We start from the raw sequence: 144179 nt of genomic DNA on the forward strand, positions 1-144179 counted from the left end.
AATAAATGGAGTGATGCAGTAGTTCTAGAGGAGCATGACTAATCCTTGAAATGGTGATTACAATATTTTTTTAATATACAGAACCTTTTCAGAAGTTCATCACAAGACCTTTGAATCTGGCCCCCGGCCTTTTAAACTGAGCCTGTGTCCATCTGGCAGCCTGTCTACAGTGTTAAGATATCAATATAAATTATGTATACTGTACATTAAACACAGGAGGAAAAAAACTATACATTTTATTTACAATTGTTTCTTTTTTTTCCCAGGGAAAGATTACTCCAAAATCAAGATGTTCTTCTAATTAGTTTGTAGTTATTTTTTCCTAAATCAACATGACCTTAATGAATAGAGGAGATTTATTGTAGAAGAGAAAAAACACTTGCTTCAACATTTTACAGCCCAATTTACTCATTTGCTCAGCCTACTTTCACAAGATGGAAAAATAAGGACAAAGCAAATAGGTTATAATAAAGGTATCTTCAACATTAAAGATCCACTATTTTAACAGAGCTGAGTTGTTTTTTTAACTGCTTACAAAGGTCTGTCTCTGTGTTTTATGTTAATTAATATTTTGAGTGTCAGGTGTTGCTGATGAAGTACACTATAAATATAGTAACCTTTTGATAACAATGTACAATATTAAATAATCCACCCCCTATGTTCAGGACTGTGAACTGAACACGTATGTGTTGTTTCTTTTTAAAAAAAATGGTAGAAGAGTAATGGGAAAAACTGCAAACTTGTAAGATGAAAAAATATTTATTGTTACAGCTTTGGGTGACTGAGAAGTGCCTCTTAGATTTCAGATAAAGTCCGTGTCACTTGAAAGGGTAAACACTTCTAACTTAAAAGGAGAGAGGACGTTTGCTGAGGTCTGGGGGGTCCCTTGAACAGAAACAATTATGTTTACCTTAGTATCCCTAGGGAAGTGGTGGATGAATGATTGTCAAGGAGCAGTACAGACACACAGTATAAGATCACATGAAGAGCTCAGAGAAGGAGGAAGAAAGAGAGGCAACGAGAAGAGAGTGGAGTCCAGAGGAGTTGGGACTTGAAGCTTGCGCCAGGCGAGAGACCCTACTTTATTATCATCCAAACCAAACCTGACTGGAGTTACTTATTTGAACCTTGTTAAAGGAGGCATGCTATTCTGTGTTTTTAGGGAACTTAAGTTTCCTGGGTAAGAGATACCTCGATTAGAAACATCTTTCCTGCTTAGGGTGATTTTTTATGGATAGGAATATAGACTCCCATTTATTTTGTGGCATCTGGGGTGCAGAGAGAGAGAGATTTAACTGCAGGTTGCTTTGCATTCAGTTAGAAGACAGCTCATCTCTTATGTGACCTCTGTAGGCATTATGAGTTTATTGCTTAGTAACTGGGGTTTTCTGGGTGCCAGAATATTAGGCCTCTGGAACGCCTTGTTTGAAAATACTTTACATAAAGTTACTTGTATGTTGTATGTTTTGTGGTGTGTAGTGTAGTTTGTGTCTTGTCATTGTAATAAATATTTGTTCAACCAAGTGTGCCTGGATTATTATTCCTCTTAAAGCTGTGCCAGAGAACAAAGAATTCACGTGACTCTAATTATACCAACCGCTAACGTATGTTCTGGAAAAAGCACTTACAAGTTGGGGGTTATGAATAATTATTTCACTTATTGACTAAATCTTGGTCAATTCCTGATTTTCACCATTTTTTTAATCCCCCATTTGTAACATTATTTACAAAACTCATTAGGAACACATGACCTACTATTTACAAATAGTGCAAAAACAGGCTTCAGCTTTCTTGGACACTGAAAACTCTTCCTAAGCAAATGTCAGCTATACAGACATGCTGAACTGCAATGAAATGGCCACAAGTAGTCTCAACACACAGATCCAGAAAGAGTTCCAGAAACATTGGAGCTGGAATGGAAAAGAGATGCCAAAAAACTCAAGAGGAAGGCACATTGGGAGTAACAGAGTCAAGAGAGGACAAACATAACAAAAGACGTGATAATTACATGCTCATATCTAAATGCTTGGAGTAGTACAAATAAAGAACATGAGACAACAGCTGACACATTAGCTGGTTATTATGGTGACACTGGAACTGCAGAAACATTCACTGGTGGTTGATCGAAAGGCCACTCTAAATCGCTAACTCTCTCACAACACTATTGTCATTAAACCTAATTGCCGAACCCACATCATTCTGAAATATTTGTCTCTTTTAAAATTGAAAGTGTAACGCATGGGCACGTCAGGGTTTAATTGGACAACAGTGTGGAACAGTGTTTGTGGATTTTGACTAGTAACTAAGGAGGCATGGTGACACAGTGGTGAGCACTGCTGCCTCAAAGCACACAAGCCCTGGGTTTGCCGGAGTTTTTGTGTCCGCATGGGTTTTCGCCGTGTCTTCTGGTTTCCTCCCACAGTCTAAAGACACACTGACAGGTTAATTGGCTTCCTCCACACAAACGGTCTCACCCCAATCAAACACCAGCCGGAGGCAATCCCCCCAAACGTTGCTGATCTAACCCTTCTTCCAATCAGAGCGCCTCACTTGCTAACACACCCTTCACTTCCAAACCTGCTGAAGCCTTCCCCGTTTCACTGAACATCGCTCAGTATCGTTAGCTTCTTCGGAACTTCTTGCCTCGCTTGGATAAACCTTTGGATCATGCTTTTGGATATTCGAACCCGGAACTCACCTTCATCCTTGACCTCGTCTAGCGCTTTGGATTTGTCTGCCTTTCTCCGTTTGGATAACCTTTGATATCGAACCCGGAATTCGCCCTCAACTACGTCTCTGTTTTGGATTCGTCAGAAATCTCTCCTGACTTGGCTCCCCAACTCCGCATAGGGTTTTGCACTCGAACAACAACACAGCTTTCTACATTGGCCCTGGTGTGAGTTTGTGTGTGTGTGTTGTGTGTGCCTTGCAATGGACTGGCGGCCCTTCCAGGGTTGTGTCCATTGCTTGCTGGGACCCCTGGAACCCAGTACTGGATAAAGCTGTTAGAAAGGATGGATGGGACCTGTAACTGAAAGGGTTCAAGCACTACTGTTACATGTTGAAGGGCTGTGTTCTATTGGGCCTCACTGTTAATAATAATAATAATAATAATAATAATAGCTTACACTTATATAGCGCTTTTCTGGACACTCCACTCAAAGCGCTTTACAGGTAATGGGGTCTCCCCTCCACCACCACCACCAATGTGCAGCCTCCACCTGGATAGCTCACCACACAGGAGGAGAGCAGAGAGTAATGAAGCCAATTCATAGATGGGGATTATTAGGAAGCCATGATTGGTAAGGGGCAATGGGAAATTTGGCCACAACGCCAGGGTTACACCCCTACTCTTTTCGGGAAACGCCCTGGGATTTTTAATGACCACAGAGAGTCAGGACCTCGGTTTTACATCTCATCCGAAGGACGGCACCTGTTTACAGTATAGTGTCCCTCTCACTATACTGGGGCATTAGGATCCACGTGGACTACAGGGTGAGCGCCCCCTGCTGGCCCCACTAACACCTCTTCCAGCAGCAACCTTAGTTTTTCCCAGGAGGTCTCCCATCCAGGTACTAACCAGGCTCACACCTGCTTAGCTTCAGTGGGTTGCCAGTTGTGAGTTGCAGGGTGATATGGCTGCTGGCTATGTCTGTGAATGCGTTGGGTGGATGCTGTCTATTGACAGCTTTGTGTTGTATATTTGTTTTGTGTGTCTTTATCGGCCCAAATGCCATGCAATTCGATGTTATGGCAGTAAGGTATCAATCTGGGACTCCTTCACCCCAAGTACTTCAGTAGAATACCAAGATGAATAACTAAGAACATATCTAACATGTTTTGGATAAATGCATCAGCCAAATAAATTAATAAATTCATAAGAATTGTGCTGATAAGCAATGCGTGCCTATACTAATGCACAATAAGAGGCACATCACTTACCAAAGAGATGTCTGAGTCTAGGGCACTTCCCAGCCTCCCTAGGATCGAAAGAAATTAGATTCTTGGATGTGTTTGTGTCCTTTTTCACATTCTTATGCAAATTCAGAATTTTGTTTTACAGACATTCAGAAATTTGCAGAATGGAAGCAAAATGCATATTAATGAAGTGCAGCCAGCTCGTTATGCACTGATAGTGTGTACTTCCTATACATTTCCTGCGATTACCTTACATGTTAATCACAGCCAGCTGAACCCTAGTAACGAAGGTTGATCGATGACAGTAAAGATGGCACACTAGTCACAATCAGAATCAAATGCTGGACCAATAAATAATCGATGAAAAAGTATGTGATCTGGGGAATTCACAGACTGCCTTTACCCTCCTCTGCTCTGAAAGGGTTTAGACCTGCTGAGGTAAAGAAGGACCAGATTGCAGGAGCAAGATGCCAAACAAACTCCTCCAGCATATTCCCATGTTAGCTCAACATCCTTCCCCATTACAGACTCCTTCTACTGCTACGGTTCACTGCATGAATGTTCAATCAAATTACCCAGCTGTATTTCCCAACAAGTGAAAAGGCTCCAGTGTATCTTGTGGTTTAAGTAATGTTTATCTCTTGACTACTGGCAGGGTGCTTTTTTGTACACTTAAAAGAAACATTAACATTGCCTGTTGTAAAAAATGCTTTTTGAACAAGATTCCTTTTGTTGCATCTCATTTACTGGTAATAATCCAGGTATACTAAATATACTAATAATATTCACAAGACTTTACTAATCATTAATAAATTGTACACTGTGTATTAATGATACTTCTGAGGAACTATCTCTTCAGTTAACTAATGAGGAGCAGAAATGCATTAATACAAGCACTACCTGTTACTACAGGTCAAAAGACACTTAAGAGCATAAAACTTGTCTCATTAAATGACTACCTATTGATTAGGACTCAACAGTAAATAATACATAAACTGACATATTGTATTTATAGATGATTTTAATATTTCTCATAATAGTAGTACTAATAAAAGACATACAAGAAAAAGCTTTTAATACCTATTGTTTTGAGCTTGTAAATCAATGCTTCATAGCTTGAGCATCCATTACCAGAGCAGAAATGTAAATTAAGTCCAATCTTTTTGTGCTGTTTATACAATTGTCCATATATTGTTCAAATTGAGATACCTACATAGCATTAACATGGCAAAAAGAGCAGGTCACCCTATTCTAATAGTACCCCACAGCACAAAAGACATTTTAACAGCATGTCCTGTGGAATGAGCATTCCTTTTGATTGTTTTTTACTTGGACTTGGTCTTAGAAGCCACACTGCCAAGCCACAGAAGTCAGAAAACAAGTGAAAATCCATACAGCTCTGCTTTTAAGAATAAGGGATAAGAAGATGATTCCAGGTGAAGGCTGGTGCATTGCAGAGGCTAATTGTTAAACACAAAAGGTTTTGCAGCAGGCTACAGCTCTTTAGGGACAACCTGAAGATCTCCTTGTCCACAGTCACTGCCAAGCTCATTTAATGTTTCATTAAAGTTTAAATTGAATCCAAGTTTTCAAATGCTAGAGGAGCAATCCAAATTATGTCCCCCTTAAACTTTACAGCTCCAGGTTCAGAATTAAGGTAGTAGGAAAAATGGTTTAACATTATATAACGTAGCTCAGTTTATACTTGCCCTTATGACTATCTATAGTACTTTTATGAAAAATAAAAATATACTACAACTTTGGTGTTAATTATTCTTGAGCTTTCATCAAACTTTTGATGTTTACATAAAGCAATATTTTCCTTTATGTGTTTTTACTTTTTACTACTTTCCTTTAAGATCCTGGAAAGACAGACTTGAATTAGAGCTGTACTGTATGTTTAATATTGATTAACATAATGCTTCAAAGCTTGTTGCTGCACTCCTCCTGAGAAATGAAAATTGGACTCAGAAATGAGATATTGATGGCAATTCTTTAACGTTTCATAATTCTGATGACTTTTGGTTTCACAGAATAAAGTTCTACTTGGGTGTCAATATTGTTTTCATCCCAGTAATGCTTTTTAAATATTCAGTAGATTATTTATTTAAAGCAAAATTTCTCTCTCTCGGTTAATACTGTATGTATCATTCGCTGATTGTTCTCCAAACTAGATATTTTCTTCAAACATTAAAACGTGACATGCAGTGTAAGAGTACAGTGGAAGTATTAAATTATGAAGCTTCATTTGCAGTGAAAACATTAAATTATTAGAATTAAATAACCATACATACCCCCACCCACTACTCAGCCAAAAGCTGCAGATCTGCACTGTGCTGCAAGAAGTAAGGAGCTGAGGAAAATTACTCATGACACACCAGACTTAAATATGATTGCTGCAGGCCTTATCCTGCTTAAAGTTTTCAAATGGAAGCTGATTGCTTGCACGTCGCGTGACTCTGACATTTAACTAGATATATTATTAGCACTACTTCTATCTACTTATTCAGATTCATTATGAAGCAACATAGTCACTTGGCTAATATGGAAAACCATTTGAAACAGAACTGAATAATTCCACTCGGGAGAAGTGCTATGTACTGTATCTCCACAGAAAAGCATCTCTCTTGTGCTTATTGTAATGGTTTGACCCCGGGACTTTATTGAGACCAAATGAAAGAGTGATTTATGGTGTAAGCATCAGAGCCAAACTCACCAAATTGTCTAAAAGAAACTATTGTCTTTGTGTACCTTATTGTCAATTTTACTTTGTATATGTTGATGTCATGATCGTAATCCCTCCCCTTAGGGGCGCTCTGGCTCTTTCTTATTTTGCTAATTACGTGCGCCTGCCCCCAGTCCTGCCCCTCCTTATTTAAGCCTGGCGCTCTCGCTACTCCAGGCTCTGCATTGGAAGACGGACGTCCGGAGGCCCGCCTACCATCAGGTCGCCCTACAGTACGTCTGCATCTTGAGGGCATAGGCCTCCTATTGGCGTCCTGACCAAGCTGAGTCCAGGGCTCAGAGAGCCTGGCCTCGTCATCCCATTTTTATTCCCTGTCCCTTTACTGGATCCTGTTCCGGTTTTTAACTCTGTTTTGTCCCTTCTCGGTTGGATCGCCTGGCTTTGCACTTTTGGACTTCCCCCCTGGACTCCTTGGACTTGTTCGCCCTGGCTACGCCCCCCAAGCGCCAGTTCACCATCGTCACGCCCCCCTGTCTGTCTACCCCATCTGATCCTCATCGTCTCCTCCCCATCGTCCTTTTCCACTTATGTCCGGATTATATTGTCTGCATAGGGTCCATGAACTACTCTACAGTTTACAGTTGATTCTTTTCAGTTATTCATAATGTAGTTCACAGAATTCTCTGCTCAGTCAGATAGATACATTGTTGAAGCAACTGAGTGATTTATTAACAGATACAATGTACTGTAATTGTGGACAATTATCTGCAGTGCATCACAACATTTTGAAATGTTGCATTTGAGAAACAATACTTGTACGGAGTACATTTGCCTAAAAAGGGCCTTTAATACGTAGAACAAGTAGTGGATATTAGTAGTAGTGGTAAAATTTAACTGTTGCTTGGGAAAAAGGCAAGAGATTCCAGACATTTTGCATTCCTTCACAATCCATTAGGTTTTTAGATCCGTCTATATACAGTATGCATCCATCCATTATCAGAAAGCCTCTGGTAAGAGTCATGGTGAACCAGATTCTTTGCACAGGGCATAAGGGTGGAATGCCAGTACATCACTGGAGACAGACACAAGGACAATTTAGAGACACTACTTAACCTAAACAGCCTGTCTTCAGAAGGTGAGAGGGAGACCAGAGGACCTGGCAAAACCAAACTAAACACAGCACAGGGTGTAAACTCTACACAGTAGCCATCAAACCAAAGGCTCAAAAGCTGCAAGGTGGTAGCACTAACCACCACGACAGTGTGTGATTCAAGATGTAGCCAATCAAATAAAATGAGGTGGGATGCTATCTAAGTCTCAGGCCTGATTGGGCTCAAGTAAAACCTGCAGGACTTACTGTAATTGTAACACTGCTCTTCTGTACAGCATGGAAGTCATGAATACATGCTGGAATACTATACATCTGTGCTTGCAATCAGGAACACAAATTAATATTAAAATCAGTTAGACTTTACTGTGGCTTAGACATACATTTTTTTCCTCTTTACATGCAACAAAAAAGTATAAGATTAGGAATTATCTAATTCAGAACAGTCTTGTTTTTTATTAATAGAGACAGGTCAGGCTTAGGAGTTTTCTTAACATGCTTGCACAGATAGATTTGGCACATTACCACAGTGGTCAGAATTCCTGCCTTGCAGAGCTGGGACCTTGGGCTCAATTCCAGACCTGGGGTGCTCTATCTGATGGAGTTTGTATGAGGTGTGGATTTCCTCTGACCGCTCTGGCTTCCTCTCACAGTCCAAACACATCCTGGTAGGTCAGTTGCCTCCTGGGAAGTTTGGTCCTAGTGGGAGTGTGTGCATGTCTGTGTCTGTGTGAGTCCTGTGATGGACTGGTGTCCCGGATGTACCCTGTTTTGGATCGATTGCTGGCCAGGTTAGAATCCCCCATTTCTTTGAATTGGAAGAAGAGATTAGAAAATGGATGGATGTTTGCGCAGAGGGAAGGTGGTTGGTACTTTACTAATGCTGCTCAGACATGGCTGATCTTCATCGCCTGGCAGCATGGGCAGCTGTGCCTCGTTTCTTGTTACTGTTGGGCATTTATTTTTTTCTGCCACTCTACAAGTGACCTCAGGCTTCGGCATATGCTCTTCCTTCTCTGCTGTTGTAACAAATTAACACAGTTGTCAGCAAAAATTAAGCATTTCAAGTGCAGCTTTCAACTTGGTGTGTGGGTACATCGGAGGCTAAAACAGTTCTTAGAGACAGTTCTCAGTTTTTAGAGACCTGCCTCTCACATGAAAATCCTCCATTGAAAAAGAAAATGTCTGAGTGATATGCAAGTAGATATAATCATAAAACATTTAATTGCTAAGAAATAGTGTTAGTTGCACTAACACTGTCTGGATTTATTCACATAAATCTTTCATCTTAATTCAATTTTGCTGTGAATAAATACACTTTAAAATAAAAATAATTGAATGAAATAAAATGACCTTATAAAAAAAAGGTTTTCCTGCATAAACCAGAAGACCTCGTTTATCATGCTTAGTCATGATTTGTCCATTTAAAATCCCTCTGGAAGAGTACTTGTTTCTCTGTTTTCTAATTGGTATTAGTTAATATTGTTCAAAGTTAAATAGACTTATGACTCAAATATATCAAATGTACTTATGTATTATATTCACAAAAATCTTTGGGTAGTGATTCAAGTACTTTGAAATGAGGAATGTTCTTGTTTTTTCTCTTATTATCCATCCATCCAGCATATGTGTCTCTGTTGTCCTGGACCCATGAATTTTAAACATCTCATTACAGTACTCCCAGGGGCTTTTCACATTGAGAGGCCCAGGAGATGCTCTTAAGGGACATAGAGCTGACTGAGACCAGGCAGGTGATACAGTAGCTGATGTGGTCACCTAGTGTACCCATCACACACAATGTTGATGCTGAAAGGTGGCACAAACACCACGGATAGTGGTATCATCATAAACATAGGTAGATCGGTTAGATCAAGGCGTGTGATACACACATCGTGGTCATCCTCCAGGTGCAACTTTCCACAAATATTGCAAACCCGGGCATAGTGTGTAGAGATTCATTTCACATCCCTCCCCCAACTTGTTACTAGGAGATGTGAAAGAGGCTTCTTTCTTCTCCTTGCTTGCTTTGGATTATTATTCAGAGAAAGCCATGACTACCTCTCACGTCTGATGTAGCCAGAGTCTGACACAACACAATGTTCAGCACCCTCTCTTAAAGGGTGCTGTGGTCATGATGATATCCCTCACTCATACTGGCATTAGGGCTTTTACTCGAAAATGCTTCCTTATACTGAAAAAGTACAGTAGGTTCTGCCTCATCCTAGCATGTCACAACCTAAAACAATTCTCATAACTACTGTGAGAGACCAGGCCCAGTAGAGACCCAGATTCCTCTGCGGGAATGAGCAACTGTTCTGTCACCTGACCAGTTGCAGGAAGCCAATTGGTCAGGTGACTCCTTAAAAAACAGGACGAGGACATTTCCTGGATCAGTCAGTGAATGGAGGGCTGTCTGTCATCTAAAGGACAGAAGGACTGACGGGATCAAAGGAACTTGTGAGTGTCCTGAACCTTCCATAAAAGAGTCTCAGAGAGAGAGAGAAACTTTGTTTACTTGGAAATGATTTTAAGAAGACTCTGGGAAGCACGTAAGCAGGGTAGCTGTTTGGTCCTGATAGAGAAGGACTTTGAGAAGTTTAGGCAGGAGTTTGATTAACTTAGGCTTTTGTTTTGATTTATTTGGCTGTGGTATTTTGAATTCCCTGCACTATAGATAAATTGCAGTAGGGTGTTTAAACCTCACAGCTGTGTGTGTTTTTGTTGTACTAGACCCACCTATTTTTAAAGATCCTATTACAATACGCCCACTGTTACAGTATGTCACTCCATGCAGTTCAAGAATCTTATGCTCAAGGATATTCTCATGTAAAATATTGTCAATATTCAGTCGATTCGGACAGGTGACTGCTACACTGCACATTGAAGAATGCATATTTTGACATCCCTGTCTGCTCAGGTCACAGGAATTACCTCCATTTAAAAACTACCTCCAGGTTATCACATCCTGATGAATAGGATTAAGATGAAAAAAATATGCTACTCTTATCCTTAATTAGATTACGAATAGCTCTTCCTCTGGCTTGGAGGATGCACTCAACCTTGGAGTCAATGCAGAGATGTGGGTTTGTGAATGGAGGCACTGCTGTGACATTTGAGCGTGCAAAATCCCATTTTAATTTTGAATGCCAGTAAGGTGTTTTTGTCATCTGCAGCTCCTAGCATTCCAAACCGTGCGATATCCAGGTCAGATTCATATTTGTATTTCTGCCATTATTGCACTGTTGTATTATGTTATTTACCAGAGTGGTAAAAATGAGTAGATAGGACCCCACCTGTATAAAGCATTAGTTGTGTTTGGTATCCAAGAATACCACAATTCTGATACTTTAGAGTACCTGAAAAAGTTAAAAATGTTAAAATGGTCAGATGAGGTCCCTGCTGTGCCAAACGGAAACTCAACCCACAATGTATTAGTTGAGAATATTGCTGACAAAAGCTTCCTGATTGTGCCCTGCAAAGTGAATAATGCAGCTAAGAATATTATTGGATGAGATTGAGAGAAGCATACAGTTCCCCAGCCTCAGTGCTCAGTGGGAACTGTGTTAATAAATTGACTAAATTGTGTTAATAAATTACATGTTGTTCTAGAAAAAAAGAAGGTAGATGTTCAGTGTGCTATGACAACATCCTGTGTAGTTTCAATCATAGAAACAATGTGAAAGAAGCCTTTACAGTATGTCACATTGTGAGACCTGTCTCTACAAGTGACAGTGAGGTTGAGGGCAACTTTCAGTACAGACAGTGTGACAAAGACAGTATCAGAGCGGTAATGTTCTGGTTGAGAGTCTAAAGCGCCCACTTTTAAATTAGCTAGCGTTCTGAAAACCAATAACCCCCGTGACCTCTCTACTTCAAAGTACTTGAGATTAGTTACAGTACTCTGGACACTGGAGAAAACCTGCACTTCAATTTTAAGGTCTTGAGATAAAAGCCGAGTGCAAAAGTGTGTGATCTGCTTCTGCATGTGGAGAAACTGCCGCAGAAGAAGGTCAACCAGAAAGAAACAGAGAAGACACCTCCTTCTCTTTATTGAAAAGCTGATCAAAGACATTAAAAATGAAGTTATAGAAGCTGTCAATCCTCTCTCCTTCCCCCGATCTTTTAAACACAGTGTGTGATAAAGAAGACGAGGAGCTAGAACACCATGATGTCTGCGTGTCGGAAGCTGCAACATATTCTGTGGCTCCCATCTTACCAGAGGAGAAAAGCACCCTGTTGTGATTGCAAGTAATCAAGCAGCTGTGATATCTGGTGACACATAATGAAGGTGCATGCTGCACTGCAAGCTGTTCAGAGCAATCAGACGGAGAATACTGTGAATCACGTAGGCCTGAAGACCTTTTAGGAAACCATGTATTGGGAAAGGGAGACGGACCTCTCTTAACCCCAGCAACCCAGATGATGTATTGGAACAATGCACACAAGCTAAACAGACATTAGGAAACACCAACAGGTTCCAACAGGGGAGCGCAGTAAGGGATTAAAATACTCCCAAATAGTTGAGTAGACAGCTGTTAAGACCATGAATGGGAATAGTGAGCCAAAAGCTGATGGCTGCCCTGATCAAACTGTGTTCAACAGCTGGCATGTAATTTATTGTCATTGTCATTGTTATTCTACAATAAATACCAGTCACATGTGGTGTTACACCTACTTGAAGGACATGTGATGAGGGGAATGAATGACTGCTGCATACAGGTGACCACAGACCTTACTGAGCTTTCAATCTGAACTCAAACCAAGCACACATGTGTTCTTTGTTCTAGGTCAATATTAGACACCTCCCAAAAGAGGTCTCCCTTTAAATCCATGATGAACCTATTGTTGTTCCTGTTCGTGCTGGAGGAGGAGGATGAAATTGCATGACAGCACTCCAGCCTGCCATTGACATTCCTCTACTAACAGAAGCACTACTATCTGTTTATTATGAGTATAAGTCTCATCCACGTAGCCGGAGATCCTAGAGTAATCTCATATTCACCTTTACTTACTGTATATGTGCATAGTTCTGTGATTAATTGTTTTTACTGTAGCCGTCAGATGCTATAAGCAACAAGCTATCATAATACAACTGGTTGCAATCCTGGATGCGATCAATTAGCACTACAAACCAAAATACAAATGGGCTAAGTAGCATTTTCATGTTTGTCAATGTTCTTATGTTCATACTGTATATGGGGTTAACAATGAAAGTTTGAGAGGGATGACTACAGTCACGTTCAGTCAGCAGCCCTGAATCATCATCATTCTTGTGAAGACCTGGAGACTGGCCCTCAGCCAAGCAGGTTAACACTGAATTTACCATAACTAGAACAGTCAGTAAAAATTCTCATCCACCCAGTTCTTGGGTGGTGAATTCCCAGCGAAATGCTGTTAACAAAAACCCAAAGAAACATGTGGTGTTACAGTACAAGGTTCATATGCTTAACATGTCGTTATTATCCATCACAATGAAACAAAGTGTTTTAAAACAGCAGTTGTAGGAGAGAAGACCGTCTTTAAATGCAGCAGGTGAAAAAACGTCTAGGCCAGCTTACCTGGTACTTACCAATGGGACCACCTAAGAAGAGGAAAAGAGGGACAGTTTTTTAGAAAGAGAAGACTTTCTTCACCTCACAGACAGGAGAAGAGTTACTGGTTCACAGGTATGCACACAGTAAATATCTAACTTACAAGTTGAAACAATTTTCAGTGTGCCAAGTCATTCAGCTCAATTCAGATTATTGGCCTGTAATCGATTAATACAAGATATTAGATTTCCAAAATTTCTTCCCAACAGCCGTCTCTTACTGAGCTTAGCTCACCTCTATTCTTTTAAGACAGTGCTCATATCCTTAGGGACATGCACTTGTTCAGCCATTTGCTTCTTTATCGCATTGTGATGAGAACGACCACAGGTTAATCATTCAAGTAAAGATAAAAAAAAACTACAAATGTGGAAAACATGCCAAAACAATATACCATCTTCATCACTGTTATACAAACAATATTCTGTTTTAATATTATTTTTAATTTCAGCTGTCGTATCAAGACATCTTTCCTGAATGTAATGCTTAGTTTTCTTTTGAAGAATATATATTTTTTTACGTTTTCATTTCACTGGGTTTTAAAGTGACTCACTGTGTGTTGCAGCTTCTGTTCTCAGCCTTTGCTTCTTCAAACGCGTGATGGCTCAGGGCTCCATTCGTCTGCTGATTAACAAGGCCATGATTCAGCATCTTGTAATGAGAGGCATCCTATCCTACCAAGTTAACTTGCAGCTTGTACACTTCAATTAAAATCTGTTCTGATATGTGTGGCAAACATTTTCAGAAGCAGTCAGCTCAAAGACATTTCAGGCCGTGAACTTCACACATCTGAGTAAAGAGCAGATCTCATCAGACAAAAGTAACATGTCAATCACAATACACCACCTATTTATCCACATTTATCACATAATCAAGCTGGCTCTGGCTACAACTGACAAACTCACAGACAGCTGATATTTGATACTGCCTGCAGTATGTAGATATAAAGAAGTCCACGACACACTAATTTTGAAAGATTTGCTAAGCTGACAAACACAATAATGGCAACTTTCAGAAGAAGGCCTCCTTTGATCATTACTATCAAGCACCCTAGAAACACACACACACTCCCTGACCACCACCAAAAAGTATTTTAAAAATCAGATACAAGAAAACAGTTCTGTTTACGTGGCTCTCAAACAGCAGGACTCAGCTTTCACATGGGCTGCTTCACTTAACTTCACTTAGCACTTGTGATCCCAAGAAATACTAATCTAAACATCTAGATAGGAATAAACATTCAACAAAGAAGCAAATGCAAGATGAAAGTATGGTTGTTCTTGCACATTTGGCTTGCCTTCTGTGCTTTTTTTCTGTCATTCTTGTTCTTTTTCACTAACACATTTCTTAACAAAAAAACAGCCCTGTGTTTTGAACAAAATACTCCAACTTGATTTCTGGTTACTGATGCTGTACATTAACTAATCCCCTTCATAAAAAGAAATCGGATTGTATTTCTGGCTTGCAGTTCTGGCTTTAAGGCTCATTTGTCTTCCAGCACTGAAAACATTGGACTTCAGGCTAATTAATAAGGTGAGCACTTCCACAGATATTGATTTCCTTTCAACACTGAAGGTAATATCTCACTTTTTGTTGGCCAATATTCCTTCTTGCAAAAAGGAAAAGCACTACTTTGCAAAGACACCTGCCTTTCTCAATGCTTCACATTGCTTGTGGTAACAGGTTGCTTGTGGGGTGGAGTGGAGGGTGTCACTCAATGGTGTAGAAGTCTGGTATGATGTGTCTCAGTGCTTGGGGTTTATGTCTCTCAGGTTTGGAGACTTACTTACTCTTAATTTGAAAAAAATAGATCAAGGAATACTTTTTTTTCTTTCTAGTCTAATAATCTTTGGGGACTTCGGATGAAATATCCTTTCAGTCCTTGACCATTCAACATGATACAATTTCACACTGAAGCAGTCTGCTGACTTATGCAAATGCAGTGCTGGGGATTAGTGATGCATTCAGGTTTAAACTCTGTAACGACAGACACACATAAACACACGCACAGAGAAAAAGCAACAGGAAAGCTTTGAAAGTCACTCATGACTCAGGAGTCTCTTCAGAGCTGATTATGCAAATCATTTAGTATAACTGGAAGGAAGGGAACGAGCAGATCTTTGGCTCTGCATATACCCAAAAGCCCTAGCTACTGCAAAATGGATAAACCATGGCCAAAAGACAGAACAAATGTATTTCCAGTGCAGAAATGGGTCTGCCAAACATTGATTTTTACCAGAATGGGCTACACGGTTCTTCAGATTAGTTAATCTGAAGGTACTGTACCACTGCAGAATCTGAAGTCAGCAGCATTGGCACAGCAAGAATGACACGTGTTTTTGCTTACTATTCATTTGACCCCTTAAGCCCTTTCTTTCATAAAAAAAAAGATTTTTTATGTCTCACCAGAGTTAACTTTTCAGACAATAACGTTACAAGACGAAAAGAGCAAATGTGGCATGAGTAGTTTTATTTTCTGTTGTTTCACTGTAACGTAGAATTTAAAGAATTTAAAATGCAGGTCATACATTTACATCTGTAAAGACACATAAAGATTATTGACATAAGAATACAACTATGCAGGGGAGCTTATTTATAGATAATATTGTGATTTTACTATGCGACGAACTCTGCTTACATTAGAGAAGTTATGAATGAACTGTTTTAAATGAGAAATCTGTGATTATTGTATTTCATATACAGTAGGTGCAATTGTGCTGAGGCTCCCGAAAGCTATGTTTTAACAGAAAAGAAACACATTTTTGAGCTTAATGGGATCAACCTATGCATTCCTGGGCACATTGTAACACTATTAAAACCATGACTCGTATTTCTTTTAGAACACACCTCTGAACCTCTCTTGCATGACAAACTGAATAAATTGACTACCAGCAGAATAGCACTAAAGCTTCATTGATAAAGAAAGCCTTCTCAGGTTTTTGCTTTTTAAATAAACCGCCATTATCATTTATACAAAAAAAAACTAAAAGTGTGCTGTGCACCAGAGAGCTTGTATGGAGTGTCTGAGATTCAGGTTAAGCCTGTCAAGAAATCAGAGAAACACCAAAAAAAGTATAAAAAAAACCTCAGCCCTGACATGCAGGGAGATTGTGGATATCAATCACTTACAGAATTGAGGTCATTTCCCTCAGTGATGGGGTTAATAGTAGTTACTCGAGGGAAAATACAAATCAGAAACAATTACCTATCCTCATCACATAGCCAGACTCTGTCCAAACCAAGAGCATGTTGGGAAGGAATAGCAGCTAGGAGACCTGGAACCGAACTCACAAATGATTACAGAAACTCGGCCACAAACAGTGCTCAACTTGTTACCCATTATCCAAGTAATCTTAAGGCGTATTAGGAATACCCCTGGGTGACAATCTGGGAAGAATGGTGTGATTGTGCTTTTAATACAGTTTTACTTTGAAATAAATCACCAGCTCCTGTCAAAAAACAATCCTTACACTATCTTAGACAGCCAACCTGTGAAAATCCTGAAAGGGTTCAGTGTTTCAATTCTGTCTTTATATGAATTAAAATTTCAAAGGTGTGTGAAATCAAATGTATTTAAAAACAATCAACTGAGAGACGTTTCCAATAAACAATTTGAAATATGCGATTCCCTGGGTCTGTTAGTGAGCTATATCTTAAATATGGAGCTGAACACGATGCGTGATGGAAATTATCCTGATTTGTTTGTCTGAGTTTGATGCCAATCATGTTAACAAAACGAAACAAGGCTTCAAAAGAGGACTTTATGGTATCTTCAAATGTCATTTTATTTTGAGTCTGTGTATGATGAACAAATTATCTTAAGGCCACAAAGAATTAAAACTCTTTCTCTCGTCATAGGCTTGAATATATATATATATATTTTAAAAATCATATTATTATTTATATTCCTAGTGTTCTTAGTGTTGACTCTTTGTCTGCTCACCTAGGCAGTTTGAGGTATGTTTACCATCGATGTGTAGTGATTTGATGGTCTGAATTTACTTACAAAATGAGAAAAGTAAATCGGCAAATTCAAAGTGCTTTTGTGGCTCCTACAAATCAATTAAACATTAATAATATTTCCACAAGGATTCAAAGAACATAAGAAACAATTATGTTAGTACAATAATAAATTGTGACAATTAAACCAATACAAAAGAAAGGCTAAATCAAATTGCTGTGATACACAGAAATGGCTGAGAAACCCAAAGTCCAAAATTGTAGCTGCTTCTCTGAATATGCATTGATATTCAGCTATAGTGACAAATGCATTTCTGGGAACATATGAAATATTACTTGGGAAATTGTCAGAAAACGTCTCTTGTAAGACGTCTCTCAGTAGCCAAGTTATTTTGCCTTAGAAGTACAGCATGGCCAAGTCATGTGATTAGTTAGCTGCCTGGGCTTTGGAGAGTGCAGAATGAGATGTAACAATCCTTAAGTCACATTATGACGTATGGTAATTGACATCATGACATCATCAGGTGTAGTAGCAAACCCACTTGGCACATTCCTCATTGGAAGGTCATTCTGGCCCTGTCGGTATGTTTATGATGGATGACGGCTATTTTTAGTGTATGAGTCCAGATTTGCATTCCTTTTGGAATTGCATCTTACATGGTAGTGATTTGAGAATTATATAATTCCTTGCAAAACTATCATATATTTTGTGTTGGCACAGTGGCACAGTGGTTAGCATTGCTGTCTTGCAGTGCTTCGGTTCAGTTCCTGAGATGTTTTTTGTGTATTTATGTAAGTTAGTATATTCTTCCCATGTTCATGTGGGTTTCTCCCCACATGCTCAGGTTTCTCTCATGGTCCAAAGACCATGGTTAAAGGTCTTTTGGGAAAATTCATACTGGTGTTTGTCTGTGTGTGCCCTGCGATGGACTGGCATCCCATCCAGGGTTTATACAAGTTTCACCTCTTCTTCTTTGCAAACTTGCTCATAAAGTCTTGTCATACATTTAATCAGATAAGATTCAAGTCAGGACTTTTTACTAGGCCATTCAGGAACATTTACATTCTTCTTGTTAAGTCCCTGTAGTTTGATCTTATGCTGTGAGCCATTGTCCTGCTGAAAAGTGTATTTTTTATCCCAGTTTTAAACCAAAGACTGTTGCAGATTTTTCCTAGGTTTTGCCTGTACTTTACCTCAGCCATTTTTTCCCCTCAAGCTCCACAGTCCATTTTTAATGAGAAGCAGCCTCATAACATAATGTTGCCATTCTTAATAGCAGCAATTGTGTTGACACGGTGAGGAGCTTTCTTTGGGTTTGCAGCAGATTAAACCAAAAAGTTCCTATTTTTTCTCATTTGCCCCGTCTTCGCATCGTTATCTGAAGAGTGTGTTGCAAACTCCATGCAATATTTCAAATGTTTTTTATTGTAATAGATTCTTTCTTGTAACTCTGTTATACAGAGAAGCTTTGACTCTTTGACATTTTCTGCCATTTTAGCCATTGAAATCTGCAGTTCTTTCAAAGTCGGCGTTGGCCTCAAGTTGGCATTGCTGTTTCCTTCTTGGCCAGATGCATAGGTTGGAAGGACCCTCTGATCTAGGCAGAGTCGAGGTAGGAAGATGCAGCTTATAGTTCTTCACAACTTCACCATTCTCAAGCGTTTATTCATTGTTTTTCAAAGTTTATTAAACATTCGTCCTGATGCCTTTCTAAAACATTCTTTCTGAGTCTTTGTGAAAGCTCCTTCATCTTCATAGTTGAAACAGCCTGACTGAAGGACCTTTCAGAGATAGAAGTGTTTATTCTGAAATTATGTGAAGCACCATTATTGCACAGACAGAAGCCACTCAAATGTGTGTGTGTGTTGCGTTTTGTGCATATGAAATAATGAAACATAACAAAGGAACCGACTTATGCAATCAGTGTATTTTTTTCTTTTGCTCTATCACTGGAGATCTTAGGAAACATTCTCAGAAACAGTCCTCAGAAGTCAGCTCATTTGATCAGGTCCTGGCTACATTTGGAAGACAAGAGAATTACTATTTTTCAGATCTTTTTTTGAATGATTAGTTCTAGGCCCAGCCATAACCTTGCTACTACAGGTATCATTACTTTGGTATGGAAAATAATGATTTTTTTTTCTTTTTGTTTTCTTGGTGAAATGTTCATTTAAGTGGTCTGCCATTTATTTCTGTCTAAATTGTATTCCTCTGTATGACATTTTAAGGGTTAACTTCATTTAACACTAAAGGCATGAACCCAGCAGTCCATCACTTTGGTCTCTTTCACAAATCTGAACACTCCACGGGGAAAACTTTAGAAATGTTAAAGAACCTATAAACCTGAATACATGTAGGATATTTATTTCTATAAATCCAAAGACTCCCTGTTTCCATTAGTGTGTCCCAGATTTTACTACCACAGCATCAGACACTGTATGTACAGGGCTTTTAGAAAGATGGTAGACCTATAAAAACATCTGTGAAAACCGAGCACAATGAACAATGAAATTTGGTGCACATACAAATGCACCATAGGGAGTACATTCCCATGGAAACTGATAATGGACTCAGAACAACTCTGTGCTACATACTTCCAAGCAACAAACTATCATGGATACAAATGGTGGTCACATATTACCAATCTAATGCCCTATTGTGTGTACTGTCTCCGTCCACAAAAACATGTTCCCATAATCCTGTCAATGTGCATATACAATTTCATTGCTCCATGGTGCATGATTATTCAGCTCAGTTGTTTCAATAGCCCAATGAACTTTGTAGGTTTCTTATATTTTCTACAGAAAAAAAGCCAACGTAATCATAGAGATCCTGGAGGGGTCTTCGTTGTAGTAACAAACGCTGCTGTAAAATGTTATTCCATTCCATTGAGGTGTTGGTGCATCAAAAACAAAACATTTTCACCCTTGCATTTCTCTCATAAGCTTCACATTTAAAACAGCTTACATCAGTGACAAATACGTCTGCTTTCCCTGTTGATCCTGCCTGCAGTTGTTGCCATAGTCTGCATTTAGTCCTCTAATGGTTCTTATGTATGACATGAATATCCAGTTACTGTGCTACCACAGAAGATTTCATTTGACTTATTTTTACCTTACTATCTGAGCCAGTCCATAGCTACATGAGTCAATTCATTAAGGGGTTAATGTGCTCCATGAAGATTCATTTGTTTGATTCATAGTACTGTATTAAACAGAGCTTCACATGCGTTTTCCCAAAACAGCATCTGTTGGTTTTCATTCCAGCCGAGTTCTCAGTTATTTAATGGACATGTTTAATTAGTCTGTTTTCAGCACATTTAGCTCCCAGTATAGATTCTGGGTTACTTAGAAATTGGAATGTAAACTTGAGTTAACCAGCACTTGGAAAAATTGAAAACCCTTAGAATGGTCTTTCTAATAAAAATTATTAGCACAATTAAGGATTCCATTGGGTACTGGGCATCTTTCCATTAATGAAAACAGGAGAACACTGGAGACACTGTAGGCAAAACTTGGGACGTCCTGCATTGAAAAATTAGAGTGTATTCACCTAAGGCTCTGTTAATCTGAAGCCCTTTCAATTTACTTCATTGCAAAACGTGACTGCATTCTGCTCCTTAATTACTTAATTGATAATTACACAAATTGTGGGTCACACAGAACTACTGCAATTGAACAGAAGCCTGCATGTGGTATAGCCATTCTTTTTCAGCAACTATATTGTAGTTGAAGGCCATCTCAAATTTAACTTTAAATAATCTAATTTCTGCTTTCCGAAATGTATGGAAAGCATTTATTTCTACCATCATTTTTTTGTTTCCGAGCAATAACTTATTATAAAGTGAATTGCACAGCAATAAAAAATATGACTTACTCAAAATGCATCCTTTATCAAATTAAGTCCCATGATTTCTTAGAAACTAGTCACTTTGTAGAATCCATTTCAATGACTGTAAATGCCAAGGGCATAAATAGTTTCAGATGGTGGAATCTGCACCAACTGCAAAGAAACCAATTAGTTATCTTTGACACATTGTACACATAACATTTCCTGTGTGCCCGTGTTTGTTGTGTGAGGTACTGAGAAGCAATAAAGAAAATTAAAAAAAACTGCTGCCTCATATGTTTCCATAATTAGAGGCATTACTGCTTACAAAGGAGTATATTAAAAGGGGGGAGAAGAATGGACCCCTTCTTTTGTTTTCATATTAAAATTATTCCATCCTCCCATCCAATTTGTAATCGCTTTATCCAATAAAGGTTCATGGGCGAGCTGGAGCCTGTCCTGGCATGCAACAGGCACAAGGCAGGATACACCCTGCATGGGACACGGTATGTTAAAATTAAGGCTTTTTTTAAAAGGACTCTTGTCTGTTTCAGGCAGAGCAAATTAAATGGCACGGGTTCGTAAGTGCTTTCTGATCATGTCACAGTCATATCACATGCTCAGAGCTGCAGGAACTCTACAACAAGTGGCCATCAACCTGGAAAGGAGGAAACAAGTTATCTTCCCTGCAACGAGATGACAGATGATAATCTGGCCAGCTCTGAAAATTAGGCTGAAGGCTAAAATCACTCTTTCAGACCAAAACATTGCACTGCCACTTCTGGTTTTATCTCATTTGTTTGTAAGAAAACTGTCAAAATATTGAGTTTTGTTCTGTTTCACAGATTTAGTTCTGTTGTTGTCATCAGGTGACAAAAGTGAGAGACAACTTCTTCGGTTCTCTTCAAATAATTTTTTACTTTTACTTTTTATTCGACTTTTTTTATTCCCTTTGTACAGCATTCTCGGGTTTGGAAAGGTGCATTATTATTATTATTATTATTATTATTATTATTATTATTATTATTATTATTATTATTAATAATAATAATAATAGTAGCGGTAGTAGTAGTAGTGTTGTTTTTGTTGTAATACGTAGGTGTCTTGTAAGGGAGTGGTTGTGTTTTTTTCTCCTTTGTGCCTGCTTCCCTCTCTTATTAAGCTCTCCCAGCCTTCTGCCTAGACGCATATCAGTTACCACACAGGCAGAGACGACGCGTTAGATATGTGGGGGTCCCTGAGCAGGCTGGACTGGACCTGGAAGAGAGGGACAGAGAGGAGAGACAAAGGTTGAAAGAAGGGGGGAACGTTGCTCTGTGTCACCTGGTCACCTGGATACAGTCAGTTCCTCAAGTAACCCTCACTCATTTATTCCTTGCTACCCACCCCATGATCACCCTGGGACTCCTGCCTGTCATTGAAGTCTTCTGGTTGTGGCAGAAAGAGGATGTACAAGTGAGTAGCAGCCAGGGCTGAGAGGAAGGCTTGGATACTGTCTTCTTCCCTAGATGTGTTGTGGATTGTAGGTTAGGGGATCTAATAACATTGTTTGGGACTGTCTATACTCTATAGAGGATGCTTGAGGCAAGGACTACGCAGAGTTATGTTTCTTTCTTTCGTGCAGTGGAAGAAAACTGGACAGAACTGATTTTGGACAGTGGCGTTGTTGTCGGTTTTAACTTTACTTTTTTTTTTACTGAAGAATATGGCATTCATTTGTGTGTGTGTGTGTGTCACCCTTTTGGATACTTGCTGTTTTTCTTGTTCTCTTTTCTACAAGTAGACAGTGATAATGACTACTCTGCAATTGTGTAGCCTTCCTGTCTTGGTTTGGCCTGTAAGTCCTCTGGTGATTCTTTGGGATATGACAGCCTGTGCAAGGAGAAGGGTTTTAGCACCTATTAAATTTCTGGGTGGCTAAGTTTGCCACCGGGCCTGCAAATGTATGCAAACGTATCCGCATTTTAACCTTGAATGTGGATTTATATGTAAAGATTAAATATGGAACTATCAAAATATCTAAACATCCATGGTAAGTGAGTTAAAACTAAAAAAAAGCCTGATATCTCTGTAACAAATTGAGCTGGAACAAAGAAAATGTCCCAAACCCACCTCAAAACACAAAAGTAATAACTAGGACTTTTAAAGTAATATATTACATGGCTTCCAAATGGCTCAGCCCGCAATGATGTTTATTTCGTAACACAGGCTGAGTTCCGTCAGTCAGACATTTCTGCTTCAAGCACAGCTCATGTCGTTACCTGACTGCAACCAGGATTCCTCCAACCTCCGCACACAACTGGCTGAAAGCTAGCTAGGGCAGGTTGGATTTCAGTTGACAGGGGTTCTCCCAGCTTTTGTTAAAAAGGGACTTGTGACTAACTGTGAGCCTACAGGCTTGTTCTTATATTGGGGAGACATGCACCCCCTGTAGGGCACTACAGAGCTTGCTGCATGTCAAAGGACGAAGGGCTCTGACAGGTGGCGTGTCGAGGGAGCACTCCTGCCAAGTCTCCAAACAGTACAAGAGACCACAAGCCCATGGCCATTACAGCAGGATCTTAAGCAAATGGCAAATCCAAGTCGAGGGGGTGTACAGCAAAAAAATCATTGCCAATTCCATTTTTTTTAAAGAGCGAGAGTAGTATATTACCCTGGGGCTTGTGAAAGGTGAAGGACAATGGGCTAGACTAAGTCAGTCTCTGCACCAGCTGGCAGAAGGACAGTTTCTTCTCACAGCTCTGCCAGAGCACCTCCATGCTGATATGAAGACCCCCTGCTATTTACCCCTGGTCCACCGCCAAGAACAACTTCACCATTGTGAGCTGTGTGGTGCTGCCTTTGTTCAGAATAATACCCTCTTGTGGATCAGCTGGGACTACCAGACCCCATTTGGCCAGTGGTCTGTTTTAGAACAAAACCATACTTAGGTGACAGGAATATGATAAATTCCACACCATTGTCAAAAGAATCTCATTAAACTGAGTAGCCATTTATTTTTAAACTTATGATTCTAAGGGTTTGTTTTTAGTGGATGTAAAACAATAATTTGTGCTTGCTTCACTTGACAAAATTTGTCTCATTTCTGAACATGTCATAGCTAAGGAATGCTAGAATTTGCTCTGTTATCACAGCAACCAAAATAATTCGAATGTGAGTAAACCTTTTGCAAAATAAACTGTATATTGATATTTATTAAAATCAGAACCAATTGGGTTTCACCAGTTGTTGTTATCGCAATGCCAGTTTTTCCAATAATACTTTAATTAACCAGAGAGTTTAGGAAATAAAAAATGACCATCTCAGTAGTTCAGTCAAATTCTAATTACAAAGAAACAAAGCTGATTGATAGAAAAGGGATAGCACATTTATTAATTTAATGTTTAGCATCAACGAACCCAACCAAGGAAATGATAGCCCTCGCTGAAGGTCAGAGCTATCACAACCCCCAAATGGATCCCAAAAATAACGATGGAGATTTCTGCAAAAACAGAGCCATGCATACACCCAAATAGGAATGGATGCAAATTTTCACAGGAACCTGAGATCATGCACCATAGCATGGAGTGATGACAACTGCATATGATGTAGGTATGAGTTATGTCTGAATGAGTAGATTTGGATATGCAATGCTTCAGACAAACACTAATGGAAGATAAAGTGAAGGAGAAGGACATATGATGCAGTTGTGAAATCAGCTACCAAGCTCTAGATTGCTTGAGATTTGAACTCAGCAGTATGCAGTGGAAGCTGGCAAGAGAAGCCTTGGGCGAACTGTCCTGACCCGGATGTAGGATAGTAATCACTATTGAGCTACTGCCTGCTGAAGTGTGGCAGAACTGAATGAATGAGGCAGGATTCCACATGTAACCCCCAAGAGAAGAAAAAAATATCTGCTATGTTTGTAGGTGGAAGCCTGGGAAAGTGAAAGAGCCGAGGGCCAACACTGCACTAGTTGGGTGCCAACAGGAGTAATGGGGGAGTAAACCGGTCGCTGTAGCAGCCTGAGCTGCAACCGAGGTGCAGGCTCCAGGGACAGCGAGAGCTACAAACGAGGAGCCCTTTCAAGGTGCAGACTGACGCCATGTGCCCTCACCCTCAGACCAAAATGGACTTCAGTGACCTGGGCGGGTCTTATAGGAATCAGGAAAAGGAGGATCACAGAAAAGGAAAAGATGAAATAATTCAGATGAGTTTGGGCTGTAGGTGCAGTAGGGAGGGAGAGAGAGTGGACTGAGAGAGGAACTCAGAAGACAGAGACACACGGAGTTTTGGACAGCCAGCAAGTATACATAGGATAGTGGAAATGCAAGATTACAATTTATCTTCTTGCCAAACTTGTGTGAAATGACAATATTTACACTTACTGTATGACCACACCAATAGGCTTACAGCATTGTTGCAGAAAAAAACAAAGTACGAAAAGAAAACAGTAATCAATAAAGTGTAATTAACCTAGCATAACAAGGCATGGGAGTGTTAACAAGTGTCAAGCTAAAGTGGACACAAAGGTGGATAGTTTCAACATACTCAGCAGATTTTTTCAGTCATTTGAATGGCAAATTACAATGATTTGGGCTTAAAGATGCCTGTTGCTCTTAAAAGGTTTCTATTTGATCACAACTGCATCTTACTTTGTAGGATGCTGCAGATACCGAAATAGATTTCTAAGATAGGAGAGTGTTTGCCAATAATGACTTGTAAATGAACTTAAATCAGCAAAGCATTCATGTAGTATACAAAGAGGGTCAATAAATCAATTAATAAAGATGAGCTTGACAGAGAACAATGATGAGTGTGACAGTAGGAGCTACAGTATTACTGTAGTCCAAGACAGAGAATATGGACATTTGAACTAGTGAATACCTGGAGGAACATGTAAAACAATATTCTCTACAATAAACAAGTCTTTAGTTTGTAATTTATTAATACATGTTTTGAAATGTAAATTATACAGTATACAACTAGTTGCCTTTATACAGTATTTATAAACCTTCACTTGCTCAAACTGTTTTTCAGCAAAGAGCAGTTCAAATGATATGTATTGAATGCTTAAACTTATTTTTAAAAAGAAGCTTATTTTAATTTTTTGGAGTTTAAAAAATAATGTGAATTTACAGTAGAAATGACAGTGTTTATACATTTAAATAAAACGGATTCTGAGTTCTATCAAAAGAAAGCTACACCAAATGATGTAATCTATTTGATATATAAAGACAGGTATCGGTGCAGACATTTATATATATATAACTCACAAGCATCCAGCTTTGTCGACAATAAAAGCAGAATCTGAGACAAACACTGTATAAATAAAAAGATCTGATGCAGCAGTGCTACACACACACGCTCCACTAGGGATAAGTTGTAAAGCAACAAAATTATTTAACCTGCCATGCAACTTCCAATTTAACACTGAAATCACTGAAGCCCGGTCTTTTGATTCCAATTACTTTTTGGCAGTAACCCTTCGGCTTTGAATCAGGATCCTCTGCAATTTTATCCAGTAAAGCTCCCAAGGCCTGCCGCAGCTGTTCAGCAATCCACAGCCATCTTACTGTGACTGCTTTCGAGCCGTCCCTCTCATAAGCAATGGCTGACAGGTCGAGGAGGAAGGTATTCCCAGACCACTCTTCCTCAAACACCTTAGAGCTCTGGAGCAGAGGAGTGATTTGGGAGAAAGCCTCAGTGAATGATGGATCTGACTCCAATTAAAGCTGGCCAGATGGCAACACATGTCTGCAGAACACCGTAATAATGTTTTTTGGTCATGGTAGGAGCAGAACTATACAGATCGCCAACTGTTGTTAACCCAAATGCCCCTGACTACAATTTGGAGCCATTTGTGCTTGTTTAGAGAAACAATGAACTGCGAAGGCCGCTATTGTCAAACACTATCTCAAATCTAATTTTCTCTTTTTCGAGATATTTTTATTTTAATTACCCAGCAGTATCGTTATTCACTTGTGAGTTTATGCAGCTATTTAACTGGAATGTTCATACAATGTTCAGTGTTTTTTAAATATTTTTTTTTTATCAGCCAGGGATATTTAGGCACGTTATCATCAGAAAATTGTACATGCACATTTCTTAAAGTAAAAATGTATTATTATGTTTAAAGTAATCAGTATAGTTAGTGATCAATCGAATGATTTTATTTTGATCGATTGCCTTTGGCTTTCCTAATTGTTTATTATTATTAATCTAAAGGACAAATCAAAAAGTGAAACCTCCTGTCTGTTGCCAATTCAAATGTCATTTGAGGAGTTGAGGCTTCCTGTGGCACTGAGCTGAAGACTGCCATTAAATGTTTAGCATACTGTAAATAATGTTTTCCATGCAAAGGTTTGAAGAGAACTCTGGGTGATTATCTAGCTAGAAATCTTAACACTCACCTACAAGTTAACAGCCAGATTGAATAGTTTGATTCTGAAGAATTCTGTGGTGCTCCTCTTTTTATTATTTTAATTAAAAAACATTCTTACAACAGTACCTTGAAGGAGTCCCCAGTTCATTACAGTGCCTCCACCAGGCTGAATTGCTAGATCAACACCTCCTTGTTAAAGTGTTCACCATTAAAAATAAGGTGTGCACACAAACACATCACACATCTGCCCAGAACACGTCCTTCTAGTCCACTATTGTTCAATCCTGAAGTTTATTGCACTTTCAAGACTGTGAATTGCATTATCTTGCTAAACAAAAATCCTTTTACAACCACACATCCAGTTAGACATCCCACTCAAAAATGTTATTCCTGTTGAAAGGGATCCTTGATTGTCTTTTTTCCATTTAGGTGCAATGTGATCCTGGGGCTTGATTAATTTCTGTGACTGTGTTACAAATGTCGGGCAATGTTAAATGCTCATCTCCCATTTTTGATGTTGCTCTGCTAAACATATGGAAGTGAGGATTCTTTCTTAAAATTCATTGCAGGGGGCCAGCAGACAGCACTGGACTGAAATGGTGGTAAACTAATATAATGCACGAAAGCTCACTACTGTAGTATTACTACAATATATATAGTTAATATTTCACATACAGTAAAGAGCTAAATTAGAAGTATGTTTATCTATCCATTCTTCCATTTTCTAAATCATTTCATCCAGTATGGCAGAGCCTAACCCAACAAGCCACAGGCACAAGGTGGGATCCAGCCTAGATGGGATGTCAATCCATTGCAGGGCACAGAAAAATACAAATACAAACATACACTCATACCAGGGCCAATTTTCCCAAAAGCCATTTTACCCACCAGTCTCTTTTTGGACTGTGGTGGAAACTAAGTAAAACACACAGGGAGAACTTACAAACTCCACACAGATAGCTCCCCAAGTCCAAACTGAATTTGTCAAAGGCTTTATCTTACTGGCTGATGGGACACAGCTCTTTAAGAGTTCTGAGTCAATAGCCCCCTATGTATTTGGCCACAGGTATACTTCAAAGTATGAAGGTTTGGTACCTTAGGAAGAAAACACCTTTTGGTCTGCTTTTACAAAATGTGTAAGGACTGTATAATCTCTTCTTTCTACTTCTGGTAAAGCAATTGAATAGATAACATAGAAGCCTTAGACATGCATGTAGGGAATTGACAAGAGAAAAAAATTGACAGAGAAGCAGAGAGAGCCGCAGGGCACAAGAACAATAAAGTTAAAAATGACCTGAGATGAAATCCCTCTTGTGCAATGCTTTTCTTCCCCTCTCTCTGTCGCCTGGTGACTTATTTATAATGTGGTTTTGAACAACGCTGGGGAGTTCCCACATAAACTGGGCATGGCTGTTTACCCATTGTGTTAAATAGTGCACTATATTGATTGGAGTCAAAGACAGAGAAACGGTAGCATGATCAAGTAATTAATCAAGTCCATTCCTCCACAGTTTTGGGTTCCATTCGATTAATGGTTCCACTGCTCTCTCAGTAAAAGGGAATACAACATTTCTAAAACAGGGAGTAGTGTTTATTTTTCATCCTTTTAATTAATGCCACACCCCTTCAAAAGTTTTCATGGTAAATAAGAATGGTGTGTTCACAATTTGTTTTTGCTGCCTATACCACACACTTTGCTCTGCTGTGGTTTTATGTTAGGATTTACTGTGCTTTCATATGATTCTGCCATATTAATCTTTCCTGCTGGAAAACTCCTGGAAACCTTTAGAACAGTATCTTCATGTCTTTACACTCTCTTCCAAAGATGATATTTAACAACTCTCCAAATAATAACAGATGTCACATACCTGTCTAATATAAAAATTACAAACTTAAAACTATGAAAGGCTTGAGTTTGCTTGAAAAAAAATAGAAAATATCCTTTTTAAAAGTAAATCAAACTTTTATTTTGGATTTTATTCTGATTTTGATACTGAACATACAGTAAACCCTTAAAATACTTAATTGTTGGATACGAGAGAAATTAAATGTTTGAGCAGAATCAGAATTCAGAATGCCTTCTGCCCCTGGTTGGGAGGGCCTGTCATTCTTTCAATTGCTTCAGTGCTCATGTCAGAATTTCTCACAGCGGCTTTGCTTGAGTACAGTACATGTTCATCATTATGACCACTGCTATCAGTCCTTTATAACCTTTCACAGTGCACCAGAATCCCGCACTAATATACCTATCACTGTTAGGGCAAAGGTCTTCCAAAGCACTGTACAATCTTGGAAGATATGAGTATGCTTTTCACTGTCTTTGAATGAAGAAATGTTTCAGATGTGGGTAGATTCTAGTTCAAATGTGAGTCCCTAACAATCAGACAAATAAAACTGCTATCACTGTGAGCCGAACAGCACATATTTATTGAAAGAACACCCAATTAAAAAAAAAAACTAAAGGAATCAAAAATGAGAGACAATTATGTGACACTGGTGAACTTTTCTTCAAATTAAGCAATTATTCACATTTTTACACTGTCTCACATTTGTGCCATCTTTAAAACCTTTTTAAGATAATGGTTTACATGTACAATGCAATTAAGTTATATGAAATCACAGTATCATTTTTAAATCATGAGCTGGCTTTCTTGAATTCATCCACTGTTTTAATCTTTTACAGATTTAAACAAAGGCAAGCAGAAGCCTTACAAACCTACTTAACATTCCAGTTTAACAGTTAGACAGCGCCGAGCAGTTTCCTTTCGGACCATGTGGTGCAAAATCTTTTAAAATTATCTTTCTACAAATGGCCTATACAGATGACTAAGGCTTAATGACATTTACTGTATCAAAAGATACAAAATCAGTCACAATAGAGAACCTCCACTAACAGTTCAGAAGAGAGAAAGGGGTCTTTTCCTTCACTTTAATTTTGCAGACTATGCGGTTTGTTCAGCAGAGGGACAGAAAAACTATCTTTACCTACTGTATTGGTGTTAGCTTTTTATGGATTTGATCCAAACCGTGACTATATATAGCTCTGATAATGTAAATCGCTGCATCTCAGGGTAGTTGTTCCATACATAGACGTTACACATGTCTTCAATGACATTGCATAAACGATAAGAAAGGGCATTTTGCAAACACCTATGCAAACCACATTCTCAAGGTTGTTTCTTTAACCCTATCTTTTTCAGTTCCCACTCTGAACTTCACCTCAGTGACAGAAAGTGATCAAATGTGCAGTCAGTATGGTATGTGACAGCCAGCTTTGCAGCCCATTATAAATGTTTAAAGAGCACAGGGGCCAATTAACTATAGCTCATTTCCTACGTGCGAATGGGAACGCTTAACAGCCATTTTTCATTATTAATACTTAAATATTACAGACAGAGAGGATAAATTTAATTTAATCAATTAACCCTCTATGAACTATTTCTGAGAGTTCGAAGCTAACCTACCTCTGTACGCTCATGAACTAAGACAGAACTGCTTGGGATATTAATATTAATCTTCTCCTTTGTTATTTGGAGACACTTCAGAATTTCATTTCTGAGAACATTATATAGGCAAAATGCCCCCGTTTATTTTCCAAAAGGGCTACTGAATTACTGTCTGACCTTGTAGATTGACCTAATAATCTTCCAATCCACACCACCTTCCTACCAAAGAAACATGCATTCTCATTTTTTTTAAAAGCTTTTAATTCTTAACTTAACCAGATGTGCTATCTACAATACAGTACATGACAGTCTACTTAATGAAGTTCATTAATTATAAAAGCAGTTAAAGCATATTTTAGACAAAGTTGCTCATAGAAGTCTGGAAGATTCTGCATACTTTTATTATATATTTTTTTTACTTTAAAGTATGTTTTCCTCTTCAGCAATGATTGTTTTCTGTAAATTATTAACAAACAGGTTTATCTTGAAGGCATGTTTGTAGTATACTGTAGCTGTTTAACAACACATACATTTTTTGTACAATAAAAGGCTGCTATCAAAGTTTATTCTTCATGTATACAAACTGATCAAGAAATAAAATCGTAGTACAGTATAGATTTCCAGAACACATTCCACAACCCCTAACTAAATCAGCTTAAAATATCAAAACGGAACTAAAATGATAATTTTACAAATAGGAAGCCATTTGAAAACGGGGGTTTTGTAAATGGTACATCTACCAAAATGGTGTCACAAAGTCAGTTAATGCCAGCATAGATTACAAAAAAAACAACCACATTTAATTACAAATTCTCATCTAATACTACTATGGTGTGTAGAATCCACTTATTATGAAAGCATATTTGAATTCAGCTGTTGCTCATGCTTCACTTGCACAATCTACACTTTAATTCATCTCCCTGCTTTGTCCAGATGAATTGAGCTTCTTCCACATCTCTGTCAATCTCTTGTTTTGCTCTTGGCGTGTCCCTCCTTTCACTTCTCCCTCTCAAAGCGCGTCTGCGCTTTGGCACAGCTGCTTGGCACAAGCACCCACTGCAAAACATAAAATAAAATAAAGCGACAGACCCCCGCTACAGCTGCCGATCCCTCTATAACAAGCGGGCCGCGCACACCGCTGAGCTGGCGATCTCCGGCACGCCGGTCACACGTGAGCACAGCCCCCCGGTCTCTCACTGTCGGGGAGTGACCGTCCCCCTCCAGCAGCGAGGGGGGGTGCTGTAGCCCCAGTCGGCACCCTAAAGCACTACCGCCTGAGCTGCTCCTTCGCTATGCAGCAATTGCACCAACCAGAAGCAACGTTCCCTCTAATTGTTAATGGCCTGTGCGCGCAAAAAGGTCCAAGTTGTGCATTTCCCCCCCAGCGACAAAACCATGTGCGCACTACATTGAGTGTATGTAAAATTGTAAACCTGCATTTATTTTTTGTTAATAAAGTTAATTCTCATAGAAGCATACAGGTCCAAAAGACCGGGACAGCGATTCAACGAGTGACGAGTGAGCACGAGCAGCGAGGTACGAGACTACGAAAGCATAGATATCGATTATCAAGTAGCAATAATAACGCACACAGCCAAGTTGGGCCTCTCGCACCCAGTCACATGTGGTCAATTTAGCATTTTTCAATTGACGACCGTGTTCGTTTTATTATCATCATATATTTTGGGGGAATTTATTTTTTTGTGCGCAGTTCAATTTCTTATGCGCGCTGCTTTCATAACCTGTGCGCTATGGGAACATTGCCCAGAAAGCTGTCCTGCTTCAAGTCTTCTGCATTTTAGTGCAGGGATTCAGACCAATAAGAAAGGCAGCTAAAAAAATAAAGATGAGAGTTTGGCAGGCATTTTCCAGCACAGGGGTGCCTGAATTAGCATTCTAATAATTGTACCAGAAATGACCAAGTTACCTAATAATCTAGAGAGTTCTTCAAGTTGATATGATTTCTACATCTGCTACTTCCCTTTTAAATACATGGAGGACATTAGATTTTTAAGCAACATATTTAGACTTTTCACTAACCTTTCTAAAAGGACTTTGATCAATGCAGTTCAGCATAAGACCTTGCTCTTTCCTGGAAGATGTATTTAGTCTTCAAGTCTTTAAAGTGATTAGTCTAATTCATACTATGAAAGTATCGATAGTACAGGTTGCTTTAAAACTGAGGTAGGCAAATCTTGGTATCTTCATTAATTGATGGAAAACAATAGTGTCACATACATTAACATAAATGCTGATCACAACGTCAGCATTTAAAATGTGTGGCATCGTTTTAGAAGAGACCTTTTTAGAAAACCTTTTCCACACAGTGTAACTTAATTCCTCTGTAGTCATAAATCATTAGCATATATATAAAGGAAAGATGTGAGTTTTGACTGATCTATTCCTTCCATCCATTTTCTAACCACTTCATCCAGTTGAGGGTCATGGGGGAACCAGGTTACACCCTGGATGGGACACCAGTCAATCGCAGACTGATCTATTCCCACACAAGAAATTTGTCCAGTTTTCATCCTCTTAAGTTACTCACAAAAACATACAGAGAGATTGGATTAGATATTGATGGTGTGCACAAGACTTTAGTGAATTTTCCAAAGAAAAGGTTTTAAACAATGCTGACATTTACAAAGTTAGATGGCAATAGTGTAATAATGGCATAGTCAATGTTTCTCAAAAGTACAAAACAGCCGTCCCAGTATGTTCAAGAAAATGCGCATCAATAGTGATTCCAAAGAAAATGATAAGTGAAGAACTATTGTTCCGTACCAAGACAAAAATGTACACCCCCTTTAAAGGTTTCTATATGGTAGCAGCATCTATAATATACTGTACATTGATATTTCATTTAATTAAACCTTCCTACAAATATACCGTAACTATTGTAAGTAGGAAATATTGCTTTTTGGGAGGAACTACAATGTATTTGTAAGATCTGTCTTAACTCTCAAGCACTAAGAAAAATGTAACCAATGGTTCTCCGGTGCACAATAACAACATGATAAGAATGTCCAGATATAAAATATATAACTATTTTATATATTAACTATTTTGCCTAAATAATTACAAATACAATTAACGTATTTTGCTTTATCTGTATTAAGGATATCCCATTTTGTTCCTTCATATAAATCGAACAATCATTTCAAAGTATTAATATGCTTGACTTCAAAGACACACATGAAAATCCAGCATTATTTTGGGGGTAGGATGGAGTAAGAACAGTTTGTTGAACAAATCTTAATAACAGGCAAATATTAACAATGTTTTTCTGCTCTCTGGCAGAAAAGAGATTCTCTTTTCTAGATCAGGCTAGGCTGTCCTAATGATGGCTTTGGGTATCCTGACTTTGCAAAACTCGGTCAATAAACCACATTAACCCAATAGAGCCCCACACATCTGTGCACAATTTTTCATTTCCTTTTGGCAGAGAGCTGGCCGACATCAGGATAAAGTTATAAGTGCTGTACCAGTCGGCAAAATATTGTTTGAAAAGTTTTTAACAATATCTCTGCACCATGTACTATTATACTGCTTATAAGTCTGGAAATGAGCCCCAGCAATCAGACATTTTATCTGAAGAATATGCTCTTTACAGCACCACTCGTATCTTAAAATGCCAGTCTCAAAAATCCTAAAATACAGTCTGTAATGGGCTCCTATCTAACAGGAAAAAATTGTTTCCAGGGAGTTTGTAGCAACTTGCCCTGTGCCTTTCTGAGACACAGAGCCGTGTTTCCAGATATGACTGACAGTGGTAATTGAAGTCTTGTTCTTTGACTTTCTTTTTGGGTTCCTGCAGTCGCACAAAGGTTCAGAGCAGTTAGGAAACAGAATGTCAGGCTCACACTGCTCTCCTTGTGTGCGAGTGAAGACAGATAAGTCCAAAACCTGAGGCATCTAAGTGGCTTGTTCCTCACCAACACTCAGTCAAGTTAAAGAATGAATTTTCAAGGCGATAACATCAGTGCAACAAACTTACAAGACCCTTTTTTTTATCAAAGTGGCTTTTTTTATAAATTTCAACCGAAAAATGCCTCCTTTGACAGATAAATAAGATAGAACTTTTGACCGAAATGGAAAGTGGTTCTTGAATTGGTCTTGTATGTGAATGCACTTTACATTTATCAAAAATATGGGCAATAAAAGTTGTTTTTTTTTAATTCCAAACTTGGTTCCTGCAGTTCAGCTCCTTGCGCATTTGCTTGGATGTACCGTGATAGGAATACATTGAGTTTTCTTTTCATCCCAGAAATGAGGCTCTTACCCTTTCCTGTTGTGATAGTACCAGACAGACGTATAAAACTCAGCGAATAAATAAAACACACGTAGACGCGTCACATGATTTGGCACCACGCACTGCCCCTCCCCGCCGCACGGGAGCACAGGGTTTCAAAAGAGCTGGAGTAGGAACTCCGGGGCCCAGTCCAGAGCAGTCTGCGCGACAGCCAGCGCGGCGGCCCCCAGCGTGGCCGAGATGCCCCACACGGCCATTTTGACCAGCTGGCTCGTTCCTGCGGGCGCCACCTCCTCCGGGACGGCCAGGTCGGACGAGGCCCTGTCCCGGAGCTGCTGTCGCAGGACGGTGTCGGGCCGCTGCTGGAGGGTGGCCATTTGGAAGTCTTTGAAGGAGCTAATGGTGATGCTGAGGAAAGAGAAAAAGGGAAAGAGGAGGCACTGAGAAACAGCCGGAAAAGCCATGTCCTTCAGCAGCATGGTAAGAACAGCACACGGTGCTTCTTTCTTAAAGTGACGTCATTTAAACTGAATCTGGATGGAGCACCGTTTTAGACTGTGATGAAGATATCCACTACTTGATACCTTTGGCTTGTTTATTCATATTCCTGCATTCCACTATAAAAACAAATCAGTTCAAATGGGAACTTATTTTAGCTACCTAACCTATTTTCCATCCATTTTTCCAACTGCTTTATCCACTTATATCCAGACCCTAACGTGGCAAGCAAATTTGCGAAACACACGATTCATCCTGGACGGGACACCAGTCTATCACAAGGCAGACAGACACACTCATTCACACCAGGGACAGTTCTCCCAGAAGCCAGTTAACCTGCAAGTATGTCTTTGGACAGCACTCCCAGAATTGAACGCAGGGCACCAGAACTAACCACTAACCACAGAACAGTGCTAACCACTGCGAAACCGTGCTGCCCATATTACCCCTATTATAATCTGGAATTAGAGCTTGGATTCACTTGTAACCACAGCATGCAGTACATAATGAAAACGGATTGTGTCATAACAGATAAAGGTGAGTTTGTTGTCCATGAAGTAGGGTCATAATTCCAGACTAATTTCTTTCTCCAGAGACTATAAAACACGAGAATGAAAGTTTAATGCAATTAACTATAGCAGTGCCTCTTTTGGTATGCTAATGATTTAGCCAGAGAGGGCTTTTAAAAATAAAAAAGCATACACAAAACTAAAAATATATAGGCTCAGTGTCTTTGAAAACAAACTACATGTTTTAATGAGACATCCAGTTCATTGTTTTCAGCTCATTTGGATCTAGCTCTAAAGTTGCACAGCTATTAGTTATATAAATAGCTCCACAGCAAGTTTAAACGTTGATGTGTAAAAGTTTAACACACAAAATAATTAAACATTCTGCCCCCATAAATCACGGTGAACAGGTTTGGGACAAAAATGAAGACACTTGGGTAAATGAGGGACACCTAGTATATTAAAATCAAGGGATTCCACACAGATGTGGCATTCATTAAGCAAATAAAATCCCAGCATTGTAAAAGTCATGGATACGAATGTTGAACACATCTGGAGGGAGACCTCACTGACTCTGAAAGAGGGGTAAATGTTGGGGTGGGCGCTTCTGGTAGGAGCTTCAGTGACCCAGACGGCTCAACTTGGCGATATTTCAAAAAGGTCATGTCCGCATGGGACTCCCGAGGGATAGAGGTCATCGGCAAAAGGGCAACAGCAGGGGGAAAACGTGTCCCCCTGCAGGATCGGGATATCTGTGCATTCATTCGAAGTGTTCGCGCCGTCTTCACCGAATCCGACATGGCAAAAATTCCGCGGGAAACAAAGTGCAGCTGACTGGGACGCCAGAGCAACTGAAAGCAATCTGCAAGCGACTGTCATCCGGGCCTTGAGGAAATAAATATGTTTGCTGTGAAGGGGGAGATGTAGATTAGATTGCAATGCAGAGGCTGGCTGTACAATGGGACTACCGCTATCGTACAGAAAACCTCAGTGGTTGTCCGGAAGCACAGCTGCACTTGACCTTGTGGAGTGAGAAGACCTTGTTCAAGTGTTGCCTGACCTTCAGAGAGCTTCATTTCTAACCTAATGGATGTGCAGGCTTATCTACTATCCACCCCTTCCTTTCTGTACCTTAGAAACCCATTTTCTGTTTCGGGGCTATATCTGACCGATACGAAAAACAAGCCATATTAGGTACGTGGAGGGGGAAGAAAAAAAGGGATAAGAATCATCAGAAAACGCTGGGAAAAAAGAAAACTGACATCCACATTATTCATTCTTTTTTACAACGTGGCTGCAGAGTAGCAACACGTCGTCTTGCCCCCGATTAAGTCCAGCCTGAGGACACAAAATAAATCACAGATCTGCCAGGATGATGCCAGACAATGACAAAGTCATCCACACCAAATCCTGTCGGTAATCATATTTTTACAGTCCTGCTGCTCTTGATACCGATTCGCACTGCAAAAGGATGGATCTGGGCTGCAACACTTAATGCAATTCATCCGTTTTAGAATCTAGGATCTACATCGCTGAACATTAACCTCACCTGCAACACCAGCTAGACAAAAAAAAACACAATGACGTCTGTTGTAATATTGTACATATTGCACGGCCAAACATTAGCGTTGGTGAACGAACTGTGCAGAGACATGAATACTGCTGCAAATAATGACCATTGGGGTGAATGTAGAATTATTCCCTCCACTGCACTACACTTTCAGGTCAGGCAGCACAATAGAGAGGAAGGTTAAAGCTTCATGCATGCTCATTTCATCACCTCCAACAAACAATGAGAGCACACGGGCCCCGGCACCCCTGCTGTGGAGTGCCAGCCCCGCGAGGCCGCAGATGCTGAGGGGGAATGTAATTTATGCAAAATTAGGCATGCACATAATTACCCAGGGACAGGTCTTATTTATTGCATGAGGTAGCTGCCCCCATAAGGGGCCTGGAGTCCCTTTAACTCTGAAAAGGCTACAAATGAAAGCCTGAAGTAACCCCAATTGTTAAATGCACTTTATTTCACCACTCTTTCCTCATAGGCATTGTATATATTGGCCTGTATCTGCTTTATTTTGCTTTACCCGGACCGTAGCTGAACAAAACTACTGATCTTTTGGAGGGCAATGTGTTGGGGGTTCTTTTGTGCGTGAGCGCATGTGAACAACGTCCCAAAACTCTTTTCCCTTCTAGGAAATGAGATCTACAAATTCAATCTCCAGACTGACAGGCAACGTTTAGGCGGAAAGGATGCAGATGGAGATAGGCAGGACGTTCGACTGTTGCATTACAACACCTCTAAAAGGCATCAGCTGCGGTGGATCTCAGCCTGTGATTTCATGCTCAACAGCCCCACCTTCTGGAGAAAAGACATTCTGATAGGACAAGCTAATGGTGGAGAACGATCACAAAATGCTGGGGGGAAAAGACCAGTCTCGTGTCAGTCGTGCAACTTCAGCTTTTCCTTAAAAATATAACACATTCTCCTGAAAACTCTTTTTCAGATTGACTAAATTTTAAAATAAAAATGAGAACGCCAGTGTATTTTACTCCAGTTCCCTGACAAATTAGGATTAACTCTCACTAAATCTAGGTTTTCTGTTTTGCTCCGCAGATGCTGTTTGTTTAATTTCTGAAGTTAATTTAAGGTGCCAAACAGCATGCGTCATGCCTCAGAATGAGCATCCCAGGACACGAGAGCCTGTGTTCAGAGTTCACAAGTCCTTTATCGAAACATTACTGGCCCCTCACGACGGTCTACACAAACATGAACGGCTCTCGATCAATTATACTAGATCAGCTGCACTTGCCTACCTTAAATAAAACCACTTATCATATCCTTCTGGACAGAAATCTACTTCACAGTGTCTTTGCACTGCTACCTTGCCTGGATTTGGCGCCTCTACAGCATCACAGTCAGCAGTTGGGATTAGTGCTGAATTCTTCAATTCTGGGTACATCTTACTAAGCAGTTACACCATCATTTATGTAGAACCTGCACAGTGAATAACTGAAACTAAATATATAACAAAGAGGCCTACTGCACCAGACTGATCTGACAATGATCCAATTTTTCTTCTTAGTTAAATATTTTTAAAGTGTCCAGGGAGTTCATTATAGCTGACCATCCTTAATCCATCACACTGCATGAGGAGGCTATAGGAGATCCAGACGTGCTGACCATGAATTTTAACTTTCCAGAAAAGTTTGAGAAAGAGGACGAACACTCCAACAGTTTAGAACTGCAGGCGAAGGGCACAACCTTTTTCTAGTACGTGTCATTTCACATCCCTCCCTCTGCTTCCTCGCCAGCCCTGCAGCAGTCCCTTGGTATAGTCCTACCTGGAGGGTTTCTGTGAGCTTTGCCATCATAGCCGGGCTGTCCGTCCTTCAGCCAAGTGGATAAAACATCAAACCTCCCTTTCAAATTGCTCTGCCACTCAACCACTCTACACAGCTTGAAGCGACTGAATACCAATGATATCCGCCTGACGGAATCTAATTCGGGCCACTCAGGTGAAAGAGCGCCCTCTAATGTACGGGAGGGTGACTGCGTGAACGGACCGGGTGACGTCCCATCAGCCCTGGTCTCCTGAGCGATGTGTCGCTCCGAGCAGCAGCGAGAGGAAATCTGGAGACATTCCAAATGAGGTAGGAACGCAACAAGCAACGCTTAAACCCTTATTTTTTCTCCGATATGGAGACAGGTTTATGTAGGAATGTCAGGATCCATAAAAAGGACACCTGTACTTGAAATCGCCAAGATGTACTACACTTAGAGAAAGCCATTAGGTACTTGCAAACGAAGCATTCCGGTCAAGTGACCTTCCTGAGTCCAGGAAAAGATGACTTTCTACACCGGTGTGATTTACAGTACGCACGTTTTAAAATGCTTCAGGAGACACGGGTCAGTTTCCACACGTATCTCCTCTCTCTCTCTTACCTCTCGCGGGGCTGAAGGGCAGCCTTCTTGGCGAGCACTACTGGAGGGTAACGAGTGAAGAGCTCCTGTGCAGTGGAGATGAGCTCCTCGTAGGGGAGGTTCTGGGGGATCTGGGACAGGAGGTGGTGGACGCTGGCCATGTCACAGTCACAGCTCTTCACTTCCTTCTCTCTGTAAAGAACTATCTGGAACAGGGGAGAGGGGAGAGGTGGAGGAGATGCAGGGATATGCTGCAGTATGTCTTTTGGCTCCCTCTGCCACATCACTCCGTAAGCTTTAAGTTATAGGACAACGTTCCAAGCTGGACGTTTCCACATTGTTCATCTCAAAAACAGAAAATGAGTTGAGTGAAAACATTATTTGAGGTTTTCAGCCTCATATCATCTCCAACCAGATCTGTACTTCTAAACGGCTCATACATAGCTGAACCAGGACTGAATTTTGCTATGGAGCAAAAGGCTTTGGAAATTCCCGTCACTATTTTATACTATTGGCAACCATGCTACATTTTCCAGAGTCTTTGTTATCCAAACTTCAAACACCAGAGTGCCCCTTCAGGTTTCCACCCCATATCTGAAGGGGAATACGCTTATGGGAAAGAAGAAAGGAGCAATTTAAACTAATCTTGCTCAAACAGCAAAAGTCTTCCACACAAACCTCTAGTGAGTTCATTATAGTTCTTTAATTAACCGGTCTACAACAAAGTGCTCGAGACTCCCTCGTGACGTGAGAACAAAAACAGAAAGTAATGAAAAGTTTTATTTAAATCCTTCCCTTTTCTTTTAAAGATGCCTTGTTGTTGAAAACATAATGGAGGCAAAATACAACTTCAAACAGCACAAACGTCAAAGCATAACTTCAATTTTCCCTTTTTTATACCAGATTAAAACTAGTTTTCGGAAACTTGAGGAGTAACTCAGTTGCTTTGCACGAACTAGACAAATTGAAGACCAAAAAAAATAATGGGATGCATAATTATTATTGAAGGCAGAAAGTTATAATCATAAGTGTAAGGAGAAACAAACTCCTTAATGGTACATAATAATAAACACAGCTTCCTACAGGAACTCATAAATTAAATATTTAAAATACTGACACTTCTTGGTATCACTGTTGTTCTTTTCATATTACAAACAAATAGGAGTTAGGCTTGCAATAAGAAAAATACTGGAAAAAATGTATCGTTCTTGGGCATTTTCTTGAAGAAGACAAGACAAGAAAATATGAAAATATAATCACAGGAACTACAGTCGGAAAAGTGACTGCAGACAGATGACAGCAAAACTCTTGATACCTCTTCAAATCGTTCATAAATGAGTTCCCAAACACAATACATCCTACAAACATAATGCATCACTGAATACAAACTGACACCTAAGTAACAATAATAGGTAATTTTTCCAGTCCCGCAAACTTAAATTCATGACAGGTTGCCTACAAATTCAATATTGATTGCTATGAAAGTAATAAAATAAAAATTCTATTTAGGCAAAGACCAAATACGTCAAAATAATTTGTTTTAAGTACTTAATCTGAACAAGGAGTACATTTCTTAACTACAGGCCTGCCATTACAAAATAGGCAGCTTTTGCCAAGTCAGAAGAAAAAGATGGAAAAGGCTCTTTAACACTTATGTTTGGTTCACATAGGATGAATACTATGCGAGTGTCGTATAAACACGAGGTCGTGATATAAACCATATGTGTAATATAAATAATTCTTCCAAATGGGTATAAAACCATTTGAGAAACCTTTACTTCATGTAACAATAACAGTGTGGCTACGAATACTCATTCCTAGGCAATGTGCTTTTCCTTAGCCCTCATACCACTTTTAGTGGAAGCTAAAAGAGCCCTCACACCAGCAAGCCCATAAGATTAAAAAAATTACCGGGGTGCAAATGGGGTTGGTAGAAAGGAAACCTGGATTCTTACCACTGCAGCAAAGTAGATCGCCATTAGGGGATGGGAAGCCAGGAAGAAGTCGTAGAGCCTGAGAACGTGCCGGAAATCCGACAGAACATGCCCGTACCAGGTGATCAGCCAACTCAGCGCAAAGATTGTGCCCACCTCTGCCCTGCAGGAGCCAAAACAGACCACCACAAGGGCACTAGTGAGGGGAAACTGAACAAAAAACAAATTCCATTTTTATTAGGGTAAGGTATTAATTAAACATAATTTCCAATTACGTCGGGGCTTGTTTCGCAGACGGGACTTCTAAAATCTTTAAAATGCTACTCGACTTTGAGAAGAAAAAATAGGCTCAATATTTTCTTCATTGAAACGCTTAAAAAAAGCTCCTCAGATGAAACACTTCTGTGCCCTGAAGCGAAACGGCATTCACCCAGCTACAGGTACAGCATACATTAGCAATAGAGTCTCGCCATTGATATTCACAGCGCAAAACCCAGCTGTTTATACCAATACCGTGGTGCTGGAGGGCCAGTCAATTAGTACAAAATGAAGCCTGACATCTTAAAGTGGTTTTCGAAGGCAATTAAACCGCCGAATGAATTTAAAACTCCTATAATAAAAGTTTCATTTTAACAGCTACTGAAGAGTTTGGGCCATGACCCTCACCAGGATGAACAGCATGAAAACTATGGGTTGGATGACAAGTGTGGCCGACGCGTGCCTCGTATCTGTTTTATTTTTTTAAATGGTCCTAGTGTTCATCCGATAAAAAACAAAAAAATGTGCAGCTGTAAATATCGACACTCAAGCAAAACAAAAGCGTTAAGGAATTCAGTTTTACTGAAGCAGGGGGTGTATAAAGGATAAAGCATGGTGTAAAAACAACTACCTAGCTCTGTAAAAAAAAAGAGGACTCCTGCCTCCCAGGCTCTCCCCTTCGGAGAGAGAGCAACAGCACAGTCCTTGACTTGACTGTGAAACTGCTGACAACAGTGTCAGTTATGATGCGGATATCCGTCTGCTGGGACCTGAACTGAGACAGACTGGCTTTCGGTCAGCAATGATTCTGAATGAAAGTGGCAACATGGTGATAAAAGACTTTGATGTCTTTTTTCCTCCAACTCCCCCCCCCCATGTTAGGATGAGTAATTTCTTCCTCTTAACTTTATTACAGCCCAAGGACAAGATCCTGCAGCTCCCTACACTTCCCCAGGCCTGTGCTCTGTCACTTTGGCCTCATAAACCACAGGCAGCCAAGTGTGGCAGCTCACAGGACCTCGGAGAAGCTCTGCACCATTCGGCTTGGCAGGGGAACCTGTTACCTGCTCTCTTATGACTGCAGTTATAGACAATGCATCTTTCTCTGCCCTCATTCCGGGATGAGCAGTAGAGCTACAGCAGCACAGCTAATATACTAGGCGCAAAGTGAAACAGCAGCACTTATTCCGACAGTCACATTTTTCCTGTGTTTGTGCTACTCAGACCAGACAGCAGTATGTAAACCTCCCTCGGGCTCCCATGATGCACACATTCGTTATTTATAAAGAGACACTCTTCTTCTCTAAATTTTAAATGTCCCGCGATTAAAAATAACTTACTGTGATGCTCGGTGCAGCCGAAGCTGCAGGCACCTGAAACGCCACCAACCACCAAAAGTACGTGTACACATTCAGACAACAGGCTTTTGGAGTTATCTTTGCGGAAATAAATCAGATTTGGCGTGTATATTTGTAACACTTTTAGGTTTTAAAACGGACAGATTTTGGTACGTACCATAAATTGAAAAAATGAAAACCTCTACTTTTATTCAGCTTAGCCTTTCAGTCATATTGACCTCCTTTTAAGCTTTAAAAGCCGTCCATTATAGTTTCTCCTTTTGAACGATGGGTTTTCACAATTTATCATCCGCTAGCTTCTGCAAGGGCGGTAGGAGGCCTGGGTTCAATTTCAAACCTGATTTGCCGTCTGTTCGGAGTCTGTAGGTTCTCCCTGTGATCATGTGGGTTACCTTTGGTTGCTTTAAGGTTAATTTGCTCCTGGGAAAATTGGCCCTAATGTGATGCGAGTGTGTGCGTGTCTGTGTCTGTGACTGCCCTGCGATGGGCTGCCGTCCTGTCCAGGGTGAACCCTGCCTTGCACCTGAATCTTGCCGGGACGGACTCCTGCTCCCCCCCGTTATCTTGAATTGGATAAAGTGCTTAAAAAATGGACGGACGAATAGCTTCCCCAAAACCTTTGGTCCACATGGAATTGAAACGGCTCAAAACAAACAGCTTGATACAGGTCAAATCAAGAAAAAATATTGGGTTATGTTTCTTTGGGGGAAAGAAACACCAATAGCACCGTTTTACTGGAAAGACGCTGATGTTTCCATTCAAAAATGATGCATTTAGGCCTACCTGACACGTCAATATAAAAAGGAAATGCAAATGCCAATTATTAGAAGGGGGTGTGACACTGAGATAGCAAACACAGCGACAACACTATTTATATGTTCCCTTGACTGCCGACAGCTTCTTTCAAGTTGCACAGAGTGTTGAGACAGATAAGAACTGAAGACTTCCCAATTATAGCGTGCAGAAGTGTATTTTCTGTCAGGTAATCAATTATGCACATACAAGAGGTGGAAAAGGTACCTGATAAACAGGAAGTTTACTGTATTAATTTACTGCAAAAGTTTCATTTTTTGCCCCCCTTCTCACATTTCATCAGCCTTTGCAAACTCAGGAGGAAGGAGGAAGTACATAAGAGGAAATCGATAAAATTGATTTTCTCTATATCTGTTGCTTTTGATCTACTGTAATTAATATCCCGAGACAGACTTGCATCCTGCACTTTACAGACAAACTACACATGAAGCAAAAATATGAACAAAACTGCCTGTATAGAGGACATGATTGACATTGCACCCATTTAGTGTGAAGCAGTAATGATGATTTGTTCAAATAAAGTTATTTGTCCTACAGTATGTGTATTAAGATATAAGCCATCAGGGCCTCTGCATTCGTTAGAGCTGAATGCAGCTAATCGCATTCTAAAAATACGTTTTTGCACCAGTTTTAATATTTCACTTGCTCAGAAGTATTCCTTAAGATTTTGTTAAATTTTTGTTTTTCAGGAGCAATACAAGTTGAAATGGCAAAAACAAGTCTAATACATTATGCATAAATGTCTCATCAAAAATGAACAATTCTTTGCAAACGACTATTCTAGTCACTACTTGTTTTTCGGGAATAAGAGAGTAAGTACTATTTACAACAAAACTGACAGGAAATAAAAAAGAATGACAAAAGCAATATTTTTTTAATTAAACATCTAAAACTAGCCAAAACGCTGTGTTTTCTTTCTTCTCTTTTCAGCATGGAATAAACCTATTAATTGTTCCTTTGCAGCCTACGCATGCTGACGCAGCTACCCAGCTGAACTAGAATACAATTATGACTACTGATTGAGTTTTTACCCCATTTGTTTTAATTATTTGTAAATTAAGCTTCAAAAGGTCACTGGCCCAAAATCTCAACTGCATGGAGACATTACACAGCCATTATATACTAGAGGAGAAACCTCTATCACTCAGGGTGAGCTACAGTAAGTATTATACAGAGCATGGCCTGACGAATAAGCAAAACACAGGTTATTTAAATATGAACAAGTACAGCTATTTACTGCCTTTTTAACACTTAATCATAAATCTTAGAATCAAACCCATATCGTACAGGCAGCCCGCACAATAAAAGGTAAGGATCACATGGCTTCTCATTTTAGATTTCATCAGGATGCAAGCTGCTCACATTCGAATGTGATTAGCCAACTTGTCTGGTAAATCAGTTAAAGAGTAGCTCTTCTGGTAATCAGTTACACAAACAACCAAAGCTCTCAGTTTCAGGTAAGCCAGGACTTTAAACAGTCAATATCACAACTCCTGAGAGAAAAGAATTTTGTCAATTATAATTCCATGTGTCTAAATAAGCTTAAAACATTTCAAAGTGTTTTTCACACATAAAGGAACCACATCATCATTCACTGAAGTGCCACACCATGTACCATGAGCCCCGCAATGTACTAGTTTAGGTAAAGTCATGAGAAACTGCTTTACCAACGGAGTTAAAGGGGTAAATTCAGAAAAGTCATTGTGTACAAGCCCAGAGTGCAGTTTAGTGAGGTCAACTGTAATAACATCCCTACTCAACTTTGGATGCCTAATGTGCTAGTAATAAACAATTACGTTTAGTATCTCATCTGATGAGCAAAGCGCCACCTACTGGTCCATCAATACCACTTGCAATAGCAAACTGGGTTACTCTGAAGGTTTTCCCTAATGGTGTAGTACTGACCAGGCCCAGCCTTGCTTAGCTTCTATGCTCAGACTATTAGAAAGTTATACTGCTTCTTATTATGATCCTTAATACACTGTCTTATTTTGCAGAAAATCTGCTTGATGAAAACGGGCTGCAAGCTTGAAATCCAGCCTGCTGCTCCATTGCATCGCTGAAAATGCAAGAATTAAAAATCAATTCTGAATCAAGGAAATTCCGACCCATATTTCTAACTTGAGGTGATAATATCTCAATATTGTCAAGTATCTCTCTAAGGCGATTATGCATCTGAAACTCAGAACAGAACAACATTGCATAATAGAATGTAATTGCAGAACATGACTCATTCGGCATTTCATTTGCTGAAAACTGTATCTGTATTATCCTTATGCAGCGCTCTAAGAAATCACGACAAGCAGAAAAATGTTATAAGGGTGAAAAGGCTGTTTTCACTTTGCAATTATGTCCTGTTGCATAAAGTATGTCTTACTCATGCTAATAAATGGGTAGGGTGACACAGCAGCAATGTAGTGGTGAGCCTAGTGCTGAGGTCCCGGGTTCAATTCCAGACCTGGGATGCTATCTGTGTGGAGTTTGTAAGTTCTCCCCGTGATTAGGTCCAAAGACCTACTTGCAGGTTAACTGGCTTGTGCAAAAACAGGCCCTGATGTGAGTGTGTGCGTGTTTGCATCTGTGTCTGTGAGTGCCCTATTGAGAGTCTGGCGTCACGTCAAGTGGGTATCCCTACTTGCCCCAACTGCTTGCCAGAATAGGCTTAAGCAACCCTGAAGTGGATAAGGCTGTTTGTGAATTTTCACCTTTTATGTTACTGCACTGTTCAGTGCCTTATGGTATGTATCTATATGCGATTCCGGCAATTCTTGTCCATCCACTTTCAAACACTTTGTAAACAGCTACTGATCTACTGTGCCATTGATCACCACAGATTCCAATAATTTGAGCACACAGTACAGACTGACATGGTGCAGATGTATTAGTTTAAAACAAATTGTGTTGCAGAAAATAAAATATGTCATCATGATAAGAACATCAGTCACAAAAGTCAAAGGAAAGAGGCCTACAAATCGCTTTACTTTAAGTGCCAAAGAAAACGCTTGTATATAAGCTGATAATTCTTCTTCCTGGACGTTTAAAAAAGCCACACAGCTGACAGACACACATTTTCAAGCCTACAGCTCTGTTTTGTACAAAGCACAAATCCTCATCGTACCACAGGGAGCATCAGGAAAGAAAACCCAAAGTGACTTCAGAGGAGTTAAACAGTTAGCGATATCTGCCCATGTCTGATTGCAACACTCTAAAACTCATCGTGTGACTGGCTACACAGCCCTATTAACATTCAGGGAGATTAAATACCATCAATACGTAATTTAGCTATGCTTTTTAATCATGTTTGTTCATTTTTTTTACGATTAAAACAGTCAAGTATAGTAGTTGTTTTAGAAATCTGGTTGTAAAGGTTTCTCAGTCTTGACTTGATCCTGTAGAGTGCTTCTGTATTAACACAATGACCTCACTGCAATCCATTCTAAAGGACATGGAACATACATATTTCTGTTTAGATACAAAGTAAAAATCAAACTGAAAAACAAAAACAAAATTGGGAAAAAAGGCTCAGTATTTCATATCTTGGACTATCTTTGCAAAAGGTAGCATGTTTTAAACTTCCATCTAGGGGATGCTAGCCTGTCTGGTTTGAACAATATGTGATATTTTGCGCACGGTTCCCTTTTACAGAGAAAAAGCGAATTATATGATATGGCTTCACTGTGGCATTGAGGGTTTCCTGATGGTGATCCTACAGGGGATCCGTGGAAAAGAAAATGGGATGTGGAGGCAGACTAAGGCTAAAGCTTGCACTGCTAACCTGGCATTCCATCTTTGGGAAAAAAGCAAAATGGCAATTTAATACAGATTAACAATCTAAATTAACAGCACAATACAGAGAAGCACTGCAGAGCTTTTCAAAAATATAATTGTTCGAGCACTGAATAAGAATTCATGAACATTTCAATGTTCACCAAGAGCAGACTATTTTTTGTTAGATATCCAATAGTAACAGAATGCTAAAAATACTGTTAGCATGTGGTGGTTCACAAAATGTTTGGAAAATGGGTCTGAACACTTGAAATTGCGTATTATCCACAGGTGGTATGACTGATTTTCCAGGATGTAGCTGGATGGAAGCTTACTATATCATTACAATATGCCCACTGCTTTTCTCATGAAGATGCAGTGGAGCAACATTCCAAGTTAGAACCCACAGCTGCCTCAGCTGATAGCTGCTATTGTGAAACAGCTGGAGTTTAAGGGAACCAGTAAGCACGAATACTACAGTGTTTCTCGCAAAACACGGGAAGATCTACTTCCATCTGACACACATGGACTCCATTTTCGGGAACTTTGTTTTCTAAATGGTGGAGGGGTCAGACATGTTGCAAACGTCTTGCTACAGACAAGGAAGAAACAAGGTGCTCCCGTTTCAACATAAACAGCCCTACCTTTGCATGAAGTCATGGAGTTCTGGATCAACCTCCTCCAAGATTGGCATGAGGTAATTTAATATGTGCTTTGTGCTATCCATCGTAGGATCCATGAAATCCCTAAAAATGAAGTGAAAAATATGCACAGTTATCTTTTAACCATCTAAATGCGTATATTAAATTAAATACACCTGTATGTGTATATTAAAGTGTGGAAAAATATCCATTGCTCCATTTTAGAAGAGCAAAACCATTAATTTTAAGGTAAATACCACAATTTGGTTGTCTTCAAGGTGGAATTTTAAATAAATCGCACCAGCTCCCTTTACCCTTGAGCTTATGTGTATTTAACAAATACTTCCCCAGTTGATGGTCGTCTTGCTTATTTCCACACCACTACACAAAACAGCCGATTTAGTCAGAAGAAACAATGCATGCTGTGACAGTAAATCCTAGCACTGCAGTTGTGCTGAAAGACTGTCAGTACGAAAGGAGATTATAGTCCCAAGCACAGTGGGCACAGAATTGTCATTTCAGGACGTTGCTGAAGTATTCTCATTACATGCATTGAAATAGCGTCACAGACAAAATCTCTTTTTAACACAGGCACTTGTTGATCAAATCCTGCAGATGGACTGGGAACACATTCCATGTGCTTGCAGGCTCGGTTATGTTTAGTTCAGCTTTGGTGAAAGCTCATTTACTGGGGAATATGTGACATTTTGCGTTGGCCACACCTTCTGTCACCCAGACATTGTGTACTCCATTTCAAAACTGACGGCTTCATAGCTTGAAGCAACACCTGCAGCACAAATTAGCAGGTCAAAAGGAAATTGCAGATTGTTTTTCCAATGTTTTTTTCCCCCACTATTAACTTGTTTGCATGCAGTGAATTTTCTATCCTCAACTGACATCAGAAAAAAATCAGTTTCATCTGTTACCCTCTCTGTTGAGGGAAAAACACCCTTCAATCGTTATACAGTGCCTTCCAAAGGCATTGGAACAGTTAAATGAAAACCTGTTTTTGCTCTACAGTCAAGCACTTTCCCATTGGTGATTATGAGAAGGTGTCAGTCCTAGTGAGGTTAGTAAGCAAGCTTTCATCTTGATGAGACACAGGAAAACTACACCCCAGATCAGTATTAAAGAAAAACAAAATTAGACCAGAAAGGAATAGAGAAAGAGTAAAATGTGAGAGAACTCCTCCTTTACTGACCAGAGAATACATTATCTCTTCATAATCTGAGCACTATAAAAACAGACACTAGCCTTTTATGTCCCATTCTTCGGATGAGATATAAAACTGACTCTCTGTGGTCATTAAAAATCCCAGGGTGTTTCTCAAAAAGAGTAGGGGTGTTACCCTGCCGTTCCTGGCCAAATGTCCCCATGGCCTCTACTAATTATGGCCTCCTAATAATCCCCATCTCTGAACTGGCTTCATCACTATGTTCTCCTCCCCACTGATAGCTGGTGTGTGGTGATCGTACTGGTCTACTTTTGCTGCTGTCGCATCATCCAGGTGGGGACTACACATTCGTTGCAGTGGAGGGCTGTCCAGAAAAATGCTATATAAGTGAAAGATATTATTATATTATTATTATTAAGAGACTATTGCCTTAAACAGACCTACTTGTTTAGTGCAGCATGGTTTTGGAATAGGGAAAAAAGTCCATGTTTGTTAAGTACCCCTTTTAGAAAAAAAATAGTTCCATTTAGAACCGGTTTATTTGATAAGAAAAAAGGACTCTCTTTTACTATACGGCATTTGTGCCTCCGTAACAAGGTGAATTCTGCTTTTCTGGGTCCTGTAAAAACGCAGGACCCCGAAATACTTAGTTTTGAAAATATCTGTAAAGGACAGCGGTGAACTTTGTATGTGCATGTGCTTTTGGAAAAATACTTTTAAATTTGCCACTTGGTTTATTACTTTGTGACCACACAGTGTTGGAGAGCACAGGTCGATAAATGTTAAGGTTCTCTATGTAGCTGTGATTTTTCCCATAATGTACTTGAAAAGCCAGCTGGTGTCAGGACCTGAATTTTGAATATATATTCACATCCCCTTATTTGTAATATTTACTTAAACAGGAAGAAAGTAGCCAAGAAGTGAATACATGGATAAAAGAATTACATTTACTGTAACTATCTCAGGGAGTCATTTCTCATTTATGAAAAAATAACTGCTGAAAATAAGGAAGCCTCCCTCATGCACTTAAGACTGCACTGTAATGCTCTACTCGCTGGGGTATCTAAATCTACTTTGAACAAACTGCAGTATGTCCAAAATTCAGCAGCCAGAATCCTGACCAGGTCTAGTGCAAATGATCACATTACTCCTATCCTGGAGTCCTTGCACTGGCTTCCCGTCAAATTCCGTGTGGACTTTAAAATCCTCATGCTCACCTACAAGGCTCTGCATGGCTTGGCACCTCAGTACCTGTCTGAACTATTATCGCCCTACTCCCCACCTCCCAACTTACGCTCTTCTAATTCTGCTCTCCTTACTGTCCCCCAAGCCCGTCTACATTGTATGGGTGACAGGGCCTTCCTCCTATTATACCCCCAAGCTCTGGAACTCTCTGCCCAAGGATATTAAAGAGTCACCTTCTCTAAACTCCTTCAAATCCAGACTCAAAACCTTCTTCTTTAGAAAGGCCTCTTCTTAACTGGTGCCATTCTTCACTCCTCTGCTTTTCTTAGTACCACGGTCTCCTCTGTCTATTGCAATTGTGTTTTATCTTGTGTATTCTTTTTATTTATTGTTGTTCTCATTCTGTAAAGTAATTTGAGAAGCCATCTTTAAAGGCGCTATATAAAATAAAGTTTATTATTATTATTATTAAGACAGAACCCCTTTACCTGAGGTGGTGATTTGACAGAGTGTCCACCATAGCTGCAGCCATTCTCTCTCCCACGACCAGTAAGAAGGTGACCACGATATCGTGGTAGCCTTGGTAGTAATGCAGCTGAGGGTTCCTCTTCAGGACGTCCAGGATGATGTCAGTCAGCTGCTCCTGCAGGACCTCTCTCTGCTCGGCACGCATCCCTGAAGGAGAGAGAGGACAGCTGAGCCAGGCAGAGCCCGCGCTCGAGCCACGGGACACCGGACTCTCTGCGCTTTACATCCCCGCGCACAGCGGGTGCCCGTCACTTCCTTACATCATAATCAGTCCACGTCTGTCACCTCTGCCATCTGTTGAGCGAGTGTATGTTCTGCAAAGGACAATGGGATGCAATCGCCGAGTGGGGAAGGAGGCCGAGGTGCCAGATCAGGACCTACATAGAACGGACAATCACCGCTTTTCTAAAACTACCCAGGCAAAGGGGTTCTGTAAATGTATGAACCACACTTAATGGGCGGCAATGTCAAAGTTGACTTTTCCCCCCCAATACCTGTACAATTGGTGGAGATTTACTGAGCAGCAGGGAACTAATAGAACTTGTTTCTTGATGTGGTCAGAATGAATGTGAAAAGAATTGTGAAGACAGTTTTTGTAGCTAAACACAATGAATTTGAACATTTTTAATGTATCGATCCATTTTTTTTTTGTCCCACCTTGTGCTCCTATACTGTGACAATGTGGCAGCTTTCTAATACAGGATTCTATTACGTTTGGGGTGGCTCTGTGGCTAAGGATCTGCGCCTGTGGCTGGAAGGTTGCTGGTTCGTATCTCGCGGCCGGCAGAGGAATCCTCCTCCGTTGGGCCCCTGAGCAAGGCCCTTAACCCCAACTTCTCCAAGGGCGCGGTATAGAAAGGGCCGACCCTGCGCTCTGACCCCAATCTTCTCTCCCTGTCTGTGTGTCTCATGGAGAGCAAGTCGGGGTAGGTGAAAAGACAAATTCCTAATACAAGAAATTGTATATGGCTAACAAAGTGATCTTAAATGAAAGTCACAAATCTTTTGCAGTAACAAACTTTAGCTGTGCAAGGACACCAGGGCAGGAGTAATGCAATTACTGCCAAAATCTGGGCATACCGAAGTTTGTTCACTTTGGATTCAGATACAAGCAGGGTGTTGCACTAATAAACTGTAGAAAATATTATTTTTTTAAACTTACAAAAATAATTCTACGGTTTCCAATTGAAATTTTCTGCCTTAACAATTGCAGAATATTGCAACATTGCAGTAACAATGGGGTTTACGATAGATTAGTGGCACTACACGTGGATTGTTAATATCTATCCCACCCTCTTACAGTGGGATCCATTCTGAACTCCTCTGTCACTTTTAAACAGTAGTTTCATACAACTAGTCAAAAGATAAAAAGGGAGATGTTACGGGAATGTTTTAATTAATTGTAATTACCTTTTGGAAAACGTCGCATTGACCTCCGGACATCGAGAAGCACCTGGTTGTAATCCTTGTGGCTCTCTCTGACATCTTTTCCTGAGGATATTGAAGAATCACTTTGTTATCGTTCTTGCTCATAACATTTGAAAATAAAATATTAGATGTCTCTTCCGGTCAATAATGCAGCTCAACAGACTGATGACTGAACATCAGAGCATTCATCCATTTCTACTTCGGAAGCCATCTAGGTTTTTATGGTTGACCATTTCAAATGGTGTGACAATTGTGTAGAAAACAATTTTAGAAATCGCTCTCTTGATTCACAACTTCCATACCGCACTTTTACAGTTAAAAAAATAACACCTAACCGTGGCACAAACCACAAGACAGTGCTTCATTTAGAGGCAATTAAGTAGCATAACCTACAAAGAGCAGCCAATAAATTTAAAAACACATCCAAATCATGCACGTTCATCGTAGGCTTCCACTTCTGTAGCACCTGGGGAGAATTAACACCTGAGGTATGCCAGCATAATTCAACATCAGCTTCCTTTCTAAGTTGCCTTAACTACACACATGAACACACCCTTGAAAACAATCTCCACCATGGACACACGCCTGCGTGCTGTTTCCAGTGCTCTCTCACCTGGTCTGGGAGGCAGATTGTACACATTGACGCTGAGCAGCTTGGGCCACACTTTCCTCCTGATCTCGTCCGCCACGAGTCCCCCCTCGCTCACGGCGGCTCTGCGCAGGGTCTCGATGTCCACGGGATCGCTGTTCAGGGCCCGGTGGATCTCCACCAGCTTCTGCTTCTTCTTCGACTCGTGCTCTGTGCGCCGGAACCGAAAGGAAACGACTCCCCTCAGGGCAAGGCATTCAGGGAGAGTAAGGAGGGAAAAAAAGACGTACCCGTAGCACTTGAACTCACTAGCGGGTCAAAGTTGTGGCACCCCTATCTAATGTGCAGCCTTCAAGCGACGTGAATACATTTCACTTGCCAGTGGAAAGGGAAGCCTTTTTTTAGATCCTAACTACTCTGCAATGTTGTTTTTATTTCTGAGAAATGCTGGATGGAATTACCGATTGGAAAAACTAGCAGCAACCACCCGATCTAGACAAAAACCAAGTGGCCACCTCTTGCCTCTGATCGTTTTTATTTTTTAAACCTGCTGGCAGCGAACTGGATACGCTGAAGCGAAAAGCAACAATCCAGTCACCTAAAACTAAATAGAGAGACGGATCAAAACAAATTGAAAAGACCTATAATCAGCTGAATGGAACCAGTTCTTTTTGTCGTTCTGAAGGACTATCAACATCTTAAGATGCAGTACCTGCACATCTCTATGTGATGTCCTCAGTGTGCTTCTAGAAATGACTGAACACTGAAGACTAACAACGGATAGGATCTTAAAAAGAAAAGGAAAAACTTGGATCAAATATGCTGACAGACGCAGATGTAAAAACTGCAGGTGTATGCTATAATAAAGACCATTCACGCTGACACAAGGCAGAAACATAGCACACAGAAACATAGAATCCAATATCAATATTTAATGGCACATGACATTAACATCTCACAACGTCTCACAACACAGGCGAGGTCACCCCGCGGCACGCGCCCGTGTTAGGGCTCATTCACAGCCCTGCTGACGTCACCTGCTAATTTCCGGGTGGATCAAGACACATCAATACTTTCCTCCTGTACCCAACACTGATTTACATAACTGTCCTTCTTCAGTATCTGGCCTGAATGATCTTATTTTGACTTCATACTAATGGGACGTGGTCCTCAATTTCTCTGTTTTGGTGTGTCACAATTTGCTAGTCGCTTTGCTTGTATAACGGCGGATCTTTGAATCCACTTTCCATACCCGAATCGGAAGAACCGACTGCAACTCAAAACTGGGATTGTGTCCAAACCTTAATTTACAGATTTGCACTCACAGCGTAATCATATATTCCTCTAATGGTGTTTTTATTGTTGAATTCCCATGTTAAATGGGAAGACAAATACTACGTGTACACGGAAAACAGTAGCTAACAGCTTTGGGAACAATTGTACAGATGTTTGCATTAGGCATGCAGCCTGACGTGATACAAACAAGATACGATGAAACAGAATTTTCTGTATTAAATACCTCATTGCAACAATAGAAAGAAGTCAAATTGTCATCGAAGGAACATCGTGTTATCTGTCTCCTCATTACCGAGATGGGATACTCAATTCAGGTTATATTCCACAGCCCTACGCTACCGGTACGAAATCACTATACTCTTTTTATAAACAAACTGTACACGGTGCAACAATTTATATCCGAAAAACACCGACTGCGACTGTAACACTGCCGCTGCTCATGATTATGCATTTACACATTTTGTCGCTTGTCCGAAAACGTGCACTTACACGTAGGCACAGACTGAAAGAGCAGCCCGATTTTGACACTGGACGAATTTAGCTTAACATGGATTTGTATGACGGATAAAAAAAGGTAATTTTGCTGAGATAATAAAATATTCCCCGTTTTGACACGGGTTATATGAAACATTAAAATAATAAATGAACGATTTTTAACCTCCTTGCTTCTTCACGGTTCCATTTCCAGTCACTTGGGATCCAGTGTTCTGCTGGTGTTTTTTTCCCTTCTTCATCTCCTTGTGACACACTAGATTATCTCCCAAGATCTCACATACTTTTAAATAATTTAAAATAATACAAACGAAATTACGAAAGGTTACGCAAGCAGAACCAATTCAAAAATCAGCACATCAGCCTTCCTTCACCTCAACCGTCCCCCTACAATGGCAAATTGCCTTCTACCCCAACCTTGACAAACCTGAAAGGGGAACTGTCGTTGTCTCTGATCCGATTGGTGCCCACTCGAGGACCCAGCCTGAGCGCTGCTTCTGATTGGCCGGGCTCTCTCGCTGGCGTCAAGCAGGTTATGTTGAGAGCGCCTGGTCACGCAAGGAATTCTAGGAAATGTAGTTTTTTTAAAAAAATCCACTTCTTTTCCGTCTTTATTTTTCGGAATTTACCTGTACCTGTGTGGCGGCTGCCGCAACGTTGTTGACAGAAGAAGTAATGGAATTGGTGGTAGTGATATCTGAAGCTGTAGGCCGAAGAGGCTAATCCATGTGGGTTTTGAAGTACATTAGTACATTAGATGTCAATATTAAATCATGAGCTCCTATAGACATGTAGTTATTCAATTCTGATATGTTAAGCAGGTGTTAAAATCCCCTTATACCGTTGACTAGGTTTGTAATATCTGGTGTCCATTCTGAATTGCACTCTGGGCTTGAACAATCTGTTTTAACTAAAATTCTCGGTTATTCAATTCGAGAAGCAGCACCCTGAGGTCTGTGTGGATCCCCAGTACGGGGACGGGGACACTATACTGTAAAAAAGGAGCCGTCCTTCGGATGAGACGTAAAAGCGAGGTCCTGACTCTCTGTGCTCATTAAAAAGCTCAGGGTGTTTCTCGAAATGAGTACGGGTTTGACCCCGGTGTCCTGGCCAAATTTCCCCCTGGTCTCCTAATACTCCCCATCTATGAATCGGCTTCATCACTCTCATAGCTGATGTGTGGTGAGCGAACTGGCGCATCATTCAGGTGGATGCTGCACATTGGTGGTCCCCATTACCTGTAAAGTGCTTTGAGTGGGGTGTCCAGAAAAGTGCTATATAAGTGTAAAGAATTCATATTTATTATATACTGGCATCTGTATCACACCCAGGTGGATGTTGTACTCCAGGGCTTGCTTTTACCTTCTACTTAGATAGCGTGGTAAGGGATTTATTCTCTATAATTTTTTTTCTATCTAGTACTCTGGACTTCAATTCCCAGGATCCCCCGCAGCGGCTCAGCCGAAAAGAAAACTACAACTCCCACGGCGAAAGGAGCAACGATATTTGTCCCACCGCCTGTACATGACGTCTTGGGTTGGTAACTGTGGGGGGATGTAAGAGGCTAGCCTTTGAATAGTCAAGACGCTCTCTGTGCTGGGGGAATTGAATAAACTTAAGGAAAAACTTTCGTACACATGCACGGGTTTTGATGCATCTCAAGGAAAATGGGAGATAAAGTCGAGAAAGGCCCCCACAACCGTAAAAGGCGAACCACCATCACCGGAGGAGTGGGGCCAAGTTGGAAAGCTACTAAGTCTGATGGAGAAACTAACAGTGTCACGAACCACAGTGTTCATCAGAAGGCGAAGGAAGAAAAGACACAAGAGTTCCCCGCGGTAGCAAGAAAGGACAAGGGGAAACACGATAACCACTACGACAAACTCAGGTAAAGGCGAGGTGGTATCTTTTTAAATGGCTTTGATTGCTCAGAAGCAAACCCTCTTGCTGTAGCACTCACGTATACTATTATAGTTGTGTGATTTCGATTGAGAAATAATTGTTGCATCGCTAATGACGTTGGGATGTAATGATATAGTTTGCTCTTGCTTTCCACTCAATTGCTGAATTTCCCCCCTTGAAACTGTTACTGTACTGTATCTAGTCACACATCGTTTAAGTCTGTAACATTCGTCCTTTCCAAGAGGTAACTCTCGCAAAGTCCGAGGCGTGAACGGAGTCTGAATCAAATTGCCTTGGGTGTGATAAGAATTGGGGCTTGACCTTTCTAGATGGGGGAATAATTACAACAAAAACAAACATTTTGTCTGGTGGTGTCAGTCCTGCTATTTTATGCAAACTACTCCACATGTGTGTGGGTTCATGTTCTGAAATTAAGCCAGGGCTTGAAGCCTGTTGACTCCAGTGCACTTGTTTCCGGGTGCAGCCCCTACTTGTAGTGGAGATTAAGGAAGTTCAAATCAGATACCAAATTCTCCCTTAAATTAACACCTTTTCTGCTTTTCATCTTGCCAGTATTATATGTGAAACATGGATTTTTAGCCCAATCCCTAGTATTGACATCTGCGTCTTAAGTAAAAGCGAACTGATAAAATATAGACCAATGAAACATAGTTGCAGCATAAGTGATGTTATTGTATAATTCTCTTGATATGGCAATGCTTTTTACATTGAAGGCAGTATACCACAACTCATTAACATGTGGTATCACCAGTAGGTTTTGGTAATGTCAGTGCGTTTAAAATGAAGTCTCCCTGGGATTTAAACTAAACAAAGTTTTGCTGTACGTGTGAGCATAAAAAAAAGTTTTACAAACGCGCAGTAATGAATTCTTCCTTAAGAGATGTCATAATAATACTAATGGGAAATGTGCACAGAAAGCTTTTTTTTGTCATGGTTGAAGTAACTTTTGCTTCCTTAATGTTGTAAAGTATGATTCAGTGAGGCGAAGATCAGCCTTGTGTGTACTTTATGCAAGCATAATGTGCTGGTTGTAAAGATATCTGCGTATGCAACCCCAGAGTTAGTTAAAAGGAAGATGTTTTCAAACAGTTAGGTGCGGGCAGGATCGACTAAAGAAAATGTGCTTTAAAAAACTGTTTTTTTTAGGGTGCGGTTGAATGTTTGGCATCAGGTTCTTGGAACTTAGACCTTTGACCTTCAATATGTAACAAGCAGTAAACCTTTGTCCTTTAAATCATTCCTGTTGCTAAGTGTGAAGTTGTGTTAATGAAACAATGAATGAGGCTTGGTTCCTCATGAGGAAAATGACCTTTGCTTTTAGTGAACATTGCATTATTTTGAAACAATTTTAGTCACCCTAAAGTACACTACAGGAGACTAGTAATAGGTTTACAAGTCATAGGTTTATTAAGTCACAAGTAATAGGTTTATTCCATGCTGAAAAAAAGAAGAAAGAAAACACAGTTTCGGCCGTGGAGCCTTCTTCAGGTGTTACTTGTTCCTTTGCAGCCTACGCATGCTGACTCAGCTACCTACCTGAACTACAGGAGACTAGGCCATTTTCTCCAAATTCCTATTTCTGGACACATTTAATTAGGAAAATGTAATGTGTAGGAGAATGTTCTTTATGAAAACTGATCAGTCGTATCCTATCCACTGCACAAAATAGCAAGGGATTTGGTCAGTGCTTCCATGTGAAAGTGTGGCTCTGTGGCTAAGGATCTGTGCCTGTGGCTGGAAGGTTGCCGGTTCAAATCCCACAGCCGGCAGAGGCTCCGTTGGGCCCCTGAGCAAGGCCCTTAACCCCAACTGCTCCAGGGGCGCTATACAATGGCTGACCCTGCATTCTGACCCCCAGCTCCTCTCCCTGTCTGTGTGTCTGTGTCTCACGGAGAGCAAGCTGGGGTATGTGAAAAGACAAATTCCTAATGCAAGAAATTGTACAGGGCTAATAAAGTGATCTTATCTTATCTTATTCAAGAAACATTTTTTTGTCAAAATGACAGAAAATGAAATATTCAGTTTATTTCAGTAAAAGCAGATAAAATGAAGGCAGTATATGAATTAGAGCTCTATTATAAAGCACCTTCAAGGTGATATTACTCCTACTTTTTTAGAGATCACCATGGGTCAGTAATTTTCAAGGGACATAGTATAAAATACCTCTGGCCACACTTCTTTTACATATTGTAATCTTGTATCTGACAATCTTTTATTCGAGATTTTTAGACCTCTGACCCTTTCCATGTTTATTACCTGTGTTGAAAACCCACAAAATACTAGATTAAAAATCTTTGGTGTACCTTTTGCTTTTAGAAAAAAAAAGTCTGCTGATAACAGTGGATTGGAATGTTATTCGCTGATATACAGATATACCCTGTAGTCAAGATTATTTAAGGTCTTTCCCTGAATGGTCGACCATCTGGTTTTGTAACTTTTGCCAAATTCTGATTGCTTAAGATTTCGGAATCTGAATCTCTTGGGAGTTTGTGTGTTTTCTCATTTATAAATGGCAGTTAAATACTTTACATGTCCTTTTGTGTCTTTTGGACCAGTGGGATGGGTCTTTAAGGCGTGCCCTTGCTGTTTGCACAATCCAGAGTGTTTAATGTCACTTAAGGTACACATTAACCTAGAAATCTGGGAAGAAAGAAAAACCCAGGTGTGCTGAGATAAATTGTCACTAGAAAAGGTACACCTGCAACATTATTGCTTACAAATGCATGTTTTTGACATTATACATTTTCTGCGGTTTTACAGTATTTCACAATATTATATATAATTTGCAATATAATGGTAAGATCCTCCACAGTATTTCCTAGCATAGAAGGAGCACTGAACAGTTATCCGGTACTTGAAAATTGACTCTTCAGCCTTGCCAAGTTAAAAATGGATTAAAATACATAATACTCTGGTGTGAAGATGGGGAGGCAGCACATAAACCTGCCTATTGTGATTCCTGATTTTTTAATGGTTTCCCTTAGCCTTTATAGGCTGATACTATCTGGAGTGGTAATAATTAGTTCATTGCTAATTGTTTGCTGATATTAATTACAGATTTGCTTTAGAAATTGCACTTTGAAAAATTAAATTCTTTCATATCGCCAAAACTAAGCTATAAGCTACAAACCACACAACTTAAAACATCAAAGGCATTATCTTTTATTAATCTTATCAAACAGAAATGAAGCATTTGAAATTGCACACCTAGTTTGTCATATTTTCCGTTTGTGTTGCAAAAGCGTCCAGTGTGTTTGCACTTCAGAGTTTATTGAAATTTGCAATATCTCTTAACAGATATAATGCTGCAACATCAGAATGTATAGAAAGTTTGCTGGCAAGCAAGGCTCAGCTAGTTCTTGGTTTCTAGTGGCTAACCGATCCAATGATCTCATCCAGCTGATTCTTTGAAAAAAGCAATTTGATTATAACAACAGAGGGATAGATTGTTCCTTAGCTGAAATTGCAGATCATCAGGTTTTGCCTGTTTCTTGAATGATTGTATTGGTTGAGATTTTAAGGAGGTGTTACTTTTAATCAAAGCAAGCTTTTGGATCCTTCTTATTGATTGCGACCAAACGTATTCTATGTCTTGTTGTCTTTTTGGAAATTGCGTGACTTTGTTTGAAAAGAGGATTGCTTAAAAGGTTAGAGCAGGTTAGAGCAGGTCAGAGGTTAGAACAGGTTGCCTCATGAGCATACCAGTTGCAAAGGAACAGGCAGAGGATAGTTTCAAAAGTTGACAGAGTTTGTTTCAACAATTAGTGGGTTGATGTTTGTTTGCTCATTAGTATCCAGACTCTCAACCTGTCCTGTCTGTACCCTGCATATATATGTAACGTGTCTCATTGAATTTCTTAACTTGATTTAGTTCAGGTAAACTGAAGCATCATCCATTGTGCATATAATTCACATCAGCTCCAGTGTAATCTTAATAATGTTTTGAGATGGGGCCCACACAAATATCCCAGTTAACGCAAACATACTGCATAAATTAGTATGAAATATGTAAAAGGAACAAATGAAATGATAATCCTAGCAAACGTTCCCAGTCTTTTCAGTCATCAGACATATTTTTGTGCTATCATAGTGATTTATCTGGTTTAATAACTGTGTGAGTGTTCTGATTATTCTACTTGGTTTTGTCTTCACTAGATGCCACAGGCAGCAGGAGTCCCTGCTCAGCTCAGCCAGTGGCTACAGTAACTACAGAGGGATCCTCAACTGGTGTGTTGTCATGCTAGTAAGTAACTTCCATTGAGTGAGCTTCTACTGTCACTGTGCTCCTTAATATAGGTGGGTTATTTCAATAAAATTTATATTTGAATGCATTAAGCAAGACTGAATAGTTGTATTCAGCCAGCAGCCATATCACCCTGCAACTCACAACTGGCAACCCACTGAAGCTCAGCAGGTGTGAGCCTGGTCAGTACCTGGATGGGAGACCTCCTGGGAAAAACTAAGGTTGCTGCTGGAAGAGGTGTGAGTGGGGCCAGCAGGGGGCGCTCACCTATGGTCTGTGTGGGCCCTAATGCCCCAGTATAGTGACGGGGGCACTATACTGTAAACAGGCGCCATCCTTCGGATGAGATGTAAAACCGAGGTCCTGACTCTCTGTGGTCATTAAAAATCCCAAGGTGTTTCCCGAAAAGAGTAGGGGTGTAACCCTGGCGTCCTGGCCAAATTTACCATTGGCACAATCATGGCCTCCTAATAATCCCCATCTATGAATTGGCTTCATTACTCTGCTCCCCTCCCCACTAATAGCTGATGTGTGGTGAGTGTCGCATCATCCAGGTGGGGCTGCACATTGGTGGTGGTGGAGGGGAGTCCCCATTACCTGTAAAGCGCTTTGAGTGGAGTGTCCAGAAAAGCGCTATATAAGTGTAAGACATTATTATTAATATGAATTGGAAATGCGCCTCTATAAATAGACAATGTAGCAGCTGGAGGGCAATAAATCGTTAAGTTCTCCAAATTTGCCATGTCAGTTTTTCTTTGAAGACATCGGGTTGGCATTGGAGGCTAAAAAGTAAAGTACCAGTTGCTACAACAGCTGCAACATATAGTATAGGAAAGTACTTGAAGTATAGTCTTTCCCCTAAACAGCTGTAGCTCATTTATTTCACTCTAGTTGCAGAGCGTTTTGGAAGGAACAAATATTCTATTGCAGTAAGCAAAAGGCTTTGTAGTCTTGACTTATACCTTTAAGGAAAGTGTAACATACGCTTAACATCAAACCCAGCTAATTGGATTATCTCCTTGTTGGTAAATGAACATAGTTTATAGGTAATTGTGACTCCAAAGGGAGGCAGAAACAGAGGAGCATGTCAGGAGACAGAACATTTCTTCTGGCTTGAGGTTAAATGAGGCGTTCATTATTTCTATAGTCCTTGTTTATTACCGCTAATTCTGTTAAACCAACCAGACACCATTGTGGCTATGTTTTGGCTAGTCTCCCAGTGGTATCATAGACTTGCTGGTATGATGTTTTTTCAGGCAAAGATCAGATGATTTCAAAGATAGGCTGTTTAGTTTTGGACATATCTAGTTTGACACAGCCTTTCCAGTGAAGGCTAAATCACCTGTCTGTGTGGTTAAATGGACTTTATTATAAATGCTTTGTGTTGCCTGGACCTAAGATTACCCTGTGTGGTATCTAGTTTTAAAGGGGTCATAATCCCTTCTATTTTTTATTTATTTTGTGAAGTCATTTTGCCAGTTGTATCTTGTTTGATCTATTCTGTCAAAAGGCTAGAAACTAGGTCATAATTTACTTATTCTGTTGATGTTATCTCATGATTTTGTAATAAGGGGGAGTGGGGCAGGAGCAAATAATATCTCCTAATAATAAAGAAAAAAAAATGCTTTTAAAATAAATCTGAAAGCCCTAAACCTGTTGAAGCATGTCATTCACTTATTATTATCTTATAATTAGCTTATAATTTGAGTGCAAATTGACACTGTCGATCAGTTAACAGAGGTGTTCATCCTTGAAACTATATTCTGGACACTCAAGACTCTACTATTATAAAAGTACCAGCGTTAAAGTATGCTGAGCAACAGGAGTGTGGCTTTTTAGGGCATATGGAAAAATTATGCTGCTAAAAACTTGGTATCTCACTATTGACGCAAACACAAGCACATTGCAAAAAAAACTTCATGATCATTTATAGAATCTAAATATTATAAGGCTTTTTCATAGCAATATGTTCTGCCTTGCTGGGTAGAAAGTAACAAATAAAGTTACAAGCAGACTTTTTAAGGGGGCTCAATGATGCAGTAAAATCAGTCAATGTGTTTTTTCTATCCTCAACTGATAGGACACATTTTGTCTGATCTTGTCACACTGATGTAAAAATTCAATGGTCCTTCGGAAAAGACTGAAGAAGCTCTCAGTTTGTTTGATGTTATGATGAGTTTAAGAGCTCTTAAGTGTTACTTTATATTTAAATGACATGATGCTTAGTGTGCTTAATAGTTTTACCTAGCTCTAGGTCATAGGGCTGTGTTTGAGTTTGTAAAGTAAAACCATTGCATATGTAGCATTGTGAAACCTTATGCCAGCCGTTGTTTATTTTTATAAATTGCCTTAAGGATGAAAAGGAAATGTTTTTGAAACTGAAAATGGCAGCTAGCATTGCTTCCATGTAGTGCTGGGGTCCTGGATTCAATTCCAAACCTGGGGTGCTGTCTGTGTGGAGTTTGTATGTTCTCCCAGTGTTAATGTGGGGTTTCCTCTGCGTGCTCTGGTTTCCACATACTGGTAGGTGTATTGTCTTCTGGGAATATTGGCCCTGTTGTGAGTAAATGTGTTTCTGTTTCTGTGTGTGCCCTACGATGATCTGGTTCCCCATCCAGGGTGTACCCTGCTTTGTCCTTTTTACTTCCCAGGATAGGTTCCAACATCCCCTCTGAATTGGAAGAAGTGTTTAGAAAATGAGTTGATGAACCCTGTTCACCGGATAACATGTTATGTTTAACAATAAAAAAACATTGGGCTAACATGAGGATTCTACGGTAGGGTGGGTTTAATAAAAGGTGTGTATTTTTATAGAACATAAAATCTGTGGTTCCAAAACTCACAAGTTCCTTATGTGCAAAAGTCACCCTGTGAGCTCTAATGTAATAAAAAAAAGCCTGTAGATTCCTCTTCCATAGAAAAAGAGCTAAAAGCTATGACTGTTTAATTAAAACAAAATCAATCTGTGATCACAGCAGCCTCTTCAGTTGCCAGTATGACTGCTGGAGCATGAGTGTGTTTAAGCGCCGTGTGCTATTTAAACACACAACCTTTCCCTCTCATGCAGGAGATAGAAATGATATTGGAGTTACAGGCTGAACTCGGTGAACTGTGATGGCAAAACTTTCTCCATAACCAGGAAGCTCTGCTCTTACTCATGCTTACTGTCCCTTTACAGCGGAGTTATTTATGAAGATGTGCTGTAGTTTTCAAGCTAATTACTTGGAAAGCCTTCAGCTTGTAGTGAAATATTTCTCAAATTGTATTTATCTACAGGCTCTCATTGTACTGACTATACGTGGGCATATGTCATGTTACTAAGTTACACAGTTAATTGAAGGCATCCACAAAAGTTAAAGATTTTTGAAAAAGCAAAATACTTTTATTGGAAGTCATCATTTGCTTCTTGCTCTCTGATATATAGTGTATATTGTTTTCCAGCCAATAATGTATATTGCAATTTGGAGAGAATATTTCACTGAAGCCAAGAATATAAGATAAGATCACTTTATTAGCCCTATACAATTTCTTGCATTAGGAATTCATCTTTTCACATACCCCAGCTTGCACTCCATGAGCTTGCACTCCACACAGACAGGGAGAGAAGCTTGGGGTCAGAGCACAGGGTCAGCCGTTGTACAGCGCCCCTGGAGCAGTTGGGGTTAAGGGCCTTGCTCAGGGGCACGACAGAGTAGGATTCCTCTGCCGGCCACAGGATTTGAACCGGCAACCTTCCAGCCTCAGGTGCAGATCCTTAGCCACAGTGCCACTGTGATTATATTCTATCATCCTTTCTTCCACAGTAATTGTGAAAAAAAGAACTATTCTTTTTCTTTCAGCAGTAAGATCATAAGACTGTCATTTTGCGAAGTAATAAAAAGGAATTTCCTTTCTGCGCTTTATTTTTAGACATTAAATCCCCAGGTTAACTGCCCCCTGTGGTGAGGTGTAATGGTGCCTGTTTGTGTTTTAGCACGTTTCTTGCTAGACCGCAGTTTCAAGGTACTGAAAGGTGACATTGGTACAGTAGAACGTCTTGGCTTTGTTTCATCAAGCACACTCGGTTGTTAAGGCGGGCCAGACTTCCCACCAATGGTTTTGTGAGCAGCATGGGAGATTAAAATGTGTTGTGATAACAGAATGGAGTGGTATCTCCTGGAACACGATTTGTTTCTAATTTTGTCCATTCCTCCCTAGCACTTGGAGACAAGAGCAGTTACAGTAGATTAGGAACCTGCTTTACTTCTTCTTTTTTTTCTTTTTTGTAAGCCAATTTTTTGTGCCGTTTCATTTTTGGAAAATAAATACAAAACAAAAACATTTCCCCACCCTGCCACCATAGGTGGTACCTTCCTCCAAGTTTGAATAACTCAATTAATAAAATCACTCAAACATGATAAATATACATTGTTATAAGGGCACGACTGTCAGCAGAGGTGTTACCAAACCCGTAACCATGAATATGAATATGAATATAAAGTTCTATGAAGTGCAGCTAATCCAACCAGATTTGTTTCTGCTAATGTAAAAGCACAAGGCCAGGGTCATTATTTCATAGGTGTGAACAGGAAAGGGTCTTGTATGGAATATTGGACATGCAAGAAGAATTCAAGAACCTAGCCACATCGAGACACTCCCTGGATGTATATGCTGTAAAAGGTGCCTACATCTCCCTATGGGCAGATTACTGTATATGCAAGGGACTAGGTAAAAGTTTTATCTGATGGTATCTACAAGGGGTCAGTTGCATGCTTTGAAAAACTGTGTTTGTGAAATGTGTGAAATGTTTTCATTGTTAATGTTTTTAGAAGTCAAAATTAGCTTAAACAGTGGGTGTTAACCCCAGTGTCCTGACCAAATTTCTGCCCTGCTCTTGATCAATCATGGCCTCCTAATAACCCACATCTATGAATTGGCTTCATCACTCTGTTCTTCTCCCACTGATAGCTGGTGTGTGGGGAGCGTACTGGTGCACTTTGGCTGCTGTGACATCATCCAGATGGATGCTACACACTGGTGGTAGTGGAGAGGAGTCTCTATTAACCTGTACAGCCCTTTGAGTGGAGTGTCCAGAAAGGCCCCATATAAGTTTAAGGAATTCTTATTGTTAGAGCTGTTATCCAAAGCACCCCACAACATTTCTTCATTTGTAATGTTCGAATCTGTATTCCAGAAATGGCTGCAAAGACTTGTGTGATACTTCTAAAAGAAAAACAAAGAATACAGTCTTTTTCTTTTGCCCATTTGCGTATCATTCTGTATGCTGTAACAAAGAAAACCTGTACTCTTCTGTTATCTATTTGAGAAGAATGTGACCTACACTGTTCTTTAAGGGAATTATTTTGTTGTTGTTGCTTTAATTCGATTCATCAACAGTCCTGGGTTCTAGTTGAAGTGCTGTAGCTACCTAACATAGTCAATAGCCAGTGAGTTGGAAGGCTCTATCAACAGTGTAATGTAGTATACCTTGTCAGGTGTGCAATGTCCAGAATAGGTTTTGAGCTGATCCTTGTTCGGTCAATAAACATTCAACCCTTTCGGTGTATGCCTTTCACGGGTTTATATATCAACATTCTAACACTCTTGCTGAGCTGACTTTTATCTTAGGAGGTTTCATCATTAATGGCATTGTGAAATTATTTCGATCAGGCATCCCGAGCCCCTCAAAGCAACAAGTCGAATTCGAAACCAGAAAAAAAATCGAAAGCCTTCTTCAAGAACGTTAGAGACATCTCTCAAATATGTAATCGGCACGTGACTTTAATTCATTTAAAGTGCCTGCTGTAATTAATGAAAACCATTAAAATGTGTGCAGTGAAATAATAAACAGTCTGCAGCAGCTACCTTCTCCGAATGGTAAAGTCTGGAGCGCCACCTACTAAGTCTTCCCTTCAAAGCAACAGAGAACAAATTTTAATTTTTAATATGGTATTAATCCACTCTTTGAAAGAAGATCATTTTGACATCACTAATAGCTATATTTTTTAATACTTTCTGAACACTTATCGTATTTCTTCAGAACATGGGCTCTTCGCTTGTATTTTTAATAATGAAAAATTACACATTGAAGTGGAAACTTGGCACTGCAAAATACAGAACAGTCCAGATTGCTGTGTAGATTACGCAGAGTGACAGTTCTTATTTTAGCTCTTGAAAGCGAAGCCAGAGTATTTATTGAAAAATGTCATAGCCCCTGGCAATTAGTTCTATATTACATTAGAAGCAGTTAGTAGATGTATATAAACAAAATGCATACTAAAGTGTTTCATAAATGTTTAACATTGCTTGTTTTAAGGCTAAACCGCACACTAAGCATAATTTAGCCTACCTGTCACAAAGGGATTTTAATGCAGGCTTTTTCCCAAGGGAACCTGCTCCACCATTCCCATATTTCAGGAAAGAGGGGTTAGGGAGATTTAAAACGAATTTGCTTGGAAGATACAGCCGTTTATTGCTGATTGGCATACAGCCGGCACAATCACAGCCCACTTGTAATGTGCACACAAGGGAGATAGGATACAAAAATAACAACTGGGAGATGAAGATTAATGTGCGGTGTATTTGTGTGGGGACCCAGCACACCGCTCCACAGTCCCTTTCCAGAGAGAAGAGCACATGATGTATTTGTATGCAGTATTTTTAAAGGAAATGTAAAAGTCGGCAGTTTTTCCTTCCCTCTTTTTCATTTTTCTTTTCAGATACCGCATTTTACCCTAGCACTTTCAAAGAAAACCTCCCCCCCCCCTCTGTGCTTGAACTGATATGGTGTTTCTTAACATTTTAGACTGTCTTCCTCGATTTTTTTTAATAGTTTACTACATCTGTGATGTACTTCAGAAAAATGCTGCCATTGGCTATAACGCCTTGACATCTAGGCAACTAATGATATCCAGCAACAGCTAGATGTACCTGAAAGCATTGCCTTAAATGTTAGCTAGCATGCACAGTGCTGGGTGTGAAAGAAGTAGAATTCAGTGGGATAGTAGGCCACTTCCTAAATGTTCATTCCTCTTCGTTGAAGACATAAATGATCTACACATACTGTAAGCAAAATCTTGATTCACTGGATGCCCCAGTAAATCATTATTATATCAATCATTAATATTGATTAATATTACTCTTTAATGTTTTATAAATATAAATCTTTAAAATTGACCATGTTGCTTTTATTTTTATATAATGTCAAACTAATGATGATTGCTGCAAAGACTATATTTTAGCAATCTTTTGTTGTCAATTGATTGCCTGTTAATATTTGTTTAGTGAGAAAATAGGGTTAAGCAAGTTTTAGAGACTGCATGAAGTTCTGTATGTTAGAGTCCTTGAAAATGTTTCTTCAGTCAATCCTCAATACAAAAATACTCTACTTCTAGGGAATGAAGTCTAAACAAACATCCATCAATTAAAGTAATTCATCAGCACTGGAGATTTAGAGCTGAGCTGGGGCTTAACCCATCAGTCCTGAGGTCACTGAACCAGGGTTGGGGACTACTGTGTTGAACTACCAGAGCACCTGCTATTTTTGAAAGATTCATACCGTTAAAATATAAACCTGACTAGAAGACAGTTTACCTACTGGGGCATGCAGAAATTTTAAAATGACACAGACTGTTTCTGTAACATGTGTAGATTGGAAGATAGGATTTTCTTCAGGGAAGCCAGCGTAGGTAGAAAAACTATTTGAGATACAGAATTAATGTGAAATTGTGCCTTGAATTCTTCCTCCACAGGAGAAATGTATCTGCCAGAGACTGGTTGGTTTCACACTGAATGCCCTAATTCTCAAAATAGTTGGAGAAAACAAGATTCTGATTTCTTCACTGAAAGGGAGAACTTTGATATGGAGAGGTGGCATAATGTTTCTCCTACTGCCTATACACACTTTCTAGATCATGTTACGAGTGAAAAGACTTTGGTCTTATTCAGTCCTTTAATATACCACAGTAAGTTCTGAAACTGGCCTGCTGTAGATGCACAGCCAGAAATACAACCTTATGGGTGCATGGGTTTGGTTGAACATGTTTTTCCCTCAAAGGCAAAGGTAAGCAAAAGTAATTGCAGCATAGGGACAGAATTGTAGAGAACAATTCTTATGTTTCAGCTGTTTTGTGGATAAAGATTTTTTCATTGATTGGTCAAATTTCATGCATCTCAAAACCAGACAAACTGTTGTTCAGTTTGTCTGCTGAACGACATCCGTCTGCTCAGGATGGGGGCAGAACAGTTCTAGGGTTCTGTAAGGGCTACGTAAAATGCTTTAGATAATTTTATTCTTTACATTTTATCAGACAGTGCAGCCATTAAAGGTCTAAAAGAAATATTACTGTACTGTACATCCGGTCTTCTGACAAGCATATTGAGAGCATTTTCAAGACATCACATGAGTAAATATGAATGTAGAACTCTGAAATCTACATATTCTTTTTATTTCATTATAACTGCTTTGCTGAGAACCCATAAAAACTGCTTGATCTGGCTGTTGTTCATTTTTGTTTAATGTAAATTGCAGGCTTTATCAGTACTGCTCTTTGACCTAGATAAACACATAATGTTTTAGATTCACATCTAGAGACTTTGATCTGTCTTTCATCTACTATCAAATTAACCATCTGCACATTAAATCTCCTTATTGATAGTATCAGTGTATCTTTGGAACAGCAGATAAGGATTAATGTTGTGTGAAACGTCTGAATTTACAATTGACTGGTTATGATATTTGTCACGTGCTGTTGTAACATATTTGCATTAACACGTTTTCTTCTCTATTTCAGGTATTGAGCAATGCACGACTTTTCCTAGAGAACCTAATAAAGTAAGTATTTTCCTTAATGTAGTAAACTGCTACCCTGCTTTCTTATTTTTCTTTTACTGAATGTGTGTGCAGCGTGATCTGTAAAGGTTCTGTTATTGTACACAGAATGAAGAGTGCTGTTGCTTGATGCTAAAGACTCTATATAACATTCTAGTTTACAATGTTGAAGGATTCACAGCTGTATAAAAGGGAAAAATGTGCTTCAGGGGGAAAACTCATATTAGTTTAGGTAAAAAGATGTGCAACAGTGTGCACATCCAGACCAGCAAAAAATGGGCTTTCAGCTTGCTTAAAAAAAGTCTATCACCACCGTCCTGAAATAACGTTCTCATCATTGAACAAATCGAAAACAAATATTTTATTCCTGTCTTTAAAGGCCTGAAATTTTACACAAGTAGCGATCAATGACACCAATTCAGATTCGAATTTCTTATATCGGGTCTGGGAAACAACAATGCACGAGGACTGAAGTTTTTACAGATGTTTTAAATTCAGCTACTGTACAAATTGAGGTGCAACATAGCAGGTTTTAATTTATCCAAATAATTTGTTCAGTTTGTCTCCCGATTTCAAGGGAGAAAAACAGATGCATATTTGTATTTTGTACAATACATCCAGATGGACAGGAATGTTTGCCATCTCGTCTCGCAAGAGCTGTACATTTTCATGCTACTGGGAATATGGACTAAAAATTAGAAGCTTGCAGCCGATATTGGATCCTCAAGCAACTTATGCAAGTTTGAAATCACTATTTCACTTTGTTATACTCACCCAATTTAGAATAGCCAATTGTCTGTTTTTCCCCCCGTCTTGGCTCATACTGTATCTATAAACCCTGTGACTGCACACGGGGAAGATTCCTCTGACCCACAACCATTAGTTTTTAATACAGGAATTTCAGTGCTGATTAGAACTTCTTTTTAAAATACCTTTTAACTATACTGGCATTGGAATTCAATGGTCATGGGCTGTCTGGGCTAATGGCAGAACAGCAAATTCTTATGTTTCCCAGGTGTGTACAGGCTTACTGACAGTAAAGTCAGTGAGAGATGCGCCACACCTCCAATCAGTGCCAACTCTACTGTGAGGCCCTGTGGTTCTGATGTGGGCAGATGTCTGCTTGATTGTCTTTGAACAGTATAGGAGTAATTGCTGTGAGTCCATACATAAGAATAAATAATTGGTACTTTCCAATGTGTGATGAGTATAAAATAAAAATCTCAAGAAAAGTCGAATGTTAACCAAAATAGAGTTCCTGTTACATAGAATATGTGTTAACGAGAATTAGTTTACAAGCAGGTCATTTTCTTCAGTGTTATCCTACAGGACGGGCCTGCTTTACATTGTATGCCGTGTTTGTAGGTGAGGGCAGAAATAGTAATTAGGCGGCCTCATGTTCCTAATGGCAAAAAGTATCTTAGAGACGCAAGCAGTATTATGACAGGCCTTGAGGGAAAAATTGTCAGAAATCTGGCCCACAGCGACCCTTTCTGAGAAAGTCAGTCTGTCAGCTCAGCTATGTATTCAGAAAACATTAGAATGTACAAAAAGACAAAAATGGGGAGAAGGTCAGTTGTTCGGTATAGCTTTCCTAAAAATGGGTTTCAGTGTTTGTGCCAGATAAATTTACTGTATGAGCAGAAAAAAGAAAGACGGAAAACCATTACTAGAAATACTAAATAATGTATGAACAATATGCCCATTAATGTGCTCACTCAGTAGGAAGTACTCTCACAGCTATGGGAGAATTTAGCCCACAAGGAGCCACTCAAAAGCTGTCACTTGAATCTGTGCCCAGTCCCTAAATGGTGCTGGTGCAAAAAAGTATTGCCATTTTTGTGTACTTGACTTGCTTAAAAATATTCCATATCAGTTGTCACTCAGTCAAAATGAATCGGACAGTTAAACTGGTTAAATAGTACCGATGAAACGCCACCTTTGGGTTAAATTTATTCGCTTGGCAGTATGATATTTCACAGTTAATGACATTTGTTTCTATTTTGTGATCTGCGAGAATTCATTTTATACCGTCAGGGTAATATATGTGTTAGGTTATGTAGAATTATGCAGTTGTTGTTAGATCTATTTAAGTTTTATAATAAACCACATCAGAGTAACTTTTCAGGTTACAGCAGGCAAATAAAATACCTGATAGGGGAAATGGTGTTTTTTTTTCCTGTTATGAATGTTTGCCTGTGTACGCTGTAGTTATACTGTTTTTCATTTAATCTAAATAAATGCTTCTCTGCAATATTATGTAAAACAATAGAGGGGCAGTGTGGTCTGCATACTTTGTGTATGTTTTAACTTTGGTTACAGATTTTTGGAAATGTAATTGTAGAGAATATACTGAGCAATGACGTATGCTTCTAGGTGCAGTACAAATACATTTGATCAAATTGATCAGTTACGAAGATGATTGCTTAGCATTTTGCTTCAAATATTTACCCGTGTTGAGGATCCTAAGTTCATTTTTGGAATGACGTGGACCATATAGTATTTTTTTAGCGTAGCTGCTATTTTGTGCACTCTTCTGACAGGAAGAAATATGGACTGAAGTGTTGCAAAGAGGAAAGCAGTGTAAGCCACCATACTGCAGGCCATATGTTGCAAAATGCGAAATGTTGCAAAAGTTTCAAGTGTGCTGTTTTTCCCAGATGTCTCTGATTGCAGAATCCTTTATCCTCGCATTTACCAAGTTGAAGATGCTGAGGTTTAGTTTTTTCTTTGAATAACCCTTCTGAACAATATAGAATCTTTCCCCCGCATCTTGTGTCTTACTGTCTTCTGGAATGTATTCAAACTCTTCTGATGGGGTGTAACGACATCTTTGTTATAAAGTTCGTATTGGGGTGTGTGGCAAGTTAATTCCATTGCAACATTTGTCAAGACCTTGTGTAAATGCAAATTCGTAAAGAAGTTAACAATGTGTTATCTTTCAGTATTAAGCGGAATATTTGTAACAACATAGGAAGCCAGTGCTTTAAAAAAAGCTTTCAAATCTTTGTTACAATGTGTTAAACTTCAGTCATCTGTATTGTTTGCCAACCATATCTAAACACTGCTCTGTGAAGCAATTTAGAGGGTGTGGGTATGCTATTTTTATTGCATTATTGTGACCCTAGTAAAATTGTTTAACACCGCTCCTGACTTTAATTTTCCCTTTGCAATTTCTTTTCAATCAGATATGGTATACTAGTGGACCCAATCCAAGTTGTTTCACTGTTCTTAAAGGACCCTTATAGCTGGCCTGCTCCATGCCTTGTAATTGGTATGTATTCATTATTTCTGTGGTGTGGATTTTCAGTAGTGTTTTTTGAGTACAGTGTGTGTGGATTTTAGCTTGCCTAAAAGGATGTTCCTTCTGTTTGTTCTGGAGAATGCTGTAGTTTTTACAAGAAAGTTTATTACTTCCTGATTTTCGACTATCATCTCCAGAGGTATCTCCCCTGTCCTAGTTAATACACTGTGGAATACAACATCTAAAATAATAATTTTAATGTTTTGTTACATACACATTCCATGGTGTCATGTATGTAAAGGTTGACCTTGGTGTTTGTTTCTGCAGAATACACTAATTCTAGAATACACAATTCTGCAGGATACACTATTTTACTCAGTTGTATTAAAATGGTCTCAAAAGTACTTAGTTTCCTTCGACTTTTCTGGGTGGCCTAATCATGAAGAAAAGATGGTAAAATATAACGTTGAAAAATTGAATATCACATATCATTGAGAGTGCCATGAAAAAAGCAATAACCTCTTCCACTCTAAAAAAGGTGTTAGTACTCTGGAGTAGCTAATCATCTCCCAGTTTCTTGACATTCTGTCTGCATCACCTAGAGAAATGACAGCAGTCAGAGCTTTAACGATGGTTTTTCATTTTTATTAATTTTCTTCACTTCAACAACAAGAAAATGGGAGAAAATGACCATTCTTCCCAGCAGTATTGTAAATGTACTATAAACACTGTTGTGGTAAGAACTCAAGGATGCTTGACAGTAAATCCTACTGATGCTTGACAGTAAATCCTACTAATAGCCTTCTTCCTCTGTTTTGCTGTAGATCAGCTTAGCCGTTGTTAATTTCCAAAAGATGGTATTTGTTTACAAAACTTTGTAAAAGTACTTTCCCTACATGTGATAGTGGTGATGTAGACATAGACATAAATGTTTTAACTGGTTTGATAATTAGAATTCACAAGCCTTTTTTGCTTTTTAAAACATTTTGTTGAACCGCCTGCAATTAGCCTATCCACCCAAAAATAATAATGCCGGGAACATGCCCTGTTGCGAGAATGCTAACTCCTGTTCTTTTGCTTTTCTGTCCCAGTGTCAAATACATTTATAATCATAGCTTTGTACAATGAGAGGAAGTTGTCTGTGGTGAGTATAATCCCATAAAGTGAATCTTTTTTCCAGTGGATTTCTGTTAGTTTTGCAGGAAAATGTAGTATTGGCTGTAAAATGTCTGTTTGAATTAATTGAGGTGAATTTGAAAGCTTTATGATTTGTTAATTTACAATTTAGGAATGCATTTTATTAAATGGTTTGTTAATTCAGTACATTACGGTCTTTTTTTCCATTCAATATGCAGTACTGTGCAAACAAGGGTTGTTATCTCTATAGATGTGACCTAATAAATGACTTATAACCGTTGCATCATGGTACAATATTGTAACTGTACATTTTGACTCTACACTCTATGCTTTAGGATTTTTATTATAAATGTCTGTAAAACATTCCACAAGTTTAGATTTGTTGAATTCTTCTCTGATATGGCCCATATAGACTCAGTCCAATTCATGTAATGATTTTGAGAAAAACATGAGAACTTGTTTTGAAGTGTTTGCAACCCACATGTCTTCACAGTACTGCTTATATAGTGCAGAATTGATGGATCACTATTATGAGCTTTCTAGCGAAACAATGTATTTTTTTTACTAATCAATCTTGGTGTCAGTCATACACTCTTAGCTTGTTCTTTCATTGAGTATATAGAAATTGAGTCCATGTTTCTTTTCAGAAGTACATTTCTTTCTCTCAACACTGTACCGCGCTGCCTTTCATATGCTTGCATCGTCAGTTCATTGTTTAAAAACAAACACCTTTGTTTCCTCTGTACACAATAATTTGAGGGGCAGCTGTTATCAGTGTAATTACTTACTTGGTTAAAAAGAACGTTATGTTACACTTTGGGTATACCAGCCAATAAGGAAGAACATATTTGCATATGAATTGTCAATGCACCCAACGCATCACATATTTCTATTGGATGACACAGGGCAGAATAATGATATCCGTTTCTGTGAAAAAGTACTTTTGAGTTTAACCAGTGGCTGTGATTTGCACCTTTCCACAGGGTACTTTTTCTGAGAGGGTTGGGCTGTTTGTTCACTTCCTCAACCTTTCCACAATCCTCTGTTTCCCTGCTGCTGTTGTGTTAATGGTTAACTCCATGACTCCAGGTAAGCTTCCCTCTGGTCTTGTAGAAATATAGCATCGCACTTTAAAAAGTTGGTTCTTCTTGCTGTGTGTTGCTATGAAATGCATTTGTCTAAGTGCACGTACAGATACATAAGAAGTAAAGCTGTATGAAACAGATCCGTCTTCAGCTAATATTTAAACTAGGAGACAGTAGGGGCTTGTTTTAACAGTAACCACCAGTGTCCCAGTGTTAGGCTGCAGCACAGCCCTAGAGCATTCCTGCTATTGTAGCTGGCTTAGGGAGAGGAATTGAACATGTTACACAGTCCCAGGATCTTAGCTGCACCTCAGAGGGTACAAACGGTCAGTAGATCAGGCAGGTTGTCAGGGCTGATTGTGTAAAGTTCATGGATTTCATGAGGAGAAACATCTTGAACCTGCTCCAGAATCTGACAGGCAACCGGTCAAGACCGCAGTAATGACCTTCATTAGAAAGTCTTGTGTCCAAGGGAATGCTGATGCACGACAAGCTCAAAGGCAGAATAGCAGCCTGCAGGTGTTTCTTTCAGGCCTGAAAAAGAGGTGGTTTGAGGCAAATATGGTGATGCACAGAAACATGTTTTTTGTGGTCTTGTGAGGCAGCTACTTCTCTCCCTCTTGATTCAATATGATAAGCCACGAGTTTCTTTCATTTGCTAGCATAGAGCTTTTTATCAAGTGCTCTCTGTCTTTCTCCAGTTGGTGAGTTGTGTAGAAAACAGGGGATGAAGAATAATATACATCACACTCTGTTCTGTTGTAAATTTAAACCATTGTTACCTTGGGAAAGTACTTAATGGCGTATTTTTTCCTCTCATCTGTTAACGCCACAGGGAGTGACAAAGATCCACCATCTGTCAGTTGTTCCTCACACAGGGCGGTTGTTTATATATCAAGGTCAGGGGAGTGAGCTGCTGCAGTCTCTTGACAAGTGAGCACCAGCTTTATCTTGGTGGCAATGCCGTCCATTGGAGCTCTCACAAGGGCCTTTTCCACTGACCACATGGTCATTATTAAAAAGCCAGTAGTCTGTCTTGACAGGCATTGGTGTCTCGTTTCTTTGACCTGCTGCTGGTGTTTTTGTTGTTTTGGTCGGTTGGTCAAGCCAAAATAATCATGCAGGCAAAATCAAGAACAACATGCAGTTTTGAAGGCTTCCGAGCACGTCCCGACCCACACAATGTAGAAAGGCCACCTGCGTTAGTAAATCAAGCTCTAGACAGTGGCAAGGCTTGAAAGTCAGTGGTGGCAAGGAGATGGAATCCTGTTTTAGCGGAGTAAACAAGGGAAACTAGAATGATGAGCTAGTAGACTATGAGCCAATCAATTTTAGAAGAAGAGCCGTTAGCTGTACTGGATGTGTGTGTCTGTGTGTGTTCACTGGTTCCTGAGCTCTAACAGTCACACAGTATCACACAGCTCATGCCACCAACTGTTCAGTTGGACATCCATGCAGAACTGTCACATTCTCATTCCGCAAGAAAGCCATTGTTACACAAGCAGGGTAACCAGTGTGTCGTCCTGCTAGAATATTGTATCGGGACGAGATCACAGAAAGGGCAACAGGACCACCTAGGATCCTGTGTAGATCATCCGCAGTGTAGAGGTCCCAGTCAGGTTGAGATCAGTAATTGCAGGCGAAGTCCCTTAAAGACAAGGCACTCCTGCCCAGACCATTACACACTTGGACCACCCTCGGATTTGTCTGTTGTACACAAAGAGGATAGTTCTCTACACATCTGTGCCACGCCTGCTGACATCCGTCAGGGTGGTCTACAGAGAACATTCCCACGAGACCTGATTCTTCTCTAAGGAGGAGACAGGTCCACCTGTTTGACTTATTGACTCTGTGAAGCCTTCAGGCATTCTGATGACACAAGTGCTTTTTTCTCTTGAGCACCATTCTCAAGAGAAAGTCTGTATTCTCTTTGTCCTCTTAAACAAATGAAATCCCCTCCACCTGTGCCAAGTTGAACACTCACTAATGAGGTGATTTAGTGCTTAAGCAGTAAGTCATTCAAGAGCATCACGGTCATGATCAATCTGTCAAATTGATGATAAAAACATTTACTCAGTATCCAAAACCTACAGTATGTAGTCTATTTTACCTACAGTATGTAGTCTGTTTTTTTAAAACAAACACCTAAACAGAGGAATCAATTCCTTTTGTATTTTTATCTGACTCAACCATCCAAAACAAACCCCGTATCCAGTGTTGTGAAGTAAACAGGGATATAACAGTGATATTTTTAAGAAAAAAATAATTAAAATCAGTCCTTTCTATATCCGTCTTTAAAACATATCCATCCATTTCCTAACTGATGTAGCAAGGCAAGCAACAGGGCCAGGACCAGTTTTCTCAGAAACCAATTAGGTTTCTTATGTCTTTGGACTGTTAGAGGAAACCAGAGCACCCAATGTAAACCCATTCAAACACAGGGAGAACATACAAACTCCACTCAGATAGCATGCCAGGAATTGAGCTCGGGGCCCCAGCACTGCAGAGGTGCTAATAACTGTGCCACTGTCCCACGCCTTAAAAAACATTTTAGATGTGACTTGAAACATTGTATGATGTGATTCATTTTGCAGTCAGTTATATTTGACATCGCGTATGCTTGCAACAGAATTTCTATTCATTTTTAAGTTTTTGAATAAGATAATATTTGTTCTTTCCTTTCCTGAATGCAACATCGCTGAGATCTGTGCTTCGGGAAGAGTGTAAAGTCTTTAATTTCTTTGCATATATGAGGTTAGGTGGTGCAGCCCTTGCTGCAGCATAACAAGACATTTGTACATTACCAGTAGATCAGCTTACATTGCCAGTTTAACCCAGAAGTAATATAACCATGCTATTCTGAAATATTATGTAGTCTAAATGTTAGTAGGTAATGACTGGCCATCTGTAGTGGTTTGAAAGATCTAGTATCCGTACATCTCTCTGAAATATATAGATTAAATTGTGGTCCAAAAAACGAAAATCTTAAATGTCTTTATTTTACCTGTTATCCTATACCATATATACCTATATTGGTCAATCACAAGCCATGTTCTTTATCATGCAAACCCAGTACAAGCTGACTGACCACCAGTTCTAGTTTGGAAATGCAGGTTGCAGTTAAGAGTGAAGGTAGCGTTATACATGTTCCTTTTAACCGAAGTAAGTAAAAATGAGTTTAAATTGAGAAAAGTCTGTCTGACCCCGAATCATGGAGCATAAAACTTAGGGGCTGTCTGAATTTAAAATGAGCTTGGCTGAGATATTCATAATGTTAATAACTGCGGTTATATGTGGCATAGCAGCAATCTAGAAATTATATTGTAGGGTATTTTACAGATCGGCTCGAGGATTAGGCTTCTAAATGGAATGGTGTGGATTGAGGCACAGCAACGTGGGACTAAATCCCGTCGAAGGCCGTGACTAGAATACGGAGGCAGCGGCTTATGAAATGGAGAGAACAAAAGTATTGTCATAAAATGGAGGAGACGGCAGTATTAATGCTGGAAACCAATTTAAAATGACCGCTGGGCCTTGAAACGGATTTGTTCCCTTCTTTCTGTTTTTTTAATGAAACAGTTGGTGGATTATTCGTACTTGGAGTCTACACCATCCTGTTCCTGAAGTTGTACTCCTATAAAGACGTGAACAAGTGGTGCAGGGAAATTCGGCAAGCCCACGCCCGCAGCCTGGCCAGATCGCAGTCGTGTAAGTACGCTTCCACAACGGCTGTGTTATCTAACCTTCCCCGAGCTGTGGATGAACAGAAGCCTCAAGAACATTAAACACAATGGAAGAGAAAGTTTATTTTCGAGGCTGAGCTTTCTGGGGTTTTTTTTGTTTCGTTTATGAAATTCAGGATTTTTTTTACCATGTAACCATTTGGGATTTATGTTAGTGAGCTGCTACGATCAGCAAAACTTGAGTCACAGAACGCAATGCCTACCATTCGTAACCACCCAGGGGTCCTCATAATTTACTGTGCTGTCTCGCCTCCCGAACTCTTGTGTAACGCAAGGAATGACGATGACCTTCCTATATTGCCACTTGCATCTGAACAAAAAAAAAAGCCTCAATCAGGTTTATATGACTAATGTATAAATACATTTTGTGACCCACTGTTTACTGATCAGGTGTTTCCTGTGAAGACGTTTTCTCTTTTTGCATATTTTTCTCCTTAATTTTTTAAATCAGTTTTAAGCCACTGCGGTGGTTACTGTCCTCTGCTGGTGTGTCAACATATAGCAGGATGAATATGACTCCAGTTGAATGTGCTCTTTATTAATTATTATGCAATGGGAGGCAGTGAGGTAACAGGTTTTTGAGGGCATGATTAAGTTCTGTCTGAAATAAAATGTTCCATAATTGTGCTTTTAAGCACACGTTTTCAAACAGTTTGGAGAAGAAATCTCATTTTGGGCTGAATTTTATCACCCTAGCCAAATACATCTTGAAAAAAATAAAAAATAAACTCTTGTGTAAGACAGTGAAGCAGTAATTCCAGATTCTCGCCTTTGTGGTGCTACTCTTACATAAACATTTAACATGTCTCATAAGGACGACTTTATTAGAAAAAGCAATCTGCTCACGATTATTATGATCTTTTGAATGACCATTTATAATGTCTACCCATATTGGAGAATTTTCTGACAGTGACATAAGTGTCTGTGGCTAATGTTGAATAAGAATTGGAATGTTAGTTTTGAGTGAAGTACTCAAAAAAAAAAAAATCTGATCTTTGGAATCATTCTCTTAAATGTGTAAACTAATAGGACCAGAAAAGGTTTCTCTGTGTTTTCAGACGAGATCATAGAGGCCCTTCTTTGTACTGATAGCATTGAATCCTGTATTTAAACAGATCCAATGGTCGAGAAGGCTAATGGCTCAGCAATTCAGGCTCAAACAACCTATCCCGGGAATCTCACACACAGAGGTTAGTAAGGAAGTACTGAGCTTGAAGTATAAGGGGGAATGGTACTATACGTACCATGATGAGTGCATTTTCACCCACAGGATTTCTCACTTTGTCCATTTGCTCTTTTTGTCCGTGTTCCAGATATGTACTATTTTATTTTTGCGCCCACCCTGTGCTACGAGTTAAATTTTCCCCGCTCTCCTCGAATACGCAAGCGCTTCCTCTTGAGGAGGCTTTTTGAAATGGTGAGTTGTACTTCAGAGTGTTCACGTTCATCTTGTCCTGGTGCCTTAGCTTGTTTTCACTGCTGCAGAGAGCCGGTTCAATACCGTGCTGTCAGGCAGGATTACTCTTGCTTGGAATCTAGATTGTACTTTGGTTTGTAAGACTGGATGTAACTCGGGCTAGTTCTCCAAAATTACATTTGAGTTAAAAGTTAAATTTCTCTTTTGCTTGCTAGATTTGCACCTTTAAATCTGGACATCTTCTGAAATAAAAACTGCAAATAAAAATTTTTGAATGCCATGCTGTAAGCAATGAACTTCTTCTGGCAGCACAGTAAGCTATTCTTTCTACCAAAAAAAAACAACGAAAAAGCTCAGCCAGACCACACAGTGCTTACCATGGTTAGGAGTGTTCCATGTTCACTGTTTTACTTTGCCCTATAAATATAATAAAAAACAGAGATCATTCCATAGCCCTAGAGCAGTTTTGAGCAGTTTTACTGTTTTTTTGGAGTTTCGAATTTAAACATATTATATGAAATGTATATGGTATATTAAAGTACTTATCTTTTCTTCCAGCTTTTCTTCATACAGTTGTTGGTAGGATTAATTCAACAGGTATGTGTGGTTCAATTACAATGTGCTTTTTAAATAACACATCTAAAAACTGCAGTTCACTGTTTCTTCATATCCTCTGGAATTGAAGAATATTAGGATTGGTGTTGTTAAACGTACGAGCTTGTTTCTAAACCTCTAGATAATAATAATAATTGCTTACACTTATATAGCACTTTTCTGGACACTCCACTCAAAGCACTTTACAGGTAATGGGGACTCCCCTCCACCACCACCAATGTGCAGCATCCACCTGGATGATGCGACGGCAGCCATAGTGCGCCAGAACGCTCACCACACATCAGCTATCAGTGGGGAGGAGAGCAGAGTAATGTAGCCAATTCATAGAGGGGGATTATTAGGAGGCCATGAGTGGCCAGGACACCGGGGTTACACCCCTACTCTTTTCGAGAAGCACCCTGGGATTTTTAATGACCACAGAAGAGTCAGGACCTCGGTTTTACGTCTCATCCGAAGGATGGCGCCTGTTTACAGTATAGTGTCCCCATCACTATACTGGGGCATTAGGACCCACATGGACCACAGGGTGAGTGCCCCCTGGTGGCCCCAGTAACACCTCTTCCAGCAGCAACCTAAGTTTTTCCCAGGAGGTCTCCCATCCAGGTACTGACCAGGCTCACACCTGCTGAGCTTCAGTGGGTTGCCAGTTGTTTTGCAGGGTGATATGGCTGCTGGCTAGATATATGTGCGTTTGAGTTCCAGGTGTTCCTAATGAAAACAGTCTCAGTTTCTTTTTCTCTTTCCAGTGGATGGTTCCAACAATTCAAAATTCCATGAAACCATTTAAGGTAAAACCATCTTTCCTCAGATTTCTTATTTTTCCGACTTGTTCATTACCGTCCGCAGTATCAATCTCGTCTGTCATTTTTTTAGGACATGGACTTTTCAAGAATGATCGAGCGGCTCCTGAAGCTGGCTGTAAGTACTGAAGGAATGTGACATTCATGAAATCATAAAATGACTCTTGATCCGCGACAGATATTTCAGAATTACAGATTTCCTGCTAATTCAGTTGTCTGCAATCCTATACACCAGATAAGGAACAGGTCAAGGTAATTCCATGCTGGTAACAAAAATCACAATATGGCACGCCTGAAGAAGGCTCCACCGTGGAAAGTTGTGTGTCTTTTCTTTTCCTATCAGCATAGGATGAACCTTTAAATGTTCCTTTGCAGCCTACACATGCTGACGCACGATCAGGTGGAAGTTTAGCCACAACACAGGAATACGCCCCTACTCATTTCGTTAAATGCCCTGGAGTCAGGAGCTCATTTTTAAATCTCATCGGAAAGATAGCGCCTTTTTTAAAGGATAGGATCCCCAATCACTGTACTTGGGCATTAGAACCCACACAGGGTGAGCACTCCCTGCTAGTTCCGATAACACCTCTTCCAGCAGCAACCTTAGCTTTCCCAGGAGGTCTCACATCCGGGTACTAGTCTGGGTATTAGGTTGCCAGTTGTGAATTACAGTATAGCTGCTGGCGAATGATGGGATGGGAGTTTCTCAACTGGGAGTCACTGGTGTTGACGACAGCCCGGGCCAGTTCTAGTGGAGTACATCCACTGGCTCAGAAAACCCCAAACAGAACCATTCACTACGTCGCCTGAAAGCTAGCTGGCAAGGTCCTGGCTTGTGCTAAAAACAAGAACATATTTATGGATAATAGCATGGAAAATAATTCAACTTTATTGTATATAGCACCTTTACAAGTGGTATCTCAAAGAGCTTTACAAGTTGAAGAAAACGTACACAAGAGAGGAGACAGCAGAATTACACAATTACAATAAGGGTTTGGAATATAGTAATAAAGGGGCTGACACAGAACCAGTTGAATAAAACCCCTTCTAAAGAAGAAGGTTTTGAGGCCTGAAAACCTGAAAATGGAATATTTCCTCACGATTTGAATGACCAGGCTGTGTATGTGTGTTTTTGTTTCAAAGCGTTTTAAAAAGCACAGGGTTTCCCTTTTCGCCTTTAATCCCAACAGGTTCCCAATCACTTAATCTGGCTGATATTTTTCTATTGGTTTTTCCACTCCTCCATGAATTTTGTAGCTGAGCTCATGCAGTTCGGAGACCGCGAGTTCTACAGGGACTGGTGGTATGTACAAACACGTTACTTTGTGCGATTGCCTCATGCCTGATAACTCCTTAAAGCAAATTTGTGAAATTTGTTAGATTTGTGAAACCACAAATTAAGTACAGACTGTTAAATAGAACTTCTTTGTGGCCTAAAATCTAGGTATTATAAGGTAAACTTACGAAAGTGTTTTCATTTTTGTGTATTTTACAGCAAAATTAATATATATATATAATTCTATCTCTTTTATTCTATAGTTACTGTATGATATTTCTTGGGTTTAATAAACTGATCTACTTCAATGAGGTTTCATAAGGAATGCGGGAATATACTTTGAGAGTCAAAGTGGGTGCATCCTGCAGTAAAGGTTAAGAACCTCTTAAAGGAATAGATGTGCTGTGCTGTTACTTGGAAACCTATTGTTCAACACCAGAAAATGGCCAAGATGAACAGAGTAAAACAACAAACATAGCAAATTAACGTTTGAGCTTTTTGTTCTCTGTAAATATCAGGTAGAGGTACACATTCCAGATGAATCTGTTACACGCTATCTCAGCTTTTTTTGTATCTGAGAGCAATCTGTGAGGGTTTCTGTGTGAATATTTGTCATTGTCATGACATTTAAAGAAATTGAACATCACTCCGTCATAGTCAGTGATGGAAGATTTTGTGGAAATACCGTAGCTTAGTTTCTCCCATAAGAAATAATTGCATAAGTTAAATTACACTGTAGACTAGAATCTGATTGCTTTCTTAAAATGTTGTAAGACTTGGTATCCTGGGCCAGGATAACCACATATGAGTGTAGCGTCTCTGTGTAACATAATATGAAAAGTACATCAGTAAGATTAGTGAGCGTGCATTTCTCTGACCCACTTCTCTTAGAATTACAGAAAATAAGGTTCACCTTTCTTTATTATATGAATAATAAACACCTACTAGAGTTTCTAAAATTCTGCCTGGTGCTGTGTCAAGGGGGGAATATTAGTTTTAAAAATTGTCCCCTCCATGCAGTAAGCCAACATGAACATTACATTTTCTTTCCAGTTTCTTAGTTTATTACTATGAAAAATAATAAATGTCAAGGGACATAGCTAAGATTATGGATTAAAAAAAAAAATACTTGAGTTGCTAGTAATGAGCTGTGAAAAGATTTGCTATTTATAATTTGAAATGCTTAGCAGGGAATTTAGGCAATCCTCTGCCTGATTTCCTACACTTTTTAATAATAGAAGCAGTGAGTCACAAGCCTTGGAAATGAGCTGGTTTTTTTACTGCAGCTGTGAGGAAGCCAGCCTGTTCATCAAATTATGAATCTATATATATTGTAAAGTATTGCTCAAATGTTTTTTACAAAGACCCTAGGATAATCTCAGTAATAAATCATCTTTTGACTGGTCTTGTCTTTGCTTCAGGACTGATGTCTCTAGAAAACCATTTTTTTGCTAAAAAGCTTAAGTGGTTGTTGGTCTGGAGTGCTAGTGATAAGGGCATTGACAGCAGCAGAAATCTAGGACACATGTAATTTCATAAATGTATCTTGGGTTTCCTAACAAGTTTTAATCTTGTTTATTTCTGGGGGAAAAACTCCTGGTGAAGAGTCAGGACAAGAAATACTATGGCACAGTGAAATATTTACTAAATTCAAAGCTGACGAATACTGCTGAATATTTACCGCAATCTTGAGGTTTTTTTTAAGTCTTCAACAAAAGCTAATTTATTTAAGGAAGGACTGTTTTTCATCACTCCGCAGGCTCACAGTCTTCAGATAAATTTCAGTCTTGACACAGGATATTTATGTTGTGTGAATCAAGGCACAGCATAGGCTCATATTTCACATGCAATGAACAGGTCTTGCATTTTTCAGGAACTCTGAAACGGTGACATACTTTTGGCAGAACTGGAATATTCCTGTCCACAAGTGGTGCCTCCGGTAAGTCTCATAATCTTAGGCATTGAAGGTTTTAATTTAGGCATTTTAATTAAAATACTGTCACTTGTACAAGTAATCTGCCTACAGGCACATATTTCTTTTACTTAAGTTATCTAACATTGTCATTTTTGACAGTTGTTTTTTACCATAGTAAAAAAAAAAATGCTTTGTAAGTGTGGGGGCTTCTCAAAATGAGGAAAAAATAATCATGGCATTTAAATGATAGGGATGTTAATAGTGAATTCCAAGGAAAATAATTTCTAAAATTTTCATAAGTCATGAAGCTGGCAATGTTATTTAAAAAATATTTTAAAAAAATATTCTAAAACATTTTAGGCAAAGAGAAAGACGTGTTCAGCAGTTTCCAGGCTCAGTTTTGTCAGAACCTAATTTGGGTTCGTACTTCCTCAGTGATTTATTATTAATCTCTTTATTTTCTTTGAAGCCACTTTTACAAACCCATACTGAAGAGAGGAGTGGGTAAATGGGCAGCACAGACTGCTGTATTCTTGGCTTCAGCTTTCTTTCATGAGGTAAGGACTGACAGTTCATCTGCACATTCTCCTAGAAGCCTTGCATCCCTGGTTACAGATTGAGATTTATTCTCCTTTTTTTTGGCATTTCAAACCCTCCTCTCATCAATTATGGATTGAAATTGCTTTTCACGTACAAATCTGATCAGCAAAACTTTTCAGCTGTAATTGGCTTGTCTGATTAGACCCCTGAAAATAAATGGCTATAGGGGGATATAAAATAAATGCAGTACTGTTTTGGGAATATTGAAAAATAATTAAATGTCCTTGTTCTTTGAAAAGCATTATTGCATTTATTTTATCATTTTTGCTACCTTTTCACCTTTCTCATGGTTCAAGATACCAATAACATCTGGTGGGAATCCTACCCAGTATTTGAGCTGGTATTTGAGAACTCCTGATTTTCTTATTAACTTTTTTAATTATGAACCATGATCATCACTCTCATTTAAAGACAGCTCATCACTGGTAGAAGGCAGAGTTTAAACACAGAGAGACAAATGTTCCATTCTGTAAGACCAGCCTTTGAATAACCAGAAAAGATTCATTCATCCAATGGAAAGATGTGCTATATGAATCCAAGCACAGTTGCTTATCTGCTGGATTCTAACCATTCAGAAATGAAGGACTACTTGGCCCAGCTGTGTTCTGACCCTCACAGGTGTGCTCATTTTGAATAATGACAGCAAAAATCTCAGGGGGAGAACTGTCCTTGCTGGGGTGACACCTGCTGAAGTTTGTGATTTGCACTCGCCATAAAAACTAAGATGTGTCCCTTTGCTGTGTGCTGCTGACAGCTGAATCACATTTTTGTGTTCTAGGTGACTGTATCCATTGTCTACATACAATGCGTGAAATATAATGCAACATGTTTTTGTTTTTCAGTATCTCGTCAGTGTTCCTCTGAAGATGTTCCGCCTGTGGGCCTTCATGGGTATGATGGCGCAGGTAAGAACACAGTAAACGGAAGTTTGCCTGCAAGTGGTCTTAAAATATTGCCGCTGTTTGATGGATAAGTCACCATGCATTGTATTTTTAAAAATCCTTATTTAGACTTCCCCAACACTAAGACACTGTTTGCTTTCATATCTCCAACCTTTTTGTCTTCACCACCTCTGACATGCATTGGAGGTGGAGAGAGTCATTTTGTGTTTTGTTTTACAGAAAAGCTTTAAACACTTACCATTGTAAATTTGTAATATACACATCTGGAGTTATTCCACAACCACATGTTTGAGAAATGTATTTGTAATGGGATCACTCCCTTAAATGTTATATTAGCTATTCGTTAAATCTCACCTATATAACCGCCAACCAGCCGTGACACCAGAACCATTTATAGCTGTTATGAAAGTGTCAACTGTAATAAAATAAAACATTCTCTTGTGAATCGTCAATATAATAATATCGACTACGGTGTGAAATGTATGCACCTGTCTGTAGCTTTCAAAAATCCTGAGAAGTGCCTAAGGAGGCCTTCTGTAGTATCATATAGAAACTGATAATTATTGGAGAAATTTGTATCTGTGTGCAGGTAGAGGGGAGAAAATACACCATTACTACACTGTCGACATTGGCATAGCAAAATGATACACTGTGGGGTTTTTTTTCCCCCTAATATCTCTCTAACATGCACATAACTTTGAAAACTGTGATCTGCAATTTCAGATTCCCCTAGCGTGGTTTGTGGGCAGATTCCTGAGAGGCAACTATGGCAATGCGGCCGTGTGGATTTCGCTCATAATCGGGCAGCCCATCGCAGTGCTCATGTACGTCCACGATTACTACATTCTGAACTTCGAAGAGACCCCGGCGGCGGCTGTGCAACACTGAAACGGAGTGACTCCAGAGGCCTTGAAACACTGATGCAAAAATATCCCTTTCTAGAGTTTTATTTTTTAAATTGGGGGTGGGAGGGGGGAATATGTTTTTCGAAATGAAATTTGGGAGGGAAAAGGTGCATTCGTTCGTCTTACTGGAATAGAGCGAGGGGTTATTTGTAGAAATGGATAAAAAGGGCAATCATTTCCCGTCCAGTAACGAGGGATCTTTAAAGGAAACATGCTGGCTTTGTTCATGGCATTGCTCATAGTGGTGTTCTATTTCCTGGTACTCTGCACTTTACTACTGCAGCTTCTGGGCTCTTATAGTATGTGCATCAACTTTGAAACACTGCCCAGGTGAAATTTCAATAAATGTTTTTATGCTGTTTTTCTTTTTTTTTTTTACTTGAAAACTCTACTCTTCCTGTAAAATATGATCAATGCAAAGTATCCCCTTTTTCATTGCTTTTCACAATGTCAAAGAGGCATACCTGGATGCCTTATTAGATGTTACTAGATGATACTTTGACTACGGTTTCTTTTTAAGGAGATTACCTATTGCTTTTGTTTGACATTAATGCTGTAAGAGACACAGACACTGAAGTAATAGGAATAGGTTCAGTTTGGCTTGGTTTTGAGTAAATGCAGCAAGATCTAAAGCACCCTTTGATTCAATTTAAAGCTGCCTCAGAATTTTTTTTTTCCATTGTTATTACACCAGACTTTCTGCAAACTCTATTCACAATACAACAGACCACAGTGATTTTTAATGCACTTTGTGTAGAAATGCATTGCTGTCAAATGTCTAAATTTAAGATGCAGTGTTCTTTCTTGTGTTTAACTGCACTTCTACATGTTTAGGAAGAAAATAGGAGGGAAGTATCCTGCAGTCAGTTCAATAGGAAACTGTATCGTGCAATGCCAAGTCTGCAGCTGTTTATATGGGATAAAAGTCGTGAATATAATTTCCATTTTGTCCTATAGATCTTAGGTCTCAGTCACGGTACCTTTGATCATTTACAATATAATTGGGAAAACTGTATATTTTAAATTAAAATACAATATTAAAGTTGCTAAAATTTGTATATTAAGCAATTGCAACTTTTACAATAGAACTTCAAGATTTGCATGTTCCTTTGAGCATATGGCATGCAAAGTATTGAGCTATTTTTTGCTACAACCAATGAGTTAATTTTCTGATCTTTACAGTTCCATATACAATATTCTGCCAGCACCATGGTTGTTTTTCTTTTTCGTAGTTTTACACAAGGTTCTTTGAAACAAACAGTTGCAGTCATCCTGGACAATAACTGTTTTTAATCAAGTATTCGTTTTGTCCTGGTCATTTTTTTTAGATGACAATGTAAGTGTGCCATTTGTTTGACAAAATCATGATACAAGTCTGCTCTAGAAGTTTAAACAAATACTGCCAGGAGTTTGGTGATGTAGCGATTAACTTGTGGTGTATTTCAAGTCATTTTAAATAGTCAGATGATTTTCTAAGTATAATACTAATGAAATAATAATGCCCACGGTTGGTATGAATCCACTCAATAAGATGGAGAAATGTAACAATTTTTAAATAATTTTAATTACATAGATAGTTCCCAAAGTATTGGTTGGAACACCTAACATCTTATTTAAAACACAACTACATATTAAGAACATTTTATACAGAAAACAGACAATTCCAGGAAACAAGCATTTATGTACAGTATGTTACCTGTCTAGTCAATGCAAAGCAAATTCAAAGGTCTGAGATTAAGCAAATCAGATTCTTTATTCACTCATTTTGAAGTTTCTATTCCCAATACCATACAGTATACTGTTTATGAAATGTTTTATATATTTCAATATTTTCAATTTTATTCCTGTTTTTATCTGCTACTGCAGTAGCTACTATCTGTGTGAAATAAAAGCTTGTCTTTGGGGGGAAAAAAATAAATATTTTTCATTCAGCAAATCCATTTCCAACAGGACTGCTTTTTTAGGAACACCTATTTGTAACAGTGAAGAAGGAGAACTTTTACCACATTTTTGTGTAGTTAAAAAGTGGGGAAAATGAAAATGATTACATAATTGTAAAATCCATGGACATCTTTTCTTAATGAAAACAGGTTAGTGTTATCAACTAAGAGCCGCTTGTAAGCTTATTAGTGTAAAAAAATAGAATCTAACCAAGAAATTGACTTTTGAGTTCATGTAAATAATTTTAATTCAATTTACACAAGAAATAATTATGCAAATGCTTATATATAAAATTTTATTGAGCACAGGGTATTCATAATGTTAGACAGAGGTGAACACATGGTTGGAAAACAATAAAAATCAGTTTGTGTTATGTAGGTGTCTTAATCTCATTCTGAAGGAAGATCTGAAGATAAATTAACAGCAGGGATGGAATGGAAAATTTCACCATTTGTTACTGCTGCAAAGAAAAGAAAAACAAGGTCTTTATCTGCCTACACATTTTTAATATAAACTAGCATTTATTATGATTGCAAGACTTTATACTGCAGTCAAGTAAATTATTCTGGTACAGAAAATGATTTTGAATTTAAAATTATTTCAGTCCATATTACTTTATACTAAAGTCCCCACTGTGGGCAAGCTGCCAATTCACAGTAACTAAATGGGCAGTTTGAACACAGGGTGGAATCCAAGCCTTATCTTTGTTGCTCCTGTGGGATTATTGATGACCTAATGGATTTTATTACTGAAAGTAAGATTACACAGTTCATCTGATACCTCTTAAAGGCATTTGCATACCTCTTATATAAACAGTAGAAACTTCCTGTGATAAGAATAATAATAATAATCATGGAAAGGATAAAAAACACCTAAGCAACAAAAGTAAATCTCCTTTATTCATTTAGAGGAAACATTTATTTTCTGAATAACTATATAATCGAAGGCTTACCTTTGCTTTATTCTGAACAGGTAAATAGAGTTTGAATTCTGCTGGGAGCTCATCTTCGGAATACAGTCTGTCTGAGAAATACACCCTTCGAATACGACAATTTGCGTGTATCTAAAAAAGGCAGACAACTTTTAGAGACTATACTTAAGTTGGCTTTCGCAGGGGTATGTTAGTACCATAATGAGGAACATTCTGTGGAAAGCTTGCTACCTCTGATGCCAAGCTTTTTGTGACTGGAGAATCCAAAGACAGTTCAATAACTGGACATCATATTCTTCCTATCCATATCTGGTATTCTTTTGGAAAACTATTCTAGATTTTTAATAACTAGTTAAAGGTAAATGTCATTTATATGCCAACTGGTTTACCCTGTAAGGAACAGTAATTAATGGAATACATTAAGTATTAGCTGCTGGTACAAAAAATTGTAACTATACCATATGTGGAGTGGTTTTACAGTAAAAATGCATTATTAAGTATGCAATTTGGCACTGTGAGCAGAAAGTATATGAACATCAACAAATGCTATGAATGGGACTTCACTCACTTACCTGTACTCGGAGTGTCTCGATGTAGTTGGTGCCGTAGGCTCGGCGCGTGAAATCTGACAGATTAAACTGAATCTGGTTCCAGCCATCATCGAGCCTCATTGGCATAGTGCAGATGAAAGGTTTCACCCGGGTGGTACTCTGGTAATTGCTTGCTCGAAAACGCCGCCTGACGTTTTTATCGTCTAACACCTAGATACAAACAAGCAGCGATGGCTGTTAATTGAATGCACCTATTTCGCTGTGTGAAAACGTTGGCTAATGTGTGTTTTCCAATTAAATGAAGTGATGAGTAATCCATGGGAAATTAATTTGTCTAGCCATCCCACCATTTTCTAAACAACCTTATTCTTATCCAACCTTATGGCCAAATTTCCCAATCATGGCCTCCTAATAATCCCCATCTATGAATTGGTTTCATTACTCTGTTCTCCTCCCCAGTGATAGCTGATGTGTGGTGAGCGTTCTGGCGCACTATGGCTGCCGGCGCGTCATCCAGATGGATGCTGCACATTGGTGGTGGTGGAGGGGAGTCCCCATTACCTGTAAAGTGCTTTGAGTGAAGCGTCCAGAAAAGTGCTATATAAGTGTAAGCAATTATTATTATCCAATACAAGGAGACGAGGGAGCCACAGCCTATCCTGGCAAGCCTGGCAAACAGACGCGAAGCATCACAGCGCACACACAGACTCACACCGGGCACAACTTTCCCATGAGCCACACCACAACATACCAGTAGGCCTTTCCGACTGTGGGTGGAAACCCATGTGAGCTCGGGGAGAACATACAAACTCCATACAGATGGTACTCCAGTTGGAAATTTAACCCAAATTGCGATGCGGCAACGCTAACCACTGCGCCACTGTGTTGCTCAAGTGTCTTTATGGCCGCTGGCAAAGTAGTGTTAGAATTCTTTCAAGAACATAAAGTAAATGTGTATTTCTGTCTCTGCAGCGAAACAGTTAAATGCAAAACCATGTCATGTGGTGGGGAAATACTATTGTCATCTTACCTGGACTTCAAAGGTGAAATACTTTTTTAAATTTTTGATGATCATAACCAAAAATGGCAGCTTGATACCTAGTGTTTTCTTAGGATCAGCCGGACATGTGATGTATGTCGTGCTACAATAGAAGAAAATGGAGATTACTTTAACATCCACCTTGTCCAGTTACCAGCAAGCCAAGCAACTGACCTGCACAGATATGCAAATAGTGACAAGTAAGACTTGCTCCAGACATTCTTAGGACCATTAACATATTACCAGCAGAACTATAGCAAGTAATTAACTTCAGTTGTTCTTAATGGAGCTGGAAAATGGAAGTCACACAGCAAAAACAAACTCATTATTAGTACTTCCAAGTCATAAAAGAAACTAAGCTTTACCATTTTCTCATTACAATCCACAAGCCTAATAGTCACAGCTGACTAAAGTTCCAAACCTCTCTCAAAATGCATTTAATGATTCAAAGCAAGCAAATTAGTTTTGTATGTGTGTGGTAAATGTTATGTGCACTCCCTGTTCTGAATCCGAAGAAATATATTCCTTTCGAGGCTTTATTTAATTATAACTTACCTCACATTAGTACCCTCAACTTCCAGCACCAGCGACTGGATATCATTGTCTGTTATCCGCTTAATGTGGCCATTTCTCACCTAAAATAAGGAACAGGGAGTTGTATCTTTTACTTGTAGAAGATGCCAGAGCTCAATGAAACCCATACAGGGTCCTTTTTAGTAAGTCAGCAGATCTGAACCCAACCCAACATTTATGGAACAATTCTTGAGTACTGGACACACATGGAGGCCCAACGCCACATTAAGCAGACTCTACACTGGTGTTTCCACTTAATGTCCACTATCTCTATACCCTGGTCCTGGGGGACACTGAGGGTCCTGTTTTGGTCCAGCCTTGGTCCAGTGATCTTACTCACAGGCTAGACCTAACTCATTTCAGTTTTCTATTGATATCTTCTTAAATTTGCTTTTCACAGCTGTGAAGCCTACTGCCTGATGCCTAATGCTCACTATGGGAGTTTTGTGACCCCCTCTGTGCCTGTTCATCATAAATTGATTACCACTTTAGGAGGTCTTTTAGACTGGCATGAGGGAGTCTTAACTCTCAAATGAATGGCAGACCGCATCACTGCATCTGCTGATGTTCTGGGAACAATATGCTTTAAGTATGCTTGAAACCAAAGAATGACTACTGAGAATCCGATAAATAAGTACAGTAGGTATGTCAATATCAGCACTAGGTATTAAAAGCTCGATTGGAACAAAGCTAGCAGTCCCAACTATACTGACACGTTTAAATTCAGTATATATAAAATTGTAAAAACATTGGCAGCTTAGTATGGCACTACATACAGTATGATGTATATGATCATAATAACGTAAAAGACCTTTCACAGGGGACAACGATGCTACAAGCTACATCAATTAAGCTCTCACAAAGATCGATAAATAACTTGTTTATAATTTTCAGAATTAAAAAGCTAGCATTATCACAACGAATGCTTTTTTAAGGAATGTATACGCCCTTAATTACAATATCCATCCACAGTTATTATATTCTGAAACCCTTAAATCAGAAAGTGACTCTTCTGAGCGAATGTATTAACCCGGGCTACCAATTGTTGAATATATCATCTACTTACAAAACAGGTAATTGATTGACACGTTTCATACCTTTTTATCCCAGATCTGTAGTGGTTTGCTCCCGATGCTGTACAGAATGGACAGGAATCCACTCTGAAATGTGTTTTTAAACATCTTCTTTCTTTTTGTCTTCTTGCACTCGAACGATGGGTTTCAACTGCTCTGCTCCTACTTTTGTGTTGTTGTGTAGGCTCCCACCAATTGACATAAAATTCAAAAGCCTGCCTCCCCTTCCTTTCCCTGCAGAATGTGATCCGAGTGGAAACCAAGACTCAAAAGGCAAACACTTAAGTTCCGCTGCTAAGAGAGATTACGTTTAAAAGACGACGCGAATTTTAACTTTCATCACAAAAGGCAGCTTTGACACTTTTAATTAGCTCATTAGCTACGCTGGTGTGATGCGCAAAATTATTTTTTTTATCTTTTAGAAAAGCACCAAATGGCAAAAGAAATACCGCCTGCCAAAGTATGGTCACAACAAACGAGCGATTATATTAACACGTTTCCACTCGTTAATTAAAATGTATCAATGTTTAAAAGATAAAACCGCATATCCAGCAGCACACAGCAGACTGGTGCTGCATGTGCAACCTTCTCTCTCTTGTATTTTTGAGTTGCTATGAGACGCAGCGCGGGTTCCTTCCCTGTTGACACATCAAGGTTGCCATCGTAACACAAACCTAGCTAGTTATACATTCAAATGGGCGGTACCTGCGTCAAAGCGGCGCGCATGTACAGTATATACCAAATATAAATATCTACACATTTATATTTAATAAAATATGCATCATTATTCATTGCTAAGATGTTGATTGTACCCATGTCACTCCTGTTTTTAAATCATGTTCAACAACTGAATAGCCCGAAACTACTTCGAATAGGCAGTGAAGGTGTAAAGTTCTGAATATAAGATTGTGTTTCTTAACCTAGAAACCTTCGTTTTGCATTTTTAACCATCTGACCTCTGCTGTGTTATAGCGTAGGACAGTACTGATTTTGTTAAAAAGATGGAGACTCACACAAGGGAAGGGTGCTTACCAAGGGCTTATTTTTCAACTGTGCCGTGCAAAATATCCAAACTGCACATCGTAAGCAGGAAAAAAACAAAACTCAAGTTTGTTCTTTCTGTTGTGCATTCTCCAGAAAACTGTGTAAATCCCAAAGATTCACTTTCTTTAATACGTTTAAAAAACACTTAAATAATGATTTTCATTTCATTTATGATTAAGGAAACACAAATTTTCCTATGTAGTATTCCTATGTAATTTTCCTATCTAGATATTTTCTTGTGTAGTCTCGCTAGAATGAATACGGGTGAGCACTGTAATACAATAATGTTCTCTTTAAGTGCAGTTTTAAGGGAAAAGAAAAGTGGTGCAGCGATAAGGAATAAATCGTCAATCTGCAGCTCTCAGGAAAATACCTTCTGCACACTGCAACCTACTTTTAGAAATGCTTTAAAAAGCAATACAAACGTGTCATTTTTCATGATGTATCCATTTATAGTTTTCATTTTCAGAAAAGCTTTTTAATGAAAAAATTACACCGACTTGCATTGATTTGGTCATGTGCTGTATACAGAATTATTCTTGCTTAGGCAGAAAAAAACGCCTGCCTGTTATCACAAATGTCAGCAATGGAACTGGAACTGCTGACTGGATATGATTCCTGGAGTCCTGGTTAGGAAGAGCTGACACGGGAAAATCTTTTCCTTGTCATCAGCTGTGACGGGAAAATTGAGGCAAAAAACTCAGAGGGGTGATTTGTCAGTTAACTTAAGTTAAGTTCCTGCCTTCCAATTTTCTGCAAGCCATTGGCACATAAATAAAATTACTGTATTGGCCTGCAAGAATAACACAGACATTTCCAAATCAGGCAGTAAAAGCGTGTAATCATAATGACGCACTGAAGAAAGCTTAACAAATTAAGCAGTTGAAGAAACTGGAAGTTATAAAAAGATATTAGTACAGTTTTGTGTTTAGTTCCTCCCTACAGAACAGCTCCTAAGGCCTGGTTAATTGTAGCATCATTTTGCCTTAGTAATGCAATCCTTTTCTACAGGGTGGTCTGCATTTTAGTAGGGCTCGACAGGATTAATTGTTATACTGTATTGTGTCCAGTCCTGCTGCAACCAGTTTCTTTTAGGAGAGTTTGTTTAATCACTATGTAGTGAATGGATACAAAATGTACAGTACACTGTATATAGGATTCTGAAGTCTTAAAGAGAAGTACTACAATAGCATTCTGCTGCCATCAGTGGGAACCACAGTCCTAGACAATGAAAGACAGTATGATTTTATTATTTTTCTCTTTAGTCAGTACTTATAGATGAAATCTTCCCAAACAGAGAAAGACAGGGGAGAATTGAATTCTACCTGTACACTCTCATTCCCTTGATGACCTTTGAAGTAGTCCTTTGGTAGGTTTTGTAATATCTCAGAATTATGAAATTTAGTGTTTTTATATACTATAATTTTATAATAACTTTTGTACAAATATTTCATATAGAAAGAAGTCAGGACGAAACCTGATTACCGCACATTGCCAAACAGTAATTTATATTGATTACTGCCATGTTGTGGGTGCAGTGCAAAAGCTCTTCATATCCAAGCTTATTAGCTGAGGTGCAGAGCAGCACAGAACACTTACTGTTATGTCTTGTGGCAATCTTGAGATTGTAGATCCATCAAAGAAAATCTTATGAACATCAGCAGATATAATTTTTGTTAGCAAACCCTATCCCTCATACAGAATGACACTTCTATTTAAAGATGGTGTGTACTGTAAGCTCGGAATTATATTGTCCCTGCTTATGGTTCCTTTAGAGAAAAGCTTGGCCCCTTTGGGAGATGTACTGTATTACCTTGATCATTTCCAATTCTAATTTCCAATCAAGTCCTCCTCTTGTTGAATTAATAAAATGTGATATGCAGAGATCAGGCCTCAACATATACAGTATAATCAATTACCACAATACAGACTATTTTCTGAGAATGTACTGATCGTTTTCTGTACAAAGGTGTATAATACAGTGTTTCAAGTATCAATAATTTTTTCACCTGTCAGCCTTTTGTCATTAACATTTTCTCTACATGTATTAGAACATGTTTTTGAGTCAGAAATATTCCTTCATCCCTGTGGTCCCCAGGCAATGTCTCTATCTATACTGCTGTTATACTGCTGTCTATCTATACTCAGGTTTAATCTGAAGGTAGACAGACCAAGAATTGATCACGTTATTGATCCTGTCGGATTTGAATATGCCTGGTGTCTCATTCCACATGGGAAAAATTTTACATGGGAGCAAAATATATATGATTCATTCTTATAGTTGTGGCTATAACTATAAGAATAAATTGTATATGATCTAATTGTCATCTTCAATTATGGTTAGAATTTTACTATTTTTCACAATATAATATTGTTTAAAAAATACTTGAACTTGAACTTTATTGCCATATGTAACTGGTACATGTACTGGCACAATGGAATTTAGGCAAAATGTTTACCAATCCCTGTGAAGAGGTTTAGAAAATTGGAAGAATTAATGCTTACCAAAATCTCAACAAGATGATGAAAGGCTTATCAGTTCAAGCAATAATGTTCTATCAATAATATTTCTTTATGATAGTCCAAAACTGCCAGATTTTCACTTTGAATGAAAAATCCTGAGTACACTCAAGAATCACTTTCCAAAATCCTGATCCTCACCTAAAAGACTCAGCATAGTTTGGCACCTTAATACCTGTCTGGCTTACTATCGTTCTACTCCCCACTTTTCAGTCTTTGTTTGTCTAATTCTGGTCTCCTGTCTGTCCCCCAAGCCTGTCTACACTCTATGGATGACAGGGCCTTCTCCTCTTATGCCCCAAAGTTCTGGAATTCTCTCCTTAAAGATATAAGAGAGTCACCTTCCCTGAGCTCCTTCTAGACTGAAAACCTTCTGTTATTTTATTTAACTGGTTCTGTGTGCACCTCAGCTTCTAACTGTATGCTATACCCTGCTGTACTATTTATTCTCAACGTTTATCTTTGTTGGAGTTCTGTAAAGAGCTTTGAGAATCCACTTTTAAAGGTACTGTATAAAAAATAAAAAGTATATTATTTATTATTAGAATGATCTTAGATTCTGCTGTTCCGTTCATTAAGACTGAAAAAGATAACTTTTCTATTTGTCCAGGAGGTGTCGCTATGAGGCAGCCAACGATTTAAATCCCAAGACCATTCAAAAATTCGTTTAATGAAATTAGAAGAAGCTAAGATTTGCAGTGGTTCTCTCAAAAGTCGCATTATTACACTTTTGAACATGTTGCTCATCTAAATATGCAGAGTCCCAAGGGGTATGAGGTCTTGGCTGTATCTAATCTTCTAGTTACTGCCACTGCTTACATATTTATTTATTATTTCACAGAATTTTAGACAGACAATATTGGCAAAGTACTCACTGCGGGCAACACACTGGCAAAGTGGTTAGCACTGCTGCTTCATAGTGTTGGTGTCCTGTGTTCAATGTCGGACCTGGGCTGCTGTCTGTGTGGAGTTTGTATGTTCTCCCCATGTTCGCCTGGGTTTCCTCTGGGTGCTCCACAGACATACTGGTAGGCTCATTGGCTTCTGGGTAAACTGACCCTGGCTGTAAGTGTGTGTGTGTGTGTCTGTCTGTGCGTGCCATGTAATGACTGGCATCCTATCCTGGGTGTGTCCTGTCTTGTGCCTGTTACTTGCTGGGATAGTCTCCTCTGACCCTGATTGGATGAAGTGGTTAGAAAAGAATGGATGCTTATTTTTCATGTTCAGAATACTGACTATTATTCGATCTAACCAGTGTGGCCACACCGTCAAGCCCTAGACTCTCAGATTGCTGTTAATTTCACATATGACGTCTTTTGTTGGCGGGTCTTTATTGTGTGGGGATAGGTGGAGACTGAAATCCTTTTAGGCTGCCTTCGTTTATAGGAATTGTGTTTATAAAAAGACGTATAACTGAACTTAATGTACTAAGGCAAAACCTGTCAGCCCAGACTGTGGCATTTTTTAATATAAAACATCTGTTTAATTATCCCTTTTTCCTTCCTTAAGTTTTTTTTTCTGATTTTGAATTCCCTTTTATGGTGTTGTTTAGTTCTGTAATTGTTCAACGTTTGTTATGGTATAAAAAGTTAAATAATTGGTTTAGAAATGCATACTGTGCCCTCCTAACGTATCAGGAAAGCATTGTTAAAACTCTCATTTTTGCTTTACAGTCAGGCAGTTTATATCTGTGATCATTATATTATCATGAACAATATGTACTTTATAATATGCAATTTACTTTGAAGCAATTTCACAGATGTATTTGACCATAGAACAAGAACATACTTTGTGTTCACCCCAGTGATTTTAAGTGACCATAAGTATCAGAACACATTTCCTTTAGGTACATTTCAGTATATAAAAACCAGTATTTGGTTGCAAATCCTCTGAGCCCATAACTGCATGAAGTAATCATTGTGTAATCATTTCAGATGCATTTCTGCAGCCACTTTGAGTTCTTGCCTATTACTTGGTGGACTTTTTTCAGCAATTAGAATACATGCTCAGTTGGGTTTAAGCCTAGAGAAAGACTTTACTAGTCCATGATTTTCCACTTCTTTCAGCTAATGAGCCCACTGATTGTATTCACCATACAGTTTGGATTATTGTCATGCTACAGTGTGAAGCATTGTCCAAAAGATGTGAAAGAACTTTGTTCTGCATAGACACAAGGGTTCAGAAAAACGTACTTGGTGTCTTCATCGGTTACACCATTAATAAAGATGCAGAAGCCATGCAGGTCCAGATCACGACATCGATCATGACCAACACTCTTCTGGCTCAGCTTTGTAGTTCCACTCAGTTTCTAATCTGTTGTTGTGGTTTTCTGTGTTACTGAGAGTTTTACATGTGGTAGCATAACCTCTTTAAGTCTGCTGTCTCTTTTTTCTGCAAACTGTGGATTTTGTTGTTTTAACTCCCACACTCTGGTGGCTGTCGTGATTTCACTGATAGTTGTTTTAGAGTTTTCCTTGACAGCTCTCATAGTTTTTCTATAGACAGCTTTTCTTGGCTGACCAAATTTTTGTTTTGTAATTGGTCTTTGTTTGGTAAGTACTGTATGCCGGAGGCTTCTTTCTTCTTCACTATACTCCAAGTCATTTCTGTCTTGGTATATGCCCATTATATGTGCATCTCTGTGCATCTGGGGTTCAATTTGACTTTTTCTTTTATTTCCACTTCACAATTGCCTGCTTTTCTGAAACAGAGTGTCCTCTTTGACTTTCAGCTGTGGGCTTCACACATTGAACTCAAAGCAAGACAGAATGTTTTATGAGTGCCTAATTACCCAAATATCTGACCAACAAGAGACAGCTGTCAGCCAATTCTCGCAATCCATCCGCTCCTTCCAAATAAAGAGGTTCAGCGCTGTTTAAATGAGTCAAGTGGGTTGAAATGGATTGACATAATTATTGTTGTTTTTATTATTACTGTTTGGCAATACTTCGTGAGAAATGATCATTATTTAGAGTTCATAATGAAACCTCCCGTCTAGACTTCAGTGTCCTCAAACTTTTAAAGTGTGCAGTATAATTAAATATTTGGTCACATTTTGGTTATGTACTAAGCAATTTGACTTCTTTAGTCTGCTTTTTATGGATGAAAGTGGTGAATAAGAAAGTACATACCGTGCGCTACAAACGTATACGTAATATTGTAAAATGTTAATGTGCAAAGAGTGTGTGCAAAATGTTATCTCGCGTCAGTCTACTCAACTTGTTGCAGAAGTACAGGAGCTTCCTTCTCCAGAACAAAGCAATTGAAAAGAACTGGCAAAACTTGCAAGTTTCGTCTTTTGCACCTATTTTGCTCATTCGGAAAAGATCGCTCTAAAGTTACTTTTAAATGTTTGATCTGTGCTAAAGACAATATATGACATATTCACTAGACAGGACTGAAATAATCGTAGGAACTGGGCTACTCCACGCGAATGGCTTGGCACGTACAGTATCAGCTTTAATACGTCATTCCATCTAAACTTTCAAACGCAGATGTCATGCTTTAATGATAATGTTGAGAATTCAGGAGTTATTTCTGATGAAATTCAGATGTTAATCAACGGTGAGGAGAAAGGGCCTTTCCAATTTAACTACTGGAAAGCAAGCCTTTTTGGCTAAACTGCAGTCGATTCCAAGGTAACGGGAACACAAAGGCGGAGTTAGAAAAGTTTAACTAGCGTCAGGATAGAGGAGTCCCGATCGCCAGCGCCTGGATAAATAGAGAAATGAACGGAGCGCCTCTACCACTTACCTCCTACTAAGACAGAAGTGTCATTAATCAACAGGGGAAAAAAAACATCGACAGTAGGGATGCGCCCTCTCGGAAACCTACACCCCACCAAATAGCATAACGTCTTGTAACGAGAAAAAATCCTTGAACATCTCTCTTCTTTACATGTGAGATGTTATTAAAATGGACAAGGCTGGAAGTTAATTTCTTTTGGTGCGAGGCTTTTAAAAATGTCAGAAACCTGCTCTGTCAGCTCGGGGTCCGTTGTAAATAGCGGTCAGCGGATCCTCCTGTTGGCTCTGAAAGGAGAATGGATCACACTGGAACAGACCCTCAAGGGATTTGACAAGGGAGATCCAGAAATCTCTCAAACTGATGAAGTGAGTACGAGGCAAAAAAACAAACTTCACCTATGAGATCCCACGCCTTTTATTTTATTTCATTTATTTTTTTGGGATTGTAAATAGTAAACATTTATGTTACTAGTTATTTTGTGTAAACATCCTCGCTTATTCGTTAAGTAAGTGACGGGAAACAGCAATATGCAATGGGAAATATAGTCTTGCAATTACTATTATCTGTGTAATTAATTTCATGCTTAAACAATTTCTCGTATGTAGTTATTTTAAACAAAGTCTGAGAAGGAATTCTAATTTTCAGAATTGTTTCATATTAAATTGAAACAGATTCCTCTACAATAGTTTAACAAATGTAAGTTACTTAGAGCAACAGAACGTCTGCTGCTTGCTTCTCATTAGTGGTTATTTCCTCCGAGCCAGACAGTGCAATTGGAAAGCTTATGTCACTTGGGCTGCTCCTGATTATTTGCTAAAGCAGTAGGTTTTTCTTCCAAAATCACACCGCTTTTTCTACGTATTTCAGGACAAATTACCTTTTGAAAAAATTAACATAGGCTCCGTCACAGACCATTACAAATGCAGAGACAATGGTGGACTTAAAGTGAAAATTTATTTTGGACTTGCAGGAGTTTGGCTTTAGCCCATTGATGATTGCCATCAAGGAGAATCGTCTCTCTATAGTGGACAGACTTCTGGAACTTGGTGTCAACCTCAGCGATCGAACAAAGGTAAGAGCGACACTAAACGCACATTGTGAATAAATGTAATATCCAAAGTAACAATATTCGTGCGTGGGTAAGGCTTTGGGCAGCTCGGTGATGCAGTGGTTAGCCTTGTTGCCTCACAGCGCTGGGGCCCATGGTTCAATTCCTGAGGTGCGATTGGCATAGTTTGTTTGTTCTCCATGTGTTCAAGTGGGTTTCCTCCCACAGGCCGAAAAACATACCAGCAGTTGAATTGGCTTCTGGGAAGACAGGCCCTGTTGTGAGTGTGTGCATGTTTGTGTCTGTACTGTATGTGCCCTTTGAGGAACTGGCTTCCCGTCCAGGGTGTGTCCTGCCTTGTGCCTGCCCGAGATAGAACTAATATTCCCATTTCCGGAACTCTCCAAAGATAGGATCCACAAATCTGCTCCTCGTTCCAGAGAAAGATGTTCTTTAAAAAAAAATACACAAAAAGATAAATTCCTAGAAGGACCCAGAAAGACAATGGTGGCTCTGCAGCGAGCTAATCTGTCTTCATTTTACTTGGCTGGAACGTGACAGGAATGCGAGGCTGACATTTCTGGAAGGAAGGTGGGGGATAGGGGCTGGGTGTTCCTCAAGGAAAAGGTCAGTAGCAGAAAAAAGAGGGAGAGACAGTCATAAAACAGCCTGGTTTTAATACTGACCTTTAAATAGAAATACTGCTATTGAGACCTCTGACTAGTAATATGCTTTTCCCTGGTGGCTATTGTGTGTGCTTGTGCCTGTGAGAAGACAGGAGAGCTGTGGTCTTCAATTCAGGGGGTTTGAAAAGGTGAGGAGTTCACTTTACAATAAACAGGAAGCAAAAGTGCTGCCTACAAAACCAAGCTTAGGGTAAAAAACATAGCTCTGACAACATAAAGATCCTTCTTTGTCTTTCTTGGATTTATGTCTGAGCTCAATGGAGACAAGTGCAGAGACTTCGAGACAACAGGTTCACACACAGTGAAGGAATGCATAATGGAAAGTCAAATTTTGCTCTAAGTAGCACGTAATCTGTCTTTGTCGTTGTTGCATGATGTACAGTACATTAAACATGCTGTCCCAGTATTACAGCTCGCACATTTATATTACTAGATACCAGGCTTACACATTTAGACTATTTTCTGTATTGTATCTATTGTTTGTTAGTAGATTCTTTCAAAGCTGTAACATCTGTAAGTGTAGTCAGCATAGCAGTAAACCTAATAAGGGACATTCAACAGATCCAGCGATTGTAACAAGTTGCGTCACTCATATGGATTCCATCAAAAGCCTTTAATTCTTTTTTTATTTTGTCCTTCCCAAGTTATAAAAACATCCAATAGCAGCCATTTGTCTTGTACAGAAACCGCAAATGTACTGAATCTGACCCAGTCCTGAAGAACAGCGTGTGTAAACTACAGGAAAGGTGAATAAAACAAGGATGAAAAGGGCTCCTTTTTGTTCTGAAGTGTGCCTTCATTTTAAAGACCAGGCATTGAGTGCCTTGCTCGTCATAGTCACACCAGCAATTTAGGCACAGTGACGCAGAGGAGAGGCAACAGAACACCTGACTTGGGGGTGATTCTCCTACAGCAATAGTCACTGTTTCAGTGAGTGCTTGTAAATGACAGGAACTGAATGTAAATGATCGGACCACCCCAGTAAGTAGTGAAATAAGTAAGGTGCGCTTCCTTTAGTTACAAAAACAAGTAGAGAACAGCACAGCAGGGTTCTTTATTAGATAAATTCTTTAAAGATATTATGGCTTGAGTGCTTCTTATGGTAAGCAACGTCCTGATTCACAAATATGATTCAGAAAATCGCACCCAGTGACTGCATCCTTCTCGCTACTATACCACATCGCTTCCAGAGTCTGCTGTGTTTATAGCAGTGCACTCTTTAAACTTGCACAAAAATACAAAAAAATGAGCTGCCCGGTTTTAAGGTTTCGCTTGAGAGCCCTTAACTAATGATGTCTGAACTAGGCACTGCAGCAGTTACGTTATTGGGCAGGGAAAATGCATGCGTGTGGCTTCTAAGTGAATCCTAGAGTGCAGAGACTGAAGGTAGGGAATGTAACTATCCAAGCATAACAAAATTGGCCAAGCCACTGGCTGAGTACGTACTGTAGCTGGTTACAGTATCCTTGGTTTGCTCCACAGCACTGACCTCTGAGGCTTGCCAGACACCTGGGAGTTTGCAGTGTGTTGTCATTAGCTGAGGCATCTGTCCTCCCACTGCTGTTTTAGGTCAGTGAGAAAGAGACGTGACCATTCACGTTTGGGAGGGTGAAGTGAATAAGAGATACAACACATGAATGAGGGTATTAAGATGATTCCAGTTTAGAAGCTCTTAATTTAAAAAAGGGGGATTCGTGCTTGTTTTAAAGAGGCACATTACAAGATTTGGATTTGTACACCTGTTTAGTGATGAATCCCCCTGCATATTATTTCTGAATGGCTCCTAAAAACTGGATATATGGGCAGACATCGTGACTTTCAGACTAAAGTTGTTGTGGCTCAGGGGTGTTGACTGGGTAGAATCTGCCAGACAGAGTAACTTCTAAGAGGATTGCTGTTGCATGTGTGAAGAATCTTTCTAGTCTTTAATCTTAGTCTGATCTTTTTTAACCTTGGTTTGCACGAGATTCAATCTGAATGGTGATGATTTAAAGGAAAAGCGGGTATTTGCTTGGTTGAATCAAGACAATGCCACCCAAGTTACAATCACAGGGTTGTTTCACAATGAATGTGTAAGGCACAACAAGGCCCGTAAAACAACATACTATGAGAAATTTCCAGACACTTTTGTTCCTCGTTAAAGGTTTAAGAGATCTTCAATTTTTTTAGAAAAAACATAAATCACTCCACAGACAAGCCTGCTAATGAAGATATTGGAAGGCCTTGATGACTTCATGTACAGAATCTCCTGGTAATAGTTTATCTGACAGGTGCAATTGATCTCTCAGATCATCACATTCAATAAATCAGATTCAATCGGATAATATACTGTCACCTCCAAAGTCACCCTTGATAAAAAAGGGTGAAAAAAAGGCTGTATAAAATAAACAACATGGGTTATATGCTATATTGTAATTTTTCAACATCTGGAATATATTTTACTTCATTAATGATTTAGTGGAATCAATCAAAATTACACGTTTCTCACTTTTCACATTTATTTCCAAAACGTAAGTGCCACAATTTTAGCATTAGATCAGTTTTTCTGAATTAATACAAGATCTTCTTTTTAAAGACGTGGACTCTCAAGGTAGAGAAGTGTCTCGATAACAGAAAAAAAGCATCAAATGAATTATGGGATTCACAGCAATGAAGGATTTCATCTACTTTGGATTCTGATAAAATACTGCATCTCCTGAAGCCACATAAGAACAAAGTTTATACTGTGTAAGAGTTACACGGGTTATATTTTCAACAGGAAAGTTACTGCACTTTTCTCTGCTTCCTAATGGGACTGGACTTGAATAACTTATGGGTGGTAAGGCATTACATACACTGCTTTCTTGCAAAGCACTTAGCTATTCATTAGTACAAGACAACAATGTAAATGCTGTTAATAAGGAAGGGATTAAGACTAACACACTGTGTTCAGTTTTAACAAAGTTCCTGAAGGTGATGTTTGATTTACCTCCCAGGAAGGATGCCTGGTCTGTCATGGAAATGTAGCTACTCTTGTTGCATGTTCCTGAACAACAGAGCCTAGGACAGAAGAAATACTGACACTGATGGAAAAATCGAAATATTTGCAAAATAAGCATTGCTATTTATAGCTCAATATCCCGTATAAATATTACCAATCATGTTGCTCATCTCGTACGATGGAGATTTTTTTTTTTATGAAGCTGGGGACTTCATTTATCTTTTCCCCCCATCTGAGTTAAAGTGAAGCAACCAACACACCCACCCAAAAAAACAGTAGCTGGATAATGAACATTCATCTCAATCTCTTCCGTGCATTAGTACCTTAAATAGCTCCTTGTGCAAAACGTAATAAATACAAATAAACGTACCTTCATGGGCATCACAAATGCTACACTTACAAACTGCTGTATCTAAGGTGCAGTTGTAAAACTGTGAATTCTTCATATGTGGAATTATTTCCAGGAGAGGTTTAATAGCCTCCAGGTTATGAATTCTTGCTGGAAGGACAATAGAAGAACAAAGCAGTGTTTAACCTTCAACATGTCATAGAAGTTAACAAGTTTTCAGTAGTCCCCAGTAATAACAATAATCCATTTGAAGCTAAAGTAACGAAAGATGTGAATTTTTTCCTGTTTATGAACAATTTTGATGGTCTATTTAATATAAAGCAGCTTTTTTGTTTTTAGAATGTTTTATGGTGAGGATGGTATTTGTTGTGAGAAATAAGATGTCATATCTAGTTTTTTGTTTGTTTTCCCTACTAAAACGCAAGATGAAAATCAGTTTAATCATGCTGTTGCTCTTTAGTGACTAGCTTGTGCTGTGTGGGCATGGAGACTCTGTGCTTCACCCTGGACTGGGAATCTGTGCCCAGCCTGTGCTGCCCCCTGATATGGATGAGTCAAGGGGTGAATCGGGGACCCAGGAGACACGTTTGAACATCCCCTGTCTGGCCACGGAAAAGCACAGATTTTGGTGAAAAGAAAGGGCTGATAGGCTTAGTGTTGACTTAATTGTCTTTCGAGAATGCAGGAGTATAATTGTACAGGCATGGATATTCTTTGCTAAAAGTGGATCTTTTGCAGCCTGGATGTACAGTAACATACATCTCATTATTACCCCAGAACCCTGAAGTCCTGGTTTGTTTAAAGAGCATTATGCATGCAATTAGGCATAATATCTTGTGTCATATACACCGAGTGGCCAGTTTATTAGGTACACTTGCCCCTTCACATGTAATTGACTGACAGCATCATATGTACAGACAATGGTATTTAACGCAAGTAATCAGGCACCTACAGGCACCTACAGATCATGTGTGTGTACATTTCAGAAGAGAATGGGCAAGACAAAAGATGCTTTGAACATGCTGACGAGAGTGTATCAGGAATAGCAACCCTGCTGGGGTTTTCATGCACAAAAGTGTTGTAGGTGTTCTGAGAATGGACCACTACCAAATAACATCCAGTCAATGGTGGTCCTGATGTCGTAAACATAGATGAATGGGTACAGTTAGTCAGTAACAACTGAGTAACAGTGGTGCTGAAACATACTATCAGGCTTATCAGAAAGCACACTTTGTCGTACCTTGTCACGGATGGAGACTGACAGCTGATGACACAACTGAGTTCCACTTCTACCAGCGGAAAACAAGAAGGAGTGGTTGCAGTGGGCTATGGAACATAAAGACAGGACACTGGAGGATTAGAAAAACATAGTCTGATCTGAAGATTCCTGGTTCCTGCCTTTTCATTCTGATGGGTGGACAAGGATATGGTGACAACCGCATGAGTTTATAAATCCTTCCTGCTGGGTGTCAGCAGTCAACAATGCAGGCTGGTAGTGGTGGTGTGATGGTGTTGAGGTGTGTTTTCATGGTTTTTAAGTAGAACATTGTGTGAATGCCAGAGGATATCTGAACTTTGCCAGTCAGGTGCATACCTTCATGGCAGCAGCATACCGGACTATGAATGGGCTTTTTCAGCAGGATGATGCTCCGTGCCACAAGGCTAAGATTCTCCAGGAATGGTTCCACGAACATGACAGCAAATTCAGTTTAATTCAGTGGCCTCTCCATTCACCAAATCACAATTGAACATCTGTGGTATGAAACAAGCTATCCAGAGTAAAGATCCACCACCAGCTCATTCACAACAACTATGGGACACACTGGAGTTGACAAGGGCCCAATATGCCTGAGCCATACCTTCGACACCTCGTTGAGTTCATGCTCAGATGGATGCACGCTGTTTCGAGGGCAAACAGGGGACCCACTCGCTATTAGGTAGATGTACCTAGTAAATTGGCCTTTCAGTGTATTTGTATCTTTAAACTTATTATTCCTTAACCTACATAGATTATTGTGAATTCTTTTGATGATTATCATCAGTGCACATTACTTCGAGACCTGCACTCTACGTATGGTAGCTGTGGCGCAAAGTGAACATGATTCTTGAATCTATTAACATAATATTTGTCATTCTTAAACAGATGTGATCACTGATTGCTTTGTGTCATGCACCCCCTAGCTGTTTTACTGGATTTTAATCGAATGAGCACCTGTAGGAAGATCACTTGTACATTCACACAGTACGTCAACTTCAAACTCTACCAGATAATATTGCTGATTGGTAGTCACTGAATAAAGGAACATTCCTGTGGTCTATGTGAAGCATTTTCGTGTTGTTATACTGTATGTACATGCTTATCTATAGATAGTAAAATGATATCACAGACAAAACTTAAGTTCTAGATTAACATTATCCCCTCTAAAGTTGAATCTGTTTAGAATTTTGAATTAGAATGTGTTTTTTTTTCAATAAATACAACTGTGCAATATAAAATACAGCAGATCAGTGTCTCACCTGGAGCATAAATAATATTACTCACATTTTAAATGATGAGCAGATAGGTTTGTTGATTGTTTGAGTATAATTCTTCCTTAAGACAAGAAACTACTGAGCTTGGGCCATGTGATTTCACAAAAATGACAGGTGTTCAGTGCTTAAAATTTGAATTACAGATAAGAAAATTGAGTTGAATATAGTAGGTACAGTATTGGTACAGTAGGTATCTTCATGGGTGGCATGGTGGCACTGTGGTTAGCATTCATGTAGGTTGTCTCTGGGTGCTCCGGTTTCCTCACGCGGTCCAAAAAACAAACTGGTACATGAATTGGCTCCTGGGAAAACTCTAGGTGTGAATGTGTGTGTGTGTTTGTGTTGGTGTGTCTGAACTGCGATGAATTGTTCCTGTACAAGGCTTATCGCCCCCTCTGCCTGTTGCTTGCTGGTACAGGCTCCGGCTCCACTGTGACCCTAAATTTGATTTAAGCAGTTAGAAAATGGATGGATGGTGGCATCTATATAAATACCCATTCAGGAGAATGACAAAAAATACGCTTCCACAATCAGTCAGCCTGTCCAGAGAAACCATGAAATCAGTCTTTGATTGACAGGTCTTGTTCTGGAAGGCGGAGGGTCACCACACCAGTGCAGTAGCTACAGCATAAGGAATTCCAGGGAGAAATCCCATGTGCATCGGAAATTAAGACAATGTGCATGCTTGGTGGTCTTTCAAGGGTAACGTTTTGACAGATGAGAAATAAAATCACTCACTTCTACAGGCTCAAGAACGGCTAAGTGGTGGTTTGTATTATTCATCAATGAATACACTCCTGCCCTTGACAGATCTGGCAGAAGGCATTGTGTCTGGTGACAGCTTGGAAATTTATCCTGATTGTTACTTTGCACAAGATAAGAAATATGGCGGTAGATGTGTGATGATATACAGAGGATGATATAGACAAAATATTTCCTTAGGCACCCTACTGCTCAGCCATATATGTACCCCCCTCCCTCCTTTGGGGTAACAGTTTTATGACTCCAAGCCAAACACCTGTTGTGTCTGTTTTCCTCACACTATCATCTCACATTACAATGGCACAACTTCACAAAAACAGTGTTGAGGTCTTGCCATGCTCACGGGTACGTCTAGCTCAGAGACAGAGTCAAAGACAGAGACCCACTTCTTGGATCAGTGCTGTCCAGGTTCAAAAGCCATGATTTCTCCTCCTGCACCAGGGGCAGTACCTCAACCTGTTGCACCAGATTTTTGTTTTCAATAAAACAGGTGGTTCCAACTTGCCAATGTCCTCAAAAGGAAACAACAACTAGAGGATCTAGTATGTACATTTGACCGATTATATGCTTATTTTACAGCTTATATTAATTCCAACGGTGGCCACACACAGTACTAGCCTGTGTGTGTCACTTTTGAACAATCATGTTGATTAACCTTCTTGGTAGGTTATGTTAATCAGTCTGACATTTCTTGTGCCGTGTCTGTTCAATGTAATATCAGTGTACTTTCTACAACAAAATAATTTTTAGAAACTTGCAAGAAGTACTTCTGTTAATTTATTGCAGTTATAAGTAATGCATTTCTTTGCTGCTCACTATGTAGTATGGTTGTACAGTATAAGTACACGTTTACCATGTGATACACTTCTTTTACGCAAACTTTACAATTCCTGTAGACTTTGATAAAGCCAGCAGAAATAATAGAAAAATAGATGGCGGTGTCATTGTGGGGGCAGCAAGTGACTATTGCGATTACAGAAATTGTAAATCACTAGCATTGATCTCTGTAAATTGGAGACGTAGATTTATAGAAGATGTTGACAAACCTTAATTGTAGTGGGAACACAATGCTACTTGGACAATAAATCTATTATTATAGTAAAAGTCCAGACAATTATTATATTTACTGATGGAATACCAGCCTTGCACAAAGACAGCTCTAATTTTAGGCTTTCTGCTGGGTTTTATTGATCTTGGCAGGGGCTCAAATCCATCACCAAGTGAGCTTCTAGTAGTAATTTTGTTGTCGGTTCCTCTCCTGCTTGCTCTCCATCTCTCTCTTCCCTTCTCATTAATGTGATCAAACATTGTGATTGTGTTCCCAGGATGGCAGGACAGCCTTGCATGTGGCAGCAGCTCATTCCAAAGATGAAATCGTTAAGCTGCTGGTGAAGAAAACTGATCCCAATGTGCCAGGAGGGGTAGGAGGTTTTTTTTTCTTAATAAACTTCATTCATTTCCCCCATTCGCTTTTTAACTTCTCCAGGGACAAGACAGGATCCCAAAAAAGATCTAGAGTCTAGTCAAATCAACCAAGTTTTTTATTCCATCACCTGCTTTTTCCTGGCCCTGACAACACAAAGCCTAGTTCATCACAGGTCACACAGATGCGCACAGGGATATTCTGTATTTCCTCCATGTAGGTGAGGAGGAAACCAGCACACCCACAGAAACCCATGAACATGGGAAGAACATACACATTCTACATGGAAGACACCCCTTTCCTGCATCAGGAACCCAGGAGCTATGAAAGCTGTTGCACTAACTGCCCCATCAGGCAAACATACAGTATATTTCCCACAGTATGTCAGTATAACTAAGGGCGGTAGGGTTGTATTGTTTAATTTATGCATCATTTAAATATTTGGACTTTTCCACTAGGGAATAAAAGCAAGAGTACGTGGTGTTTTTGGAATTCACTAGGGGGACAAACTCCGCGTGTGGCTAGCCAGAATGATGTGGAGCGTCTGCAGAACAGTCTGAAAGGTCTCCTCACAGTCTGTGGTGTGCGCTGGGCTTCTGCTCCTGTTTGCAGATGTACAGCACGCCAAATCCAAGAGCTGGGGGGGAAGGAGCTCAACGGGTCTCCTCAGTTGAAATTGTGTTCCCTTCTGTTCTTCCACACCGACAGGACACTTTTGTTCTGGAGACCAAAATGTTCCCTTTGAAAAGACTAAACATTTGGGTTTTTGTTCACGTGTTTCTGCTGATTATATACCTAAATTATTTTCACACATATCCACTTGCTGAGATAAACCCTAGGCCCCCCATGGCCTTGAAATAGATTAAACTGTTAGAAAATGGATATCCTGTATACAGTATATATGCATACCACATATACCGTATACGTATAGCAGAACATTCACTTTTGTTTTTTTGCCACACGTATGTATGGCACATGAGTAAGCATTGAGCAAGCATTGCTACAGGAGCTTCTTTAGTCAGGAAACTGAACACAGCCCTGTTTACTAAGCTTTGACCCAGTGAAATCATCTTCCATGCTTTTGCATACAAGCCTCTTGTGATGGTCTTTATGACCCCATGAAATAATCTCTCATGAAATCTCTCTCATACGTACAGTTTACAGCACCTTGTTAAATCACCCAAAAGTTTGGGGATTGACTTAGAATACCATTTAGATTTTAGGTTTTACCTTTGAAGCACTGGCATAGGTTCAGATGCACTGAGGCAAGGAATTAATGCTCAGTGCTCTTTTATTGAAGGTTTTGTGCTTGTTTCTTAACCCTATGGTTGGAAACTCGCACACAAGGAATATAAAACACATCCTCACTCATTCTCCTAGTACTAACTGTGGTCTTTATTTCCTCACTACCCAATTTTGTACCCCAGGGGGTGTCTGTAGCACTGCTCCAAGGAACCTTATATGACAGGGTGAACTATTTCTAAATAATACACACACTGTAGAACAGCAGTGAACAAAACAACAGGATCACATTTTTACAGGTAACCAGTGTTCAAATAATACCTATATGCAAAGATATTTGTATTATAATTTATTATCTTTATTATCCAGTCCTAGATTTCCCCTGTGTGGTGTGTTGCCTTTATTGCGTGTGCATAGTGATTAAACATGATTTAATTTGCAGTTTTACCATTTTGCTCAGAAAAGAATATTCTTAGGCTGCTACAGTATATTGTGTTTTAAGAGCACCTGCTTAGTTCAGTTGAAAGTTTCAGACTCCACCCTCCAAGGCCATAGCTGTGTCAATCTCTGTAGCCAGGAATCTGTCTGCTTCGTCAGTGTTAAGGAAAGGAGCTGTTACCCCCAGGAGGTCTGCTTTGAAAGCCCTTCAGAAACACACTGTTGCCTACAGGATTCAAAAGAGAGTGAGAGCAACAGAAAATCCACTCATACAGTTCTTCCACGTAGGAGGAGCCTCACGGAGACTCACTGAAAGGGCCAGAGAAGAGGGCTCCCCACGTCGTAGGGCCGACTGCATGAACTGGGGATAAACAGTGTATTCAGATGCGCTGCGTAGTGCCAGATCGTGGCCTAAGGCTCTGGCAAGTTTAAACCCCAGCTCTGTCCGGGAGACAAGGGCTTGACCGCTGCTTGGAGCGTTTAGCCTCTGAGTGACAACCGAGGGGGGGGGAATGGCGGGAAGTTTGCCGCCACAGCGGTGAGGCCTGTAACTAAGGTTCAGTGAGGGGGGGAGGGAGAGTGCATAAGACCCCCCTCCCCCCTAATGCTGAGGCTGAGCCTTTACTGCTGGAGTGCTCTCCACTGCTGTCTTATAATGAGCAGCCCTGGCATATACAGTACTGCATACAGCTCAAGGGCACACACGTATTGAGGCGGCTGGTGCAAGTGTAGTACCGCTTGCTCATTAAATATTGCACTTGGATATCAGGTGGTGAGCGTTTGTTTCAAGACATACCCAGGTATTTAGTGAGAATGCTGTGTCTATGTTGAAATGGGGTATAACAGTGTTTATTCACTACAGATTCATTGCCAAGTATGAATGCATATGGTGGATAAAGTGTGGCAAGGGGAAAATGCTTTAATCACCCAATCTTCCCCCTGGCACAGCCTTCTTGCTTAATACCTTAGTATTTTCTGGGTTTTTGTTTTATTTTAAGGCCCATGTGAAACATTTAATAAACAAACCATATTACCAACCACCTAGAGAAGTATCCCTTGTTAGATACAGGATATGTGCACGGCTATGCAAAACTCTTAGACAGTTTTCATTGATCTACTCCTTCCACTCAGTGTTTTCCACATTTATGATGAAACAATTGTGGAGATCCGCTGCTGAAGTTGTATCTGTTGTTTTAAGATAAAATGAATCCTGAGAGATTAGCGTTTTATCGCACTTTTGATGGTTGCGTGAAGAACAGATTGTTAATGGGGATGACCACCTGACAAGGAGTCAGTTAGTTTTGTCGGTAAATGTGATGGAGTAGCTCCTGCAATGCTTTGTAACAGCTGCTGATGTATAATTTACCCTGAATTGTGGCAGACGTGCCTGTGGCAACTCAGTCCACCATACTGCACAGCCAGTCCAACACTGCTAGCCTGTCACCTTACCGTTTCACGTTTTTAGCAGTCGGCTGCCACTCATATATTCTTTCAGACCCCGTTCCAAGAACCTACTGTAGCTCTTACCCATTGGTCCTCTATGGGGGAAGACTGTGCAGACTTCCCTCTGCCTTCAAGTCTTCCCTGTTGCAAATATCTGGGCCCTGTGTTTGACAGTTTATTTCACCAAGAACACGGGTGTCATTGGGAAGAAATCCCAGTGGTGCTTGTATTTTTAACTCTTTCTTTTATCTGTTGGTTCACTTTACTCAGTCGAAGAAACAAAACATGCCTTCAAAATGTTGTAAACCTCAGCTCCAGACTGCCTGGCACAGCTGTATTCCCAGCAGATCCTTAGGAAGGCCTATTCCATCACTGAAGACCCATCTCACTCCTTCATCAGTCTTTTAAACTTTTGTCTTCAGGAAGACGGTTTCACAGTACAAGACAAACGTGACTGTAAAGAAGTCTTATCAACATGATGTCTGTTAGACAGAGCCCCCCAACAAATGTACATGTGCTAATACCTTCCTAAATACTACACACTGTTACTGTTTGCTGTTATATCTATGTATATGTTTTTCTTAGCAATGTTTTTCTTTGTTTTGCCTTTGCTTTTGTTGCACCGCTTGTTGCTGAAATTGCCCCCCTGGGGATGAATAAAGTATTTTGAATTGAATTGAGTTCCCAAGTCTCTTCTCACACACACGACTCTTGACTCACACTACTCTTCTTCCACACCATCATTCACTAGTCACACTCTCTTCCACGAATCGCCAGGCACTTTTATCTTGACTGACTCCCTCTCAACCTCTTCTCTGTCCAGTTCTTCACCATATCTCTCCTTCCTTCATGAATCACCAGGCTTTAGGGCATCCACATGCATTCTGATTTGCTCCGTGGCACCCAGCTTTTCGTTTACTCTTCACTAAGTCTTCACTCATACTCACTTCACTCCTTTCTCAAAGATATGCAATCACTCCTCACCAAGACTATTCACTACCGCTCTTCACGGTGGAGCCTATTGGCCGGGGTGCCTGTCCATAACAAACATATGAATCGCTAACAGAGCAAAGTCATCCAGACTCTACTCTGTCTCAGCTCTGGAGAGGAAGATACACAGCTTCCATGACACAACCCTTCAGTATAACCTCGACAATATCTTCTGGCCCAGTGGGAAAGTCGCCATCTTGGCTCAAAACCCAGGGCCAAGGGTTTAAGCTTGAGCCAAGATGGAAACCTGTTGATTGAGAAAAGCTATAGAAGCTCTGAAGTTCTCACCCTCTCCCGTTCCAAGCGCGAGCCTAAACACAGAGCCCCCTCCCCTCCGCCCAGCTGCTACAGATTCATTTTTAACATCTTTGCCTCATTCTGCAGCTTTTCCTACTTAAGAGGTATCCGTCTTGGCTCACGCCCACACCATTGACCTTGAGTTTTGAGCCAAGGTGGTGATTTTCTCACAGTGCTGCCTTTTGTTACAACACAATTTTCCTTGTACTGTATGTGCTCACTAATATTTTAATCTTTACAATGGTTCTGTTTCTCTGCATCGCATTGAATAAATAACATACAGTACTGAAGTTGTCATTTTTGCCAATGAATTAAATGACGCGTGTAGTGGTTTTGCAAACATTTCTCAACATTAATGTTGATTTCTAAACATTTCTGTAACCCAACTTTACCTTGTGTCCACTTTTGTTTTTTTCAGCCCAAGGACCAGTTGCCGCTGCACTATGCTGCCTCACGGCCCACAGGTGCCCAGAATGTTATTCAAACATTGCTCAGGTTTTCCAGCAAAGATGCTCGCATGGTGCAGGATAAGGTACAGAGTTCAAATATTCCTACTGGTTCCTCCTTATTTCCCTTAGTTATCTGTTTTAAATCATGTTATATTTACAGTGTATACACTCTGATGCAATTTGCCAACTGAGTCTTTTACTTAAAGAGGTTTTAAAGTCACAGTGGGATGACTTTTGTACTACAAAGATAACCATTTCTTGTTTTTACACATCCACCTTGTCGCCCAACAACTATAAATGAATCAATCTCATCAGCCCCTTAAATTATGTTAATAATGCATTTAGAATGCAGTGCTGTTTCTTCCTCGGTGTTTACTACAGTATCATCATGCATATGCTGTACGCCTACTTCAATTCTTTCTAGGATGGCTGCATTCCAGTGTTTTTAGCTGTCGAAGCTGGGAATATTGGAGTTGTGAAGGAGCTTCTCGGCGCAACGCCAGAGCCACAGCTCAGAGCTCAGAGGAAGGTAAAAGTGGGACTGAGTCTGTGAAAGGCTTTGTTCCTTTAATCTTCACATCTTGGACGCTGTACAGTAGATTTGTCTTTGTATGATGTGCAGATTAAGTGAGCCGAAGTAGATTCACTAGATGTTTTAAGTTCTTGGGAATTTAGTGACTTTTCATGGTCAGATGTTCTTGTTTCAGAAGTGTTTTGTTTGTTGTTAAGAGCCTCGTCCATTTCACAGGAAGATGATGAAACTGCTAACGGTATTAATCAAGTATGCCTTCTGGTGTACAGAAGACGTAATATTTTTTGAAGACTGAAATAGAACATCAGCGTACGGTGTTAAAATGTAAAAAGTTTCTAATTTCTAAGTGAGATGCATAGTGCAGGGCAGCATGGTGGTCCAGTGGCTAGCATTACTGCCCTGCAGTGCTGGGGCCCTGGGTTCAAGTCCAGACCTGGGCTGCTATTATCATTATTATTATTGTTTACACTTACAGTATATAGCGCTTTTCTGGACACTCCACTCAAAGCGCTTTACAGGAAATGGGGACTCCCCTCCACCACCACCAATGTGCAGCCCCACCTGGATGATGCGACGGCGACAATAGTGCGCCAGAACACTCACCACACATCAGCTATCAGTGGGGAGGAGAGCAGAGTAATGGAGCCAATTCATAGATGTGGATTATTAGGAGGCCATGATTGGTGAGGGCCAACGTGGAATTTGACCAGGATGCCGGGGTTATACCCCAACTCTTTTCAAGAAACACCCTGGGATTTTAATGGCCACAGAGAGTCAGGACCTCGGTTTTACGTCTCATCTGAAGGACGGCGCCTGTTTATAGTATAATGCCCCCGTCACTACACTGGGGCATTAGGACCCACGTGGGTCATGGCTATGTGTATGAAATCTGTATGTTCTCCCCATGTTCACCTGGGTTTCCTCCTAGGGCTCTGCTTTCCTCCCACGGTCCGGAAACATACTGGTAGTTTAATTGGCTTCCAGGAGAATAAGCCTTGGTATGAGTGTGAGCATGTCTTTGTCTGTGTGTGCCCTGTGATGGACTGGCCTTTGCTTGCTAGGAAAGGCATCAGTTCCCCTGTGACCCTGAATTGAAGGAAGCAGTTAGAAAATGAAAGAATGTGTAGTACAGTTTTTAAAACCCTCATATACAAGTATTAATCGGAGACAAAAGCTACCATATTTCCGACTTAAACAAAATGTACTACTGTATTTCGAATTCTGATTTGTACCTTTTTGCAAGGCTTGAGGTATTAAGTCATAACTTATTGGCAGAAAAATTACACTTGCGTTTAGATTGTCTCCATGTCCCAAGCGTTTGTTCTGTGTTATGAAGCTAAATTATTCAGTCTGTAATTTTTCCAGCAGCTGTTATTAAATGATTCTGTGGTTCAAAAATGAGTTATATGAAAATGGGAAAAAAACCTTTAGATAACAGCATTTACAAGATGCAGTTTGATTGTGTGAGTCACCATAGTGTTTAGTTTTTACTGCACAGCAAGATTTATTAAATACAGCACAATCATCTATTGCAGGTGGGTGTTTAGATCAGTTATAGTACCAAATGTGCCTAGATGTTTAATCTGCTTCTTTTGAGCAGTGCCAATTTTTGTGGTTTTTCAACTTTACTGAACAACCGATTTACTTTAAAGGTTTTATAAATGGTCTTCACTTCGATTTAAATCTATGGAGGACCACCTCCATTCTTCAGGTGATTGTACCAGACATGAAATTCAACTGAATCCTTCTTCAAGGGATTCCTTTCCCATTTTCCATGGTGCCTGGCAAGGTGAGCCAGGGTCTAGTGTGAGAAGGTTAAATAAGACCTTTGGAAGTTAAGTTGATATCATAAAACACAGCAAAATGAAAAATAAATGACACAAAGCAACAAGGCGCCGCTCATACAAAAGTAAGAGGTTAGTGCATCTGCATTAAGTTATGTTGTGATTTGTCTTGCAATTGCAAACTGGCCCAACTTGTAATTAAATCTTATTTAATTTAATGTTACAGGGTAATGGCGATGCTGCTCTGCATATCTGCTGCAGGAGGAAAGACATAGAAATGGCAAAGTTTCTCGTGGAATTTGGGGCCAGTGTGGACTTTCAAAATGTGAGTGTCGCTTCATTTTCAGTGGCACAGTTTCAACCAAATGTGACGGAAATACACCAATAAAGAAAATTACTGCAGCTATGAAGAAGCAAATCTGCGGTGCTATTGGATATCAGAAACTGTAAAAATGGTAAAAGAATGCCCATATGTCTATAAGTACACAATGGCCACATTTGTGCAGAATAATGAATGGATTCTAAGAATTTCCTTTGAGACACCACAAGGGCATTTCCTCAATGGTTTCTGAATCTTTTCAAATGTTTGTCCAGCTGGAGTGTCGCCCGGTGCAGTGCTCTTTACGAGATGAGGCGATAGCTTATTTTTGAGTCATTATTGTGGAGATAATCGTCTCCGACTGATTCTTGTGGCTTTCATTGCCTGACGTTAGGACGAAGGACAGACACCTCTCCATGTTGCTGCCTGGGAAGGAGATGAGCTCATGCTGAAATACTTCTACCAATGCAAAGCCAACCCCAACATTGTTGACAAGGTACATAGAGAATAGGAGGTATGGTAATGATGTGGAAGAAAAGGAGCTGGAGCTGTTGGAGCTGATGGCTTATTCACTGCTTTGTCACAGATGGACAGATCCCCTTTGCATATTGCAGCAGAACGAGGCCACACCAATGCAGTGGAAGTCCTGACAGAGAAATTCAGGTCTGATGTTTTGGCCAGGACAAAGGTACATTTTCAAATCCTTAATTGTTACACATGGGATTTACCTTTCTATATTTTGTTTGGAACAGGAAGTTTGCCATCCAGTTTTCAGATCCTTAGAAGCCTTAATTGAATGTCTTAACCACATTATCAACCAAACTTACCTTGGTCGTCCTCAAAGTACTCAACATTCTGCATTTTAGTGCACTGGACCAAAGCATTTCCATCTCTGTGCTACATTCCCCTGATCGACGAAGGTTGCTATGGTTAAGACAAAATAGGCCTTATTGGGACACTTCTCTGTAAGTCTTCATGACCAGACAAAGTCTTGTCTTGTCTACCTACAGTACCTCCTGTAACAGACTGGGAACTTTGCACACAAATTCCTGACTACAACAATGAGTAGCCACATCACATAGCTTTTCTTTCCCACAGGATGGCAGTACTCTCATGCACATTGCTTCTCAATGCGGCCACCCGGAAACTGCACTGGCATTCCTGAAAAAAGGAGTTCCTCTTCACATGCCAAACAAAGTAAGTTGTGAACAGCAGTTCAAAAAAGTGAATCAATGCTGAAAACTTCATAGGCTATCACTGTCTATATATAAATTATATTACTGGTTTATCTGAGCATGCTCTGGGACACATTTGTGTCAAAGACCCTCAGTTAAAATTCATAATTCTACCTTGTTTTGAGGATAAAGCAGTCATTAAGTCACCAATATGTAGAAAGACCAAATGATTTGAGGCATTACTTTTTAAAAGAGTCCCCTGGTGATTTAACAAGGTCTTTTTTTTCTGTAGCTGAAGAGTTAGTTTTCTCCTGAAACAGAACCCCAATTACTGCCCATTTAAGCAAATGTGTCATCCAGTCCATGATGAAACTGTGTAACCAGCGTTGAGAGTTCAGAATTGTAGATGCTGTAACAGAGCAGAGGAATCTGCTTTACCTCAGGGGGTTCTACCTCTGGTCAGACTGCCAGGGGCAGGGAATACAAACACTGCTAAGAATGTAATTAGTGTGCATTCTTCTGGGATTTGTGACGGAAATTGGTGCCACCTGCAGGTGAGCTGATTACCGACTCTATAAAAGAGAACTAAAGAAGACGGAGGTTATCGACTCCTTCGGGGATAGGTCGGCAACGTCTCGAGCAGGACAAACATGGAGCTTATTCAGAGAGACGAAACAGTGAAATTTGTTATGACCTGGGAAAACTAACACCGCTGGTTGCTGTGTTAGGGAATTGTGAAATTGTAGGTTTGATTTTTCGGTCCCTGGCCAAATAGGATCTACAAGTGGAAACATCAAATGATTTAGAACGGGAAAGTGGAACGACTAAGGTTAAGGACCAAACTAGAGTCGGAAGGAATTAAACACCAAGGCTAGGCCTGTAACGAACAGTTCTTTCTGGACCCTATGCGGACGACACAGTCCGACGGAGTGGGGAAACACTAGGGAAACGTCATGCAGGAAAACGGGGCTGAAGACAAGAGGGCGTGTCCAAGGTGCGCTGGTGCACGGGGGAGGTGTGGCCGAGGCGAACAATCTGAGAGAGTAGTCCTTAGGGAAAATCCAAAACGCAAGGGTAAGTCCAAAACCAGGAGATCCATCAGAAGAAGGAATTAAAAACACGAAAGCCGGGTCGGAACCGGCGGAGAGGGAACAGGAACGGGGACCGAGGTTAAAACCTTAACGGGACCAGGCGCTTCCAGGTCCCGGACTCGCACGATATGGAAATCAGATGCAGAGCCCGGATGAGCGTCAGCGCCTGGCTTTTAAGGTGGGCAGGGAATGGGAAACAGGTGCAGAGAATGAAGTCTTAAGTGAAAGGGCTGGAGCACCCTTAAGGAGGGGGAACTAATATCGTGACAAGGCCGTCCTTAGCTGATTAACTACTTTCACTACTTAGAGAGAATAGGGGTACAGTATAAGTACATGGGTCCTCCATACCAAAGCGGGACGAACACGCTCTCGATGCTGGGGCGCTCCCTGGCCCAGCCAGCTGTTGTGTGCTCTCCCAGGCCGGAGCAGTGTGCCTCCACGCAGCCGCGAAGAGCGGCCACAGCGCGGTGGTGAAGGCGCTGCTGCAGAAAGGAGCCCATGTGGACGCCACCACCAAGGACAACTACACCGCGCTCCACGTGGCGGTGCAGAGCTGCAAGCCCCTGGTGGTGCAGATGCTGCTGGGCTTCGGGGCCCGAGTCCAGCTCAAGGGCGGGAAGGTAGGATATCGATCAAACCCTTCCCTTAGGCCATCGGCCATGACATTGAAACAGAACGGCATTGTGGTGTTTTTTACCGTATGTTAATGACAAGGTTCATATTTCTTATTTGTTTAATATACTGTAGGGGCTATTTATTTCATTCTGGGTTTACTGTTGGATCGATCCACATTGTTCCAAGACTGTGCGTCTTTCCTTATAAATATTTTTTTTGGAACATAATGAACTTGTGGGTCAGGGTTTTCATAAGGTGTATATATGGAGGTTTAATACATATTTATTATCAATTACTGTCAGGTGAGATGTTTACAATGTTAATGAGGCATCCCTAGATATACAGTACTTCTGAGACCAGGGTGCTGAGTCAGTATTAATCTACTGTGTATCTGTACATATTGTACGAACATTCATGGCATTAATGTTATTTCTTCCACATTCACTGACATGATTAGCAATGGGGACATGGTGGCGCACTGGTTAGCATTGTTGCCTCGCCGTGTTGGGGCCCGGATTTCATTACTAAGGCTGCTCTCTGCGTGGAGTTTGTATTTTCTCCGTGTGTTTGCATGGGTTACCTCCAGGTGCTCCGGTTTCCTCCCGCAGTCCAAAGACAAACTATTATATTAATTGGCTTCTTGGAAAACCGGCCTTGTTGTGTGTGCCCTGTGATGGGCTGGCAACCCATGCAGTGTGTATCCTGTCTTGTGCAACTGCTTGCCAAGACAGGCTCTAACTCCCCCATGACCCTGTATTGGATGAAACAGAAAATGGATGGATGATAATGAATGGTATATGTTATTTATAGTAATGAGTTATCTAATGAGTTATCATGTGGCTCTGACTACAGGCCCAGGAGACTCCTCTGCACATTGCTGCCAGAGTGAAAGAGGGAGAGAAAGTGGCAGAGATGCTGCTGAAGAGCGGAGCAGATGTCAATGCGGAGCAGGAGGTCAGAGAGTTCTGGATCATTTTGTATTTCCTTTTTTTTTCACGAGAAGAGAGAATATGAGAGTTTATTTACATAGAAAAAAAATACGGAGAGGGGAGAGCATGTGTATCGATTTCCAATTTATAATCCAGGATATAGAGAATCGGGAGGAGAAATAAAAAGAAAACAGAAACATGAACTGCCCAAAACTGACCTGCAAGAAATTCTTGAAGCCCCTTCAAGACTTGGACCGTCACCTAACTCTGACTTGCCAGTGTCAACATCATAGCAATTCACAAACGTTAACTAAGAGGCCCTAATTATGAGTTTTGGATGTGTCATTTTAATTCTACACATCTCTCCTTTCGGGCAGCTGCCCATATGGACAACATTTTGGTAAGAAGTATCAGGGAACCGATAGGTAGAATAGGAGGATCCTTATGTGTAACCATGAATCCTTCAGAATGTGGAGTAGCACAGGGACACTATCCAAAACACGTAATCCAGGGGCTTGGTCAATTGGAGAAGCAATGAGTCCGGTAACCAGGGAAATCCGAGAAAGACAATCTGAAAAATGAAATCCAAAGGGCGTGGTCGAAAAAGGCAGAAGCAAAGATTAGGAACCGGGAGATCAGTCGAAAAGGTTGAAACGCGCACAAGAGAATTCTACAGGAGGCTTCTCAATAGTGAGCATGGGTTCGTGCGTGAGGGAACTTTAAATACTGAAGGGAGAGGGATATGGTTGGATAATTGGTCTGGGAGTGAGAATTTGTGGAATCTGGTACCTGTGAGAATGTGATTTCAGTTTCAGAATGTGGGTTCAGTTAGGAATGATATTGTGAAACAGTGGGTTTGGAAATGTAACAGCGTTTGCGAGGGAGAGTGGGGGGTGTGACAAGTACTTTGCCATTACCGACGAAGACCTTGCTGTGGCCCTTTTTACCAGAATGGGGAAACAGCCATGCATATAGCCGCTCGCCATGGCAACCTGAAGATGATGCAGGCCCTGATCGAGGAAGGGGGGGATGTGACCTCGAAGTCTAAGGTAGATTTCTGAAGCGGTTTGTGTGGGGCCCTGCATCGGCTTGTGTGGGCCGAAACATTTTGTTTTTCTGTTTTTTTCTCCTACTTTTCCACATGGAATTGACTTCTGCCTGTTCTTAAGGTATATGTATTCCTTCCTCTAACTGATTATTTGGAGTAAGCAGCAGCAGCACTGGGATTTGATAAATACCTTATTACTGTAACGGAACAGAATGCAATGGATTGATGTCAGCAAAACTACACTAACGGACGTTTTTTTTTCTGTCACATAATGAATTCCTCTCAGTGGGCAGTAAGTTGCTTTGTGAAACACAAGCATCGCAGAACATAGTCCACTGACAAAAGATTGAGAAAGCACCCTTCCCTTTCAAAAAAATCTATAAAGAGACGTGTGCTTTTAAAAAAAAAGATGACATAGTTTTGTTTGTGTGTCTAATGATTTAAACCCTAAACCTTTGACTTTTGACAGACTTTGGCACAAACGGTGGTCATCCTGGTCAGGATGTTTCCAATAGTACCATTGTGCTTTGTGTAATGAAACCCAGCAGCTGTAATTACACTGATGGAGTTATCTTAGTAAGGGCACTATAGAAATAAAAGAATAAGAATAAGGTGTTTAGAGGTAAACTGTTGGCCTGTCCTGTGATTTTCTCAGATTGTGCAAGGTACTTTACTCCACACGTCAATATCTGCATTTCAATAAACCAAAACCCATTACCACCAGCCTAAGAATATTCTTGAATGTCTGAGCAGGACAGTAATATTTTCCATCTGTCTTCAGGCTGGAGAGAGTCCTCTGCACATAGGAGTACGCCACTGCCATGCCCACATTGTACAGGAGATCCTCAGCTATTTGGCCAATGAGAGGAGCCCCAAAGAGGCCACTGTATGTGTCAGACAGGAGAACCAGGTGAGGGAAAGTCAGAGAGATGTGATTCTGAGTGATTGTGACACCAGAATGCAAGACGAGTTGTCACCGTTCCCAGGTGGAGCAAAAAGCATGGAATACATGAGAACAAAAATAATTTAAGACGATTGTCACATGTCATTCATGGTTTTGAATATTTTCTTATCAAATCAAAACCTATTAAATAAACAGTGCAGTGCTGTACTATTTACAATAATATTTAAAATACTGTAATGTGCACGGTGTAAAATGTTGTGTTGTAGATTGCATGTTGCTGCCTTTTAATATTTGTATGATCAAATTATCAGCAGCTATGAATAGTAGAGATCAGGTGCCATCAAGTGGTTGAGGCCTGTCGTTGCAGTCACTAGAACACAAGAGAAGATTACAAATGGCAGCAGACCATCTGACCCATCTAATTATCCACCCAGTCATAAGTGATCACTATTGCTAGGCAAAAAAAAAATGTAACAAAAGAGAAAATCCTCTTTTTTCAAAGTTGTTATTAATTGTACATTTAATTTAGCTTTATCAATTTGACAAATGGTAGAGATCCATCCATTCTTTTTCTAACCACTTGATCCGACTGAGTGTCGCAGTGGAGCCAGAGGGTTTCTCGGTGAGTAATGGGCAAGGCAGGATACACCCTGGATGGGACGACAGTCCATCACGGGGCACACCCTCGCACCTGGGCGACGTTTCTCAGTAGTTTTTGGACTGTGGGAGGAAACCTGAGCTCCCAGAGGGAACCCACATGAAAATAGGAAGAATATAAAATCTCCCCGCAGACACCACATCAGACCTGAACCCAGTATCCCAGCACCGAGAGGCAGCAATGCTTACCACTGCCTCACCTTGGTCACCAGCCTATGGTCGAAATCCTTGTCACCAAAACACAGAAATCGGAAAACGAGCCAGCTCTTCAGATCCTTTCAACAACCCGTTCTTCTTCTCGTTTTCTCCTTTCCGTGTCGGTTCTGTCTGTTCACTGGGTGCACAGGGCTGAGTAACTTAACTTTTAATAAAACAATGTGCCTGTAGGAAGGAGAGACGCCCTTGCATCTGTCTGCGGAGCTTAAGAAGGAAATGATCCACTTCGAAGGAGAGGACATCGCAATCGTCAGAATCCTCATGGAGTGTGACGCGGACGTCTCTGCAGCGACAAAAGTGGTAACACACTTTCATGAGGAAGACTAACAGTTTTTTATAGTGAGGAGCACAGCAGCCTCTTTTCTCACCAGATCCTTTTAAAAAACAGTCTCCTCCAAAGACATGGGTTTTGCTGGACTCTGTCACCTTTGTTTTTTACGTTTCTCATTTCTCTGCCCATGTGCCCGTCTCCAGCCCTCGTCACAGGACAGGATTCATCAGAAAACGTGACGTTGAACGTCACCTAACTCGTTTCTCAAAGAGGTTCTGACCCAAACACTGTCTGCTGTGTCTTCATCAGTTGTTATCTGAGTTTTCTGTATCCCACCTACAAACAAACTTAAGACAATGTAGGGAAAGGTTTGAATATTTTGAGCGTGCTGTCTCTTTGCAGTGTCTAAGTGGCTTTTTCCTTCTGTGTTTGTGAACATGCCGACAGTCTGGGGAGACACCCCTTCACTACTGTGCCAGAGTGGGCAATGCAGATGTCCTCTTGGAGATCCTCAAGAGCCTCAAGTCCAGTCAGCTGCAGCAGGCTGTCAACAAGCACGCCAAGGTACAAGTGTCTTCAACAGCTCGGACCTGGGAAATCAAAGTAGTGTCTTCTGAGGTGTGGGGTTGAAATCAGCTCCTTTTGAGTTTCTAATGAACATCCTGTGTTCCTGGTTTCGGGAACCAATTATGCTTGAATCAACACATCGCTGTTCATTACTTCACAGAAAACGTTAGCCTCAGTCAATGTGATTTCGAGGGTATAAATTTGGTTTGCTTACCATTAAAAATCCCCCTTCAGTAAAACAAAAATGTATATCGTGGAATTTGTTCTGTGGTTTTGGGACAGAATGGGTGGTCTCCACTACTGCTGGCGGCAGAGCAAGGACACAAACAGATTGTGAAGATCCTGCTGCAGAATCATGCCAGAGTGGACGTTTTCGATGAAGTAAGACATCATCCTTTCCTCTAAGATCTCCGTCATGTAGTCGAAGACTGAATGGTTTTTCTTCAAAGAAGAATGGTTGTTTTCCCCATCTGTGACTAAATTAGTCCTTATGCCAGAATATTGGGTATGGTTTTTGCGGTGTGGCAAATATAAAGGCCTTTAATTTAGAAACAAATTTACCGTGTTTATAAAAAAAATTGCCTGCAAAGATTAGATTTCAGGTGTGCATGACGTACGGTTTTACTGCATTACCAGTTTCACTCTCAGTCGGTCCTAAAAACGAACACTGTTAAAAAGGTGTCTATTACCATGAAGGATCCCAAGACATGCAGAGGAAGGTCTTCAGGTGATAATTGAAATGAACAGTCGTGCTTTTAAGGTTTGTACCTTCAGTTGCCCCTGGCTTGGTCTTCTTCTCTTGACATCCAGCACGGCAATGCAGCTCTGCACCTGGTCTCGGGAAAGGGCCATGAGGAGATTGCGGATATCCTGCTGTCACACAAAGCATTTGTCAATGCCAAGACCAAACTGGGCATGACTCCGCTTCACCTGGGGGCACAAAATGGCTACAACAGGCTGGTGCGGATGCTGGTGGAGACCCACATGGCCGGCATCGATGCCCTCTCTCTGGTGAGACACTTATTAGCAGTGAGCAAACTGCACATCTTTGTAAATGTGTTGTTAGGAATCCCTGGTGGGAAGATACAAGGATCCTGTGCAGACGCAGGCACGGGTGATAGATGAGGCAGGCGAACAATCCAAAAACGAGAGGCAAGGTCGTGGTCAAAAGGCGAAAGGCAAGTCGTAATCCAGGAAGTTCTCCGGTAGCAAACAGTCCGAGGCGAGAGGCGAGGTGCAAAGTCGAAAAGGCAGAAGAGGAGTCCAATAACCAGAAAAACCGAGGTACGGGGAAAAAACGCCTGGTAGAGCTCTCGGGGAGTAGACTCAATACCGAGCAGCGGGAAGCAGGTGAAGATGGTATAAATAGCACTGTGCACTGCACGGTAGAGTGTGAGCAGGTGGTTTAACTCGTGCGGCGGCGTTTGTTAATAATCGCCCGCTGCTGGGGCTGATTAGCTCGCTTACGAGTTGGTCTTGACTGCCTGGTGGTCGTGACATGTGTACAATGCCCAATTAGCTTCTAGTGTGTCTACCTTGCTCAGTTTTCTTGGAAATTTTGCAGTGAAATGATAACACTTTTGTCCATCCATCACTGTCTTTTTATACCTAGCCATGATTCCCTTGTTTTCTTCTCTTAACATTTTATTGAACAGACAAGACATGGGTAGAAGGCATTAATCTTACCTCTGTGCTTTCACTGTTCTTTATTGCATTTTGCTGTTTTTTTCATTACAGTATATAGCATACACTTTTAGAAGGTTAGTAGAAGTGAGGGCTGATGAAAGAGAAGAACTGGCAGGTTTGTGCTTGGACCTCCCCAGCACATTTGGTGTCGGTTCTCATGGTATCTCAGATCATGGGCTGTCACTGACGCGCTGTGGTGGGCTGTATTGTCTTGGTAGGTTAAAAGTTGCTGTCTGCAACAGTGCACTGACATAATCCATCCTCCAACATGGACTACAACACCAAAGGCACTACAATATTATTCTCTTGATACATGGGGTGCACTGGTTGCTTTCTTTCTGGGATTTTCTTTCTTATTACCAGGCCTCACACTCTGCAGGTTAAATCACCTCATTACCTGTACTTTTCCAATCAACTCTCTCAGCAATGTGGTGACGTAGTGCTTACTGTACGTATCAATGTCACTGGAGCTGAGTTAATGAAAAATGTAAATCAATATCCAAAATATGCGTACTTTATTTTTCTGAAAACATAGATCTATAAATAGTTATCCTCTGATGCTCTGTTTACAGTATATGCTGGATAGATTGTAATCTCCCATATACATACATTTCCTAATTTCCCAAATACATAAAATGCCATAGACAGCACTATGGCATACATGGGGCAGCCTGTCACCCTTCAGTACAGGTTTAGCAGTGTCACATATTGTGAAAAGTTAACTTTTCTTCTCTTCCAGAATAAACAGACACCTCTTCACCTTGCGGCTCTCAATGGTCAGCTAGAAGTGTGCAGCAGCTTACTTAACATGAGGGCGGACGTCAACGCTACTGATATTGTGAGTGTGGCCTATACTGCTTGCCAAAGAAAACTGGGTGGTCACAGCGTTCCAGGCAGCTCCTCATAGCAGCTTGTTGTGACTCACACCCTGAAAAAACCTGGAGGTTTACCCACTCCGTTTCCAGAACTGAAAAAGTCATGGAAGCATGGGGGTATAAATAAATATCCTGGGAAAATACAGAAGTAAAGCTGAGATGTGCTCTAAGGTGGTACATACAGTACCTAAACAGCCCAAAAATCTCAGATGGTAGTGAACGTGATTACAAGTTTTGTGGAAAAAAATAAAATTGTCCTGGAGGGAAATGCTTTCCCTGTGAACCTGGAGCTACTTTCCAGTGTGTTGGCATTGATAGAATACCTGAAAGTGCAAAGACAGACCATAGAACTCTGCTACCTTGTCACTCAAAAGCTTACATTCCAGAGCACCTTCAGTTCAGCTTTTTTTATGGCATTTCATGCTAATGTCTGTGAGCCGTACAGCGATACCCCCTTCATCCCTTCATCCCCACAGCACGGACAGACGCCTCTCCATCTGGCCGCGGAGAATGACCACTCGGAGGTGGTGAAGCTCTTCCTGAACCACAGGCCCGAGCTGGCCACGCTGGCCAACGTCGAGGGCGCCACCTGTGCCCACATCGCCGCCTCCAAGGGCAGCGTGGCCGTCATCAAAGAGCTTCTCAAGTTCAACAAGGGCGGGATGACCTCTGCACACAACAAGGTGACCGCTCTACAAAAAAACACGGCGCGTGATTGTGTCTGAGAGAGAGAGTTTCATGGCAACGAAATCATGTGTTGTACATTGACCACCGAGGGGTCATCTAAGTCATGATGATAAAGATAAACTCCTCCTCTTGCAGTAACTTCTGAGAACATTTACAGTGCCTTGCGAAAGTATTCGGCCCCCTTGAACTTTTCAACCTTTTGCCACATTTCAGGCTTCAAACATAAAGATATAAATTTTTTATTTTATGTGAAGAATCACCAACAAGTGGGACACAATTGTGAAGTGGAACGAAATCTATTGGATTTTTGAAACTTTAACTAATAAAAAAATGAAAAGTGGGGGCGTGCAAAATTATTCGGCCCCCTTGCGTTAATACTTTGTAGAGCCACCTTTTGCTGCGATTACAGCTGCAAGGCGCTTGGGGTATGTCTCTATCAGTTTTGCACATCGAGAGACTGAAATTCTTGCCCATTCTTCCTTGCAAAACAGCTCGAGCTCAGTGAGGTTGGATGGAGAACAGTTTGTGAACAGCAGTTTTCAGCTCTTTCCACAGATTCTCGATTGGATTCAGGTCTGGACTTTGACTTGGCCATTCAAACACCTGGATACGTTTATTTGTGAACCATTCCTTTGTAGATTTTGCTGTATGTTTGGGATCATTGTCTTGTTGGAAGATAAATCTCCGTCCCAGTTTCAGGTCTTTTGCAGACTCCAACAGGTTTTCATCCAGAATGGTCCTGTATTTGGCTGCATCCATCTTCCCCTCAATTTTAACCATCTTCCCTGTCCCTGCTGAAGAAAAGCAGGCCCAAACCATGATGCTGCCACCACCATGTTTGACAGTGGGGATGGTGTGTTGAGGGTGATGAGCTGTGTTGCTTTTACGCCAAACATATCGTTTTGCATTGTGGCCAAAAAGTTCGATTTTGGTTTCATCTGACCAGAGCACCTTCTTCCACATGTTTGGGGTGTCTCCCAGGTGGCTTGTGGCAAACTTTAGACGAGACTTTTTATGGATATCTTTGAGAAATGGCTTTCTTCTTGCCACTCTTCCATAAAGGCCAGATTTGTGCAGTGTAAGACTGATTGTTGTCCTATGGACAGACTCTCCCACCTCAGCTGTAGTTCTCTGCAGTTCATCCAGAGTGATCATGGGCCTCTTGGCTGCATCTCTGATCAGTCTTCTCCTTGTCTGAGCTGAAAGTTTAGAGGGACGGCCAGGTCTTGGTAGATTTGCAGTGGTCTGATACTCCTTGCATTTCAAGATGATCGCTTGCACAGTGCTCCTTGGGATGTTTGAAGCTTGGGAAATCTTTTTGTATCCAAATCCGGCTTTAAACTTCTCCACAACAGTATTACGGACCTGCCTGGTGTGTTCCTTGGTCTTCATGATGCTCTCTGCGCTTTCAACAGAACCTTGAGACTATCACAGAGCAGGTGCATTTATACAGAGACTTGATTACACACAGGTGGATTCTATTTATCACCATCAGTCATTTAGGACAACATTGGATCATTCAGAGATCCTCGCTGAACTTCTGGAGTTTGCTGCACTGAAAGTAAAGGGGCCGAATAATTTTGCACGCCCAACTTTTCATTTTTTTATTAGTTAAAAAAGTTTCAAAAATCCAATAGATTTCGTTCCACTTCACAATTGTGTCCCACTTGTTGGTGATTCTTCACATAAAATAAAAAATGTATATCTTTATGTTTGAAGCCTGAAATGTGGCAAAAGGTTGAAAAGTTCAAGGGGGCCGAATACTTTCGCAAGGCACTGTATGTATCCATTTCTGCACTACTGTCATGGGATTTGTGGAGCTTTATCTTATGGGGCAATGAAATAAATAATTTTAGTCTATCCATTCCCCCTCCAAATAAACCAGCAGCCTGTATATTTTTACCTTGGCTTGATTTTGCAGTATTTGGGCAGTGTGAGAATAGGTTTTTAGTACTTTATAGTCGATTACCTTATCTAAGGCAGCACTGGGGTTGCCCTTGAAGCACAGTGTTTTGGAACTCTGTGTTTTTGGGATCTTTCGCAGACAAATGGCTCAAGCCCAGTCCACTTGGCAGCTGCTGGAGGCCACACAGAGGTTGTGAAGGTGTTACTTGAGGCTGGAGCTTCAGCAGCTGAAGAAAATGCGGTAAGTGAACATACAGTAGAAGACAGTAAGGATGTATTGAGGCACTGAGATAATAGACTGTGGGCTGACCTCACAGAGCTCTGTGCTAACCTTTAATATCCACATCCTAATGACAATTTGATAAGGTGCCTCCTATTTTTGCCAATGGTGGTCTGTGGGACGTTTCTTAATCTTTGTCTGCAAATGAAGCACATAAAAGACTATTTCTGTCTAATTACACCACCTATACACAAAAGACTGTCGATTTAAACAAATACCCGATTTAACGAAGATTTTCTAATGAACCTGGCTTAAAAAGCCATTGATAGTGACGTTTCTAGCAGAACAAAACTATTTTTAGGGAAAACTGTAACAGTGAGGGATGAGGTTTAAACCTCGAGAAAGGGACCAAAGTGTTTCTTGTTTTATACATGTTTGTTTTACATATAATCTTGTTTTATATATAATCTGAGTCACGTTATGATCTGAAAAGCATTTAATTTTTTTCAAATTAACTTTGGTTAATTTATTTATTAACCAGTTATTTCAAGCATTATTTTAGATCTGTTTCAAAACTCTGACAATAGGAATACAGAGAGTTGACTGATATGTTTTTCATTTTTTTAGCTTTGTGAGGGTGATACTCATTCATGTCACTCTTTTATTGAATACCTAACAATAAAATATTATGTCCTATTTTTCCTCCAGGAGGGAATGACTGCTATTCACTTAGCCGCCAAGAACGGACACACACATGTCCTGGAAGCCTTGAAGGGCAGCATCTCCCTTAAAATATACAGCACCAAGGTGCCCATTGAATTTAAGCACATTTTTCAATGCCTCAAATATGTATTCATTTTACCATTTTGTTAGTACCATATTTGTGTTCAAAGGAAGCAGAATAAGGCTCTTCGGAGCTTAGAAATTCGTGTTTCTCTGCAGCTATGAAAAATGCATTTTCAAACCGAGCCCTATTTGATTTTATTTAGAAACTGGAATTTATTTTCATCTAAAATAGAAATGTTCACGGAAAGCCGAACTATCAGTAGAATAAAGCACTTACATGAGCAGTTCGTAATGTCTGACTGGGCTGAATTAAATCCACTGACATTCACCTTTTTATTTTGAGGTGTTATGTTTGAAGTGAAACACAAAGAAACAGCTTTTTTTTAAATAAAAAAACACCAAGCAGTGTATGTTAAAGTGAAAAACGTAGAGAGCTCAAGAGCATTGTGTGTGGTTTGTCCTTGCGTCCGGTAGATAATGGTTTCTCTAATCCTGTTGCCTTGCGCAGACAGGACTCACCGCACTCCATGTGGCAGCTTGTTTTGGACAGACGGACTTTGTGAGGGAGATTCTCACCAAGGTGCCGGCCACGATGCGCAGTGAACCTCCTCAAAGCTCCACAGAGGGACAGCCTGGTCGAGAACCACTCGCTGAGGTATCTTAAACCACGGGACAGGACCGAATAGCATCGGCGCTGCTCAGCTCTGAGGCCCAGAGTTCAATTCCTGGGGTGCTGTCTGTCCTGTGGGGTTCGTATGTTTTCTCCATGTCTGCATGGGTTTGCTCCAGGTGCTCCAATTTCCTCCCAGAGTTCAAGGGCAGACAGGTAAGGTAATTGGCTTTCAGGAAAACTGGCCCTGGCACCACGAATGCATGTTTATGTCCGTTTGTTCCCCGTGATGCACTGGAGTCCCATCCAGGGTGTACCCAGCCTTGCACCCATTGCTTGCTGGGATAGGCTCTGGCTCCCCCTGCAGTCCTCAATTGAATAAAACTGTTAGAAAATGTACAGTATGGACAGACTACAAGACCTGACAGTTTCCTGCAGGTTCCCCCAGTACTTGCAAGAATGCAGGAAAAGCCATTGTGTCACAAGCTGTCTCAGCTCATTGTGTAACTCACAGACTTTTGCTGCTCTGGGAGTGTGGATCAAACTACCCAGCTGTGCTATTGAAGTCAATACCATGGTTTCTTTCAAGAAACAGCTTATGAGATCTTTGGATCAATTACCTACCATCACCTTTTTTAGCTTTGTGATTTTGTGATACAAGCGAGGACTTCGTAATGCATGCGTTTCACTGTTTTATTGAATACATAAGACGGAAATATGTTTCTGTTTCTTGACCAGATGGCCTCCTCTCGTTGTAACCACTCAAAACCGTTTTGATGCGCTAGAGCTCAGTTACCTGGGTTGGGCCAGCAATGTTATGACACGTAATGGCTAATGTCCTCAGTTTTGAAGAATTTTTGCGTTTCAGCCACGTTCTCCTCTCTTCCGTGTTACTTGCACTTGTTGGCTGTTTCTGTTCCTGTACGTCTATGTCGTCTGTCGCTCACCTTGTGCTGTGTGTGTCTGTCTCTCAGTCAGGCCTGACCGCCCTCCACCTGGCCGCACAGTCTGGCCACGAAGGTCTGGTGAGGCTCCTGTTGAACTGCCCCGGAGTGCAGGCCGACGCCGAAACCAACTTGCAGGCACGTCACGCCCATTGGTTCTATTCTGAGAGCACAGTTTACATATTTTAGTACTTAATACAGAGTAAAGATAGCATTCAAGAGCCTCAGAAATGTTTTCATAACACATTTTTCAGGTTGACATTTTCATGAGATGGAAACACCAGTGCTCAGTCATTACCAGATATTTTCCTATAGCTGTCCTCCCATTTATCCTTGGTGTTCTCTTCTCCCCAGATTGTCACACTTTTTCAGAGCTTAGTTTGGCATGTTTTTCTTCCTTGTTGTGATCATGGACTCTGCAGATTTATTCCAAAGTGAACCTCTTTTAGTCTCTTGTATCATTGTACTGTGGTTGTCGTTTTCATCAAGTGTAATTGCTGTGTAGCTCTGTATTATTAAATATTATCAAATACCTCACTGTTCTCTGGCAAGATTGGGGATCAATCAGGTTCGGTGGCTTTTGAAAAGAAAAAGGGTGAAAAGACATGCTTTACCTGAATGGAGGTTATTGTTACGAATGCGAGCTGTAACAACCAAAGTGATGGACTCTTTGTGGGTGACGAGTTCACTATGAAGCCGAAAACAGAATAAATAACAAAATCCAAACTCGTGGTCTAGGGAGTAGCAAACGAGGTCTAAATCCGGAAGTGAGATAAATCGTACAATACCCGAGGGGAGATCCAGAAGTCTAGGTTACTAGGCAATCGGAAAGTCCAATAACCAAGAGAGTCACAAGACGAAATGGCAGACAAAATCCAGAAGTCGAGGTCGAGAATATAGCTGTTGTCTGGTTACCAAGAATTCGAACACAGAAAGAATGTTCATGCCCAACGGGGAAATTCAGCTCGCCAGGGAAAACCCACTACTGAGCACTGATGTCCCTACGGGCTCTCCTAAAGTATCCTAGCTCTGGAGGTGGGGTAGTGAACAGGAAAGGTGATTGGGTAACTATCACTGGAGTCTATGCCTTCTAAGATTGGTTGTGGTTTAAAATCGGGGGATGCTGATACCGTAACAGTTATTAACTAAAGTTCAGGAGGGATAACAACGACAAGTCAATCTTACACAGCTGTACCTAATCACCATCATTACGAAATTAGTTATATTGTATGTATATCACATTATATAACACCTCCCTTCACGTTCGTTTCCAGCATCCCTCCTCCACCACATGTCCACATCGCAGCTGCCCCTTGGTTCACTCAGCCTGAATGGGGTTCGAGTCTCCTCGTCCTGTGGCCAGGAGGCTGCCTGTTAATCAAGCAGGTCAAGCCAAACTTTTCTCACCCAAGTATTTCAAGCATTGAAAAAGCATTTAATTCTTAGATATTGTTGTCCCTAGTGCAATGATTTCGAAAATGTGCTTTGCGTGACCAGGACTCTGGCCCCATTGGTGTTCGGTTGTCTTCGAGATCAGACTCTCTTCTCCCTGTATGCCCCCTTCTACACATCCTCAACAAAATGAACCTCTGTAGTCTGTAGTCTTGCCACACACTCAATGCACATCTGCACTATGCACTTTTACCATGTTTTTTTCTCTCTCACTACTACATGTTTATTGTCCCACAACATATTTATTGTTCCTGTTGCTATATTGTGTTGTGTTTGTAATGTACCGCCTACATCGTGTGGTGCTGTCAGCTGGTAGTGATGCTGCGGTTGGAAGCACAAATGAGTCATCAAGGGGCAGAGTCATTTTATTCAGGAGAGCCACATTCTTCAGATTCTCACGGAATTGGCTGGTACCTGGTGACTTTAGCTCCCTATAAAAGCGAGGCAGTGAATGTTGCCTTTTCCACAGGGCCTTTCCACAGAACCCTCAAGGTTATGAAGCAGTGAGCATAACGGTATTAGGTTACGATAGCAGCCTCGGTCGTTTTCCGGGTCGGCATGCTGGTAAGTAAGAAGACGGTTAATGAGCGCACCTGGCCTACCGGAATCGACCGAGAGAGGTTATTGCCACTGCTATCTGGAAAGAGACGGTTACAGATTATGGAAAGATAAGGTTAAGGTTAATGTGGAAACCCCCTGCCAACACTACCCAAAAAGGGGGCTCTTCCACACTGCTGTACTGTCTATGTCCAAAGAGATCAGCGTGAATAAGAATTTCAATGTACGAGTGCATCTGACAATAAACTCCTCTACTCTACTACTCTCTCTCCACAGGGCTCGACTCCCCTCCACCTGGCCGCGCAGAACGGCCACACGGAAGTTGTGGGCCTCCTGCTCAGCAAGGCCACCTCCCACCTGCACCTGAAGGACAAGCGCGGGCGCACCTGTCTCCACCTGGCCGCCGCCAACGGACACGTTAACATGGTCAGGGTGCTGCTCGGCCAGGGGGCTGAGATTAATGACATAGACAAGGTGAGAGGAACACCGGTGGTGAGACATAAGGAACGGGATGACACTACTCCGGCTTTCTGCGACAGCAACACTTACTGTCCTTACAGACAAAATGAGCTGTGTATGACATTTACCACTGTGAATTTAAACCAGTGGTTCTCCCCATGACAATGTGCTTTTATGCTTTTTAATATTTTATATTACGGTTTATAATAGTATATATAATCTTATGGTATAATAGTATATATTATATAGTATATGTTATAATATTATATTATGTATTTCATAGTCTGTCTTTTGGATGAGACGTTAAACCGAGGTCCTGACTCTCAGTGATCATTAGAGATCCCCGGGTATTTCTCGATAAGAGTAGGGAGTTATCCTGGTGTCCGGGCCAGATTTCTCCCCTCGGCCTTTACCGTGGCCTCCAGATTGTCCCCATGTATGATTGGCTTGCACTTGCCCTGCGATGGACTGGCGGCCCATCCAGGGTGAACCCTGTCTTGCGCTCGTTGCTTGCCGACTAGGCTCCAGCTTCCCGTGACATCGTGTGGTATAAAGCGGTCTGGCAAATGACGTGACAATGACATATTACATATATATATATATTACTATATATTATAATATAATAACTTATATTACGGTTAATCTTATTCACTGCCTTCACTGTTCTTTGCATAGTTTTATTTTCATTACCGTATTCAATACCTAGAATATATAATATATGTCAGTAAAAGTGAGGGGTGATGAAGGAGAGGAACTCGTAGGTTTTTGTAATATTAGGAAGAACGTCTTAAAAATGTGGTAATTACAAGGCCAGATTATTTACCTTTTAGCTTCATTGTCACTTGATACATTGTCTGAAACGGGAAGCCAAGACTTCAGCAGCTGCTGAAAATTGAAATTTAAGGATTACACTTCTCCATCAATTTTTGTAATCTAATATCGTAGCTGATTATGAAAAGCATATGTTAGCTTATCCAACGCTGTACTATCCGGGAGCTAATCATGATTTTGTGGTCAAGATTAAACTAATGGATTGTATCTTGACATCCGCACATGAGCACATTTTCCACTCAGCAGTAATGGATATAAATCTAGCATACCATCTGGTTAATTTAGATTTTCGGAAGCTTTTTGAAAAAGATAACTTCTCAACATTGCAGGTGATAGGCATTCAGATAATTCATGAACTTGAATGTAGTGTGCAAGTGCCATAATAACCAAGAAGTGGCTGATAAGGGGCAGATCTACATTCTGGTTAAATGAGTAAACAAGGTACTGCAAAAAAAAAATATTAAAAGAGAGAAAAAAGAAGAGAGTAAATTCAGACCTGGCCCAACATCTGGCAGCTGTCTTTTAATGTAGAATTTCAGAATTTTGCATGCAAATAGCAAAAGTATTAACTATAAATAATTTGTGTCGATGCGTAATGTTGGGATATTATTTTGAAAGTGTTTGATTTTAGAGATTCAAGAAGGGATGCAACATTAACATTTTAGGAGATGAGAATTCTTAATTCGAAAAAACACGTATTGTTTTTGTAAAACATCTTATTTTTAAAAAATACACGGTCACAGCAAGATATGCATTGATGCCCCGTATTTATTATTTAGAGACTATATATTAAGACTATAACAGTATTAATTTTAAAATGCTCCAAGTACGATGAGGAAGCATGTTTATGAGATTCCACAGGTGTATCAGTCATTTTCCTTCTGGCCCTCAGAGTGGCTGGACTCCCTTGCATTTTGCAGCCAAGTCGGGGTTTCTGGGGATGGTGCGTTTCCTGGTGGAAAGTGGGGCGTCAGCCAGGATGGAGTGTAAGGAAGGAAGGACTCCCATCCAGTACGCCGCTGAGGAAAACCACCAGGACACCGTCAGCTTCCTGTTGAGGCAAGACAACAACACCTTCAAACTTGTGGAAGACAGGAAGGTAGGCCTGAAGTCTGTCAGCGGGTTAACAGGCCACGAGTGACCGGTACATGATTCCACATCTAACTCCTTTTTTCATAATACCTTCCAAATTGGCCCGCAATGAAAAACACCTTTGTATTCAGTAGAAAAAATAGGTCTGGCCTCACTTAACTTGTTAGAGTTCATTAAGCAAGTGGAAACAGCAACAGGCATGCACACAACAGGTATGTTAAGGTATATTTAATTTATAGGGAGGCTTTTGAGAACTAGCTAGTGGATAGAAAACAACATAGTTAAGGGGTAAATGCTCAGACTGATGTAATTACTAGAGTACCACAGCGAGCTGGATCAAGACCACTGCTCTGCCAGATGTTTACCAATCTTCTAGATTCTGCTATGGTAGATAAACTAGTGACTTCTACAGATGATACCAAAATAGCAAACAGTAGCATGGCTCTATTTTAAACTGATTTGTGATGTATTTTAAAATCTGACCCAAACTACAGTAAGATTTACTCTGCTTTTGGACACCATGTCCAATGTGACAGGCGTTTCTCTTACACAGATTTGATTTGTACCGTTATCGTTTTCAGTTCATTTTCGACCTGATGGTCTGCGGGAAGCTGAACAACAACGCTGTGATCGAGGAGTTTGTCCTCCACTCCCCTGCCCCTCTCGATGCGGCCGTGAAGCTCTCGCGGGCATTCGGCCTCACCGCTCTGAAGGAAAAGGAGCGCTCCATGGACCTTCTGAACGCCGCGAAGTACTGCGAGGGCATGGCTACCGAGCTCCTCACCGTGGCCTCTGGAGGCAAAAGCGCTGGCTACATCCTACGCGCGCTGGACCACCGCGGAACAACCATGCTGGACTGCCTGATTGAGAGCCAGCAGAAGGATGTGGTGGCCCATCCTGCTGTTCAGAAGTACCTGACGGAGGTGTGGTATGGCAGCCTGAAGTGGGCACCCTGGAAGATCGTCCTCCTCTTCTTCTGCCTGCTGTCCTGCCCACTGCTCTGGCTGGCCTTCTCCCTCCCACTGAAGCACAAGTTCAATAAGATCCCCATCATGAAGTTCATGAGCCACCTGGTCTCCCACATCTTCTTGTTACTGCTCTTCATCGTCACCATTGTTTATCCCCCAGTTAGTCCCATCTACCTGGGGAATCTGCTGCCCGAGTGGAATGAGTGGCTCCTCTTGGCCTGGCTTTCGGGGATGCTGGTGTCCGAATTGACACACCCAGGAGAGCGGGCCGGATTAGCCTGGATCCGTGTCTTAGTCCTGGGTTTCTCCGCTGTGGCCTTCTTCTGTCACTTGCTAGCTTTTGCCTTCCAGTCTCCCGATGACCTCCACTGTCTTTTTGCCCGCAACATCTTCCTAGCTGTTTCCATGACCCTCAGTTTTGTGCAGTTCCTGGAATTCCTGACCTTTCATCACTTGTTTGGCCCCTGGGCCATTATCATCCGAGATCTCATTAAAGACCTGGCTCGGTTCGCAGTCATCCTGGTTCTTTTCCACACTGCCTTCACCATGAACCTCTCTGCTGTCTACCAGCCAGTCTACCCAGAGGAGCTTTCCTTTGGAAACACCACTGGCAACCATAATAGTACAGAGATTCAAACCCCGTTGGAAATATCCATCAAACTGTTCTTTGCACTCTTTGGGCTGATTGATCCTGATTCCATGCCATCGCTGAATCGGTCACCGGCTTTCACAGGAGTCATCACTCACTTTGTCTTCGGAATCTACCTGGTGGTGACAGTCATTGTGCTGGTCAATCTGCTGATCGCCATGATGAGTGATACGTATCAACGCATCCAGGCCCAGTCTGACACAGAGTGGAAATTCGGGAGAGCGGTGCTGATCCGGGACATGAACCGTAAATCTGGCACACCCTCGCCTTTCAACCTCTTCACCAACCTCTTCTTCTATGTCAAGATGCTCTGCAAACATGGAGGTATTTATATTATTCCATCTTTTATTTCAAGAAATAAAGCAACGGATTACTCTTGCATTGACAAAAAACAATGGAAGTTCAGTAGGTTGCCTGCCTAAATTGTTTTCATATTACAAGGCTTATCACATATCAGATGGCTCAGCTGAAAGTGGAGCTCATTCAGAGTCCATGTCTTATAGTTCACAAAAAGCAGGTCAGTTCACTGTTGGGGACTGTCAAGTCCCCTACAAAGGTGAAGGGGTGAAAATGCAGCTGATACAAATTCAGCCATTTACCATGGAGACGACTTCAACAGTTATTACTGCATTTTTCAGGAAAGGTTTGCTCGTCTGAAGGGAGGGACCTGATGACAGAGGAGGAGGACCTAGACGCCGTGTCAGACACCCACTCTCTAGATTTGCTGGCGCGCACATCTGTTGGCTGGATGAGAACTAACAGGAGGAGCCAGATCTCTCCAGAGGGCACGTACACCTTTTAATACATCTACTGGTACACTTGACTTTGAACACAATCTCTTGCTGTACATTTCCCAGTAAGTGCTGACCCTTACCTTGTCTGTAGGACAGCAGGTTTTTGAGGGAACGATCATGCTTGGATTGGGTTGGATGGCTTTTACTTCTTATCTGTAGTTTTTCTGAAACGCTTGATGTTTTTGATTTTTGTAGGTGGTTTCGTCAGACACTCCAGACAGAGTGGGCTACTGCACATTGACGAGGTGACTGACTGGCACACTGTGGCTCTGCGGTACCTGGTCCTTAGGGGAAAAACTGATGAAACACTGCTTGAAAAGAATCAATGTCCATACGAGGAACCCATCATGGTGCATTTTAAACATCCCTCCAATGCAAATATGCCAGATCACATCTCCTGACAATAATTACTTTGTGCTTAATACTTCCTTGTCATTACAGCTCCTTATGCAGTGGTCTGCCTAAACCTTATGATGTAGTATCAGTATCAAGAAGAAATGACACATCTGATTTGTTTTTCTTGCCACCTACTGTATGGAAAGCATGAAATATGAATGAACTAATTTCTACTGGGAATGCCAAAGAACTTTTCATCCAGGGAACCTTCATATCTGAGCTTTGCTGATTAGAAACGGTAGATAAGATAGTACATAAAACCTATTGTTTGTTTTTTGTGACAGTTAAAGAGAAGACACTAAACCATGGTCATAAATGGATAGGACTGTTGCCCTTTACCAACTAAGAAACTTGCCAATTTTGTGTCCTCTACCTGTAGCTACTACTGCAACCCAGAGGGTAAAGGTGGCTATCAATTTAGATTGCGCTCTCTGCAGTGAATGTATCACCAGCAAGCAAGCTAAGATAATCTAAAGAGTTCTGCAAAGGGGCAGACTTCTATTGATTTAGACATTTTGGCACCTTTTGTGGATGTAACGCTGTGGTCCAACATTAACTAAAACTGGGGCAAAAGTGTCTTTTCCCCAGCTAGCAGCATGTGGCCTATTTCTGGCTGCTGAATTTAGACTAGAAAATGATGTCTTTATTTTTAGAAGGTGAAGACCTTAAGACTCTGTTAAAATAAACTTCAGAATGCAATAATATACTGTATATATACTGTACATCCTAACGGTTTTTATTACCACTTGAGTTTATGTGCTTTAGTAGAGTGGTTCTTACTTCAATAACTGATTTTCTTCTCTTCTTGAAGAAACTAACCATTTGCCTAAGTGATGTTATAAACAGATAATCATTTTATTAGTGCTGATGTGTGTCTGAGACATGTCTCATGATTTACAAGGCTACATCTGGCACACTTAATTCCATCTTCAGCTTTAGTTTGATGTCATCGTGTCATTCTACACAGCCTAGACCTGTTTATTCAGTTTTCTCTGAATTTGTTTCATAGCTGTTATGGCTATTCATATCTACATTTTAAATCCTCCAGATTTTGTTGCTATCCATGTCTGCTGGAGTGCATGCTTTTCGAATGAGATCTTAGCTGCTTTATTTACAGGTATTCCAGTTTTACTAGACTTCGGTCATGTTCAGACACAATAGCTCCTTTTACGTAGTGATGATTCCAGATGCACGGTAACAACTGGGCCAGAATGTGCCGTGCAGAAGCTGAAAAATTTGATAGCTGTCTGCATTTTCAAGATGTAGGCTCCATAATACACAGTTCAAGACGGCTAACAAAAATAATATATTGTCATGGTGCCCATTAAAAAAAAAACTACAGTATTAACATTCATGCCTTTCTCTTTAAAAGCAAATTATTAACCTCCATTAAGTATTGCTTCTCTAGCTTATATGCTACACGAACATGTCGCAATCCACTAGAATTGCTTAAAACATTTAAATAAGCAGAAATATTTATTCATTAACATTTTTTCACAAGCACACCTTTCTGTGGAAAAAAAATATTTCATTTTAATGTACAAGGAAAAAAGCTGTGTTTATGATGAATGTTTCTTATAGTGGTTCTTGTTAATGCAGATTAACCTGTTATATTTAGAAATTTAATTCTAAATTTCTGAAAGAAAATAGCCTGTGTCAACACAAGTGGATGACGTTTCGATAAAAAGGTACATTTGTTTATTTTTCTGTTTACCTTCACATGTTGTGTGATTAGATGTTGACGTTTAAATGAAGATATAAAATGGAAGGTACAGTAGACACAAAATTCCTTTTCAAGACTGCGGTTGGTGACATTACAACCTATGTTGAAAATAATACGAGGAATATAATAAAATTTGAAATTGCATTATATTGTTTGCAACAGTACAATATTTCACAAAGTTAGGCTAAAAATCACAAAAACATGTTTGACTCTGGTTCAGGCCAGCTAAAATCAGATTAGATTCTTGGACCTTATCACAGTGCCATTATCAGTTACTGTTTAATACTGAAGATGTGGCTTGAAAGGGCATTTTTGCAACTATATTGTGCAAAATGTAGCATGCCTCTATAATGTAAGCACCTTATTAAGTATGTATTATAGCACTTAATTTGATGTTGTCTTCATTTAACCTAATGTCACCTTCAGGCTAGGGTTCATTATTTTGATGTTTTTCATGTTTGGTAAGGACATACCGTAACTATGTGAATATGACTATATAGCAGCCTTCTAAAATATCTGGGCTGCAAAATCAAAATCTGGTTTTGACTAACTGTTATTTTTGCTTTACAGTCAAGCATTTGGTATTTGTGATTGGGAAATAAATAGGAATGATAAGAGCAATAGGATTTCCTTTTATTTTTGGGTAATTCCATGCAGATATTTGATCAGATTTCGTCATATCATACTTTATGATAAGAAAACATTTAGACTATAAGTTAGAAGCACTACATTTACATATGATGTAAATTTCAGAGTATTAAAAGACTTTGTATGAAACCCCTTGAGTAATCCTGGGTAATCACCAATTTCTGTGTAAGCATTGAGCATGCTTTGTCAAGCCTTTGCTGGATTTACTTTGAGATCTTGCCTACTCTTAAGGTATTCAGACTTATTTTTTCTTTGGCACGTAAAATGCATGCTCAGTTGAATTTAAATTTGGACATTAACTTGACCAGTGTTAGATTTTCTACTTTTTTCTCCTGATCCTCCTGGTTTATGTTGCCAGTATGCTCTGGGTCATTGTCATACTGCATGGTGAAGCACTGCGTGATTAGAATGGAAAACATTTTTTTTCTGTGTATAGAAACAGAATGTTCCTGTCAACCATAGATAAAGACAAGTCAGCCAGTTCCTGAAACAGCCAGGTGCGCTCAGGCCATGACATTACCTCCACCATTCTTCACAGATGAAGGGCTGATTTTTGGAGCACCTACAGCTTC

The 144179-nt window shown here is 40.2% G+C and overlaps 4 protein-coding genes across 4 annotated transcripts in view; 2 read left to right on the forward strand and 2 right to left on the reverse strand.

Moving 5' to 3' along the window:
• Positions 1-31447: 31447 nt before the first annotated feature.
• LOC102695082 (TBC1 domain family member 20) lies at positions 31448-55942 on the reverse strand. The gene is made up of 8 exons (XM_006635842.3): positions 55711-55942; positions 53781-53966; positions 53150-53230; positions 51700-51886; positions 48856-48957; positions 42039-42180; positions 40105-40289; positions 31448-35559 (listed from the first exon to the last, which is right to left on the reverse strand). Exons 1-8 carry the CDS (start codon positions 55784-55786, stop codon positions 35307-35309), a joined length of 1212 nt encoding a protein of 403 aa, XP_006635905.1. The 5' UTR covers positions 55787-55942; the 3' UTR covers positions 31448-35306.
• Positions 55943-57042: 1100 nt separating this feature from the next.
• Positions 57043-90094, forward strand: dgat1a (diacylglycerol O-acyltransferase 1a). Its single transcript, XM_006635843.3, has 17 exons — positions 57043-57432; positions 61623-61710; positions 70482-70522; positions 73708-73793; positions 74855-74907; positions 75884-75989; positions 79565-79693; positions 80844-80918; positions 81042-81145; positions 81704-81742; positions 82507-82548; positions 82634-82678; positions 83751-83863; positions 85710-85775; positions 86221-86308; positions 87194-87256; positions 87977-90094. The coding sequence occupies exons 1-17, from the start codon at positions 57212-57214 to the stop codon at positions 88139-88141; spliced, it is 1524 nt and encodes a 507-aa protein (XP_006635906.2). The 5' UTR covers positions 57043-57211; the 3' UTR covers positions 88142-90094.
• A 286-nt stretch (positions 90095-90380) lies between these two features.
• cfap20 (cilia and flagella associated protein 20) lies at positions 90381-94904 on the reverse strand. The gene is made up of 6 exons (XM_006635844.3): positions 94291-94904; positions 93176-93255; positions 92612-92723; positions 91603-91791; positions 91052-91162; positions 90381-90559 (listed from the first exon to the last, which is right to left on the reverse strand). The coding sequence occupies exons 1-6, from the start codon at positions 94372-94374 to the stop codon at positions 90554-90556; spliced, it is 582 nt and encodes a 193-aa protein (XP_006635907.2). The 5' UTR covers positions 94375-94904; the 3' UTR covers positions 90381-90553.
• A 6518-nt stretch (positions 94905-101422) lies between these two features.
• Positions 101423-144179, forward strand: part of trpn1 (transient receptor potential cation channel, subfamily N, member 1) — a 42985-nt gene continuing 228 nt past the window's right edge. Inside the window, exons 1-28 of the mRNA XM_006635845.3 lie at positions 101423-101942; positions 102548-102649; positions 111260-111355; positions 116186-116299; positions 116641-116745; positions 118759-118857; positions 119246-119347; positions 119438-119539; positions 119950-120048; positions 121537-121737; positions 122585-122686; positions 123612-123710; positions 124491-124619; positions 125658-125786; positions 126205-126321; positions 126607-126705; positions 127135-127335; positions 128750-128848; positions 129362-129568; positions 131617-131718; positions 132406-132504; positions 132992-133138; positions 134068-134175; positions 136324-136521; positions 138230-138436; positions 139011-140370; positions 140685-140831; positions 141036-144179. The exon at positions 141036-144179 is cut by the window's right edge and continues 228 nt beyond it. Coding sequence (XP_006635908.3) covers positions 101793-101942; positions 102548-102649; positions 111260-111355; positions 116186-116299; positions 116641-116745; positions 118759-118857; positions 119246-119347; positions 119438-119539; positions 119950-120048; positions 121537-121737; positions 122585-122686; positions 123612-123710; positions 124491-124619; positions 125658-125786; positions 126205-126321; positions 126607-126705; positions 127135-127335; positions 128750-128848; positions 129362-129568; positions 131617-131718; positions 132406-132504; positions 132992-133138; positions 134068-134175; positions 136324-136521; positions 138230-138436; positions 139011-140370; positions 140685-140831; positions 141036-141241 — 4926 coding nt within the window. The 5' untranslated portion in view covers positions 101423-101792 and the 3' untranslated portion in view covers positions 141242-144179. The remainder of the gene's footprint in view (positions 101943-102547; positions 102650-111259; positions 111356-116185; positions 116300-116640; positions 116746-118758; positions 118858-119245; positions 119348-119437; positions 119540-119949; positions 120049-121536; positions 121738-122584; positions 122687-123611; positions 123711-124490; positions 124620-125657; positions 125787-126204; positions 126322-126606; positions 126706-127134; positions 127336-128749; positions 128849-129361; positions 129569-131616; positions 131719-132405; positions 132505-132991; positions 133139-134067; positions 134176-136323; positions 136522-138229; positions 138437-139010; positions 140371-140684; positions 140832-141035) is intronic.

The sequence above is a fragment of the Lepisosteus oculatus genome, chromosome 10 (assembly GCF_040954835.1).
Source record: "Lepisosteus oculatus isolate fLepOcu1 chromosome 10, fLepOcu1.hap2, whole genome shotgun sequence".
In the NCBI taxonomy this organism is placed as follows: Eukaryota; Metazoa; Chordata; class Actinopteri; order Semionotiformes; family Lepisosteidae; genus Lepisosteus; species Lepisosteus oculatus.

Coding starts and splice junctions, on each gene's coding strand:
- LOC102695082 (XM_006635842.3), bottom strand. CDS start 55,786: ATGAAGAAGGGAAAAAAACACCAGCAGAACACTGGATCCCAAGTGACT. Junction 40,290..42,038: donor CGATCTACTTTGCTGCAGTG/GTAAGAATCCAG, acceptor CCCCTGTTCCAG/ATAGTTCTTTACAGAGAGAA. Junction 35,560..40,104: donor GCCCTTCAGCCCCGCGAGAG/GTAAGAGAGAGA, acceptor CTCTTTCCTCAG/CATCACCATTAGCTCCTTCA.
- dgat1a (XM_006635843.3), top strand. CDS start 57,212: ATGGGAGATAAAGTCGAGAAAGGCCCCCACAACCGTAAAAGGCGAACC. Junction 85,776..86,220: donor GTCCACAAGTGGTGCCTCCG/GTAAGTCTCATA, acceptor TTTTCTTTGAAG/CCACTTTTACAAACCCATAC. Junction 87,257..87,976: donor TCATGGGTATGATGGCGCAG/GTAAGAACACAG, acceptor CTGCAATTTCAG/ATTCCCCTAGCGTGGTTTGT.
- cfap20 (XM_006635844.3), bottom strand. CDS start 94,374: ATGTTTAAAAACACATTTCAGAGTGGATTCCTGTCCATTCTGTACAGC. Junction 93,256..94,290: donor TACAGATCTGGGATAAAAAG/GTATGAAACGTG, acceptor TCCTTATTTTAG/GTGAGAAATGGCCACATTAA. Junction 91,163..91,602: donor TCGAGACACTCCGAGTACAG/GTAAGTGAGTGA, acceptor TGCCTTTTTTAG/ATACACGCAAATTGTCGTAT.